We start from the raw sequence: 144,179 nt of genomic DNA, 5'->3' as shown, positions 1-144,179 counted from the left end.
ATCCATATAAACTGTGAGTATAGGGCTGAACACCACTAATTCACAGTAGATATTGCTTCTAGCGTAGCAGCAAAAGCCTTGGACCATGAACTGGGAGAGCACAGTCCTAGCAGCTCTGGCAGGAAGGAGAGGAATGTGGTGCAGAGCAATGAGAGGCAAAGGAAAGGTTCTGTGTCTTACTTAGTCACAAATCACTCCCATGGGCAGCCATCAGGTCTACCCCAGCCTAGGCTCACTCACCAGGTTCATGCGTGTGTTGCCCTGAGCAGAGATCAGAATGCAGACTGAATTAAAATTTTGGAAATTCGATTAGAAACAGATGATGAGTGGCAATTTCTGAAAAGATGTGATTACTTTTTCTCATCTCAAAGAGTGTAATGATTAAATTTCCCCCATGGTAATCCCAAGGCAATGTGCTCCAGTGGGGAAAGCTGTGTATTGGCAATCAGAGGACCCTGGTTTGGGACCTGGTCTTCAGTAAATCGAGTAAATCCTCTGAGCTTCCTCCCTCCCTTCCTTCCTTTTAAATCAACTTTATTGAAGTATAATTTACATACAATAAGTGTACCCATTTTAAGTGTACAGTTGATAAAGTTTGATAAATGGATATGTTCACCATAATCGAGATATATGATTTTCCATCAGCCCCAACTTCTTTATTAGATATAAAGCTATAATGATTATTTAATTCTTCTTGAGTGAGTCTTGAAAATTTATGTTTTTCAAGAAATTTGTCTATGTCACCTCTGCTATTAAATTTATTGGCATAAAATCATTCATAATGTTTTCCTTTTATGCTATCAATGTCCATAGATCTTTAGTGATGTCTGCTTTTGCATTCTTTATATTGGTAATTTGTATCTTCTCTCTTTAGGTAGAGGTTATCAATTTTATTTTGAAATAGTTCTTTTGAAAGAACTAGCTCTTGGTTTTTATTGATTTTTTTCTATTGCTTATCCATTTTTTGTTATTTCTGCTTTTATCTTTACTATTCCTTCCTTTTACTTACTTTGAGTTTAATTTGCTCTTCTTTTTCTAAGTTATTAATGTTGAAGTAGAGATCATCAATTTCAGATCTTTTTCTACTCTAAGCATTCAAACCTATACACTTCCCTTTAAGTACTGCTTTAGCTTCATCCTACAAGTTTTGATATTTGTGTTTTCATTATAATTCAGCTAAAATATTTTCGAACTTCCCTTTTCAGTTCTTGGAAATTTTGTGATTTGTTGTTTGATGACAAATATGTGGATATTTTCCAGATATCTTTTGTTACTAATACCTAATTTAATCAAACATTATTAGTGTGGTTTCTACCCTTTCAAATTCATTGAGATATGCATTATGGTCCAGTATATTGTGTGGCGTGGTGGATGTTCAACACGCACTAGAAAGGAATGTGCATTCTGTAGTTGTTAGGTCTAATGCTCTATAACTGTTAATTAAGTCAGAAGGGTTGATTATGGTTTCCAATACTGATTTTTATGTGTATGTGTTTTCATAGTACATATTTTTCTCTTCCTACTTTTACCTTATCTGTATCTTTATAGTAAAGTGATTTTCTGTAAATTGTTGGATCTTGCTTTGTTACCCACTGTGACAATCCCTGTCTTCCAGTTGGAGTGCTTAGACTTATACACATTTAATGTAATTAACAATAGAGTTAGGTTTAAGTCTATCATCTTGGTATTTGTTTTCTGTATGTCCCATGTGTTCTTTGCTCCTTTTCCTCTTTTTCTGACTTCTTCTCCATCAATTACGTTTTAGTTTTCCGTTTCATTTCCTCTATTGGCTTATTAGCTGTATCTCTTTGCTTCCCTTTTTCAGTGATTTCTCTAAGAGTCACAAAAAGAATCTTAAAATCATCACAGAATATATTCAAATAATATTGTCATTTCACTTATAATACACAAGTTTTACCCACATTTACTTACATATTTACCATCTGTGACATTTTTCATATCCTTGGACAGGGATGAGTTTCCATTTGTTAGTATTTTGCTTCTGCCTGAAGAACTTCCTTTAACATTTCTTATTGTACAGATTTGCTGGTGAGAAATTCTCTCAGCTTTCGTTTTACTAAAAAAAAATTTACCTTCATATTTGAAGGATATTTCTTCTGGACATAAAATTCTATGTTGACAGTTTTTTCTTTATTTCAATACTTCAAATATTTTCTTCCAATATCTTCTAGCTCACATTGTTTCAGATAAGAAGTCTTTGGAAATACTTATTTTTGTTCTCTGTGTATGAGTCATATTTTTCCCTCTGGCTGCTTTTAAGGTTTTCTTTTTCTCATTCTCACTGGCTTTTGAGCAATTCAATTATGATGTACCTTGGTATGGTTGTCTTTGTGTTCATCCTGCTTAGGGTTTACTGAACTTCCTGTACCTGTGAGTTTATGGTTTCCATCAAGTTTAGAAATGTTTTATCCATTATGACTTTATTATTTCCATTTCCCCTTTTTATTTTCTGGGACTCCATTTATACTATGTTAGATTTCTTAATATTATCCCACATGCCACTAAGGCTCTATTCATTTTTTTTTCAATCTTTTTCTCAGTGCTTTAGTTTGGATAATTTCTGCACCTCTGTCTTCAAGGGCACTGACCTTTTCTTCTGTGCTGTTTAATTTGTTGATATTCCCATCAAGTGGATTTAACATTTTTTTAGACATAAGAATAGAACTTTTTGAGACCAGCTGGAAGTACTCTATCCTACACAAATGCCAATATGACTTCCTCTACCCTAGGGCTTCTCCGCAGAACCACTTTAACAAGTGCTAGCTGAATTACAAGCTAGTGTTAAGCCAGTCTTGATCTTGATAGTTCTAGACCTGGCCCAAGTCTTATATTAGAGATAATAGCTGACCCCAGGAATGTGAATTCTCTAGATGCTTATCCTATTTTAGCTTTTCATCAGTTTTGGTTCCTGCTCTATACACACACACCTTTTATTTTATTTTTTTTGAATAAAATGTCACTTTAATTGAAATAGGCTATTGTCTAAAATCTTACATTTTATCAGTTCGCTTAAAATCTTAATGAAATAATAAATAAAAATAGTATTTTCAATCATATAGTTTTAGTATTTAAAAGCCCAAGAGGCAATTACAACAGAAATTTACATATAACACCAATGCTTGCTTGCTTTACTTATTTTAAAATTTTTATTGGAGTATAGCTGCTTTACAATGTTGTATCAGTTTCTACTACAGCATAGTGAATCAGCTGTACATATACATATATTCACTCTTTTTTGGATTTCCTTCCCATTTAGGTCACGACACAGCACTGAGTAGAGTTTCCTGTGCTATACAGTAGGTTCTCACTAGTTATCTTTTGGGATTGACATATATACACTATTGATACTATGTACTGAAGAATTCAGAACTTGAAAAATTGCATTAAGTTTAGTCATTTGCATTACATTTAGACAATGTTGAACGTTCAGTGGTCTGACTTATTTAAATAGTATCTCACCCTTTCATAGTTTTCTAGATTTGGTTGTTGGAGGACTTCAGTGAAAGACGTATTATCTTGTTAAATAAAACTATGCATATAATTTTTTTTTTTTTTTTTTGCGGTACGCGGGCCTCTCACTGTTGTGGCCTCTCCTGTTGAGGAGCACACGCTCCGGACATGCAGGCTCAGTGGCCATGGCTCACGGGCCCAGCTGCTCCACGGCATGTGGGATCTTCCCGGACCGGGGCACGAACCCGTGTCCCCTGCATCAGCAGGCGGACTCTCAACCACTGCGCCACCAGGGAAGCCCTAATCTTGTTAAATAAAATAAAAATGTATAAAATCATCCTATTTCCTTAATTAAATTAATGATACTTGAAAGTTGTTTTAGTGATAAACATATATTAAGCCATCACTTGCTTTAGAGAAGGTGTTTTTTAACTTCTCTACACACTACTTCTTAACATAGAAAAAATTTATAATTTATCATGATAGATATTAATATTTATACAGGTATCTCACACTTTTCAAAAGTTTGCTTTATGCCACTTTGCTATTATTAAAGACTTACATGAGTACCTGTTTACACTAAGTGAACGAAATCCAAGAGGATTTTCAGTTTTATGAAAAAAAGACAAAAAGTGAAAATAGCGTTTGGCATTTGTTTTGCAGCAAGCCATTATAGGGGCAGCACACATCCCAAGCAGGGAGAGTGGATCATCAAGCTCCTTCTCTGGGAACTACATTCGGCATCTCATCATCAAGCCACCACAGCTTTGAACTGTGTCTGTGAGCATCTGTATTTTATCTTGACTTACTCTGGGTATGCATTAGCAAGATCTGTTCTGAGGTAACTGCTTCTTGCTTTATACCATTTTGGCTTATGAAAGGTTTCTTAGGAATGCTCTACTTTTGGATAGGAGGGGAAACCTGTATTTATACATATATACATATCTTATCTAAGAATAGCTTTTTATATTTTATTTTTATGTTTTTTAAGATTTATCTATTATTTATTTATTTAATTTATTTTTGGCTGTGTCGGGTCTCAGTTGCGGCAGGCGGGATCTTTGTTGACGCATGAGGGCTCTTCGTTGTGGCATGCAGGCTTCTCTCTAGTTGTGGTGTGCAGGCTCCTGGGCACGTGGCATGTAGTTGTGGCGCACGAGCTTAGTTGCCCTGCCGCCTGTGGGATCTTAGTTCCCTGACCAGGGACCGAACCTACATCTCCTGCGTTGGAAGGCGGATTCTTTACCACCGGACCACCAGGGAAGCCCCAAATAGCTTTTTAAATTGTGACCAAAAATCTTGTTTGTGTGCATAAGGGTTTTATTATGCCCAGAAATTGATGAAATCTGACACCTAAAATAACACTGAAGACAAAACTACAGAACTCCTAAGATGTGGAGTTTTTAACTTTATAAACCATCAAACATGCAAATTCTTCTCAACTTTGTATAGAAGAGCTCTAAAAACAACTGTCTTTATAATAAAGCCAAAAGTCCTCCTCTCTATGACCAGGATAAAACACTGAATTAAGACAGGATTAATGCATTACAATTTGATCAATACCATCCAAATCTAATGTCACTCAATTTTGAGGCAGGTCTGTATGAGATGACAGGCAAGAGGCATGAAGAGGCGGGCAAGAAGGGCATGAAGCCTGGAAATGTGTTGCCATTTAAGTGAGTGTTGCTAAAAGGTGGAGAGTGATACATGTGGAACCTAGAAAAATGGTACAGATGAACCGGTCTGCAGGGCAGAAACTGAGACACAGATGTAGAGAACAAACATATGGACACCAAGGGGAGAAAGTGATGGGGGTGGTGGTGGTGGTGGTGGGATGAATTGGGAGATTGGGAGTGACATGTATACACTAATATGTATAAAATGGATGACTAATAAGAACCTGCTGTATAAAAAAATAAATAAAAGAAAAGAAAAAAAAAAGTGTTGCCCAGACACTTAAGCTTCTCCTTGTTCCTCTGAGTCCTGGGTCCAGCTAATATGGGACTTGATAAATGATAAAAAAGTTGTCATAATTTCCTTTTCAGAATCCACATGCTCCTTCTCACCAACATTTAAAATACTTAAGACTTTCCTGTACTTTAGCGGGGGAAGCCCTTGACTACAAAATTCCCTTGAACTCTTTCCTGGCAGGCAAACTTTTTGAAAAAGTTTTCTGTATTTCCTATTCTCATTTTCCATTTTTCAGTATATGCTTCCAACACTGCTTCCACCACTCCAATGAAATTGCTCTTCACAAGTCAACAATGACCTTTTTACCAAATATAATACATGGTCTCATTCCTTATCTTTTAATCACATTTGATCCTGTTGACCACACTGTACCGAATTCTTGAATTCCACGAGACCACTCTCTCCTGTTTTTTTTCTCACTAGCTTCTCCATAAGTTCTTCTCCCTTTGATAATTTCCTCAATATTGGTGATCTTTAACTTGCTTGGGCCTCATCTTTTCTCATTTTTTGAACTCTACTAGGGAAGTTCATAAAAAAAAAAAAAAAAAAAGGTGGAAAGAGTGGAGAGGAGAAAGCCCAGGAGAAGGTGACAGAGAGCCAATATGGAGGAGGAGGTGAAGTACTCACGTGGGTTAACGTCCAGCCAGGATGCCTGGGTGTCTCCAGAAGGAAGGAGGTCCCGCATTTGATAGTCCAAACAGAGGCCTCTGGCTCCGGCCACTTGTCCGGGATCACGATGCTGTGACCAGCCTGTCTGCCTCCAATGTCGGGCCGGCCTGGAGGGCTGGGGGCGACCCCATCCAGGGTCCGCATCCATGACACTGCCGCCACCTCCTACTTCTGGGATGATGCCTAGCACCTGGTGGTCCTGAAGACAGCGCAGGACCGGGGCATTTCCCCCAGACAGAGTCTGCAGGCGCAAAGTTCCAGAGGCTCCACCACGGGCGCCCCCCCCCCCACCACCACCGCCAAGCCGAGGGGGGGGGGGGGCCTGGGCACACAGGCTGCCTGGTGACGCCCGCACAGAGAAGTGGGTCTTCCTGCTTGTGGACGCGCAGGCCCCGTCCGACGTGCTGAACAGATACATACTCGACGAGGCCTCCACACCCGCCCTCCACTGGGCCTTCATAAAGTTACCGTGTCTCCACAGAAGCGGACACAGGCACCGCACGAGCCGAGGCGGGCGGGGCCTCTGCCGGGTGTGCGCGCGCAGCCACGTCTCGCCCAGGCCCCGCGCGCCCCGCACCACAAGTCGGCGCCGCCACCCGCGCGCCTACAACTGAGCTGGGGCCTAAACGCAAGCGGTCGCCGCGCCCAAGCTGGGGCCGCTGCTCCAGACGTTCGCGCGCTGCGCCCCGAGGACCATGTGCCTGCCTCTGACTACAAGTTTATTAAGTTCTTTGTCCACCGGCGGCGGCGGCTCTGTGGGCACAGCCGCGAGTTCCCGTCACTGGGCCTGGGGCCCCTCATCCTGAGGAGATTAGCCGGCGCGTTGAGACTTTCCCGGAGTGAAGGACGGCGCGGCCTTCTCACGGTAAGGACAGGCCTGGGTGCCTCGCGGGTGTCACCGCCTGCGCTGTCCTGCTCTCTTGGGAAGAGATTCCTAGGGCCCCTCGCTTCCGCTTCCGGCTACCCATCCCGTCAGTGCGCTGGGTGCTGGGCTAGGGGCTCAGGGCGCCGGTGGCCCAGGTGGCCCTCTGCTGCCCAGGCGTGCCCGTATATCAGCAATTTATAAAGCAACGTAACATGCTAACTTGTTTTATCAGCCAAAAAAAAAAAATTTTAGACATTAAATTTTGCATCTCTAGAAGGCCCACTTGGTTCTTCTTAATATTTTCTGTCTCTCCCCAAGACATTCGTGTTCCTCTTTACACACTTGAACATATTTATAATAGCTGTATCAACAATATTTTCTGATCATTTCATCATCTTTGTCATTTCTGTGTCTGTCTTGATTTACTGATTTTCCCCTTGTTTGTTTGTCCCATTTCCCTGCTTCTTTGTCCAGGGATTATTGGTGGGATGATGGAGGGTGTGAATTGATTGGGAGCTGGATTTTTCATTTTTCATCTTTTAATGAGTTTGAATTTTGTTTTGCCAGGTAGTTAAGTTATTTGTGGATCAGTTTGGTTCTTTTTAGGCTGTTTTAAAGTTTTATTAAGGCAGCCCGAGGGTAGCCATTATTTTAGGGTTAATTTAGCTCCACTTCTAAAGTATGGCTCTTTTGGGGCCCATACTAATGTCCTGGTGTTCAGTGTGTTCTCTTCGGTGTAGCTGGTTGGAATGCAAATGCTCCTACCGCTACGATGAACTCTAGAAATTGTTCAGCTTTATAATCTATGATAGTTGTTCTAGGCCTGACTTTGTGGAAATTCACCCTATATATATATATATATATATATATATATATATATATACATATATATATATATATGTATATATATACCACTTAATATTCAGCAAAAATTCAAGGGTAGCCCTATTCAGATCTCTGAAACATTTTCTCTATGTAGCTCTGATTTCTCCAGTACTTTGTCCCATATGTTCTAACCACTTTAGCCTCCCTGGATTCAGATGTCTGTATTCACAATTCATTGAGACTGACACGCTCTGCTTGGGTTCCCTTGTCCTGTGTCAAGGTCCAGAAACCGCCTGCAGGAAGAAAGATGGCCAAATTGTCGTGCTCACCTTACTTGCTTTTGTTCTTTCAGTGATAACAGTTTTGCACTGCCTACTTTTCAGTAACTAAAAACACTTGTTTCATACATTTTTGTCTAGGTTTATATTTGTTTACCGTGCAAGAAAAAGTGTAGTACTAGATAATTAAATTTGGATGGAAGTGAAAGTCCTCTGAGTCTATTTCTTATTCAGTAAATTATAGGTTCTAACAATATTTGCCTGGCCTATTTCACTAGATGGTTATGAAGATAAACTGAGATAATGTACATGAAATTGCTTTGTACACTGTAAAGTATTATACAAGCCGGAGGTACAATTAACAATAACAACAACAATAGCAATCATGATTAAATAAATCAGGAAGCACTTCAGTAAGACACAGCTCCTGGTGATTAAAGAATTACAAATACCTCCAATCTAGGGAGTTACGATATATACATTGAAAGTCCACAACAAAACAAGATGGCAAATAGTATGTGCCATATAATAACATTATAGCTACTCTTCATTGAATACTTAAGACGTGCTAGCTAAGTTCTTTAGAAACATTACTTCATGTAACCCTTGAGAATCTTGAGAGGTAGATATTAGTATCTCTTCTCCACAGATCAGGGATCAAGGTTCAGGAAGGTTAAGTAACTGAGAAAGTTTACATAGAATGTGCTAGAGCTGGAATTTAGACATATAGTCGTATCTTGACTCTCCATTAGGAGGTTAGACCATGAGTTTTATGAATTCGGAAGATAAAAAGAGATGTGTTGGCTTGAAGGCTGCGTGAATGCTTTATACAGGAAGTGAGAGTTTAGATGGATCATCGAAGAAAACTTAAATAAGAGTAAATAGGAATCCAATTTTAGAAGAAAGGGATTATAGAAGCAAAGAAATAAAGATAATGTGTTCCAGAGACAGTAACTAGAGTAATTTTACTAGTTCGTAGGAGTAGGAGCTAAGGTTGCAGCCACACTGAGTAAGATGGTGATAAATTAAGTTTAAGATATTAATCCATTACTTCAATCTTAACATATCTTCAAATGTAATGCAAGTGTTGGTTGTTATTCTTGTTACTTAAAAAAATAGTAACCAGTGGCAACATATTTGACTATTAAGTGCTTTCCACAGACATTATTCCATAATCTCATAGCCTTACATAATATCCGTTCGTTTTTTTAATATCTGTGAGTGTCTAATCTGTAGTACGTGTCGTACTAGGCATGGAGGATATAAAATTAAATCTGATATTGCTCCTGCTTTCAAGGAATTCACAGTTAATTTTCCAGTGGGAACGTCTGTCAAGCAGATGGACATTTAGGGGTAGAATTCCGGAGAGAAGTCAAGGCTAAAAATGTAAATTCTGGAGTTGCTGACATGTGCATAGGGAACCTGTGCATCTAGAAAGAAAAACAGTGGTGAGATTTAAGAGAGCAAACAGAGCAACTGGAAACTTTAAAAAAGTTTCTGAGTCATACACATACACACACACACACACACACACGCACACGCACCCCTATTTTAGCTAATCTTGCACTAAGGAGGTAATGAGAAATGTTACTTTGCAGTCACAGAGTAATTATTACAATATGCACATTCCCTTGAGTCAGTGGAGTAGGGAAATACTCAGTGTATCTGGGACTCGTCTCCATTTCTTCAGGAAAAGATTTTATGGGGAATTAATAGCAATAAAATCTTACCATCCACATATGACATAGCCAGGGATTTCTTTATCCAGCCCTATATTATGATGGAGCAGACTGTGGGAGGGTTCTGAATAAAAGAACTTGGGAGATCCAGGGGCCCTGAAACCCGCTGCAGAACTTGGCCCCTAGCCCGGTATCCTGGAGGTCATAATCATTAAGAGTAGCCAGTGAGGGAGTTATCCCCACAGGGGTGCTGGGTGAAGAGATGTTCAGTCTGGGACAGAAAAAGTGAGGAGAGGCAAAGGTGAGGGCCAGAACACTGCGGAAGGCCTGTGATTAGGATGTGTGAAAGACAAAGGGATGGAGTGAAACAGAAGATGAGAGCAGTTTCAGGAAAGTGTTGAATCAGAAGATGAGGAAAAGAGATTTCATCAGAATCAAATATGGCTAAGTGAAAGAACACAACAGGTTTATAAAGATCTTAGATCCGGCTTTTCAAAGTCATTGGCAAAATTTTGGAATATCGTTTCTGATCTTAACTTTCTGAGATCACCAAGGTGTTTTGTTAGCTGCCTTTTTGTTTCAGAAAGCTGATCCTGCAGATCAAATCAATTTTTATATATATATATATACATATAAGTTAGTAATGAGCATATTTGCTACTTAAAGATCATCTTACAGAGATCAATATGGGAGAAAAGAGGTTAAATATTAATGCATATGTAAGTTTATAACAATTGATAAAAGCAAGTTCAGGTGGCTTCTCTGTCCAGAAGCTAGTGGCTCCCCTTTGTCTATAAGCCAGAGAGCTCCTTCCATCTTAAAATCAAAACCCTGCCATTTGAGCTTTGTCTCCCAGGACAATGACCCTGAACCCACTTATTCTTCCCACATGTGTACCTTTGCTTACCCCTCTGCTTAGACTTTCTTTGACACATTCATTCAACAAGTATTTAGATGCCTTCAGTTTACCAGGTAAGGGGATTACTCTGGAAACTTAAGATGGCAATGGTCCCTGTCCATGTGAAGCTTGACATCTTGTGGGAGAGGAAGACATTAAATAACACATATAAGCGGTGTACAGAGGAAATTGATATAAAACTATGAAGGTTAAATAAAAAGAGCTGGACTCAATTTGGGGCAGCGGGGGAACCCTAAGCTGAGATCTGAAGGGTATATAGTAGTTAATTTGGTAAAAGGTGGGGGAGGTGTTGGAGGTAGAACAGTGTGAAGGGGCACAGAAGAAAACAGCACAAGATGAGATAGTGAGGAAGGCAGGGGCCAGGTTGAGGCTTTGATCTTTTTCCAGCTGGAAATTGGAAGTAGCTCAAGGATATAAGCAGAGTGATTGCACAGTCATATTTATGCTTTAAAAGATCATTCTAGGGCAGTATGCATGAATAAAACTATTTTTGTATAACAGCAACAGTAAATGAAATTTAAAAGAATTATATACCATGACCAACAGGGGTTTGTTCTGTGAGGAAAGCCTGGTTCAATATGAAAACTAGTCAGTGTAATCCACCATGTTAACAGCTTAAAGGAGAAAAGTCACATGATCATATCAATCAATGGAGGATAAGTACTTGACAAAATCCAATACCCATTCATGACAAAAACTATCAGCAACATAGGGACAGAGGGGAACTTCCTCAATCTAGTAAAGAATGTTCATAAAAAAGCCTATAGCTAACATCAGCCTATAGCTGAGAAGCTGGATATTTTCCTTTTAGGATGGGGAACAAGCAAGGATATCCACTCTGACAACTGCTGTTCAACATAGAACTGGAAGCTCTAGCCAGTGCAGTAAGGAAGAAAAGGAACTAAAAGGCGTATGGATTGGAAGGGAAGAAATAAAACTGTCCCTATTTTCAGATTACATGTTGTTCCACATAGAAATCCCAAGGAACGTACAAAATAACTCCTGCAACTATTTAGTGAGTTCAGTATAGATACAAGGTCAACATAAGAAACCTATTGTATTTCTATATACTAGCAATTAACACGTGGAACCTGAAATTAAAAATACTATTTACAATTCCTAAAAAAAATAAATAAATTACTTTGATGTAAATCTAACAAGACATGTACAAGATTCGTATGCTCAAAACTACCAGACAGTGATGAAAGAAATCAAAGGAAATCTAGATAAATGGCGAGATATTCCATGTTAATGAATTGAAAGACTCAACACAGTAAAGATGTGAATTCTCTCCAAATTGATATACAGATTAAATACAGTTCCTATCAAAATTACTGCAAGAATTTTTGTAGATAGAGACAATATTTTTCTAAAATGTTCATGGAAAGGCAAAGGAACTAGAACGTGTAAGGCAACTCTAAAGAGAAAAAATAGGCCTATACCCAACAGGCCCCATAAGAATTAGGGCTTCCAGGCCCCCATCTGCAGGGCAGCCCAAGGCAACAGGTCAGGTGTCTGTTCTGTGCCACTGTTAGGGCATCTAGTGAGACCAGTGGTGGTGGCTCTAAAGAAGAACTGAGTTTTCTTGAGGAGCTGTAAGCTCAAGAGAATCAGTTCTGTTTTTCCCTTCATCTTGGTTTTGTGCTTTGAAATCTGCCTGAAATTTTAAATATTTATAACATTCTCTGCATAGAAATTGTGTCTCTCTCTTTGGATGTAGTAATCTGTTTCTGTTTATTAATTCATTTTGGGTATGTTTTAAACACTTTACCATGAAATAATTTTAGTCTTATAACCAAATTGTAAAAATAGTCCCAAAAGTTTTCACATGCTCTTCTTCTAGCTTCCGCAAATGTAACCATAGTACAGTGACTAAAACCAAAACTGTAAAACAGTACACACAGTATCTTTGATTAGTTGACAGACCTTATTCAAACTTTACGAGTTGTCACACTAATGTTTTTTCTAAGATCTAGGATCCAAGACAGCATCGACAATTGCGTTTAGTCGTCATGGCTCCAGTCTGGGACAGTTCATCAGTGTCTTTTTGTCTTTCTGACCTTGATACTTTTGAGATCTGTCTCTCAATTTGAGTTTTATCTGAGTTTTACTCATGGCTAAATTCAGTGTTGCATGCTTCTCCCTTTTAGGCACTGGGTCTTAGAAGCTTGGGAACAGAAGTATGTATGCTATTCAGTCATTATGAGCCTGTGTTCTTAGTGAAGGGTACATTCATTTAGAGGAAAAAGAACCTGCTTCTGGCTCCACCTCTGGAGCTATGAAATTACTTCTCAGTGCAACTAATACAACACTTATAGTTCATCTCTTGGGTTTTCATAAAATATTTTTTAAGGCACATGAACTTTAAGTGTTACATTGTTTAATGTGCTATTTAAAACAGCTCAATACCTGGGGTGTCAGTTCTAAATCCCTATCATTAGTCATCATTAATTCACAAAGAACACAGCTAAATCATCAAAAACTAATGCTTAGACCAATTATTGGATCCACTGAAATTCCTAAAGACTAGAGTCACCCATAAATAACCTCAGAGCATAACAGTTCTTTAGGCCAAATGCACCAGCAACTAATCATGGGACATGGAGGGACTGACTCTTTAAGAGATTTACAGGCTGGGTATCATTATTAACATCTCCAAAACAGATATGAGAGGGTGACGGCAGTTAAGTTCTTTCAAGCTTTTAATTCAAATGCCACATGAAACCTATAACTGGGCCAGGAATCAGAAGCCCAGTTCCAGTTTCCCAACTTATTGCCGTGTCACCGTAGTCAAGGAACTTAACCTAACTCATTCATTTATTCATTTTTGGAAAATATGGAGTGTCTTCTGTGTGCTTAACTCTATGCCAGATGCTGGGTATCTTATGTTGAGTCAAAATAGACAAAGAATCGCCCCAAAGGGGTCAGGAATTGTGCTAGGTGGGGGGAACAGCGTGAATAAGAGCCTTTGGCAGAAGAGAGCAAGAGTTGTGAAAAAAGTCTACTGTAGCTGGATGGCAGAGAAAGAGGCAAGCAGGGTTGAAGCTGGGTGGGGAAGGGCAAGGCCTTGGGGAGCACTGCAGGCATTTTAAGGAGTTTGGTCTCACCTATCTACCTGTCTGTCTGTCTATCTATCTATCTAAACTTACACTATTACTATTAAAAAGATGTTTAAGTGATAAAACTGACAGGACCAGGAAATAAATTGAGTATATGAGATAAGCAAGAGGTACATGTGTATGTGTTTGAATTCTTATTTGTGAACAATAGATAGTGCCTCTGTCATATTTAAGTTGAAAGGAATTGATAAGAAGGGTATTGGCAGAATGAAGTTCTCCTTGGAGCCAAAATGGAATAATAGGGACAAGATTTCCCCTCCTGCCTGAAACAACTAAGAAATTAGAAAAAATATATGAAGCGGTGGATTTCAAGATGTTGGACATTTAAGCAATGAAGGACAGTTATCCCTGAGAGATGATAAAAAGAAAATAGGAGATAAGCTTTACAAATGCCCCACCTTGCTGCCTTGAGAGTTTCTAGGCTACAGTGCAGGGAAGAGGAGCCAGCTGGACACCTGAGTTGAGGAGGTGGAGCTTCTAGGGAGTCCAAGGTAGCTAGAGCTCTCAGGTTGCAGTATGAGAACGGAGAGGCCTGTACAGAAAGATAACTCTGGAGATATGCATAAGGGCCCCTTGAGTATTCAGATGAGTGCTGAGGAGCACTCATGGTTACAAACCTTACCTGAGGCCAGAGAATGAACTCCTAAAAGGTGAAAGGGTGGTTAGAGGAAACAGTATCTAGAGCTCATACAATGCTACAAATAGTTCCTGTGTTCAGCCTGACTGGAAAATGGGTCATTCAATAGATTGCTTAGAAGAGTCTTACCTCAGTAGGAGGGAAAATAATTAGCCCTAGACTAAATTACTAAAAAGTAGACTGTGTTAAGTTTAAGATGTGTACTATATACTATAAATGCTAAAGTACTGCTAAAATAACAAAACAAAGAGATCTAGCTAAGATGCCAACACAGGAGATAATGTGGAATTATAAAAATGTTCAATTAATTCAAAAGGACACAGAAAAATAGGAGCTATGTAACAAAGAATAGGTAGAAAACAAATAGCAAGATGATGGCTTTCAACCTAATCATATCAGTCATCACATTAACTGTCTGAATACCTCAATTTAAAAACAGAAATTGTCCAATTGTCTGCTGCCTACAAGAAACCCACATTAAATATAATGATACAAATAGATTAAAAATAAAATCATGGAAAAAGATACACCATACTAACATTAATTAAAAGAAAGCTAGAGTGACAATGTTAATGTCAGAGAAAGTAGATTTCAAAGCGAAGAATAATCAAGAAATAAAAAGTCATTTTCTAATGAAAAAATGTCAATTTATGAAGAGAACATAATAATCCTAAACTTTTATGCCAATAGTAACGCCTTTTCAAAATGCAAAAGCAAGGAGAAATAGACAAATCCACATTTTTAGTTGGAGATTTCAATACCCAACTCTCAATATTTGACAGAACAAGAAGAGAGATAATAAGTAAAGATATAGAAAGTGAGAAAGCCACTATCAACCCATTTGACATATTTAACGTTGATAGAAGACCCACTATACAACAGTAGAATAGGCATTCTTTTCAAATGCATGTGGAATTTACCAAGATAGGCAGTATTCTGGGCAATAAAACAAGTGTCAATTTTCAAAGGATTCAGGTAATGCAGAGTATGTTATTTTGCTCAAAAGAGTTAAATTAGAAATCAATAAGGGAAAGAAATCTGAAAACTGTGCAAATATTTGGAAATAAAATAGTACTTCTAAGTAAACCATGAGTCAAAGAAAAATTAGAAAATGTGTTAAACTAAATGAAAATGAAAACACAATATATCAAAATTAGTAGGATGCCACTGTAGTAGTACTTGAAGGGAAATTTATGGTACTAAATGCCTTTATAAGTAAAGAGAAAGGTCTTTACTTACTTTAAAGCTAGAGTGATAAAAATTGTCATGAAGATAGATAAAAGTGTCAGTGAAGCAGAATAGAGTCCAGAAATGGACGTACACATATTTAGACACCTGATTTTTTATCAAGGTACAAAGGAGAAAGAATAGTATTTTCAGCAAATGCTGCTAGAACAGTCAAATACCTGTGTGCACACACACCCTCACAAGAACTTCATATCTCACACCATATACAAAAATTTACTCCAAAAGGATCATAGAGCTAAATGTAACACCTTAGATTATAAAACTTTTAGAAGTTAATATAGGAGAAAATCTTTGAGACCTTGAGTTAGGCAAAGATTTCTTGGATGTGATACTAAAAGCAATTTATAATGGAAAAAAATTATAAAGTAAATTTGATCAGAATTAAAAACTTCTGTTTTTATTTATTTATTTATGGCTGTGTTGGGTGTTCGTTTCTGTGCGAGGGCTTTCTCTAGTTGCGGCAAGTGGGGGCCACTCTTCATTGCGGTGCGTGGGCCTCTCACTATCACGGCCTCTCTTGTTGCGGAGCACAGGCTCCAGACGCGCAGGCTCAGTAGTTGTGGCTCACGGGCTTAGTTGCTCCGCGGCATGTGGGATCTTTCCAGACCAGGGCTCGAACCCGTGTCCCCTGCATTGGCAGGCAGATTCTCAACCACTGCGCCACCAGGGAAGCCCAAACTTCTGATTTTTAAAAGAAATTCTTAAGATAATAAAATGGCAAGTCACAGGCTGGAGAAAATGTGAAAATATTTGTATCCTGCATATGTAAAGAGCTCTCAAAGCTCAGTCATAAGGAAGCAGACAACTCAATTAAAAATGGGCAAATATTGGAACAGATACTTCAGCAAAGAATATATATGGATAGTAAATAAGCACATGAAAAGATACTCAACATCATTAGTCATTAGGGAAATACAAATTAAACCACAGTGAGATATCATTTAATACCTATTAGAAAGGCTAAAATTTAGGAAGACTTACCATACCAAATGTTGCAGAGAATATGAAGAAACTGAAACTCTCTTATTGCTGGCGGGAATGTAAAATGGTACAATCACTTTGGAAAGTTCTTTGCAGTTTCTTAAGGTAAACATTACTTACCATATTATCCAGCCGTTCCACCCTAGGTATGTACTCAGAGGAAACGAAAGCATATGCTCATATAAAGACTTATATGTGAGTCTTAATAGCAGCTTTATTTATAATAGCTGAAACCTAGAAACAACCCAAATGCCCATCAGCAGATGAATAGATGAATTGTGGTCTCCCTATACAATGGAATACTACTCGGCAATGAGAAGGAATTAATTATTGATACTTGCAACAAGCTGAATCTCAAAATAATTATGCTGGGTGAAAAAAGCCAGACAAAAAGTGTGTACTTTGAAACAGAGGCTGGGAACAGAGGCATGCTTACCTTATAAGATGGAGGATTCTCCACATGCTACAAGGGTAATCAGATGCTGCGTAGACAAGAGGAAGAATGGCCAACATCAAGAGTCAGGGATGTCCTTCAGCTTACCCTCAATGTGCTAGTTTCCTTAGCCAATAAAGGAGTATTTAAGATTTCTGTAACAATCAAACGAGGTCATATATATGGAAAGACTTGGCAATTTTCAGTATAATGTCATTTTTTAAAAAACCCAAAACTTTGGAACTAAACCTTTTTGGGGGCCAACTAAAGCCTTTTTTTAAAAGGAATAAGCGAGAGTTAAATGGCTGAGGGAGACGGCTCAGTGAACAAATAGCAGGAGACTCCAGGAGACAGAGGAAGGCCTAGATAACAGGGTGTGGTAAGAAAATCACAGAGGTGAAGTGACATTTTCATCACATCATATCAAGCACACATGTTATCAACATGAGTTACCACAGTTGATATCAACCTTGGTCACCCAAGTTAGATATATTCTGTAATTTGTGTTGTTTACTCTGTGCTATAGCCATTCTGTCTGCCATTTATTTTTTCATTGTTTTCCAGTATTTTGAGAATTTGAAAACATACAGAAAAGTTGAAGTTTTAAGTTTTTATAATAGTTTTTTACATACATCCCCAACCTAGATTCTACTGTTGGTCTTTTACCACACTTACTTTATCACATACTTGTCTGTCTGTTCATTCTGCCATCTATCACATCAATCCACCTTGTTTTTCTGATGTTGTCATTTATTTTAGATTCTGCCAGTTTTGCCCTTTAACATAATAGGGAATAGAATCAGCCTTGTTGCAAAGAAACAAAGGAAGAGAATCATGCTGGATTTTAAAATCCAAGTTTTATAGATGAGGGGGAAGGGGCACATTTAAAAGAATGTGAAGGATAAAAATTAGCCTGCAATTTAAGAACTGGTAGAAGTCCTTTGACATTGTCAAGGGTGTCAGAAATATCACTGCAACTGCAAAGATTGCCAAACATTTGCATGGAAAGAAGCTAAAGGAAACTGTGGTCCAAAGCATGCATGCCCTTAGGACATTTGAAAAGAATGGAAGAGCAGTTGCCAGTTTTAGATACCCAGGAGCATGTCTCCAAAGGGATAATGCCAGAGAGACCTGGATTTGCATTCCCATTTCCAGGAACCCATTCCCGGCACTAAACAGGGAATGCTGGGATACTGCATTTTAATTATCCATTCCCCTAATGGAAAGAATGAAGCAGTAATGTCCCTTTATATTTCTCCTTGTCTACAAGTGAGAGAGTTTATCCAGGAGAGTGGTCTTTGTATATGGTTTGCTGGGGCTGCTATAAGAAAGTATCACAGACTGGAAGGCTTATACAACAGAAATTTATTTCTCACAGTTTTGGAGGGTAGAAGCCAAAATCAAGGTGTTAGCAAGGATGGTTCCTTCTGAGGGTTCTTAGGGAAAATCTGTTCTAGGCCTTTCTCCTTGGCTTGTTGATGGCTGTTTTATCCCTGTGTCTCTTCATATTGTCATTCCTGTCTATCTCTGTGTCCAAATTTTCCTTTTTATAAGGACACCAGTCATACTGGATTTGGGCCCACCCTAATGACCTCATTTGAACGTGATTGCCTCTATAAAGGCCTTATCTTCAAATAAGGTCACATTCTGAAGTACTGGGGTTAGGATTTAAATGCATGAATTTGGTGGGGAGACACAATTCAACCTAAAAGTCTGCAAATTTGTTTTCTGTATAACCCTTAAAAGAATTTAGAAAAACTATGTGCCCCTCACACAGTTTAACATTGACATTTAAGGATTTAAATCATAGGGTTAAAAAGTTCCAAAGAATAAAATTTCTGGCATTTTGTAAATATTAACACTTTAAAATAAAATGGTTACCTGTTTAAGTGTATCTAAAGGAATCTGAATACCATAACAATTTGACTCAGTAACCATAATTCATTATGAAAAATGCATGCGTAATTTCCTGTGGAAAGTTTCTTTCTTTCCATTTTCTCCTTTCTATTCCAATTCTCCCACAGAGCTTTATCTTCATGTAATGTATTTTCATGCCAGAAAGTCTCTTTTTGAACCACCCTATCATACTTCTCCTTGACAAAATTGTAGATAGAAACTGAAATTTTAAAATATGTTTCGTTTCCTGGATCATAAGGCTGTGTTTAAACTTTCTTGTAGATTGAGTTGTTGCAATTGTTATTGTTACACAATTGATCAAGATAAAATTCTTTTACAATATTGTAATTCGTTAAACAGAAAAAATAAAATATCATTGAAAATGCTTCTCTTGAAATGGTGCTCCTCTCTCTAATTAGTTCGTGAATCCATTGTTGAGTGGCATATGCTAGAACAATACAGATTTCTGTACTGATTTTATTTCTGCCCCAACCCCATTTTTATAGCTGAGAATCAGAAAGACTTGGGCCCTTTGCACTAGGTGAAGTGAACTCAACAGGTGGGCCATTAGGATACACAGCGGGATATCAATAATTCCTGAACTAGCTGAAAAATAAAAAAAAAAATTGTTAACTTTATTACTGATAAAAATATTTCTCTTACCATGTTTTAAAATATATTTTCATCAAACCTGAAGCTGCAGATTTATCTAATTTAATTTATAAAACAATATCCTCCCCATGTAAACAAAACCAATACCCTTTTTAAACCTATCATCAAAATAAGACTTATTTTCTGACGGAAATAGTTTAACTTCTTTTTTTTTTTTTTTTTTTTTTTTGCGGTACGCGGGCCTCTCACTGTTGTGGCCTCTCCCGTTGCGGAGCACAGGCTCCGGACCTGCAGGCTCAGCGGCCATGGCTCATGGGCCTAGCCACTCCGCGGTATGTGGGATCTTCCCGGACTGGGGCACGAACCCGTGTCCCCTGCATCTGCAGGCGGACTCTCAACCACTGCGCCACCAGGGAAGCCCCTAGCTTCATTTTTAATTCAAATGTTAATACTGGATTAAAAAATCTCATTAAGTATTCCTTGAATTTAATTTGCATCTAATATTGAATAAATATTAAATACTACTAAAACTACTAAGAAATAAATTTCAAAATGCATATTGTAAAGAGATTTAAGTGATGCAGATGTAATATAATTAATTTATTTACCTTATAGTAAGTTATACAAACAAGAAAATGTATTGAGATATTATTTCTCATTATTTAATTTATAATAATGTAACGTACTATTTAGCAAAAATCATAAGTTATTTTTGAAGTGAGGTATATGATAAAAAGCATGGTGTTTCTTTAGCAGACGTGTTCGTGTGTGTATATTGATTGTTGGTATTCTGCTATGAGGAATAATTAAATTAGAACCAACTATATCATAAATAATGCTATTAATTTCTAGACCTCAGGATAAAACTTTTCCTAGTATTTAAAGGAAGAGAAAGCTACCTACTGCTAAAACTCATTGGTCTAGAAGCAAACATATAATTTTATTATTTTTTTGTTACAGGAGTAGAAAGCATTAAGTGTTTTATAAGTAAAATTAGATGAGAAATAACTTCAACTGGAATACATGTTTAATGATACGCTTTTATCATGTGAATTTTAACTGCTTTATTGAAGCGCACGCAGCAGATCAGAAAGAAATTATGAACATGTTTCATATGTGAATTTTATTCCGTTTACTTTGGGCAGTTTGGTAGTTCCAGGAAAACATTTCAAGTACACTTAAAAAAAATCAGTCACTAACATATATACTCCTTTGGCTAGTCAATGCTGCTTTTCTTTCCAGCTGATGATACATTTTAGACATAAATTTTGAGGATAACCTAAAGGAATTGCCTACACATGAAATTGCCTATACCTGAAAAAGTTAGAGTATTAAAAATATCTTACCCATTATTTGTTCTCATGAACTGCCCCTACCCCACCACTGCCAATAGTGTTGCAATTTTTGACATTAGTCTAGGAATAATAGAGGCAAAATAATAGAGGTAAAAAAAATAGAAGTTATCACTTTCATGCCTCTCTACCACGTAACAGAGTATCCCATTTTAATTCCAAACTTCACTCTTAACAGAAATGTGTGTTACCTAGGAAAGACTGGAAGACAGAAGGCTTTGTGGTGCTCTAAGTAATCATTAAAAGAGGCTTCTCTTTTGTTTAGTTAACAAAAGGTTTTGGAACTCAGGAGCAATACACTGAAGATTTGGGATGGATGTGGAAAGGGCTTTTGCAAACATTTGCAGGCTCTTAGGCCAGTTCAGTAAAACTCTCTATATTTGTGAACTCTTTGAATAGCTCTGGTGTGAAGACCACCAAATTCTTGGATATGCACATGCTTAATTTTAATAAATATTGCCAAATTGCCCTGCAAGGTGTTTGGCCAATTTACACTTCCACCACCTGTGTATGGGCATTCCCATCACCCTAGATGCTTGCCAACATTTGATATCATCAGACTGAAATTTTTGCCACCTTTATAGGTGAGAAATGTTATTTCATGGATTTTGCTTTACATTTTCCAAATTATTAATAAGCTTGGGTTTAAATATTTGTTGGCTATTTGAGTTTCTACTGCAGTGGATTGCCTTTTATTTCTTTTCCTCATTTTTTGATACTATTTTTTAAAATTGAAGTTTGAAGTTCTTTATGTATATATATTTTATATGCTATTCCTTTGTTTCATACGTTGCAAATATTGTATCCCAGTATGTCACTGTCTTATAACTTCAGTTACAGACTCATTGTTATCATCATCATTATCACATCATCATCATTTTAATGCTATTAATAATACCCATATAGTTAAAATATATTGAGTGTTTACCTTGTGCCGGGCCCGCTTAAGTACTCTATGTGTATTACCTCATTTAATTTTCACAGTAGCCCTATGAAATTGGTGCTTATTATATATCACCATCTTAATAGATACAAAAACCGAGGTATGAAAAGGCCTAAGGAAATTGATCAAGGTTGTTCAGCCAGTAAGTGGCAGAGGCAGGATTAGCACCGAGGCCGACTCATTGCAGAGCACTCATCCTTCACCACTGTACTGTCTCGTGTAACTTCACCTTAATACAATACAAATAGTATTGCAGTCTTCAAGTAACTTCATTTTGTTATAGTATAAATATAGTTAAAAGCTATTGTCCACTTCATTTTGAGAGTTGACATGAAGTTCCCACAATGGGTTATATATTATGCTAGACTTGTGGATTAAAAAGAAAAAGAAAAAAGACAGTCCCCACCCTCAGAGAACTTACAGTGTACATGGGAAGATAGACAATTGCAGTACTGTGTGATGAGCATTGTAATAGGGTTCAGCCCAGAGCACTGAGAGAACACATAGCAGGGGTCCCTAACATGCATTCATGTGTGATCATATAAATAACCATGTCATATGAATTATTCATATTGAATCTTCAGTCAATAAAACTGCCTCATCTGTATCACATGTGCCAGCCTTCCTTTATTTTACACATTAGTTTGGACCTGAATGTCCTAATTAATCTTGTCGATCTGCTCGTTGAGATCTTTTTGGACTCTCCTTTGCCCGTGGAAAGTTTTAGCTAGCATTTCTACCAACTGCCATTTACAGTTGCTTGGAACATTATTGACATCCTTATTCAAGTCGCTTAACCCTGAACAATTGATAAGAGCCCTAGGGTAGATTTATTCTCAGACGACTCTGGGGGCAACAACCAGGCTGCTGATCAGCATTCCGCAGGTTGTTCATCAGTTTCCCATCTATTTGTAGAGCGCAGAAAGGTGGGGAGGGGGAGGGGAGCACAGCGCAAGGTGGTGCTCACCTGGTGAGCAGCTCAGGCAGCAGTGTCAGTCGCTGCTGCTGCCTTTCTTTTTCCTTTTTCTTCACACCCCCCCCAACAAAGCTGCATAATCTCTTCAAGAAATTAATGAAGCTTTAAGTTCTTATTTGAGCTGAAATTTATGAGATTTACACTAAAACTGCTGGCACCTCAGTGTACTCCTCTTTCAAATGGAATAAGTAATGCTGGATACTAAGTGAAAATTTTAATTGCTTAGTGTGTTTTGGAGAGAAGGAAGATGAAGGAATGCAGGAGATTACTTTTGCTTTTAAATGTTTGTGGTGCCATCAGGAAAAAGTGCATCCAGCAGTAAAGCTACTTGTGACTTCACGGCAGGGCAAATGTTGTTTTATCTGGAGTTTTCCAATTATGTCATTCCAGATCGGTTATTTTTAAGCACACAGCCACAAATATTTATTTCTTGGCTGCTGGTTTTTGGTATCACCTCAGTTGCTATTTTAGCGATTGTTCTATAAATGGACAGTGCTGTGATCTCACAGAGTGCTGAAAAAGGGAGAGAAGAAAGGGAAGAGACAAGCACGATGACATGACTGGAAGGAGAGCAGAGTGTTTGCCGTGAGTGCTGTTAGCGAGCAAAAGTGAACAGGAAAGCAAGCGATGAAGATGCTGCCCCACGGGGATGGGCTCTTTGCCATTTATGGGAGAGTTAGGTTCTTTAGAATTATGAAGAAGTGAGGCTGGGTGACACTGACACCAATGGTAAACAAGCAAGGAGCAAGTCCCTTGTTATTCTGTTATGCCCTAATGGAAGAGGCAGACTTGAAGGGAATGGCAAAGCAGAAATGGAGTTTGCAGAGTCAGTGCCAGAATCACAAAGCCAAGTATGGAAGGATGGGTTTGACGTAGAGAGAGAGTAGCTTAGTAACTGGCTCACTAGCAAAGTGCACTAGGATGAAATCCTAGCCGTTTATAATTAGTACACTTATAGACATGGTGAGAGTCAGGACAGTAATTAGGCAAGTAGGAGAGGACACATACCTTCCCTAGGAAGGAAAATATTATTAGTTTCCCTGTGAAAATGTTTATTTCTGAAATAGCCTCCATGGGATTACTCACTTATACTATGAACATTATTTATTAGCTCATACATTTATTTAACACATGTCAAGATGTACCTTCTAGGTTTACGGTGTTGCTTCCTGGGGATTGTCTCCTGAAAAGAGGGCTCATTTTTGTTTGTTTGTTTTTGTTTTTATTTATTTATTTTTGGCTGCGTTGGGTCTTTGTTGCTACACGCAGGCCTTCTCTAGCTGCGGTGAGAGGAGGCTACTCTTCGTTGTGGTGCGTGGGCTTCTCACTGTGGTGGCCTCTCTCAATTTGGAGGATGGACTCTAGGTGCACAGGCTTCAGTAGTTGGGGTGCACGAGCCCAGTTGCCCCATGGCATGTGGGATCTTCCTGGACCAGGGCTCGAACCTGTGTCCCCTGCATCAGCAGGCAGATTCCCAGCCACTGCACCACCAGGGAAGCCCAGAGGGCTCATTTAAAGTTGAGATTTCCACTGTGGCAGTAGCAAATTTGTCTGAAGCCAAGCAGTTTGTTTTGTTTTGTTTTTTTACCATGGCCCATTCTTTATCATCAGAAGGGGGGTGTGTGTTTGTGTGTGTGTGTGTGTGTGTGTGTGTGTATGAGAGAGCGAGAGAGAGAGAGAGAGAGAGAGAGAGAGAGAGATTGATTTTAAAATATTAAAAAATAGAAACATTACCTAATCCCTGCTACTTAATCCATTTTTGCAATCTCTCAGGAAATTTGAGAGAGGGAAGGAAGTTTGAGTCTCTCTCTTTAGGCACTGATTATATAGGGTGAGATTAATTCTCCCATATGGCGCGTGGAATCCACCTCATTGCTTTGCAGTCATACTTCTGCCTCACTTAAGTCTGTTTGCATCTAGCTAAGCACACAGAATAGGGTGTAGCTTAGAATAGAAAAAAAGGTGGTGGGAAGGTAAAAAGAGAAAGAAATGTGTGGAGGGCAAAGAGGGAGATAGTGGGTAATTTATTTCTAAGCTCATCTTTCAGAATGAGTTCAACCTATTAGGGTCCAGTCATTCATTCAGGCACGTACCGTTTATTAAACATTTACATGCCAAGTGTTGCAGGATACAAAGTCTCTAGACACCAGGCATACAAAGACAAATAAAACATGACCCTTATCCTCAAAAAGCTTTCTGTCCAGTGGAAAAGTGCATGAGTCAAATAAGCCACAGTACAGTGTGTCAAGAGCTCTGTAGAGGCTTGCACAGGGCACTGAGAAGAAGAGAGAAAGGGTTCAAAATCACGCTGAAAGTCTGGAAGGCTTCCTGGAGGAAATAGTGCTTTTAGCTGGTTGAAAACAAAGGAAATAAGATTTGGGGTAGAGAGACTAGCATCTTTCAAGGCACAGGGGCAGGAAATAGTTCAGTACAACTGGAGCATAGGACAAGAGATAGAACAAGAGACCGGAGGAGGTAAGGATATCAAAAAGTGAAGGATATGGAATTTCCCCCTATTTGCAAGCTAATAAGTTAGCTTGGTACAGTCTTGTGGATGCTGGCAGATGACGCAAGGCTACTGGGTCAGAGACAAAGGACTTCATTATTAATGGTATAGCAAGCATATCATGAGCATCAGCATATTTGCATTGGTTTCCCTTCCCTCAATGCCCCACACAGGTGATGTGATGGACCTAGGTGGTTGCTACATATTCAGTGGGTTTGCATAGCAGCCGAGAAACCCAGAGCCAGGGGCACAGCACGTTTTATGCAGGCAGCCAGCTGTCCAGTCCCCCTCTCCAAGGGACTCACTAGTCACGCTGTGGTTGCCTTATGCGACGACTAGCTACAGGAGCTGCTCAGGACCAGGAGATGGGTGAGTCTTGCAGTTTGGCACCCTCAGCAGAGGGCAGAGACACTTAGCACCCATGGTAGACTGTCTCTTCGAACAGGGGCTAGGGAGTTAAGCAGGGGCTACACCATGAAGGGAATTTTAGGCGGTGCTAAGGAATTTGAGCTATGTTCGAAAGCATGAGGTGCCACTGAAGACTTCTGACCAGAGAACTGTGATGATGATAACCAAAATTTGAAAAGATTACTCACATAGCTATGTGTGGAAAGGATTAGATAGATAGCTGAGAGAATGCAGAAAAACTAGTTAGGAGGCAATTCCAGTATACCATGTGTGCAGTGAACTGCCCCAAACCAAGGTAGTAGAGATAGACCAGGGCTGGGGAAGGTTTGCAAGTCAAAGAATATTATGTAAGGTAAGATCTCAAACATTTTTGTGGGGTTAGTAAAAAGAAGAGATTTAAGAAAAAGTGTGATAGGCAACATTACTGTTAACTTACTTTGTGTCCTGTATTTTATTAGCATTTTACATGTATTGACTTATTTAGTCTCATTCTCTGTGAAGTCGATACTGTTAGTATCCTTATTTTACAGGTGAGAAAACAGGCTTGGAGAACCTAGAAGGTGGCCCCCGGTTACCAGTTAGGCTACTGGCTGGGTGATGCTGTCCTGCACTGAGCTAAGGCACAGCAGAGGTGGAGCATATGTAAGAGGGAAGGGGAAGGCTTCCCTTACCCTTTTGCTTTTGGCCCATGTTATGGACTGAATATTTGCGTCCCCTCCAAATTCATATGTTGAAGCCATCATCCCCAAAGTGATGGTGTTTAGAGATGGGGCCTCTGGGATGTGATTAGGGTTACATGAGGTCATGAGGGTGTGATGAGATCAGCGCTCTTGAAAGAAGAGGAAGACAAAAAAATCTCTCTCTCTTTCTCCACACACACACACACACCAAGTAAAAGCCATGTGAGCTCACAGCAAGAGGTGCCATCTACCAGCCAGGAAGAGGGGCCTCACTAGGAACTGAATCAGGTGGCAGTTGGATCTTAGACTTTCCAGCCTCCAGAACTGTGAGAAATAAATTTCTGTTGTTGAAGCCACCCATTCTGTGGTATTTTGTTATGGCAGCCTGAGCACACTAAAACAGCCCAGCTGAGTGTGAGGTATCTGGGGAACATCTTAATGGTGATTTCTAGTAGGTATTTCAGTACATAATTGTGGACTCCAGAAGGGAGGTCTTTGTTGGAGAAATACATTTAGAAGCAGTCATTGAGTGGGTGGTAAGTGAAACCATGAGTTTGGATGTAATCCTGAAGAGTGTGAAGAATGAGAGGAGCAGAGGGCCATGGGATGGAGCTCTGAAGAATGCCTACATTTTCAGGGCAGGCGGAGGAAGAACCCCCCCGCCCCCAAAAGACAGAAAAGGAGTGGTCAGAGTGGTCGAAGGGAAAAGGAGGAGAAGGCACCGAATCCAAAGGAGGAGAGAATTTCACAAAGGAGGCAGTGCTTAACAGTGACTTGACCTCAGGCTGGGCAGTGAAAGCACATGCCCACTGAGTAAGGCAATTTGTAGGTAATTTCTGGCTGTGAAGAGAATAGTGTAAGATAGTACACAGGTAGGGCATCATTGAAATTTGAATTATAGATCAAGTTGAAATACCATTTGTTAAGTGAGGAAGTTACCTCAATGAAAAAGACTTTACAGGATGTTCAGTCTGTGTTGGTTGGAGGAATATGTGAAGCAGAAATGACAACAAAATGGAAAGTCTTTTTTCCTTCTCCTAAAAAATGTGTTTCCATATCTCTTTGGGAAAGAATACAGTTGGCTTTTAAGAAGATCTTAAGAATATGCATTCCTCTTGCATAGTTTGGAAAAACAAAATGGGCACATATCCCAGATACTCCACTTATGTTTCAGACAGAGTTTGGACGCTGGTCTAGCATTCCTGTGCCTTGTTCTTCTGCAAAAACTTGAACACGAGGGGTTAAGAGGAGAGAAGAGAGCTGGCTATCTTGTTGGTTATGCTAAAATGTACCGCTGTTCATAAAAGTGTTGGGAGTCTTTTAAGATAGTAGAGAGCAGAGACAGGCCAAAAAGACCATGTGATGGAGATCTTTAATCTTTCACTGCAGTTAATTAACAGCCTAAAGGAGAAAGGAAATGCTAAAAAAAAAAGTAAGTAAAACATAGGCATAGGGTCAAACAGTACACTTGTTGTAGAAGGAGATGATTATTATAATTAATGGTGATGCATGTGGATTATGTCAATTTGGGAAAGCTGTGTACTATTTCTTCTATTTTTCTCTCCTTCTGCAGATCTCTGCTAACTCAGCTACTCCTCTCTTCCACTCTGTTAACCTGGTCACTAACTGTCTTTATATTTCTGGTGTGTGTTGGCATGGGGGGAATCTAGATAGCTAGATATATGGCTATGGTAAGTATTTCTACAGTAGACAAATATCCCAAAATGATGAAAGGGGCTGGAAGATGTTAGCTGAATGTAATTCAAAATGTAACCAAGTTCATGGTCACCTGTGATTAAAGTGAACTAACATCCTTCCATCTAAAGATGGTCTTCCCCAAATATTGACTATTGTGCATTATCTAGCCAATTGAAGAATTACCAAATTTTAAAGGTGGAAGGGCTTTTAGGAATCAAATTTTCTAACTTCTTATTTTTACAGTAGAAAATTGAGGCCTAGATAGGTGAAATTATATCTCCAAGATCACGCAGCTGGATGGTGGCAGGGTCCAAATTAGCACAGAGGTTTTCCAGTAACTTACTGTTACTCATTGCATGTGGTATACATGTAACTAGAAGAGGTTAAATGTGCTATTATGTGTTCAGACACATTTAAATATTTTTTTAAAACTGCTCTCTCTACACTTAGGTTTTTATACAGAGACATGGGTTCAAAGACCTATTAAACTTTTACTTACATATCCTTAGACAACAAAATGTTGTTATTTGTAGAATATCAAACTAAATCATTGAGAACCTTACCCCTTTTATCCTTCTAAATCCTGCCTTTCAAAAGCTTCTTTGGTAACCTTTCACTATGATGATAAAGGAAATAACATCGTTAGCTTGACATAAACTCAAGTTCTCTTTGATAATCCTACCCAAGGAGGGTTCCTTGGAACACAGGGTGGTCTCTGAACTGTAACGGGGAGAACAGGAAGCAAAGAACACACAGAGGGGTAGAGCTGGTGAAAACTACAGGGCCTTGGCAGTGATCTCTCTAGCTCCTGCTTGGGCTTTTCTGGAGACTTTTGTCACCTTGAATATTCACTTTTGAAACTTGCTCTCAATTGCTGCTTATATGAGCCATGGCTGCTGAGCCTGTGCGTCCGGAGCCTGCGCTCCGCAACGGGAGAGGCCCCAACAGTGAGGGGCCCGCGTACCGCAAAAAAAAAAAAAAAAAAAAAAAAAAAATAGCAGTCATGTCACAGGTGCATGTCATTCTCTCTAACATCAAACAGACAGCTCATGTTCTTAGTTGGCATTGTTTCCCGTAGCTGAAGAATGGCCTCCCCTAGCAGGCCATAAGCCTCGTTAGTCATAATTCTCCATTTTTATTCTTCCTTTCTTATTTCCATCAGAACTTGTAGCATCAGTTGTCAAATCATTTATTTTCGTGAATGTTTATATTTACTGCTATTGTTTCCATTTGTCTTTGAAAAAAGCACTGTCAAAAGTTTGGATGTCATGCTCCAGTTTAGCTACTTCTTAACTCTGTGGCTACAACCAAATCACCTGACTTCTCAGAGTCTTGTTTTTTTCTCTATAAAATTAAAAAATTTATGCCTGACTTGCTGCTCCAATGAGATGAAATGAGATAGTTCTTGTCATTTTCTGGTAAGTATGATAAAAAATGCAAAATGGACCCCGAGATTCCAACCCCTGGTATACATACCCTGTGTAACCCCCTCTTCTTGAGTGTGGGTGACCACCTGTGAATATGATGGGATTTTACTCCTATGAATGGGTTAATAATCAGCTGACTCTGAGTTAATCGAAAGGGAGATTATCCTGGGTGGACTTGGCCTAATCAAGTGAACTCTTAAAAGAGGAACTGGGGCCTTCCTGAAGGGAGATATGAAGCCTGAGATACCCTGATGGCCCTGAAGAAGCAAGCAGCCTTGCTGTGAACTGCCCATGAGGGATGGACCTGTGGATATGGCAAGAACTTGAGTGTGGCATCTAGGAGCTGAGAATGGTCCCCAGCTGACAGTTGGCAAGAAATCAGGGACCTCAGACACACAGCTGCAAATGAATGAATTGTGTCTCCACCTGAGGGAGCTAGGAGACAGATTCTTCTCCAGTTGACCCTCCAGATAAGAATGCAGCCTAGCTTACACCTTGATTACAGCCTTATGAGACCCTGAATGGAAAGCCCAGCTGAGGCTATGCCAGAATTCCTGGCCCACAGAAACTGTGAGATAATCAATTTGTGTCATTTTACACTGCTAAGTCTGTGGTAATTTACTATGCAGCAGTAAAAACTAACACACTCAGTACCGAACACCAAGAGGTGAGGGGTGAAGGAAGTGGGTATTGTCTTTTCTTACCGGCCCCAACAGCTAGGGCACAGGCTTGGCCAATCAGACGTGCCCACCTAGAACTTTGAATCTGGAGGGAAGGATACAAAGACTCAGGTGCTGTAAGAGGTCAGCCCCAGAGAATGGCAGCAGTGGTGGCAGATTCCCAGTGGTGGCAGAGTCTGGGGCAGCTTTCAGACCACAAGTGACTGTGGCATGACTTCGGTTGTGCCACAAAGTCCCTTAAGTTCCTGACTGTTCTCCATGCTTTGGTGTTTATGTAAATTCTGTGAACTACTCTTTATCCTTCTAATACATTTATTTCCACTGCAATAGCCAGAAATAGCTTCTGTTACTTGCCACCAAGTATGTGGATTATTATATATCATATATGTAAAAGTGCTTTGTAAACTTTGACAAATAATATAAGCATAACTACCATTTTAATTATTTCTCTGCTTTCACTTTCCTTCAGGCTCATATGTCTGACTTCTGGCTCTCTTTGAGTTATTATAATTCTTGGTGTCAATCTGCATGCTGATATTCCAATAAATAAATGTGCCTTTACTCCAAAAAAAAAAATGGAAGTAATATGTAAGTCTGTGTGAAAATGAGACTATTAGCAAAAAAAAAAAAAAAAAAAAAGAACATTTAGGAACTCATAAGAGGGACTGTTTTCTGGGAATTTGTAGGGCTTATTTCGGCTTAAGGACATGCCTTCAGTAACACTCAAGGGTCAGACGGAGCAACCTCTGCCTGCCTTAAACCATTTAGAAAACATGTGTCTGCTACTGTGAGGATCTCCCGGCAAGATGCTTCCTTGACCGTTCTTCTGAATGGATTTGAGGCTTGGAAGCATATGTTGCAGTTGATTCAGATTCACATCTTCACTTGCAGTGAACCACAGATCTGTACACATCTTCACAGACTTCCTATATCCCTGCCACTGAAAGGTGCAGATTGGGGAATAAATGCAATGGAAAAAAATCATCTGTGAAAATAAATGATTGTAAAGCACCTCAGGGGATAGGAGTTTGGGCAGCTAATTACACGCAGTCCTTGCAGCCATGCTCTTAGTTTACACGTTAGGGTGTTGAGGCTATGAAAGTTTGATGATGGCTGATCTGATGGCTGATCTATTTGTTCTGACTGTCTAAACCCAGGACCATTGGGTTAGTTCACTTATGGCCACTGGGGCTCCAGGAATCCTTTATGCAAAAAGGCAGCCCTGTATTTTAAGGGAAAAGACTATAACCCTAACTTTCTCCACTTAAGACATTTGCATTTAGTCTCCAGCGAGGGGAAATGAGGTTTTTGCCTCTGAGCCGTGGTTGGAGAGCTCAAGGCCAACTTGGGGCTGGAGGCAGTCAGAGAACAAGAGTTCTCTTTAGAGCACAGAGAACGTGGTAGGAGGAAGAGGAGTTGGGCTGTCGCATGGAGCTTTGCTAAATAGCTTCCCCTGTAAAACAAGCAGAGGACTTCACTGAAGTTCCTGAATAGAGAAAAAGCTACCAACATGGCCTCAATAGAGAAAGCTGGAAAAATGAATAAACATAGCAACCTCGGGTAGCAGTTTACCTGTAGCGCTTGGAACAGAAATGATGATTGTATCAGAAAGCCAGGAACCAAGTGATAATCAGTGGGGAGACCGAGTGCATTGGTGGTAAAAGCAGCAGCTGCAGGAAAAGCAGAGCAAGGGCAGGAGGCCTGCCCTCTGACGTCACTGGCATCAGACCCAAACTGAGGTGGGTGACAGGTTTAGAGGAGCAGTCTAGAGGCGGTCCCAGGCCTGGCTGTATCTGTCCTGGAGGAACCTGTTACCCTGAGGTGCCTTATGTTGACTCGACATTAATGGTACATCCCCCAGCATGGGAGAAGACAGGGGGTGGCCGGGGACTTGGCAGTGTTTAGAGTCCCAATGGCATCTGTGTGGTCGCTTTATTTTGCAGGCATAGGCTTGGCTGCGAATAATGGTTGTGTGCCAGTTGATGCAGCAGAATCAACCTGGCAGTCAACCCCTCTGTATGAGGTCAGAGGAGCTCTGCATCTGTCCCTTCGGTTTGCGTTTATGAACATGGCCTGTGCTTTAGTCAGACCTCGTAGCTTTTAAATTTCCTATGAAAATGACGCTTCCAGTTAAGGATAATATAATTGCAGTATTTCAAGGCTCAAAAGTTAACAAACAGCTAAACAAAGTTTAAATTATATTCCTTGGTTTATATAAAAATGAATGTGTCTATATGTGAGGGACTTTATGTTTAGAAAAATTGATCACTGATTTATACACGCAGTTCACTTTATTCACATTAGTGACAAATCAGAACTGCAGTCTTTAAAGGTCATGAGAGAACAAAGGACACGGATGTTTGCAAATACTTTGATTATTGCTGGAACCTGATGTGACTGAAAACAGGCACTGTTCTAACGGGTATTCTGATTGGTTGTTTTGGTCAAAGCTTTAGTATGGCTGAGAGAGGGAGAATCATGGAGCCTGATTAGAAGCCCTCCTACCTACCAGGGAGTGACGAGTTGGCCAGGAATGAAAATATGAACAAGAACCATGGTGTGAACAAGCCAAGGGGGGCAGCAGCAACAGTTCTGTATTGAGCAGTTATTCAGTGCCAGCTACTGCACCGTGCTTCATGTATGTTACATCTTCTAATCGTCATGATACAATGTAGGTATTATTATCCCCTTTTTGTAAGTTAACAGTAACATACCTAAGGACACGCAGTTGGTAAGTGGTCAAAAGATGATGACAATGATGATGATGACAACGACAATGAAGATGAGAATTTATCTGTTTATCATGCCTTTCTGTTTAGAGAATGAATTACTACTAAATAAATAACCTCATTGGATCCCTGTAGTACATAGGTGATGCAGTTTTATTATTATCATTTCAATTTTTGTGTAGAAAAACTTGGACTGAAACTGTTTTCAAAAGTAATACTTACTAACATAATAAGACAAAGCTTCTTCATATTCATTGCAGATCCACCAATTTTTAGCTGTGTGACCTTAAGCAAGTTACTTAATTTCTGTAAGCCTCGGTTCCTTGTACCTACTTTTTGGAGCACAAGGAATGATTGTGATGATTATTGTAAGTTGTTTAGTATTGTTAGGGGTCGGTAAATATTAGTCTTTTAAAAATAGTTATCACTACAAGTTCAAAATTCCTTGGGCCTTTTTCATGGGATTTATTTTACAAACTTGTGAAGAGGACTTCTGTTTCTGTTTCTTGAGTTTATTTTATCGCAGTGTAGTTGATTTACAATGTTGTGTTAATTCCCACCATGCAGCAAAGTGATCCAGTTACGACAAGGTGCTCGTACCCTTGAGACAGTACCGTGGTGTAACCACGACAAGCTGGATTGGAGGAATATCGTCTGCTTATACTTTTTGTGTTTTTAAATACGTTTTCCTCAATATGTTGACTCAAGAACTACATGGTTAATGCCTCTTGTGTGCCCTTTGCCATGCAAGACATTGGCGATAAGCCAATGCACCAAATCTGGTCCTGCTTTCAAAGAACTTACAGTTCAGTGGGGCAGCCATTTATGTGGAGAATTACAATATGGTGTGGTGAGTGCATTTTGACCCAGAAGTTGCACTTCTAAGTATTTCCCTAAGAGAAAAGAGAACATATGTCCATAAGAGTCCTCGTACGGGGCTGTTCACAGCAAATTTATAATGGCTCAAACTGAAGTTCATCCAAATGTCTGCAGTAGGAAAATGGATAAACAGATTATGATATATGCATATATACTAAAGGCAATAAAAAGAATGAAACACAGATGCAAAGACATGGATAACCTCAAAAACATCATGCCCATGCTGAGGGAAAGAAGCCAGACACAAAAGAATACATACTATCTGATATGATTTCTATGACATTTCTGTAGTAGACAACACTATGGTGAAAGGGGTCAGAAACGTGGTGGCCTGGAGTTGGAGGTGGAGCACAGGTTGACTGGGAGGGGCACGAGGGAACTTTCTGCAGTGAGGAAGATGTTTTGTATCTTAATAGGGGACAGGAGTTGTGGGATAACATATGCAGGTGTATGCATTTATCAGAACTCATCAAACTGAACACTTAAATGCATTTCACTGTATATAAATCCTACCTTAATTTTTAAAAATTCTAAATACTTTGTTTTTTTACTACTGTAAATAATATTTTTGAACATTTTATTTTCTGAATTTTACTATTATTAAATAGCAAGATAATTTATCAATATTTCTAATATTGATAAATTCATTAATTAGTTCTGGTAGTGGGTTTTTTATAAAATTTTCTCTGGGTTCTACATATGGTAGATCTCCTTTAATCTTCCATTTCCTTTAACTGCTGCCTTGTGTTTTCCAATTTTGTCTCTCCATGCTACAGCTGGGATAATTTCTTTTGATCTGTAGTCTATTTCTCTCTAGTTTTGTCGATTCTGCTCTCAAACCCATCAATTGAGTTTTTAATTTATGTTTTTGTATTTTTCATTTCTAGATGTTCTACTTGTTTCTTTTTCAAATCTGCTAGGTCATTTTTTCAAGTTCCTATTTACTGCAGATTTTATGTTTTTATTTTTTTAAACATAGATATTTTATAACTTGCCTCTGATTATTCCAGGATCTGAAGTCTTTCAGGGTCTGTTTGTATAGTTTTGTATTTTTCTTTTGCTGCTGCTGCTTTCTCATCTGCTCTGTATTGAGCAGTTATTCAGTGCCAGCTATTGCACTGTGCTTCATGTATGTTACATCTTTTGCTGCTGCTTCTTGCTCACTGCCCATGAGACATCGTTTTGGGTGATTCCCGTGACTTGGGTGAGGAGCCCTTCTCCAGGCAGTCTTGCATTTGCCTCTCCAGACATTTAGGGGCACTGCCTCTCTGTAACCAATTCAAGCTAAAGTAATGGCTTGAAGTTTTCTGAACCACTCCTGGGTTTTGAATTTATGCTATAAATTCTCAGAGGGCTCGTCACTGGGTAGAACTACGCGAGGACAGATTTTGTGTGTGTGTGTGTGTGTGTCCCTTCTTTGCTCTATTAAGACATCTCTGTCTTTGGACTGTTGGTTTTTTTTGGGAAATGGGGAGTGAGGGGTAGGTAGTTTTACTTCTTTACCTTTCTCCTGTAGGTTCTCCCTTTGGGATTCTAGGTTAACATAAGAGGTGGTATCTAATATTAACTTTTCACCCTGGGTGGACCCTGAGCTTTGACTTGTCTCTCTTACTCTGTGAGATCTTCAAAACAGTAACACAAGTCCCCCAGCATATGTCCTCAGGGCAAAAGGTTTTGGTTGTTTTTCTTGCCTTTCTGGGTTCTTGGAGTCTCTTAGAACTTGGTCTGGTAATTCCTCATTATCTTGTCCTTCCTTTGATGCTTTTAAGGAGATTGGAAAATTATTTTATAAATTTTTAGGAAAATTATCTGACACATTCTTAGCAGGAGGGTTGGTGCAAATGGCCCAGCTCTTTATTATTGGAAAAGGGGGAAAATGAAATTTGGAACATTTTTTAATGGTCTCTTTTTCACCATTTCTGAGTGTAAAAGTATTCCCCTAAATTGGTAAATTTAATTATGTTTACATATGTCTACATAGTGAATTTTTAAAATTCTGCATGGCAAGAAAGAAAAGAAATAAAAAAGAAATCACAAAGGAGACCAGTAATAAACATTCAACAAATGGAGAGACGCATTTGAAACTCATATAAATAAGCTCATACTCAAAGGAAAGAAAGGACTGGTTTTTAAAAATATATTTAGAGCTATACATTATTATTGATTAAAGTATAATAAATTACTTCAAAACTTAACAGCTTAGAACAACAAACATTTATTATCTCTCAGTTCCTGAGGATCGGGAATCTGGGAGCAGCTAGCTTAGCTGGGAGGCTCAGGCTCAGTGTTTCTCATGATGGGATTGCAGTCAAGCTGTTGGCTGGGGCTACAGTCTCATCTAAAAGCTCAGCTGGGGCTAGAGGACCCACTTCTAAGGTCATTCATGTGACTCTTGGCAGGAAACCTCACTTCCTTGCTGGCCACTTGCTGGAGGCGTAGGTTCCTCAGCACTGGCCTTCTCCATCAGCAGCTGGCTGAGATTGCAGCTTATTTCCTTCAGAGTGAGGAACTCAAAAGAGGCGCACCTGGGCTTCCCTGGTGGCACAGTGGTTGAGAGTCCGCCTGCCGGTGCAGGGGACACGGGTTCGTGGAAGATCCCACATGCCGCGGAGCGGCTGGGCCTGTGAGCCATGGCCGCTGAGCCTGCGCGTCCGGAGCCTGTGCTCCGCAACAGGGGAGGCCACAACAGTGAGAGGCCCGCGTACCGCAAAAAGAAAAAAAGAAAAGCGCACCTCCAAGAGAGAAGTACAACATCTTTTACAAGCTAATCTTGAAAATGACATACCATCACTTCTGCCATATTGGTATTGGTTCACTCAGACCAACCCTGGTACAGCCTGAGCGGGGCTGCACAAGGATGTGAATATCAGGACGTGGGGGTCATCTGGGGCTATCTTGGGGGCTGCCTGCTACAAGTGCCTACAGTTCAATAAGGAAAAAAAAACCCTCAAAACAGAAAAATGGAAAAGAGATATAAAAGTCTGTTCATAGAAATATATATAAATTATACATACTAAAATATCTTAAACATAAAAAGATGCTCATCCTCACTCAAAATAAGAATAATGTAAATTAAAACTATATTGAGATACTGTTTCTACCCATGGGATTGTATAACCCACTGTATTGTTGAGGATTTGGGGTAACAGGGTCTCATATCTTGTCAGTGAATGTAGATATTGGTAAAACTTCTATGAGGAGTGATTTGGCAGTAACTATCAATAGTAAAAAAAAACACACATTTCCTTTGATCCAACAATTCCACTTACAGGAATTTATCCTAAATATATGCTGGCACATATGCAAAATGGTATCTGTATGAAGATCTTTACTGCAGCATCCACTTATAATAGCAAAAGATTGGAAACCATCTGAATTTCCATCAATAGGGAACTGATTACATAAATTATGGTAGTATACATATAATAGAATTCTTTTAATCTCTTAAAAACGAATGAGGCAGCCCTCTTTACACACAGTTATGATTTTCTCCAACATGAACTGAAAGATGTGAAAACAAGGTGCAGAACAGCATGTCACTACTGTGAAATATATATATATATATGCTTGTACATGAATATAGTATCTCTAGAAGCATACGCAAGAGATTGGAATTGTCGTTTGCTTTTGTAGAGGGGACCTGGGTGGCTAGGGAATTAAGGGTATGAGAGAGACTTCCTTTCTATGCATTCCTGTTGTACTTTTTGAATTTTATAATATGTGCATGCATTAACCACTCAAAAATAATTAAAATATTTTAAAAAGTAATAACCTGAAATGATGGTGCCCTAAGCTAAACTGGTGTCAGTAGAAACAAAGAGAAGTAGAATTGGCAGGACATGGTGAGTAATTGGAGTGGTGAGTAGGAGAAGGAAGTGTCCAGAAAGGTGCTCAGATTCCTGCTACAGGCACCCAAGAGGATAGAAAGGTAGAGAACCTAAGGGTATAGCTCTTAGAAGAAAATATATATATTTTATAAGACAATTAAGTTTTATAGAAAAGCCGCATTTTAAAAAACTAAAGCCTCTTGCTTTCTGTACTGTTCAATAAGCTTCTTGTAATTAGAGATTATATTTTAAATTTCCTTGTATCTCTTACAGTACATAGTATGGTCTCTGACTTGTTATAGATGCCCAATAGATATTTGTTAGATAAATGTCTGAAAATTAATTTTTAAAAGTGTGTTTTATCTTTTCAGAAGGATTTATCTGCCCAGATATTTGCAGAGTGTGAGCCTCAAATAAATTGAAAATAAAATATCTCATCATCTCTTTATCCGAGGGCGAGGGATCACAGGTGGAGAAAAGGTGAAGTTCATGCAGCAAGTTGCTCATGAGAACAATGCATAGGGCTTTCAAAACATAAGATAATTTGTTTTAACATCTCTAAGAAAAGGGAAGCGTAAATTTAGCCAGCAGAGGGCTCTCATCATTCCATTTAATTGTAGGCCTAGAACTATTCATGAGATAGAGAAAAGTGCAGTTGAAGACCAGAAGAGGGTATATATCCTTTCCCACTCCATTGACTTTATACTACCATTGTAAGGACATCCTGCCAAGTCATCTTATTACAAGATGAGAGAATTGAAACTAGCAAACTTGCTTTAAATACTCTGTCTCCAAATGGCAAGGAGGGGCTCCTTGTCTTTTGTTAATTGAAAAATGAATTTCTCTCTGATGCCCTATAATAAGGCAAGGACCGCGTGGGAGGTATTCCCATATGCCTGGTGGAAAGAAGTGGGGAGTTACAGTGAGGCCTAATGTAAGCTACCTGAAGTGGTGATGTTTGCTGAAATTTTAGTGCTTTATGAAGACTTAGAGGGTTCTAAAACCTAGGATTGCTGGAGTCTATGGCATTTACAGTTTTTCATTGCCTTCTCCCATTTTTATATTGTTGGGTCACTCGTAATGGTCTCCTGTTTGTATTTTAAGTTAGGGAATGATTGGGACCCTTTTGTGGATTTTGTGAAGTCATGCAGACAATAAGTTAGATTTCCCATTAAAATCTTCTGACTCCTGGTGCCCCCACTGGCTGCTTTGTGCTCTGTGATTTCACACTGAATCCACCAAGGTCACAAGTGACAACCTATAAATACATCCCTCCTTGGATTAATAGAGCCTTTGAGTTAAGAGAGCAGAGAAGGAAATGGATGTTTATTGAGTGCCACACACTGGGCTGTGTTCTAGGTTCATTATTATAGTCCATCCCTAAAGTAACTCTAACACAAGGTAAGTATTGCTCCCCCAATTTATATAGGAGGAAACCCAGACCTGAAAGGTGGAATGAGTCACCCGAGATGGTAAATGTTGTGGGCGAACTGAGTTTTGCCTACCCGTGAAGCTCATCTTCTTTCTGACATTGCAGTAGCCCTCATAATGTGAGCGTATACCTTGGGTTTTCTTTATCCTCTGGCTACCCAGGGATTCCTCTCCCCAGGCCATTCAGGGGTCTTTGGAAGCGTAGCTCATTGGTTGAGCAGTGTGTTCCGTGGCCTCTGCAGTGTATGCTGAGAGTGCGGTTTAATGGTGATTGCAGCAACATCACAAGGCCCCTCCACCCAGGTGATAGGAAAGGGAGGGGTAGTGTCCCCCAGCCCTCCGTCATCCGGAGTGCAGGGGGCAGTGACAAGACCCTTGCAGGTCTCTTGCAGTAACCGCCATGGTTTGGCCATGGCTGTTCTCATCCCAGACACTAACGTTCTCTGACCGTGGGATAGTCAGCAGGTAAACACAGGCAGGGTGCATGAGCCACCAGAATGATTGTGCATATTGGTCATTTGTGTTGAGCTTGTGTAAGAATGGGCTTTGCCCCCAGGAGGAAGACGAGAGGACATATGCTTATGGATTTGTCCTGACCCCTTTACACCTTCTCACCCAGTTCACCTGATAAATAGTGTCACATGAGCAGGATGGTAGTGTGAGGCTGGTTATAAAATCTGTAGCCATGGAGGGCAGTGGCCTTTAGCACCTCAGTCCGGAAGCCACACCCAAGACCATGGCCTCGTGAGCATCATTAGAACGTGTGAACATGTGCCAAAGACAAACCTCTGCAGTGCAGACCCAGCCTCTTGCAGCCTGGCCCCTAAAGCAGAGAGTTTTGAAACACCAAGTCCCCTTATGGTCATGTGTGGAACAGTCTCAGAGTTTAATTTTCATAGCAAAACTCATACTATTAGATATTTTCAGAAATCTGTTCCACTGAATGGACTCATCTGAGGGAGGACAGACTGTTGTTTCCTTGATTGGATGATGTGGGATTCGGGGAGACTCTTGAATGAAGAAAGGGGAGAGAGAGTTTGTCACACGGAAGCTGAGGGCTTATTACAGGCCTGTGAGTCACAGGGGCTGCAGGCAGGTGATGGGGAGAGGGGTGAGTGAGTGCGGGGCCGACGTGGAGCGGAGCCTGGGAAGGGTGGGGTGCAGACAGGGAGGGAGGAAGTGAAGCCTGGGAAGAGGAAAGGCAGAGGAGTGAATGAGGCTAACCAGGATTCTCCAGAGAAGCAGAACCAAGAGGGCTGTGCGTGTGTGGAGAGAAGGAGGGATGGAGAGCGAGAGGGAGAGGTTTCAGGGAGGTTGGTTCATGCTGTTGCGGAGGTTGGCAAGACCTAAATCTGCAGGGAGGGCCGGTGGGCTGGAGACCCAGGAGAGCCCAGGCGGCAGTCAAGCCCAAAGGCCAACTGCTGGCAGACTTCCCCACGGCTGCGGCTGCGTTCTGCCAGTCTGGAATTTGTCACCCCTAGGGAGCTGTGCTGAGATCGGCGGATAGACGTGAGAAAGCCCAACCGGGACGGTCCGGAGAGGACTGCAGCATCCTCAGAGCCTGGCCCCTCACTCTGCCTCAGGGTCACCTCTGACACTGCGTGCGAAGCAAGCAGTCGATTATGCCACAGGTCTGCCAAGCACTAGGATGGCGGGGTTTCAGAAGGCAGCTAGGGTAGAAGACGGTGGCTCTCCCAGGAGACGTTTAAAGCAACTGCAACTTCTTGTATTCAATCAGACCTCAGCTGCTGCCATTTCCAAATAATATTCGATGAGAATTCCCGTTTATCAGTGCTTCCAACTTTGGCTGCACGTTGGAATGACGTAGAGGTGTTTGTAAAACTCCCAATGCCTAATCCATAGCCGAGAACAATTCAGAATTTCTCGAGGAGGGATCTGGGCATGAGCACTTTTATAAGCTCCCCGGGTGACTCCAGGTACACAGGTGAGGCTGAATAGCTCTGCCATATGCAGCTCCAGCAGCTTTGTTCTATGGTTGACCCTGAGTAGCACAGATTTGAGCGGCACGGGTCCGCGTTTATACGGATGCTTTTCTGTAGTAAATACGACAGTACTACATGATCTGCTGTTGGTTGAATCTGTGGATGTGCAATAGTGAACACAGAGGAACCTCGGATACAGAGTGCTGACTATAAGTGATATACAGATTTTCCACTGTGTGGAGTCGGCGCCCCTAATCCCTGCATTGTTCAAGGGTCAGCTGCATTTCCTTCCCCACCTCCCCTATGTGAGGCTCCCCCAATGTCCATTTAACCCGTTTCCATGGCCATTCGAGCTGCTAGGGCTCTGGAAAGGGAGTTTTCCACAATAATGTGATTTTCCTGGGGCCTGCACTTTCTCACATTGTATCAGAGGGTTTAAAATGAAAATGTTTAACGTTTTGACCTTGAGGAGCCAGCAGGAAGGGTTGATCTTCTAGACATCATGAAGGAAGCAGAAGCAAGATTTGGTAGAAGTTACATGGTATAAAGAAAAGGGGGCATCTGAACTGACCAGACTGGGCTTGGGCTCCATTTCTCTGGGGTAATTCTTCCTTGGGCAAATTCATCAGCGTCACTGAGCCTGTTTCTTTATCCTTAACATTGGGATAATAATGTCTGCTTTTCAGATAGGGAGGGACTAGAGATAATGAATAAGTAAATGGCTATCCTGCAGTGGGCGTTCAATAGATGGTATAAACTGCTGGTGACTGCTTGACTTAAGACAGACAAGACAGAGGAATTAAAAGCCAAAATTTGATGTCCCGTGACCTCTGACCCTCAGTTCTCTCATTTGTAAAACAGGGATAATGTGTTGGGTTGGCTAGCATCCCCCCAGTATTAATGTCCACTTGGAACCTCAGAATGTGACCTTATTAGGAAACGGGGTCTTTGCAGGTGTGATCAGTGAAGGATCTCGAAATGGAATCATCCTAGATTTAGGGTGGGCCCTAAAACCAATAACTCATGTCTTTATACAAGAAAGGAGAGGGGAATTTGGACACGGATTCCAGATTTCCTCTAAGGTAAGAGACACAAAGACATACCAAGTAGCATGCCATATGAAGATGGAAGCAGAGGAGTGATGTGGTCACAGGTGAAGGATTATCAGAAGCCACTAGAAGGAAGGATTCTTCCCTGGAGCTTTCAGAGGGCACATGGTGCCGCGGACACCTTAATTTCAGGCTGTTAGCCTCTGGGACTGTGAGAGGATAAGCTTCTGGGGTTTTTAATCCACCTGGTTTGTGGTCCTTTGTTATGGTAGCTCTAGGAAACCAATTTAGGTAGTAATATAGTACTTCTGGGTTATTGCAACTATAAATGAATTTATATTGTAAATATAATTAAATTTAGAAATGGTAAAATTTTAGCTAACTGTTAATTAGGATTATTTAGATATTGGATAAACAGCCTAGTCTGATGATATTCTGTGCTAGGAGCCAAGGCCGCTGGCACCTGGAGGGTCTTTCAAGGGTGACCGTTTGAGAGAGGGAGTGAAATAACGAGTGTTGCATGTAGCAGGGGGCCACGTGAGAGGCGGTAAGGCAGTAAGTAAAAATCAAATTGTCCCCTGCCCTGGGCTCGTCCGCCCACCAGTCAGGGGAAAAGGGCTCCCTGCCCTTTGATCTCAGGTGCACTAGCACAACCCCTTGTGACGCACGCTCAGCTCGTTTAGATTTCGCTGGCTCTCATCCTTGGACACCCGCTCCTGGAGTTGTGATTTCAATCTCTGTCCCAATAAGCAGCCACAGACCAGAGATTCACGTGCACATGACATTTTCGTTGAACCCACTGGAATGTATGGCAAAGTCTCCCTTTATCATTGTTGATACAGTCACACAAGTAACCCCTGCAAATACTCCATACCTAGGGTCTAATGTGGCTCCCAGGTGGGCCCGGGAGAGGTTCATCTGTACGTTGGAAGAATATTTTGCAACAGGTCTTTTCTTTCTCTTGACGTGAAGCTTACCCAGAAATCCACTTCGCTGGGCGGGAAGACTGACTGAATTGGCTGCAGATCTCTTGGCCTCTTCCTCTGACTTGGGTGATATAAGGGCACTAAAAGGTCATGATGGCAGGAAGTCTGGCAGAGGAAAATATAGGCAGTGCCAATGCAATTTATTTTACAGTAAAAAGAATTTTAGTTAACCCCGTGACTTTAAAAATTGGCAAAGTTGAGTCAATGCATGTACATAAAATGTCGACACGAGTGCATTTTAGAATTTAGTTAGAAAATTTTTCAAATGGAGTAAAACGTGCCTAGATTGAGAGTTTTCAGAACCCTGTACCAGATTCCTGGCAAAGTAGAAGTCGTATAGCATTTGTTTTCCTAACTCTACGTCATCTAACTTCATAATTTGAATCTTAATAAAATTAAGTGTTGAGTGAAAACAAATCCCAAAAGTATAACCAAATATATTGGCTCAGGCCAGACTTGAGCCTCAGCGGAAGGTTTTGTAAGCTCTTGTAGTGGAAGTGTTTTTTCTCTTCTTCCTGTCAGCATCTCAGAGGAGCTGAGTCTGGCAGAGCAGCTGCTAACAGAATGAGCTGGAAAAACAAGGCTTGGTTCTGCATTCCCAAAGGTGCTGCAGGATGAAAGGATACAAATCCCAAACCCTAATGCAAAGGCCTGGGTGATGGCCACCATGTTCCTGCCCTCAGGCCATGACATGCATATGGCCAGGGCCATACACGGTAGTAGGCACTTTACCATTACTTGTTCAGTGAGTGAATTAATCCTACAGTACAGTGGAGTGCAGTGTTGATCAACTTATTGGTTGCAACCCTATTGTTGTATTAAGAAATCAGTTTAAAGGACTTCCCTGGTGGCGCAGCGGTTAAGAATCCGCCTGCCAACGCAGGGGACACGGGTTCGAGCCCTGGTCCCGGAAGATCCCACATGCCGTGGAGCAACTAAGCCCGTGCACCACAACTACTGAGCCTGCGCTCTAGAGCCCGCGAGCCACACCTACTGAGCCCGTGTGCCACAACTACTGAAGCCCGTGCGCCTAGAGCCCATGTTCCGCAACAGAGAAGCCACCGCAATGGGAAGCCTGCGCACCGCAAGAGCAGCCCCCGCTCGCTGCAACTAGAGAAAGCCCGCGTGCAGCAAGGAAGACCCAACACAGCCAAAAATAAATAGATAAATAAAATTTAAAAAAAGAAAGATATTGTGACCATTAAATTGATTTTCTTTTTTTGGCTGCAGTGGGTCTTCCTTTCTGCACGTGGGCTTTCTCTAGTTGCAGCGAGCGGGGGCTACTCTTCGTTGCGGTGCGCAGGCTTCCCATTGCGGTGGCTTCTCTGTTGCGGAGCATGGGCTCTAGGCTCACGGGCTTCAGTAGTTGTGGCACACGGGCTCAGTAGGTGTGGCTCGCGGGCTCTAGAGCGCAGGCTCAGTAGTTGTGGTGCATGGGCTTAGTTGCTCCACGGCATGTGGGATCTTCCCGGACCAGGGCTCGAACCCGTGTCCCCTGTGTTGGCAGGCGGATCCTTAACCACTGCGCCACCAGGGAAGTCCCACAATATCTTTCAAACAATAGGATAGAAAATAATAGGATAGAAACTAAAGTGGTCTGTCACACATGTTAAAAGTGTGTGTGTGTGTGTTTTGTGTGTGTGTGTGTGTGTGTGTGTGTTTCTGCTGAGCCATGATGTAAAATGTATTTCTGAAGGCATCAGAAGCTCTTCAGGAGCCAGTGGAATCTATTTTTCTCTTTGCTGTCTCCTCTCTTCTTAGGTATGGTGACAACCCAACAGTAACTTCTCTCCCCAGCCATAAAGCAGGTTTAAATTCTTGTAGTGCCAGCTAGTTAGTCAAGACTGGAATCATAAAGTGTGGCATGTCACAGCTGTGCCTCCTCTTTCCACTCCTTCAAAGGGATGTAGAATTTTGCTGACCCATCAGTGGCTAAGATCACTGTCTATTCTATATTGCGGTACTCTAACCATAGATTAGCTCTCTTAGGGAGGGGTGAGAGTCAAGACACACATACCTAACCATTTCTTGGCAGCCACGTGGTAAAGCACTGTGAACTCGGTAAGGTTTGTCCTCCAAGTCTGCAGCTGACCCTTTCTATACCGTTCCTTTTCTCACAATATCCCCATTTTTATTCTTCCAAGCATGCTTCCTCCCATATTAAAACTTGCTTTTAAATAATCAAATAACAGGTATCATCTGTGAGGAAGGGGTTAACGGGCACCTAAAGGAAAATAAATTCAGATCTAAATGAGATTTTAAAGATCAGTCTCCCTGATTTGGACCCTAGTGGCCTATAGGCTCTCCTTGGGGTAATCAGGGTCATTCTAATAGTCCGATCTGGAGTGTCACCTGCATGCAATCTTTATTCTGCAGGCCTTCCCTCATCTTTTTTTTTAATCAAAATTTATTTTTCCTGGGCTTCCCTGGTGGTGCACTGGTTGAGAGTCCGTCCGCCGATGCAGGGGACGCGGATTCGTGCCCCGGTCCGGGAAGATCCCACATGCCGTGGAGTGGCTGGGCCCGTGAGCCATGGCCGCTGAGCCTGCACGTCCGGAGTCTGTGCTCCGCAGCGGGAGAGGCCACAACAGTGAGAGGCCCGCGTACCGCAAAAAAAAAAAAAAAAAAAAATTATTTTTCCTGTGTCCCATTCTATCAGTATGCTTTCCACTGCTGGATCACATGAAATTATAATATGATCATCATTGTCAATAGGATCCTGGGATTTAAGATGGAGAGAGTATCTTAAATGAAACAGTGAGTCTCATGTTGGGAATCTCAGCTTCTGGGAAAGGAGGAAGCTATTTGGTGATTACGCCTGTAAAATTAATAAGTTGTTAGTAATTCTCAAGTCAGCCTGTATGTATTTTCATTGCTTCCTAATGGTATGGAATTAGGCCTTATTGGGGATACAGACAACAGCCTGGCCTCAAGGAGTTTGCAGTTAAGCGAGTGGAATGGGGAATCTTGGATGCCAAGCACTTGCATCCATCACTTTAAATAATATTATTTAATCGCAGTAGGGATTATCTTATGACTTTAAGGAACCAAGGCTAAGAAACGTAAACTGTTTTCCCCGGGGTTCTATATAAATAGTGAGTGGTGGAGTCAGGATTTAAATTCAGATCTGGTCTGGTTCTGATGCCTGTGTTCTTTTCAGCATTCCACATTGTTATGGACACAGAAGCCAAGAGAGAGAGGTGAAGAGAGCAATAGAAGTCTGTGTGGGGCGGATGTGGCCTCCTATGGGAGTTTAGAGGAGGAAGAGCCCAATGCCCTGGACCAGTAAGAGAAAACTTTTTAGGAGAACTGGGAAGTAGCACTCAGATAGGGCCAGAAGCCAGGAAGGACAGCTTATCTGATAGTAGCTGGAAGAAGAGAGGTCTTTCCAGGTAGGATGACCAATAAAGGAAAGGCTTGGGAGTAGGAATAAGAATGTGCTGAAGAACAGAAGGGGGGGAGATCTGATTAAGGGAATGAAAATTATTCATGTGGGCTGCCTTCTCTTTTACTGTATCTTAATTCAGTTGAGCGAGGGGGAGTCATCGCAGGAGATGGTTTCCCTCTAAGGGACAGGAGCTCAGGATGCTCAGCCTTCCACACAGTCTTACCTGGAACCACTGCCTCTGAGAAGGATGTTCCGGGTCCCCAAGGAGAGGGGCCTTTCTCTAAAGTCCTTGATGATGCAAGTGGTGAGCTTCCAGGGAGCCAGGTGTTTCTTTCTTCCCTTTTTGGAATCCAGGCCAGTTTCAATTTACATTACACAGCTTAATCCACAGAAACAGGAGCCAGAGGCTGGTTCTTTCTCTCTCTCTCTCTCTTTTTTTTTTCTTCTCTCCAAGACACAGAAACCTTTATTTTCTCCCTACACCACAAACCAGTGCTGTTAAATAATATTGGATAATTGCACCTGTCGTACTCCCCATATTGTGCTGAAGAAAAATAATTGCTGGTTTTCTGCTTTGCAGTTTAGCTGTGACTCCATCATTTGACTTGGAGCATGTCATTTTCTCCCATTTTAGACTGTGTACAGTCAAACTGTGTGAAAGGACTCATAGATAGCGGCCCTGGGTGTGTGAGTGGGCGCGGGCCTCATTCAGCAATGATTTCTAATTTATACAGCATTGAAAATCCACAGCTATAAATAAACAGTTCTGACTGGCTTTGCTGCCTACTCAAATGCTTTATTAAAAAAAAAAAAAAGGAACCACCAACTGCATGAGAATGGGAAATAATATCTGGATATGGATTCTGGTTGCTGACACTTGTGCCCTCGCAGGGGGGATACCCAGACTTGGGATGGGTTCAGTGCTCATCCAGGCAGCCTTCTGGGAGGCCCAGCCTCCCCACTCTTTCCTTGCCCCGCCTCACACTCCCCATGTGCAGGCGCAGCGTGTTTGGGGATTACAGTATATGAAACTGACTTCCTGTTATGACAAGTATTGCAAGCGAGTAGGTGCAGAGGACCCAAAAATAGCTTGAGAAATGTATGACCCATTTGCAGGGAACATGGGGCTAATATATTGTTTAGGCAAACAAGGTAAGTCTTCTCCCCAAACTCAAAATTGGTGTCACATGTGAGATAGCAACTCCAGAATATAAGCACAGGTATGGACCAGTCCATGAAGCAGTAGTGTAGCTCCTCACCCTGCCTGTATGGGTGAGAGTTTCCACCAAGTTGGGGTCCCTAACCCCTTCTTTTGTGTAACCTTGCAGATGTACATACATTTTTGCTTTTGAAAATAAAGGCTTCCAGATGCTCAGTTCCTGCTTTGTTCTGTAATAAAGAGGAAGGAAGGTGGGCTTGGGAATCAACCATCTGTGTGACCTTGGATCGGTTTTTTTCCCTTTCTCTGAACCCAGTAGTGTGCTGGAGAGAGTTTGTACAGGCTCACAAGGATTCAGTGGTTCTGTGTCTCTCTTCCCAACTCTGCGTTCACTGACATGTTGGTAGCTTGAAAAAGGTCATGTTGGAGTGTTTACACCACGGCAATGGGCAAACTATAAATCAGGGCCTTAAAGTTTTCTTTTTTCCAGAGAGTTGGATTTTAAACATTTACAGCACACCATCATCAGAAACTCAGTTTGCTCATTTGTAAAATGAGGACACAATATATTTTCTACTTTTAAGACTTTTGTGAAGATGAAACGAGGTCATGGAGGTGAGAGTGGCTCTAAATTACATGACACTGTACAAGTATTATTGCTGGTTTTCTCATCATTTGGTTTGTATTGTTGTTTTCTAACCACTAAGGGCCAAACACAGCCTTATGTAGGCAGGTAATACTGTCTCCCTTTTAATGAATGTTTAGTCAGTGTTCGTTACAGGTGTTTTGTTGCTTCTCCTTTCTTAAGCTACACCAGCACCAAGGAAGCACTGTGTGCTTACGTATACACTCAATGGGGAATGGTTCTGAGGTGTTTCTGGTATTGGAATAGATACTGCACAGTGGCCAGTCATGCAGCAACCACAGTTTAATTTGGTCCTGGGGACAGTGAAACCACAGATAGAAATCTGCAGGCTCATCACAGCCAAGAGCTTATTATGACTCCGAGAAGTATGCAGCCCGAGTCATCTTTGGGGTGTGGAAAATTTGGGTGATCCCCTGCGGGCTTCACATTTGGAGAATTTCCACTGTGACAACTGCTTCTGGGCTCTTGCTGAGACAGGTGCTAGGAGCAGTCAAGAAGCAGCGGGTGTGGGAAAAGAGGTGGTGTTCCCAGCTCAATCCAAAGACTTGAGGCTCATATTTGTGTAACTGTAGAGGAGTAGGTTTCAAGCAGTTTGCTTGGTGCCTGTCCTAGTCTTGCCTTGGACTCCCTGCCCTGTTGGGATAGTCTGCTCTCTTCTCTAAGCCTATCGGACTGCCCTTGGTGTCCATTTCAACCAGATTTCTCCTCTATAATGTTAGGTTGGGAAGCCCAAGTACAATTTACTCTGGTGCCCACACCCAGCCCACATGGGCCTGTTGACCCATCGATGGACTTGAACATGTTTACCTACCACCAGTCATTTGTGTTCTTTACAGAATGTGTCTGTAAATAAAGACCGAGAAAAATCCTCTAGGAAAATTAAAGCAGGGTTCATGAATGTGCTTGTTAATCATCTGACGGTCAGCTTTGTTAAACCGTAAACTATCACAGCAAAGTGCTTTGTACTTACAGCAGTCATCATAATCATATCACCTCCCATCCAGATTATTCCCCAAGTAAAATGTACATTTATTTGACAAATTAATCAATATACCAATGGAAGAGATTTTGACAATATCACTGTGTTCAATGTTTACCTGCCCCAAATGCTTGCTCACAAGAGGGACAGATTTACCAATATTTTTTATAACTTATTTTCTCATTGCCCCAGTTAATTTGCTATCATACTAGGTAGACAGACAACTTCAGAAGCAGCCATCTCCCTACATTTCCATTTAGACTGAGAAAAAAATAGATGAGAAATCCATGAAAGTAACTAGCTTATGAAAGTGCCTCTTTTTAGGAAAATTGGGATTTTTCAAAAATGGCCCAGGACTGGGAGTCAGAAGATATGGGAGACAAAAGCTTTTATTTTGGTTCTGACGCTAATTCTTTGGCCTCATGCAGGTAACTTCTCATCTAGGTCCTTAGCATCCTCCTCTGTAAAGTGAATAGTTTGAGTGATCCTAAGTTTCTTTCTCTCTCTAAACATTCTCTAACACCACATTTACGTGAGTTTTTTTTGCTTTTGGCCAGATGTTGACCACAGACCATCCTCCACAGAGGTCAGATGGATGTAACAAATTCTGTGACAGCAGGAATTGTTTTGGGTGTGTCCAGTAAAAGTTTTAAAAAGACAAGAGTCCTCAAATTCAGCTACCTTCATAACTCTCTTATGAAATTTAAATATCATTCCCTGTCCTTTTTACCTTCCTATGTTGCTCCACCACCTCCCTGCACCAGGAAGAAAAAAAAGATGAAAAAGACTCTCCTGTTTTCTTCTTCCTTAGTTCTTGGAAAATGGTGTCTAATCACTTCCTCTTCTTCCTTGGCTGCATCGTGTCACCTGCACAAATAAGAACAGAAAGAGACCTTAGCCTTTAGCATTTCCCTAATAGGTATTCTTCTGTGGGTGGACATTCACCCTGACTTGGGACAGTGGAAAGTTGAGGAAGCTTTTCCGAAGGCAAGATGATGTATTTTAAAGAGTTCTGGAAAACCACCAGCACCGCTGCAAGGGCAAGAAGGGACATCTTGCTGTCCTACTTGGTGCCTGGCTCACAGCCACCCAGCTGACCAGCGATGCAGTTCGTATCGCGTGGCTCTGAATATGTCCTGTGAACCACTGATGGCTGTTGCTTTTGGCCATGTGTTTGTAGGCTGCACACCGTTCATCAACAAACTTTGAGACTTTGCAGATGGAGATGAACAAACCGCATCAAATGAGAGAGGAAAGAGAAGAATGCATATTCACCTAACTAGGGGCCATTCTGTGACCTCTCACCAAATCAGTTTATTGGGCTGGGTACTGGCCCAATAAAGAAAAGTACTGGCATATTGATTTAGTTTTTAGTAAGTTTATTACTAATTGTCATAAGTAATAAGCTTATTACTAATTAGGAATTACTAATTACCAATCTAATTGTAGCATTAGATTGACTAGAATGACTTCCATTTAGCCAACCATGGGTACCTCCATATTTAATGATCACAAATCTTTACATAAACTTTGAAACTTTGAAAACTTCATTAACTCATTGTCCTTCCTGTCTGTTGCCAAATGCAGTCTTTTTTCAGCTCAGCCTCTTCTCATCCATTCTGGCAGTTACAGCCCTATTACTTCTGGCTCGGTATTACCATAGCAATCTCAGCTCCCAAGGCCATGCTTTATGCTTCAGACCCTGCCCCCTCCATCAGTTATATCTTTAATAGTAAATTTTAAATATCTTATAATTTTATTTGCTGGAACTCCCCTTCTCAGAGGCTTTAGTGACTGATGACTTGAAGTCCTCCTATGGCCCCCTCATCACACTGATTTTCCAGGGCAGACAGCTCCTAATCACACAGCCCCCGTGGCCACACTTGAATTCATGTCTCTCAACATTTTTAGGCACAATCCTCTCCTTCCTTCTACTCCTCATCAATCCATACTATATCCAGTCACTCCAGTGAAGCCTAGCTGATTTATCCAGCTCTACGTGCTTCGTGTTCTTTTCATTTATGCTTCCACTTGTTTTCCATCTTTCCCCAGTTAGGTCTTCTCTACATTGGGTCTATAAGGACAAACACAGTATCTTCTCTTTTCTGAAGTATACACTTAGGGCTTTTAATGAATCACTTTTCAGATAAATAACACATTAATTCTGCTGTGTTCAAGAGCTTGGTCAGTATAAACTTCTCAAAGTTGTTCCCTCTGTGGTCACTCTGAGGGCACCTAAAACTTTGTTTATCCATGTTGCTACCAACCCTCAACACTTCGAATCTAACTGTAATCAAAACCTCACTTCTTCAACCCAGGGTTCCAAGGATTGGAGATTCCTTCTCCAGTTAGGAAACACAACAGAACATGATGGCTTAGAGAGAAACGGCAGAAGCAGGAGCAGAAGTGGTGGTGGGAAGTTCCCCTGGGGGAGGAGAGCAGATGGCTCCTTCCAGTGGATCCAGGTCTCCCCTGTCCAACACCATGAAGCTAGATAGAGCACCAAGAAATTCCCACATGCCCACCCGTGTGCTAGAGAAGGCACCATCCCCAGATGTGTCTCTGTGTGGAGCTCTAACAGTCATTTCATTCTGTAGAGACTTACACAGTGTGACTATCACAGAAATCACGTTTTTCTTTTTGTTTCTAGCAGGTGGGGATGGTTCCTTAGTACTAAATTCTTATGAGGCTGCGCAGTCTCTAGACTTCTTCGAGTCTTCAGAATTTATCTCTGACCGTGTTTCCACAGTGCATGGCTGGAGATGAGGGAATTGTTGACTTCGTAATAGAGCATATTATCTTACCCAGAGTTCACAAAATGCATTTCAAACTGGTTGAGAAATAATGTTCCTTGTTATCACTGTTTTCCTCATTGAAGGGAGTCTTTCCCAGTGGAATACCTCCTAGTTGGTGGTTAGGGGGTTAGGTCCACCCTGATTTCGTTTGTTTTAGTTTTACTGAAGTATATTTGATTTACAATGTTATATTAGTTTTAGGTATATAACATAGTGATTCAATATTTTTATAGGTTATACTTCATTCAAAATTATTATGAAATATTGGTTATATTTCCTGTGCTGTACACTGCATCCTTGTATCTTATTTATTTTATACATAGTAGTTTGTACCTCTTAATCTCCTTCCCCTTTCTCCTCCCCCACCCCTTTCCCCACTGGTAACCACTAGTTTGTTTTGTGTATCTGTGAGTCTTTTTCTGTTTTATTATATTCATTCGTTTTATTTTTCAGATTCCACATATAAGTAAAAATATACAATATCTGTCTTTCTTTGTCTGACTTACTTCACTAATTGTAATACCCTCCAGGTCCATCCATGTTGCTGTAAATGGCAAAATTTCATTCTTTTCTCTGGCTGAGTAATAGTCATATGTTGTCTTCTTTACCCATTCGTCTGATGATGGACACTTAGGTTGCTTCCATATCTTGGCTATTGTAAATAGTGCTTCTATAAATTTTGGGGTGCATATATCTTTTGAAATTAGTGTTTTCCTTTTCTTTGGATGTATACCTAGGAGTGGAATTGCTGGATCATACGGTAGTTCTATTTTTAATTTTTTGAGGAACCAATTTACATTCCCACCAGTGTGTACTAGGGTTGCCTTTTCTCTCTATCCTTGCCAGCATTTATTATTATTTGTCTTTTTGACAATAATAGCTGTTCTAACAGGCGTGAGGTGATATCTCACTATGGTTTTGATTAGCATTTCCCTGATGATTAGTGATGCTGAGCATCTTTTCATGTGCTGGTTGGCCATCTGTATAACTTCTTTGGGAAAAAGTCTATTCAGGTCGTCTGCCCATTTTTTAATTGGATTGTTTGTTTTCTTGATATTGAGTCGTATGAGCTCTTTAATATTTTGGATATTAACCTGTTATCAGACATATCATTTGCAATTATCTTCTCTCATTCAGTAGGTTGTCTTTTCATGTTGTTGTTGGTTCCCTTCACTGTGCAAAAGCTTTCAAGTTTAATTTGATGTAGTCTTATTTATTTATTTTTGCTTTTGTTTCTTTTGCCTGCGGAGACAGATCCAAAAAACATATTGCTAAGATTTATGTCAAGGAATGTACTGCCTGTGTTTTCTTCTAGGAATTTTATGGTTTCCGGTCTTACATTTAGGTCTTTAATCCATTTTGAGTTTATTTTTCTGTATGGTGTGAGAAAATGTTCTAATTTCATTCTTTCACATATACCTGTCTGGTTTTCCCAACACCACTTACTGAAGAGACTGTCTTTTTCCTGCTTTATATTTTTGCCTCCTTTGTTGTAGATTAATTGGCCATATGTGCATGGGCTTATTTCTGGGCTCTTTATTCTGTTCCATTGATCTGTGTGTCTGTTTCTGTGCCAGTATCATACTGTTTTGATGACTGTAGCTTTGTAGTATAGTCTGAAGTCTGGGAGCATTATGCTTCCAGATTTGTTCTTTTTTCTCAACGATTACTTTGGCTTTTCAGGGACTTTTGTTCTTCCATACAAATTTTGGGAATTTTTGTTCTAGTTCTGTGAAAATGTCATGTGAGTGTTTCGATAGGGATTGTGTTGAATCTGTAGATTGCTTTGGGCAGTATGGACATTTTAACAATATTAATCCATGAACACAGAATCTTTCCATTTAATAGTATCATCTTCAGATTCTTTTATCAGTGCCTTATGTTTTTAGGGTATAGGTCTTTCACTTCACTGGGTGAGTTTATTCCTAGACATTTTATTGTTTTTGATGTGATTGTAAATGGGATGATTTCTTACTTTCTCTGTCTGATAGTTCATTATTTGTGTATAGAAAAGCAACAGATTTCTGTATTAATCTTGTATCCTGAAACTTTAGTGAATTCATTTATTTGTTCTAATAGGTTTTTTTTGGTGGAGACTGTAGTGTTTTCTATATATAGTATCATGTCATCTGCAGATAGTAACAGTTTGACTTCTTCCATTCCAATCTGAATGCCTTTTAATTCTTTTTCTTGTCTGAGTGCTGTGGCTAGGACTTCCAATACTATGTTAAATAGAAATGGTGGGAGTGGGCATCCTTGTCTTGATCCTAATTGTAGAGGAAAAACTTTGCTTTCCACTGTTGTGTATGATGTTAGCTGTGGGCCTTTATTATGTTGAGATATGTTCCCTCTGTACCAACTTTGTTGAGAGTTTTTATTGTGAATGAGTGTTGAATTTTGTCAGATGCTTTTTTTTGCGTCTATTGAGGTTATCATGTGATTTTTATCCTTCATTTTGTTAATGTGGTATATCACATTGATTGATTTGCAGATACTGAATCATTCTTGCATCCCTGGAATAAATCCCACTTGATTATGGTGTATGATCCTTTGTATATGTTATTGAATTCAGTTTGCTAATATTTTGTTGAGAGTTTTTGTGTCTATATTTATCAGGAGTATTGGCCTGTAATTTTCTTTTTGTGTAGTGTCTTTGTCTAGTTTTGGTATCAGAGTAATGGTGGCCTCATAGAATGAATTTGGGAGTGTTCCCTCCTCTTCAATTTTCTGGAATAGTTTGAGAAGGATAGGTATTAACTCTTGTTTATATGTTTGGTAGAATTCCACTGTGAAGTTGTCCAGTCCTGGACTTTTGTTTGTTTTGGGAGTATCTTGATTCCTGATTCAATTACAATACTAGTAATCGGTCTGTTCAGATGATCTGTTTCTTCCTGATTTTGTCTTAGAAGATTGTATGTTTCTAGGAATTTATCCATTTCTTCTACATTGTCCAGTTTGTTGGCATACAACTGTTTGTAGTGATTTCTTCTGGTTTTTTGTATCTCTGTGATATAGTTTGTTATTTCTCCTCTTTCGTTTCTTATTTTATTTGGATCCTTTCTTTTTTTTTTTGATGAGCCTAGCTAAAAGCTTATAAATTTTGTTTATCTTTTCAAAAAACCATCTTTTGCTTTTATCGATCTTTTCTATTTTTTAATCTCTATTTTATTTTCTCTCTGATCTTTATTATTTCTTTCCTTCTGCTGATTTTGGGCTTTTTGTTCTTTGTTTGATCCCTTCAGATGGTAGATTAGGTTGTTTGAGATTTTTTGTTTGTTTCTTTCTTGAGGTATGCCTGTATCACTGTTAACTTTCCTCTTAGGACTGCTTTTGCTGTGTCCCATAGATTTTGGAAAGTTGTGTTTTTATTTTCATCTGTCTCCAGGCATTTTCTGATTTCCTCTTCAATTTTTTTGTTGACCCCTTGGGTTTTCAGCAGCATGTTGTTTAGCCTCCATGTGTTTGTGTTTTTCTAAGTTTTCTTCCTGTAATTGGTGTCTAGTTTCATACTGCTGTGGTCAGAAAGGATGCTTGATACAATTTCTATCCTCTTAAATTTTTTTGAGACTCGTTTTGTGACCTGGAATGTGATCTGTCCTGGAGTATACTCTATGTGCACTTAAAAGGAATGTGTATTCTGCTTTTTTGGATGGAATGTCCTGTAGTTATAAGTCCAACTACTCTAATGTGTCACTTAAGTCTACTGTTTCTTCATTGATTTTCTTTCTGGATGATCTGTCCATTGATGTACGTGGGGTGTTGAAGTCCCCTATTATTGTAGTCTCGTCAATTTCTCTTTTTATGTCTATTAATATTTGCTTTATAAATTTAGGTGCTCCTATACTAGATGGATATATGGTTATGAACATTATAGCTTCTTCTTGTATTGATCCCTTTATCATTATGTAATGCTCTTCTTTGTCTTTTATTACAGACTTTGTTTTAAAGTCTACTTTGTCTGATATGAGCATTGCTACCCCACCTTTCTATTCATTACCATTTGCATGCAATATCTTTTTCCATCCCCTAATTTGCAGTCTGTGTGTCCTTAGCTCTGAAGTGAGTCTCCTGTAGGCAGCATGTTTTTTTATTCAGTCGGCCACCCTATGTCTTGATTGGAGCATTTAGTGCATTTTTATTTAAAGTGATTGTTAATAGGTATGTACTTAATGCCATTTTGTTATTTGTTTTCTGATTGTTTTTTTAGTTCTTCTCTATTCTTTTCTTCTTCTTATGGTCTCTTCCCTTGTGATTTGATGATTTTCTTTAATGTTATATTTATGTTCCTTTCTAGTTTTTGTATATATATTATAGTTTTTTGACTTGTGGTTATCATGCAGTTCATATATATTGATCTATAACTATATCTATTTATTTTTAACTGGTAGTCCTTTAAGTTCAAACACATTCTAAAAGGTCTACATTTTTCTCCGCCCCCCCACCCCCATGTTTTGTATTTTTGATGTAATATTTTACGTCTTCCTGTCTGTCCCTTACCTGTTTATTGTAGTTACAGTTGATTTTACATTTTTGTCTTTTAACCTTCATATGAACTTATTTCAGTGGTTGATCCACAGTCTTTACTAGTAGGATTTTTGTTTAGTCTTTACTAGTAGGATATTTGTCTTTACTAGTAGGATTTTCCCCTTACTATAATTTATCTCTTGGTATAGCCTTTTCATTTTCATTTAAAGACTCTTTAACACTTCTTGTAAGATTGGTTTAGTATTGATGAATGTTAGTTTTTGCTTGTCTGAGAAACTCTTTATCTCTCCTTCAGTTCTGAATGATAACCTTGCCGGGAGGAGTATCCCAGGTTGTAAATTTTTTCCTTTCAGCACTTTATCTATATCATGCCACTCCCTTCTAGCCTGCAAAGTTTCTGCTGCAAAATCAGTTGATAGCCTTATGGGGGTTCCCTTGTATGTGACTCTTTCTTTTTCTCTTGCCGCCTTTAGAATTCTCTTTTTATCTTTAACTTTTGCCATTTTAATTATGATTATGTCTTGGTGTGGGTCTCTTTGAGTTCATCTTGTTTGGAACTCTCTGTGCTTCTTGTACCTGGATATCTGTTTCCTTCTTCAGGTTGGGAAGTTTTGAGTCACAGTTTTATCAAATACATTTTCTACCCTTTTTTCTCTCTCTTCTCCTTTTGGGAACACTATAAGTCAAATGTTAGTACGATTGATGTTGTCCCAGAGGTCCCTTAGACCATTCTCATTTTTTAAAATTTGTTTTCCTTTTTGCTGTTCTGATTGGGTGACTTCCATTATTCTGTCTTTCAGATTGCTTATGCATTGTTCTATATCACCTAATCTCCTGTTCATGACATCTAGTGTATTTTTCATTTCAGTTATTGTATTCTTCAACTCTGACTGGTTCTTTCCTGTATTTTCTAGTTCTCTGTTGAATTCTCATCGTGTTCATCTATTCTTTTCCCCAGTTCAGTTAATATTTTCATTACTATTTCTTTGCACTCTTTTTTTTTTTAAGATGTTGGGGGTAGGAGTTTATTAATTAATTTATTTATTTTTGCTATGTTGGGTCTTCGTTTCTGTGCGAGGTCTTTCTCTAGTTGTGGCAAGCGGGGGCCACTCTTATTCGCGGTGTGCGGGCCTCTCACTATCGTGGCCTCTCTTGTTGTGGAGCACGGGCTCCAGACGCGCAGACTCAGTAGTTGTGGCTCATGGGCCCAGTTGCTCCATGGCATGTGGGATCTTCCCAGACCAGGGCTCGAACCCGTGTCCCCTGCATTGGCAGGTGGATTCTCAACCACTGTGCCACCGGGAAAGCCCCCAGCTTTTCTTTTTTAAACACCTTTTTTTAAGTTATTATTTTTGGCTGCGTTGGGTCTTTGTTGCTGCACATGGGCTTTCTCTAGTTGTGGCGAATGGGGGCTTCTCTTGTTGCAGAGCACGGGCTCTAGGCATGCGGGCTCAGTAGTTGTGGCTCATGGGCTCTAGAGCACAGGCTCAGTAGTTGTGGCTCACAGGCCTAGTTGCTCCGCGACATGTAGGATCCTCCCAGACCAGGGCTCGAACCCATGTCCCCTGCATTGGCAGGCAGATTCTCAACCACTGCGCCACCAGGGAAGCCCTCTTCGTACTCTTTGTCAGATAAATTATTTATCTCTGTTTCATTAGCATTTCTTCAGGTATTTTTTCTTGTTTCATTTTGTCTTCCCATTTTGTTTCACTTTCTTCACCTGTGTGAAATCAGGTGAAACAGTTGCCTGTCCTAGTCTTGGTGTCACGTCCTCGTGTGGGACCATTCCTGTGCAGTCTGCGTGAGCCCAGTGGCTTTGGTGGGAGAGCTGGATTTGGGGTGAGCGTGATCGGCATCTTCCCCCAGGGTGTGCTGGTAGCCACTGCCTTGGTGGGAGGTAGGCCTGGAGTTGGAGGGGCTAGAGCCAGAGCCGGAGGCAGGCCAGGGTTGCTGCTGTGCTCGATGGCTGTCACTGCTCTGTTGGGGGTGGGAGTGAGGGCAGAGGGGCTGGAGCCGGAGCCTGGGGAGCTGGGTTGCTCTTGGGTATGATGGCAGGCTCCATCTTGGTTTGGGACAAGGTCAGGGCCTAAGGTCTTGGGGCTGCACTCCTGTGCTGGTTTCACTTTTTCCCCAGTGTGTGCCCTCAGTTAGAGGCTGGGTCAGGGCTGGAGGGGTTAGTGCCATGCCACTGAGCTGCCCCCACCCCTCCTCCCCCAAGTGTGTACAGAGATCTGTGCTCCAGCGATGGCACTCTCCATCCGAGTGTGAGCAGGGATTCGTGAGCTGGTAATGGTTGCCTCTACCCTGGTCAGAGGCAGGGCCAGGGTTCAAGCCAGCTCCGTTCCCTCCAAGTGTGCACATTCTCGTGGGCAGTGGCAGCCTCTGCCTTAGTGGAGAGCAGTGCTGGAGCAAGGGGGGCTGCAGCAGGAGCCTGGGGAAGGCTGGGGTCACACTGGGACGGTCCCTAGGCATTTTTCAGTCAGCTGCCTCTTTGCTGTCATCGGGAGTAAGCAGATCTGTGCGTGTGCTCTTCAAGAGTGGAGTCTCAGTTTCTTACCGCCCTTATTAGTAAATCCCACTGGTTTTCAAGCCAGCCAAGGGGGCTCGTCTTCTCCATGTCAGACCCGAGGGCTGAGGTGCCTAATACATGGCTCGCACCCCTTGTTCCCCAGGGAGGATCCCTTAGCTTGTGATAGCCCCCTCCTCCTCTGTGTCCCCCACCAGCGGTGCGGCTGCTGACCAGATCGCTTCTTCTCCCTTCCTACTCAGCTCCGTGTGGATCTTTCTTCACAGCCTTGGCTGTAGAATACTATTCTGCTAGTCCCCAGGTCAGCTTCAGTGAGAGAAGCTCTATATGCAGTTGTAGTTTTGATGTGTTCATGAGGGAAGGTGAGCCCAGTGTCGTCCTACTACACCATTTTGATCTCCTCCCACCCTGGATTATTTTAGTCCTTTCTTTATCCTATGTTAGTACCAAGGAGTAGAGGTATTTTAGGCCAAACACTTAATGTTCGTCTCGGACAAGATTCAAACATTTTCTGCTGGCATGGTAAGGGAAACCATTCCTTTAGTCAACATTACTATGGATACATATGTAATTATATACCTTATTATTCCAATAGTTGGGACACAGGATAAGTAAAAGCATATTATTAAAAAAAAAAGATTTACACCTATGTATCTACCATCACAAAAGCTACTGCTAGACTTTGAACTGAAAATTTGAAGAACATTTGCCTGGTTTTAGAGGCTTGGCTTGGAAAAGGGTGAGAAGGCAGATTGTGGGGGGGGACATGAGGTGTTAGAAGAATGAGATTTGAACAAAGTGAGTACAAGATTTGAATGTAGTTGAGTACAAGAACATGAGTACAAGTCACAGTGCAGAAGTAGTAGAAGGAGATGGAGTTGAGAGCTGGCCAGAGAAACCCTAGTGGGAAAAGAGGCTGAGGAAGAGGGAGAAGTGATAATCCCTCGTGGACTCTCTTGGAGCTTAGGGAGATGAAGTTAGGACAAGAAATGCAAAGAGGAGATGTATTTTTCTAATGGACTAAATGGTGCCCAGTGAGGCCATGCTTTATAAATACACGTGGAGTCAACTCATGATAAGATTTTTTTTTATGAAATGATTAGGGACAACATGGAAGATAGACAGACCTTATAATAAATTTCTTCATGGGTAAAACTAAGGAGGTAAACTAGATGGCCTCTAAGCAGCTTTCAACAATAAAATCTCCTTTAAATAAATCTGATCTGTAGGAAATAGTATTAAAGGAAGGTTTTAATATCATTCTGTCTAAGGCACTGTCACAAGGTCACTTGGCCAGATTGGAATTTTCAGCTTATAAACTATCCTGGGTGAAAAGGATCTGTGGTCTTGGGCCCTGACAAAGGATACCCCTGGCATATATCCCTCAGTGAATGTAAGGAGAGGGGCCATGGGCCACAGGTAAGATGACTGCCTCTCCAGCTACACCTACATATAAGAGGCCCTCCATTTTGTCCTGGAGGCACTTAGCCCCTTTCAGTGCCTGGTAGATCTTGTAGATTGGGTTTCTCTTCCTGATGGACTTGTGTCCTGGTGTCGGCATCCTTATGTCTTATCAAGAAGGAAAAAAAAAAAAAGAGAAAATTAAGTAGTTAAGTGGCAGAGAAGGAGGCCTATACTGGGACCCCCTGACAGCCCCTTTCTCCCATTCAGAATGGAAATAATCTGTCTGGAGTATCCCTAGATGCTCAGACATGGTGAGCCAAGTTTTCAGTGATCTACCAAAGACTGCTTCCCCCTGCCGGCTTCCATCATTGTTCGAAATCAGTGTTTCACCTATAGCTCTGCCTGAAAAGTAGAAATGGGCTCTTTCCTGGTGGGTATCTGGTCCCAGTAACTGACTCAGTGCTCGCCCACCCTTCTGTTCCGTGACACCGAAAAGCTAGCACAGGTCAGGAAATGAGATGCCGTCAGGTCAAGCAGGGTGGCCCTCTGGAACCTCTTGAGAGCTTTTTGACGGCCAGAAGGACCTTCCTGAGGGCTTGACCACAGTTGTCTCCCTGGCGCACAGGGTCAGCTCTCTGCATCTGTATACCCCTGGAGAATGTCACACACTTTCCAAGTTTACATCTGATTCCTGGTATCACTCCTTATTATTGCCCTTCTCAATCTCTTCTTCACCTTCACCCACTGACATGACACACGAGGAGGTAGAAAGTGGGTAAATGTGACCATCATTTCCAACACCCTTCTCAGCCAAGCAGCTGACTTGGGAGAACACCACATCGGACAAGGATGCTTGTAGGCATAACTATTTAAACTGAAAGGCGTCCAGGGTCCTGTGGCACATAGGGCCTTGCTCTCAGACTAGCAGTGTCAGTCTCTCTGGGGCACATATTGGAAGGGCAGAATCCCAAGCTGTCCTCCAGATCTACTGAATGAGAATCTACATTTTAACAAGATCCTGATTTTAACAAGATTTGCAGGCACATACAAGTTTGAGAAGTGCTGTTCTGTGACAGTGGTTCTTGACCCTGACTGCAAATTCAAATAACTGGGAAGCTTTTAAACATACCAGTGCTGAGTCCCCATCTCCATAGATAGATTTAATTGGTCTGGGGTGGACCTGGGAGTTAGTATTCTTAGAGTTCCCCTAGTGATTTTGTAATGTGCCGTCAAGATCGAGCATTACTGCTAGAGAGATACTTGCATATTACCTGGGTCTTGACTGACACTTCTTGATCACTTGGTTAGTTGGCTGGTGACTCCCAACCGGGCCACAGTGTGGCTCAGAAATTTCAGAAGCAGAGATTCTAATCAGTTCTAATCTCAATTAGCCTAACCTATTTCACTCTGTAAGTCCTTCAGGAACTACACCACCTCTGTCAGTTTGCACTCAGTTAGGTGGTTGTTACTTTTAATCACCTTCGGCTGGGGAAACTGGTAATTTATGCGTGAAGTTGAAGGGGATGATTGGAATATCCACATAGAAAAGAAGGTTAGTGATTTTTCCTTGGAAAGAATGAAATTAACAGCAGTAGTGACTAACTCTGTGTGCCAGACTCTATACTTGGCAGTTGACACTTCCCAAGTCATTTATGATCCTCCAGAATCCCAGGAGGAGGGTACTAATATTGTCTCCACGATGTGTAAGAGAAAACTGGAACACGAAGACATTGAGTATGCCTCGCCCAGTGAAACAGGTCTATAAGTGGTAAGGCCAAGGTAGGAACCCAGGCGATCAGGCACAGAACTTATCTCCCAACCGTGGCCGCCCACTGCATCACTAAAGCACTCCTTTGAATTTCTGCTCTCATCCAAGGAAGCTCAGGCTGTGGGAAAAGGTGAGAAAGTAGAATTAGCCCCGAATCTGGACAGAGTAGGTGGCCACTTACGTGTTTCCATAGATCCAGAACAGAGGGTTTAGAGAGGGACTCAGAGATAGAGGGACCGCACAATGTGTTGTCCAAGCCTAGACAATGTAAAATTCTGTTCACACTGGCACAGCAGGCATTAACCAGGACTGTCCTAGGCAAACTGAGCTGTGCAATTGCCTTTCTTATAGGTCGTCTCATCAGCGAGGAGTTGAAGTCCATTAGTACAGGATACATGGTTGGTTTGTGGCCGGGTGAAGGACACACCCTAGTTTTCTTGATTCCTGTTCCGATGCCCTTCTCCTGTTTTGTATTGCCTGCCCTAATTTTCATCTCTTTTTCGACAACTCTCTCACCAGTGTACCATATCATACCCTCCTATGCTCCTAAACTCCCTGTCCACCACTTTAAAACCAACCAGTAGAGTCACTCCTTGACCACTGTCTCCAGAACAACTTTGCCCAAAGTCCCATTTAATGCCTAGAGAGAAGAGGCCTTGAATATTCTCTATTTGTGTTGATTGATCCATTTAATATTGGGGAAGCTAATGGAAATGGGGGATTCAAAGATGGATAAGACATACTTCTACCCCTTAAGAAACTCAGGGTCTAGTGTAAAAACAAATCTCGGGGCAGACCAGGGGAGGCTTCCTAGAAGAGGTGAGTTGAAATGAATGAGTGGGTGTGAGACAGGCAAAGACTGGGGGAAGTGAGAGAGCCCATGGAGGTGAGAAACATCAATGTGTAGGGAAAACAAGCGGTTCTGTGCTGCTGGGGCACAAGTTTAGAAGAAGGAGAGTAAGAGTCAAGGCAGGGACTGGGTCACAGTGTGCCATTCCAAGGGCTTGGATTTTCATCTGATGAGGGAAGCCTTACAGTGCTTTCAGCGGAATAGGACACGGGATAATGTGTTCACGTATATAGCTCTGTTTGGTTTTAGGTGATTTAAGTGTTCACTGCCACTGGAATTTTAAATGATCTAATTTCTCTTTTTAATTTCTTAGTTAACCATCTATAATTACGATCAGTTCAGAATTTAACACATTTATGATCCTATTCTGATGCTATATAGAACTTTTTACCCATTCTATTCTTAAGGTGTTAAAAATCTAGAGAGAAGAGAGAGACGCATAGCCACTGGCGGTAGTGTCCATCGTTCACATGAACATTCACATATGCATGATGCAAATGAGGGTCCACATGCTGATGCCAGCCTGTTTGCTCATTGGGATCCAACTGTAGTGGAAAATTGGATATAGCACTTAAACAATGAAGCTTATTAAAAAGAGCTTTGTGTTGAAAATAGTATTGATTTAAAAAGTTATTGTTCTCTAAGCACTGAGTAATCACTTTTTTTCTCTGCACACTTTCTGCCAAGTTTTAAATGGATTAGTGTCTTTCTTTCTTTCTTTTTTTTTTTTTTAATATAGACTTGGGGACGGCATCAACAATCTACCCAGAACTTCAAGGAGCCAAAACTAGTTAGAATTAGATGTCAGCACATCTGAAATGTCAACACATTTTTTTCTGGATAATTTCCTGTGATTTGAAATCCTGATTTTTTGAGTCATTTTTAGTATTCCATTTTTTAAGTGTTTGCTTTCAAGGAGGATATTGCCTCTGAGGCTTTCTCAACCAGTTAAATTCTCCAAGAGCAGAAAATATGTGAGAAAGCCAAGTTGCATGCTTATTTCTCCAGGGTCTCAGTCTCCTCTCAGAAATACAGACTCTTTTACTGAACCTTCTGAAACTGTCGTTTTTTTTGCATACACAGGCTTATGTTTTCACACCAGTTCATAGATTGGGCGGAAGATGCCACTTCTATTTTAATAGAACAGAATGGCATGTGGGTGTGTGATGTGGGGGACTGTGTGTGACTCTTGCCTTCCTTATATACAAAATCAGAGTGGAGTTCCTGCACTTCTCCTTGGATAGGTAAAAAAAAAATCCTGGATATTTTGCAACCTGACTTTTTTGTGGTTACTTTTCTGACAGAAAATATTCTGGGGGTGAGGGCAGTAGGAGAAGCAGGGAGAGAATAAAATCTTCCACTTTGAAATCAACTAAGTTAAGATTGCTTTTTTTCTATGAAGAAGAGACGTGGTTCTGCCTACCTATAATTAGAAAGCTTAGCTTACTGGCATATTCACATTGCCTAAAACCCCAAGTGAGAATTTCAGTCTCAAGTACAGGGTGTGATTCCACCTGGTGAACACTTTACTAAAGGTTGAGAAGCAACCTCATGAGAGACGGATGGGAACACATCAGGGAAGGCACTGCTGGGGGTGGAAGAGCTGAGAGGGTCATCTGGACCCATTTCTTTCAAAGAAGAATTCTTGGCATTTAATAACTTGTGAGAGGTCCTCACTTAAGGGAGGGAGAGACCTTGAGTCTGCTTTTTCATGCAGGCGTTGGTGATACCCGTGCTCTCTGGGTCCTAAGCTCTCTAAACAAGATGATTTTTAGCCTTAAAGCTAAATGAGGTGTTGTTTGGAGGAGGAGGGGAGATAATTTGATGGGGTCCTTTGAGAAAGTATGAACTTCCCCCAGGCTTTTCCTTTGCCTGCTTTGGACAAAAGCATCAAACATTACTGCCTTCTGCTTTCCTGGTTTCTCCTTCTGTTTCCAGGAGGAGTCAAGAGAGCATAACGAAGAAGTGTTTCTGTAGGTAAGAGAGAAATGAACTGACCCCATTTCCAGTGGTTGAGCTTCTCTCCAAATAGGTAGATGCCGACGCTAAAGATGTAGCTGAGAGAGAAGAAGGCTGCTAGACCCACTGGGCTGAGTTTGGCAAACACGGGATACACCCATGTACCCGTCTCAGAGTAGATCCATAGAACCCTGCAGAAAATGACAAATCACAATGATTAGGACAGCAGGGGGAAAAAGCCATAGTCTCTTCAAGATCACTGGGGTTCTGGAGTCCAGGCAGAGGAAAAGAAGCCACAGGGGACACTTAACAGCCGAGGTGTTTCCCGAACCTACAGAAGTGAGTATTTTCTGGATAAATACACTGACTCATTGAGACATTCTGTTTCCGGTGCTGGGCTTGGCTATTTTACCTAATCCATTAAAACTCAGTGATGGTAAAAGAATATGGGAGAACACTGAACACATCATTAACCAAACAAAATGTATAAGAACATGAATTATTTCTTTCCCTGAAAGATATGACCTGCTGCTGAGACATTGAACTTGCTAAGATGGTGCCCATTTGCTCACTCTCAGCCAGACAAGTGGGGTTTGCTTTTCTGTGCCTAAGAGTTAAGTATAGCTTTCCATTAGCTCTCCAAGCCTGTTGGGGTAGGAGAGGCAGAGATTGAGCATTATTACTATAATACAGTAGACCTGGGGTTTAATTGTGGGCCTAGATTTCAGCTCGTGGAAATAGCCACGGATAGAGTATTAAGTAGGAATAGATGGATCTACAGGAGGCTCAGATCTTTCTCATGTGAGGATAGAATATAAATCATTTCTGTCAGCCAAGAGAAGGAAAAGAAATGCTAGGAGAGGAGCCACAATGTCTAAGTGAAGCCTAAAAATGCAGTTTGCTGGAAACAAACTGCACCGGAAGGTGCCAAAGTCTGAAATAACTTTTAAAATTAAATACGGGGAAGATGATGTATCAGCTACAGTTTATAATCGGTTAAGAGTATGGAATATGGAACCAGGCTTCTGTGATTCGAATCCTAGTTGTGCTACCTACTAGCTGTGTTACCCTTCACTAATTTATTCAACTTTTCCCTCCCCCTACCCTCATGTAGGGTTGCAAACAGCATACAGCTTATAAGGCTATTGTAAAGATTAAGGGAGTTAATTTAGCACATGTAAATTACATAGAACAGTGCCTGGCAGATTGTAATCATTTTATAAGAGTTTAAAAGCTTCTCTCCTCTGAGGGAATACACAGTGGGTGTCGCCTCAGCAGTCTTTCTCTGAGCTATTCATCTCTTGTAAAAATTAGGATAGCCTAGGTTATGCTTCAGAAACGACGTTCATATTTGGATATCCCAGGTTGTCAGAGGAGTTCAGATGGAAGAATGAAATTCTGTGCTTAATGAAACTTTCAGAACCCAAGTGCAATCTTGGTTGTTTCAGATACTTTAAGTTTGTCAAATGCTTTGTTGGAAGAGAGGGGCTAACATCAGGGCCAGGACTAGGGTGAGGCAAGGGAGGCACCTATGGCATAAAATTTAAGAAGTCATCTCTGTGCATCAAAGGACATCATCAACAGAATAAAAAGGCAACTTACAGAATGAGGAAAATATTTGCAAATCATGCATCTGATATGGGATTATTATCCAGAATATATAAAGAACTCCTAGAGCTCAATAACAAAAATAAACAATCCAATTAAAAATGGACACAAGACTTGAAGAGACATTTCTGTGAAGAAGATATATAAGTGACCAACGAACACATGAAGAGATACTTAGTGTCACTAATCGTTAGGGAAATGTGAATCAAAACTATAATGAGATACCACTTCACACCTATTAGGGTATCTTCTATCAAAAAACCCCCAGAGAATATCAAGTGTTGAAGAGGGTGTGGAGAAATTGGAACCCCTGTGCACTGTTGGTAGGAATGTAAGATGGTGTAACTGCTGTGGGAAACAGTGTAGCAGTTCCTCAAAAAATTAAACCTAGAATTACCATATGGTCCAGCAATTCCATTTCTGGGTACATACTCCAAAGAATTAAAAGCAAAGACTCAAAGAGATATTTGTACTCTCATGTTCATGGCAGCATTATTCACAGTAGTTAAAATATGAGAGCAACTCAAGTGTCCATTTAAGGACGAACAGATAAATAAAATGTGGTACAGTTATATACACACAATGGAATATTATGCAACCTTTAAAAGGAAGGAAATCCTGGGACTTCCCTGGTGGTGCAGTGGTTAAGAATCGCCTGCCAATGCTGGGGACATGGGTTTGAGCCCTGGTCCGGGAAGATCCCACATGCCACGGAGCAACTAAGCCCGTGCGCCACAACTACTGAGCCTGTGCGCCACAACTACTGAGCCTGTGCTCTAGGACCTGCATGCCACAACTCCTGAGCCCACATGCTGCAACTACTGAAGCCTGCACGCCTAGAGCCCGTGCTCAGCAGCAAGAGAAGCCAGCACACCTCAACAAAGAGTAGCCCCCGCTCGCCGCAACTAGAGAAAGCCCATGCACGGCAACAAAGACCCAACGCAGCCAAAAATAAATTTAAAAAAAAAAAGGAAGGAAATCCTGACATATGCTATAACTTGAATGAAACTTGAGGATATTATATTAGGTAAAATAAGCCAGTCACAAAAGGACAAATACTGTATGATTTCACGTATATGAAGTACTTAGACTCATCAGATTCATAGAGACAAAGTAGAATGGAGCTGGGGGGAAGGGGCAAATGGGGAGTTTGGGAAGAAAAACATTCTGGAGAAGGATAGTGGTGATGGCTACACAACAGTATTAATGTCCTTAATGCCACTAAACTGTATACTTAAAAATTGTAAATTTTATGTTACGTGTATTTTACCACAATAAAAAAGAAAATTTAAGGAGGCATCAGTCTCAGGGTTCTGCATGTGTAGTATTCATTGTCCCTTGGGCCCTAGTCCTGGCCCTGCTGGTATCACTCTGCTGCCCCAGACTTGTCTAGATGCTACTCTTCATGTACTCAAAACTGCACTAGACTGAAAACAAGTAATAATTGTTATCATGGTTACTAATATTAGAATTCTGTGAGATGTGCATCCATGGATGCATTTTAGAAGGATATCCACAGCACTTCTTTCCTGCATGGCTGTCTCTCATGACAGGCCGGAGGAAGTATAAGGGACAGAAAGTAAATATCCTCAAGTAGCTAAGGCCAGGAGTTTGGGGTCAGCGAGGAGATCTAAATACGCTCCAAACGGGTTGCATTAATTCGTTCACTTTGTTTTCTTTATATACTTGAAATTAGGGCTTCCTAGTTTCCATGCACATTTATGTAAGATAGTCTACAAATAAGGACATTTCTCTGGAAGCCTGGAAAGTTTCTGTTTATTTACTTCATTTTTGTTTCCTCCAGCGTAAGGTTTGTAAAGGAAAGTTCCTGAAGTAAGCTAATGAAGTCTGCACTTTCACAGAGAAGGTGCAAAGAAAGTTATAGGTGTGTTAACTGACAGTGGGAAACTTACTGCAAATACAATTAGAGCGTGAGGCATGACTGCAGTCATTTAATGAAGGGCAGTCAGCAGAGAGGCCTGAGTGCAGAGATAGTCATGGTCAGGTGCTATCATCTCTTTACGGCTTCTGGAATATATGTTAAAAGGGGAGAGAGAGAGAGAGGGAAGGGGAGAAGGAAGGGGGGGGGAAAGAAGGAAGGGAGTGGGGGAGGGAGAGAGGGAAAGGCACTCAGCACGTATGCAGCTGAACTGTCCTTGTCCTCCATCTCAGTCAATGTCAGCTCTTCCCTAGCTGCCATATATGATCCCATGGAATCATATTTAAATATTTCTGCAGTGGGGGCTTCCCTGGTGGCGCAGTGGTTGAGAGTCCACCTGCGGACGCAGGGGACACGGGTTCGTGCCCCGGTCCGGGAAGATCCCACGTGCCGCGGAGCGGCTGGGCCCGTGAGCCATGGCCGCTGAGCCTCCGCGTCCGGAGCCTGCGCTCCGCAGCGGGAGAGGCCACAACAGTGAGAGGCCTGCGTACAGAAAAAAAAAAAAAAAAAAAATTTCTGCAGTGCACTCATTTCATGATCTCAATCCAGGCTCCTTTATCTCCTATAGGTTTCTATAATTGTCTGCTCACTGGGCTTTCTTGCTCACATCAATCTGCTTTCCACAATGCAGTAACCCAATAATCTCTCTAAAAGAAAAAAATCGTTCATGGTGCTCCCCTGCTTCCAGTGGATCCACGTTGCTTTAGGAAAATACCCCAGCTCCTTCCCCTGGCCTACCTGGCCCTGCCCTGCCCACGCATCCACCCTTCCAGTCTCAGATCTGCAGTCTAACCCTTTCTGTTTCTTGAATGAACCCAGCTCTGCAGCTTCTGGTCTTCACCCATGCTGTTGTCTCTGCTTGGAACACCTCTGCCTTTACCCTTCCTAGGACATACTTCCTGCTCTGTCCCTGGCTGAATCTTACTCATGCTTTGAGTTTCAGCTTAAAAGTAAATTTCTCCAGAAAAAATTTCCTGACCATTCTTCCCACAACCCACATTTGGTTAGGTTGTTATGTGCTTCCCCTACCATGAGTTTACCCTTGTTGCATATTTGACTATCTTTCTCCAGAGCTTCTGGAAGCTCTGTAAGGACTGGGATTTTATCTATTATGTGCATCTGTTTCCCAAATGCTAGGAACATGGCAGTTTCTTTAGTTTTAAATAAATGGCTGTTTGGGTGGCACTACCAGCACCTATGGTTCCTTTTAACTGCTGTTAGCTGTGGCTTCTATAGACAGGTCTCAGCTGCCTGACCCGCCAAGAACACTGCAGCCTCTGAAAACTGGAACGTGTAACCAGTAGCCTTCCAAACTGTAGTTAATTGGATGCTCACATTAATGGAATCACCATCTTCCCAATCCACCAGCTGAAAATTCTGAGAATAATCCTTGATGCTCCCTTTTCATTTGCCCACTACACACCAATTAATCCATAAAACCTATTCTGTTACACCAACAATGTGTCTCAGGTATGTCCCTCATTCCTAATTGTACAGCTGTATCCCTCTTCAGGCTCTTCTTACTTCGAACTTGTGTAACAGGCATTTTGGGTAGCTGAGATTTGGGCAGGAAGGATGAAAAGTGTAGACAAGCATTTCCATTCTTAGCCCTCCACCTCCACCCCTCTTCAGTTTGCATGCTGGCTGGCCTGGACCCCAGATGCTGATAATAGGGGAAGTTGTGTGGCATCTTCATGTTTATTTTCATATATTAATTTACATGAGGGCTGGGGAGTCCTTCTGTGGAAAATGAGGCTGGGATTCCGATCCCCACTAAGATTTTAGGTTGTAAAACAATGGTGCCGTCTAGATGGTCCCAGACGAAGGTCATATTTCAGGAAAGGGTAACAGTGGCTCTGGGGGTGAATTCACATAGTGCGCTAGCAGTAGTAGGAGAGGATTGTTGGTACCGCGTGTAACAAGGTGGCTGGCTGGTCCTGGAACTCAGCTTCATCTGCCCCTCTGGCAGTTTCTAATGGCTTCTGGGCGTAAGATGTCTGTATGTGTAAGTGTGCATGTGTAAATGGGTACACGAATTTAGAGGGTTATTACACTTGGGGTGTCCAGGCAGCTTTGCTCTGGGGCCTCACCTGAGTGAGCATAGGAAGAAGAAAGAAATCATCTCTCTTGCCCCATAGGAACTGGTATTGAGAGGTGACTTTAAAAATATCTTTCCCCAGGCTGGGTTACAGCTGTATATCTGTATGATACTTGCACTTGGCATGCAATACTTTACACACTAGCAGAGACAAATATAGCATCAGCTGATTTCTGGTCTACCAAGAGCAAGGCAGTGGTGCACTGCAGGCCAACTGGGGCTATTGCAATAGCCAGTAGCATTGTTCTACTTGCACCAACATAGGAGACTAATGGGCAGTGGCATTGCTGGCAGTGACAGCAGCGGGGGAGGCGTGCTAACCTTAAAGCAAGCCCCGTGGAGGTGCTGGATCCAGGAGGCTGGGTGTTGTGGCTTTACAGTCTGTGTGGGAGAGGGATTCTCAGGACTGTGTACTACATGGGCATGTGTGAGCACTCACTGGGTTATTAGAATATTTTAGAGATGGAGGTCCTGGAGGACTGGACCACCTGCAGAAGGGTGCTCCAAGCATCCAGATATGGGATGACACTGGAACTGTGAAATATCCGTGGATGAAGAATAAACCATTGTGACTGAACTAGATGACTTAAGAGTATTCCGGCTAACCTTTATTCGTATGTTGCTTTATTCTGTTGTGCTTCCCATGTCTTGCCACTTCAATCCATTTTAAGCTCTATTGTCACGATAGTCATTTTAAAGCATAATTCTCTGGCCATGTTACTAAGAATTCTCACTCCTACCTCCATGGCAGACAAACAACAGCAGCAAACACATCTCACATTGTCTGTACCATGCCCAGCCTCCTCTAGCCTGCTGCCTGCAGGACTCTGTGAGTGGGCAGTTTCAGGGTGATTTCCTGTTCGTCTCTTTCACCAGTAGGTCCAGCTAAAGTGAATTGCTAGCCATTGCTTCAACGTGATGTGTGCTCCCTTGGCTTTGCGATTGTGTAGTGTTCGCTTTCTCCCAGTTTTTGCTGCTCCAATCCAGCCAGTCCTTCGGGGCCCAGATCCAGTGACACCTTTCATGAAGTCCTTCCCACGCTGCCCAGTCAGATGTAACTGCTTCCTCCTTGTGTTCCCTTTGGCACCTCGTATTTGTTATGACATTTTATCCCTTCCCATCTCGTGTTCTTATAATCTGTATGCATGGCTCATCTCCACTTACGAGGTACAAACCCCCTACGGGCTGGGGCTTGGCCTTATATAACTTTGCTTTTCCCAGCAGGACCAGCCCTGTGTTAGGGAAAATATTTGTTCAATAAAAGAATGAGTAAGAGGCAGCAGTAGGAACGTTTCTATTTTCCTGCTCCTTAGGAAGAGCTAGGCGATGTGTTTTGGGGTGAGAGAGAAGTGGGGAGTAAGTGAGCTACCATATATATAGATGACTAATGCTTTCCAAAGGAAACGAAAGATTTACAGTTATTACTACTTTGCAAAGCTTTATTTTCCCGCTTAGGGGCCAGCCCTCCAATTTTGCAATCTGAAAAATAATAAAAAGCAAGTGCCACATATGAGGCAGTCCCCATGGTCTTGGTGGATATTTTTAGGTCACTGTAACATGGTTCCAGCAGTGAAGTACTTCTCCAGCTCAGGGTTATTGCCGGTTTTTTGACTCATGTTTGTTTCTCACGCTCTCTGTGGCCCGGGACTGTATTCTTTACCTCATTCCTGCTATGCTGTTTCCCCATTTGAGCATCCAAACTGGCACACCTAACAGCTGACCTATAGCTGCTTCCCTAAAATATCTCCATGGACATCCACAGCTTGTGGAACTTGTTGCTGACCATCCGTGGCCATGAAGGTGCATGTGCCCCCAGAGTATTGTGTAAGGGTGGAGGTAGCTGGCAGCAAGGAGTCTGAGCTCCCCTAATTAGGCAATGGACAGGGAGGGAAGCTTCAATCAATAGGGCCCCATAAAACGCCTGCCTACAGGTGTATTTGCTTCACTCCAGCAAACATGAGGCCCTACTGGACAGAACGCTGACTCTGTACTTCATTAGTGATAAGAAAGTCCAAATCCCAAACCACTTCAGCTCCCTGCCAGGGTCTACCCAGTCACATTCCTGCTAGTGGTAGGTCTCCATCCCTTCCCTTCATTTGCCCCATTACATCACTGTAACATACAATCAGAGCACAGCACTGGAAGGAGCAACATCGTGAAAGCATTTAGACTGCAGAGATCATGGTAAAGCTTTTTTGCGTTCTCACCCCTTCAGCATTTAGCAGAGTGTGTTTTACACAAACAGGGAGCTGAACAAATACCTGACCATCTGAATACACGGAAAAGAGAACTGGATTTGGAAATAGAGGTCCTTGAGTTAAGTCTCAGCTTTCATTTTCCCCAGCCACGCGACCTTGGACACGTCATTTAGCCCAGTGGGGCTTCAGGTCTCCGAAGCTGGATGATCTCTGAGTCACCTTCCACCACCCACCCTCTCTGACTCTATTTGCAGATTGATTGATATTGTCATCTGTGGGCCAACATCAACTCTCTTGAGTTACCACAAATGCCACCAACTGATCTCCCTGTCTGATTCCCCTTTAATTTCCGTACTTCAGCCAGCATCATCTTTCTAATCATCTTTCTTACATAAGCCATGTTATTTCACTTCTCTGCTTATAACTTTTGCGTAGATAAGCCCTCATTTTCAAAGTCCAAATTCACTAACTTCTCCCCGTCCTACAGTTCAGCCACGCCCTCAGCTCCTCCAGCCTTTCACAGATGCTATTCCCTCTGCCTGAAGGTCTTTTCCATATCTCTTTTGACTTATTCTTTGCATCTCAGATTAGACACCACTTCCTTTAAGAAGCCAGTCCTCCACATCGCCCAGCACCCTGCGCTTATCCCCGTTAGAGTCTCACCACCCTGTCTTCCCATTGTTTCTGTACTTTCCTCTCTCCCAGGCAGTCCCTAAAGGCAGCATGGTGTCTTGTACATCTCTATATCCTCATACCTTAGCACAGTGCCTGGCACTGAGGAATAATCGACTGGACGTGTGATGTGTTCACTCCTGACCATCTTGCTGCACCTCCTTTCTCCAGCACCCCAGTCCCCTGCATGGTCAGAGCTCACGCCCAGGCACCAATGAGCCAGACCCTCTCGACCACTACTTTTCATCCTTATGGGTGCCACGATTTTCCCCCAATACCAGTCACCTTAGGTGCTCTGTTACCTTCTTGGTTTCTGAGGAGGAAAAGAGCAAGGGTAGATATGAAGATTGATGATCAACTTCCAAGTCCTTAGGTAGAAGAAAATTAATAGACCAAAAGTGCTATCTCATATATGAACTCTAAAAGTTATATTTGGCAAGAAAGAATAAATCAGATTAAAGTCCACCAAAAAAACAGAGTATGGAAATTCATGTGCATAATCAACCAGCTACCACCCTGCTTCTCCTCAACACATACAAGAGAAAAAAATATATCTTTTGTGTATATCTTACCCGACCCCAGGTCCTAGATATTCTGTCTTTAGGGATTTATTCCTTTGGGTTAAGCCAGACTTGGAATATACATGGCGCATGTCCCACCACTCTCCATTCACATGCTATAGGCAGATATTGCTAAATGATAGCACAGCTCTTTTGGTAGGGTCTCAGAATCCTTCTCAACACAGTGCTCCAGACCTCAACTACCAGTAGGTCCCCAATTTATGCCTTATTCTCTAAAAGTGTCCTTTGTTAAAATGCAAAGGCCCCAGGCTAGTGAACAGTGTAAATCAATTGAGTCTTGGGGTGGATTTACTGAACAAGTGCTTTCTTTTAAGACAGGTGAAACACGAACGACTTTAGGCACTCGGGGAAAGAAGGGTGCAGAAGGGTGGGAGGAACATACATTGCAAAAGGGAAGGAAAGGCTAGGGAGGAACCATCACCTGAGTTCTGGGCACAAAGGTTACTGGCTCTAAGACAAAGGCTGCTGAAGCTCATGAAGCAGGCACTGCTGGAGACCAGTCCTTTGGAGTGCGTTCTTTTCCTGGCTTCTGTCTCCTACAGAGCCCTGCCCTGAGTGAAACTACCCCTCACATAGGGCGTGGGGGATTATCCGGATTGGCAGATGTGAAAAGCTTATGTGAGGCTAGGCTAGAGTAGGAACATCATGGTTCGCTTCCAACTGCAGGTATTATGCTTGGCATGCCCCTCCCAGTAGAGCAAGAGCACGGCTGTGGGGGAGAAGGCTGCAGAGTAGAAAGGGGGGTTCTCCAGTTGCTAGGTGGAAGGCCAAGCACTTTCCCTTGATTACAGACATTGGGCAGAATTCCTGAGAATTGGTGTCACCGGGTGGTTGAATGATGAAATCTAGGCCAGCTACTTAAACTCGCTCTCATGCCCCCAGTTAGGCTGTTCTACAGGCCCCTGGGCAATTGCCCAAATGCCCTTTCAGGGCTCCAGTGCCAGATGTTGATGCAACTAAGCCCATAATAATACAGGCAACAGGAATGGACCAAACCTTGCCTGATCAACCTGTCAAGTGCCCTTTTAGATGGAATATATTTAGATGCCTTAGATCATTGAGCCATTCAAACATGTTAATTACAAATGAAACCAAAGATTAATGTTTTCCTAGGGAAAGTAACGTGTAGCTTTACAACGATTAATTCTTCATGAGAGGGAGGGGGAACTCATGACTTGCTGTGTGTGTGCACGCATACCTGTGTATTCTTGGGCATTTGGTGTTTCCATGAGTATCAAAAGGAAACACTAAGATTCCTTTTTTCCTGAAATTTAAAGATGGCAAAATCCCTGTTAACCCAAGATAAAGGCACTCTTATAGAACAGTGCGCTGCTTCTGGAATATTCCTCAGAGTCTGGAATGACAAGTCTAAGTTGATTTTCTCTCTGCAACTCTTACCTGCTGACATAAGCAAGGCTAGCAACAGCCAACAAGGCGAGTCCTTTCTTCTTCAGTGGATAGCAGTGTGGCCTGAGGATGACTTCAGCCAGAGAGAAGGGCAATATAGATGTGTGCTGCAGGAGAAAAGACGACAAATCATCAATCCAAGGTGCCCTGGCTGCCTCCAGCACCCCTAATTCTCTCTTCCCCTCCAGTCTACCTTCTTACACGAATACCAGATGAAATTTTCCAAAACTTGGCTTGGATCGTACTCCTTGGATGCCAAGGACCTACAGCAGGTCCTTACTGCCTACCATATTGATCCAGACTCCTTTGTCTGGCTACCAAGGCTCTTTATAATATGCTATCACCCCCTTCCTAACAAACACACACTCACACACACACACTCCTTCATAGAACAAGGCTGTCTCCTTCATTCTTTGCATTTGGCATGTTTGCTCCCCCTTCACACTTCTGTTCATGCTTCGACTGTATGGAGTGTGTCTTTTCTCCCTGTACTCATATGGTCCATGGTGTTCACAGCCAGTACAATCTTCCATGATGCTGTCTCTGTATTTTCCTCTTGCTAATTTCTCTCAGTCAGTTCTGCTGCATTTATATGCTGTGCCATGTAGTCTAACACTTACGGTGCGTATTGATAAGCTCGGTGCAGGGAGAGGCCGAGAACACATTTAGCAGCGCACTTGGCACCGTGGAACTGTCCTGTCGACAGGTGATGGGTGCTGTAGGGGGTGTGAGAGTCTCCCTCTGAAACCTCTGTGTTCTCCCCCACTTCCTTCCCTGCTTCACCTCCTTCTTTATAACCATCTGTTTTCTCACATCTTTCAGACTCTTAACACTAGATTTTTTCAAATGACATAATCAAGGAATAGTGGTGTTTTGGGGTGTGAAGACTTCTGAGTCCCACTCCTCTCTTGGTTATGGGAACTGATCTGGGAAAGGTGACTTGAGTCTCTTTGCAATGTCCTTTCATTCCTTAAACACATTTATTAAGTTCCTCTGCCACACTCTGTGCTTATTGGTAACATCTCATAGTGTTAGTATTTTATACTTTTTACGTTTACATCATTCCTCTTTCATCCCTGCTCCCCAGTTTCCTTAGCTCTTGGAAGCCTCTTGCATCTGTAGCTTCCACTTGCAAGCTCCCTCCCAGTCCCATTCTTGAGCCCCGAGACAGCTGTGTCAGCACCTCAATTACAATAGGGGCTGGGGCTTAGGAATGTCACAGTGCCCTTGTCACCATGCTCCCATGCCCAGCTGTGCTGCTGGAACCCTGGGTACTGACTCTGGCTGGCCTTTGCTGTCAGTCATACCAGTCTGGTGCTCAGAGGCATCCACAGGAGGTGGTAGCTTCTTCTTGCTCTACCTGTGCTAGCTTGGGTCCAGTCAGGAGATCAGAACCCTCTGATGACAAGAAATGCGACAAGTTTTAATGGAGCAGGGGTGGGATGAGGAAGCACAGGTCTTAAATATAGGGCAGTACTGGGCAGAGGGAGCCTGCAGTTCAGTGGCACAGAGCAGTCAGGCTTCTTGAAGGCCCTGGGTACCCACATTTTAGAAGCAAAGCTTGGAGGAAGAGCATTGTGGACAAACCACAGCTTTTACAGACTTTCTGCAAGGTTGGTCCTGAATATACTGACTGGTTGACCACACAATGGAAAGACATCCAGGCCCACTGTCATATCCTGCATCTTTCTTTGGCCTAATCTTAGGGACCAAAATCTCCAGTTTCTCTGTCTCTCCCTCCAGTAAAGGAGCGTGGTGTTTAAGGGCACGTATTTTTGACTCTGACCCTGGACTAGTTACTCAATCTGTCTGAACTTCAGCCTCCTCGGTTGTAAACCGTGACGGTAAATAGTACACATGTCACAGAGGTACTGCCCTGAGGATTGGGATTAGTGCATGTAAAGGGCTTAGTGCTCAGCCCAGGAGAGTCCAGTGAGCATTAGCTGTGATGATCACTGTTGTTCTTGATTCTCATCCTTCCTCTCATGGGTGGCCCAGTGTGGAGTGGGGTGAGGCAAGCGGCTGGGGTGTCCACAGCAGCAGGTGTCTGTTTGCACCCTTGCCTGTGGCCTGCAGGCGGCTGGAGTGTGGGAGCAGGGCCATCCCCGTGGCCGTCCCATGGGTCCCTCTCCCGCGAACAGCTCGTGCCTATGCTCCCAGTGGTGGCCACCTCAGAGCCCTAGCAATACCCTGTGATAGACATTGATGCTCCTTTAATCCAGAGGCCACTTCAGGAGGCCAGGGATGGGGCTGTCTACCCAGTACAGTTGCCTGCCTTTCTGCCCACCGTCGCTCTATCAGGAAGGTCCGACTTCTGTCAGGAACCACTAACAGCCCCATTATACCGGCCATTGACCCGACAGACTCTATTATCCCTGCTCACAGCAGCTTCCGTTCTCTACATTAATGATCATTTGGAACAGAATTCCTGTGGAACAGTGTAGCGCGTTTGCATTAGGAGCAAATGAGTTCGCAGTGATTAATGCTTTTATAACAAATAACTCAGGAATGCATGACTGGTCGCCTCTTCTAGGAGCCTGCCCTTTGCAAGTGACATTCAGTTGCGTTTCCAAATGAATTCTCCCTGATGGCTTCTGGGAAGTTTACTTCAGTGATGTCATTAGCGATGGGCCATATACTATGGCTTAATACCAGCTAAAAGGTCTCTAAAAGAATCATATTGTTTTGGCCAGGGCTGGGGGTATGAATGAGGAAAGGAGGAAGATTGTATTCTGTGAGCTTTCTAATGTTGAGCTACTGTGAAGAGCCAAGCATGACACAGTAACCCCCTGGTATTTCAAACCTACTGGTATTTCACCTCACGTTGGTATAAATTATATAACCTTTGTCAGGCAGCACATACTTTTCAAAAGAGGAGGAAAAATCTAGTAAGAGAAAAATCAAATATGCTTTCTGCTTCCAAAAATTCTAATAATTAGGCTGGGATTGACACAAATTAGAATGCTGCCAAAAATTACTGAAAACAGTGACTCATTCTGTATTTCAGTTAACAGTTTTTCAGTTCCCCTTATAAACAGTGAAGCTGACAAAAATTAATTATCTCAGAGGGGGTAAACTATTTCCTTCCAAAGTAAACAAAACATCATGGGCTGAAACAATAGTATGTGTAAACAGAGGGGATGGAAGGAAGCTATCTTTCCTTGTTAACTGAGCCATCATTTTGGTAGATTTTTCTTTAAATACCTCATTCCAAAAGCATTGGTTAAAAGGAAAAGTGTTCTTTTTTCATCCTTTTCTACTAAGTTACACCTTTCCTCCTGTCCTTTGTGTGATGCCTACTTCCATCGGAATATCTTGGAGACAGAACTATAAGCATGAAAGATTGATTTAAGTGTTAGTATAATAGTTGCCCTGTAGATTCCTTGGTTGCAAAACAGCCTTGTAGATAAGTACTACAATTTACCAGCCCATAGAGAATTCCTATAAGGTTATATGAGTGGCAACATAGAAAGTAATGAGCACTTATTTTTACTAGCCTCATGCCAGTAGGTAAGCAGCTGCTCTAACAGCTTCCCTGTGTCTGAGGCTCAAATTAAAATGAGATGCATTTGCCTGACTCTTGAGAAAGAGGCAAGCCTCCATCACTCAGGCAACCCACGGAGCCGACAGTCTTCCATCCTTGCTGTGCAGCCTCCAGAGACTGACTCCAGAAGGCGAGGATGGTCACACTCTTATCTCTAAGATCCTTGGAGGTGCAAGAGCACTTAATTGTCTTCAGTGAAAGAAATTCAGAGAGCCTCCACATTGTAAAAATCAGACGATAAAACTTTAAAATACGTTCTCTGCCTCTCTCCTCTGATTCATTTCCTTATTGCACCAGCTCTTATGTTGAGTGGAGCGATATAAATAGGTCAGCTTTTGCCTTCTCGGGCTGGTCATTGCAAGGCTTTCTCCTTCACGTGCTGTTCCTAATCGTGAGCTTATGTAGTATTGCCCACTTCACGGCTGCTTCAGTCTTCTCCCTTCCTCCGTTCAGGCAACACCTGGATCTGAGAATTCATTCCTTACACTGGCTCTTCCCAAGCTGAGTTTCCTTCGCTCAAGTCTCTAAGATAACGTCTTTGGTTCGTTTATGGTGCTACTGGGTAGATATTTTAACATGAAGTTTTAGTGCACGGACAAGAGTTTACTTCTGGGTACATTAAGGAGGATATTTTTGCTTACTGTACATTAAATATATCATTTTAAAAATTTATTTAAAAATGAAGGCCTTCACAAAACCTCCTCGGGGCAAACACATGGTCAAAACATCAATTAAAACTTAAACATAAATACAACAACAGACATGAAAATGGAGGCAAAACAACCCCACTGTACCCAGGCTTGTTATTACAATGGCGGATCACGTTCCTTAAGCTTGAAAACTACACACAGTAAAAAGATGCAGTAATAGTTGTTTTGTAAATCCTAGTAAGGCAATCTCTGGTTTTGATAATATCCATTGACCAGCTAAAAAACTTTACCTCACTCCTCACCAACTTCCCCCACTGCAGTTTCTGCCACTGACTCTTACAGTTTGGGACAGTGGTGATGGTCTTTCTGGGAATATTTTGTATCCAAAAGCAGAGACCATCTGTATTCTCTATGCCCCCTGCTATGTTACTAAAGGTGCAGTTTTGCTTTAAGTCAATCCAATATATGGTAATCTGGATATGTAGACACGGGTTATATTGCTTACATGTCTAGGGGACTTTTTTTTTCACTCTTCCACCTGCGCTACCCGCAGGAGTCTTTTCCATCTCAAATACTAGAGTTTAGAAGATAACTGGATTTGCAAAAACCTCCTTTTCTACTTTCTAGGAACTTAAGTGCACAGACTTATCATCACTGTAATTAAAGAGTCAGTGCCTGGGGATGAGGGATTGGGAGGATAAAGCACGCATAGAAAGAGCCAAAGGCTTCTCTTTGATCTCCCGTCTACCTAGGTGGGCTGACACAGCCCAGTCAGGTAAAAATTCAGAGGACAGAAGTCAAAACCCAATAGTTTTATTTATTGCAGAAGAGTAGTAATGTTTGCAACTTACTCTGATACGCACCACAAATAAGATGAGTTGTCGGATGGGTAGATGCATAGATTTGTGATAAAGCAAATACAGTAAACTATTAATAGCAGAACCTAAGTGGCAGGCAATACAGGTGTTCACTGTAAAATTCTTCCAACTGTGCTTTATGTTTGAAAATGTTCATAATAAAATGTTGGGAGAAATAGGAATAGTCTTACTGACCTGGAAAGAGGAGCGAATGCTCCATTGGGCTGAGGAAGAAAAGCATGCCATTATTTATGAACTTGTATGTGAAACGAACGGGTGGTTAAATGATAACTTTCTGAATCTTTTATGGTTAAATGATAACTTTCTGAATCTCTGAACTTTCTGTGTGATTTTTTACTTGCTACACTATTGTCCTTTGGGTTAATATGTAGTTTAGCCAACATTTCAAAGCACTATTCTTCTAGGAAGCTAGTCGGCTTTGACGGTGTCCAGCCTGGTGAAGAAGTGATTTAGATTCTATTCAGTTAAGGGTAAGACAAAAGAAAGATCTGGGCTCTTGAGAGCCTGCAGTCAGGAATATATCTGCCTCTTCCCATTCTTCTCCTCTCTGTCCCTGCCTCTCCAAAGCACCAAACCCCTTCCTCTAATTTAACTCTCTCCAGCAATAACAACACCCTAGACACCAGCTGTAATCAGTGACTCATTTCTTTCCTTCTCAGTCCAAACTTGATTCACTTTCCTCCTCAGATGCTTCCCATAGCTGTCTATTCTTTTATCTTCCCCAGCATCACCTCCCTAGCTTTCTTCTATTTTGGTCCATACTCAACATTGCAATTAGACCAACCTTCTTCAAACAAGTTTCATGTTACTACTCCCCCCAAAACCTTCTGTGGCTCCCTGTTGCTTCAGTCCACTGTCTACTCCTCTAATCTTATCTCTCTCCCATTTTCCACAATATCTCCACAGGCTCCACCCCTTCCACTCAATCCAGTCTCCTCATTATTCCTGTGTTTCATTCTGTTTCCTTCCCTAGAACTCCTCCCTCTTTTCATACACCTAACTCTCTTCTTTAATTCTTCTCTCCCAGTCAGACCCACGCACTTTTGAGATGCCTTCCAACCAAAAGCGCACACATTAACATGAGGAGACGTAAAAGAACATCAGGACCCAGGAGAACACTGAAACAGAAACACGCCAACCAGAGGCTTGCTGGGTTGCTGCTGTCGAGATTTAATTTTAGCAATTTCTTTCCAGACAGCCAAAGTGAAAAGAGAGAGATGGAATGTATACAGTTCCTGTTTTTTTTTTGTTTTCTTTTAAGGGGAAATTAAGTTTTTCCCCTAGTAAGTAGGCCTCAAAGAAATTTTCACTGTTGCATCTCATTTAGGGAACACTCAGTAATAGTAGGCAGTGCTCTCACCAGTGTCCCCATAGCAAAACATTTCAGAGATCTAAGTTCCATAAAATGATAATATCTGATAAAATTTGAAGGCAAAATAATAAAACATATTTTGAAGGGGATTCTGCCAGTAAGGAGATAACACTGTATGATTATGTAGGCTTCTGCTGATCAGAGCAGTAGAGGGACTCCAGAAATAACATTTCCCCCCATGAGAGTTTTTGTTTGTTTTTACTCTAATTGTGTGTCATAAAACAGCTAGTATTTTATTCTGTGTTTAGAGCCTAGAGTGTAGGTATTATACACTGTTGATGACACGGAGATATAAAAGCTTGCAGGAATTCAGAGAGTCAGTGGTAGTGTTGACACCCTTTCACTGCAGATCAGAATCCTCACCAAGAAAACCATCCTGCCTCTAGGAGCTGAGCACCCAGCGCTTTCTGCAACCTCTGGGGCCCGTGTCACATGCATGGCACACCTGTGTCACATCCTGCCTTTGCATTAGATGCTGACTCTCCCCTGTCCTTCCTGCAGCTCTTTTGGTTTGCATTAGACTCTTCTGTGCTTAATTACGTTCAGTTTTCACGTTTACACTGTCAATTTCATGTACTTTTTCTTCTGTTCTCAGTTAGATTATAAACAATTTGGGGTCAAAGCTTTCACCTCCTATTTTTTTCAGGACTCCCCTCCACTCTCTGATTAATAACTACTTTTCGACCCATCGTCTTCATTCAAACCTACGTGTTACAAAGTATTATAGAATTAAGCCCTTAGTATGGCCTGCAAAGCCCCTGGTGATCTGGTTACCTGTCCCATCTTCATTTCCATGCCCTGCTCCGCATCCTGTGGCCTTCACCCAGCCCTCAGCCCCTGATTACGCTGTCCTCCACCCACAGTTCCCTTTCCCACCACTGGTACATTACACACACTTATGTCTCCCCTTCCTCAGCCCCCTCCACCTTCTTCTCACCTTACAGGGCTCAAGGTAGCTATCCCTGCCTCTAGGGCAGAATCTGGACCTCCGGCAGGTGCCCTTCCTTGGCACGGCGGGATCTCCCTTTGCTTGTCCCCATCCCAGCGCCACATTATTGTGTTCACCCAGCACCGGCCAAACCTTCCACAGACGGAAGCAACTCGAGGCTAGGGCTGTCACCATTTCATCTCCAGCGCCTTGAACGGTGCTTAACCTCTCTGGCCACTTACTGTCTGTGGCGTTAATGAATGAATCAGTGAAACAGTGGAGTGGGGCAGAAGAGGAAAAGAGTTCCTCTGCATAGCCTGGGAAGATAATCAGTGTCCCAGAGTGAGAAGACAACAGCTGCAAGCCAGACTCACCTGGCTTGGCAGCCACATGTCGGGCTGTGCCCGTGGTTAGCAGGGCCACAGAGTCAATCCCACTTCAGGCTAGTCACCTATACCCTTTGTCATGGCTATAGATGGCGCCCCAAATCCTGAAAATGGGTGTTGTGGGTCACGGGGAAACCTGTGAGAAAATGTGACTCCTGGGAACAATCTCTGGGTGCCAACATTACAGCAACTAAACTATAGACTCAATAAAGGGGTGTCACCATCCCTGCAGCCCTGCAGGAGCTGGCAGCCCTGGAAGAAGTCAGGAAATTTTTATCCAGCAAAGGCTGTTCTTTGGGACGCACTGGCCTGTGGCCCTCCATCTGGCCCTCCCAGATTGGGCCAGGTGTAAACAAACTCCCCAGGTTTTGTTCGGTATCTTCTTTGTACCCCCTCCTCTATATCAATCTGTAATCCACGCTTCCTCCGTGCTTCTGTGCCTGGCTCCACAGAGCACACATGGAGACTTGTTTTTAAGACATAGACAGATGGGCAGCTCTCTAGAAAGCTGCTCTGAGTTGGAGAAAGGAGACTGTTCTTTTCAAGAAAGAGAAAGTTTCAGAAGCATAGGAATCTGCTCTTGCTTCAGAGCCACCACCTCTCAGGGTACCTTCCGCTCCTCTCAGCTATCTTGTCTCCATGTCAGTAAAGGACTCAATATGTAGGCAGCTGGTTTCCCTGGGAGATAAAGCAGTGAATCAGGAAAGTACCCTGTAAGCACAAGCACCAGGGCAGATTTCCAGATTCTCCATGTGACGGACCCCATGATGGACCAGTTTCCACACTTTCTCCTTCCTGCCTCTGGCTTTCCCTTGCTGACCCATCAGGGTATTCCTAGAAGGACTCACCAGCTGTTCTGCAAGAATGGCAGTTGCCCACTGGTGATCTTCTCAGATGTGTGTACTTGGTTGATTTAGGGTTTGTCTGCATGAGGGGCACATGAGCTCACTGTGGGGTTTTGGTGGTGGTGGTGGGGGTCTTCCCAGTAGAGGGAGGAGATGGATGGGAGTGGCGCCTAGAGGTAAAAGAAAAGTTTGCTTGGGAAATGCCCTCATTTGCTATCCATCAAATATCTTATGAAAAGCAGTTATGTTTCAGCACTCCAGGCAATTAAAAGGTCCATAAGATATGGTCTTGGAACTCAAAAAATTATTAATGAATTTCAACTTACATTTACTGTAACCCTACAGGTTTCACACTGCACCTGGGCTAGTTCTAAAGCATTATGTAGTGGAGGCTCTGAAAGTGTTAGACAGCAGTAGGCAGCACTGGGTTGAGCCCTTGAAGTCCACAACCAAAGAGAACAAGTTCTCATTTACTGCAAAGACCTGCTTCTCCTTCACGCACTTCATAAAAATCCTTCACACCTAAGAGACTCAAGGGTTTCTCCTCATCACCTTTTGTGGCATCCCAAACTGTCTTAATATCTCATAGGCAGTCACTAAGCTGTGTTTTGTTCTTTCAAAATAAAAGTCAATTTTAATTCCCTTTTTTTAAAAGCAGGTAGCTATAATCACAGACTACTTTTTCAATTATGAACAATTATTTTTCTCGCTGAGAATCAAAAAGCAAAACAAAATGAAAACAAAAGGGCATCTGTAGGATATCAAAGAAGAAGTTCTGTAAGATAGTAGATACACAAGTTTGGTGCTCAGAAGAGAAATCTAGCTGGAGAGGGAGATACAGGAGCAGAGTGCAGAACTTTTTTTAGTGGTAGTAGATGAGATGACCCAAAGGGAGTGTGTGAGTGAGAAGAAGAATAAAGAATCTAGAAGTAAACACTGTGAAAGGCAGCGTTTCTCAGTCTCTGAACGACTGATGTTGAAGAATAGATAATTCTTTGTTGTGGAGGGCTGCCTCTGCCTTGTAGGATGTGTGGCATCATCCTTGGCTTCTGCTCACTAAAAGCCAGGAGCACCTACCCACCCACAGTTGTGACAATCAAAACTGTCTCCAGGTATTGCCATGCATTCCCTGGAGAGCAAAAGCGATCCCAGTTGAAAATCCCTGATTTAAGTGATGGACAAAAAAAGAACATCTTGCAAAGGTAGTTGACAAGGAGTGTCAGAGAGTCTGGAGGTAAAGGAAGAGAATATTTTGAGAAAAAGATGTGGTAAATTTGTGTCAAAGATCAAGGAAAGGTATTAAGACGTGAGCACCAGCCTCCCTGGTTTTAGGGACGAGAATGTGTGGTGAGCAGAGAGGAGCTTGCTCCTTGTGTCCCCGATTGCTCCTTCTTCCTTCTAGGCTGACTCCCGTGTTCCTTGTCCAGTCTCCTGCACCTTTGGGTTTCAACCTCCTGTTCATAGTACTTTTAGACCTGGACCTTGGAGCCCCTGGGCTCTGGGAGGAGGTTAATACAGAGATGTCTCCAGGGCTGCCATTGCCTTCTGTTCTACAAACCCCAAGAGTGGGTGGACATCTAGACAAGTTTTTAAGTGTAAAATTTGGGAACCTACATGTGGCACAAGTTGATTACAAGTCCACTTGCTCAGAGCCCTCTACACTCCTGGGAACGCAAGCCTGTGGCATTGAAATTCTCCCATTGCCAAGAAATTTGGCTTACTTCCTTATCGTGGTCCTCTTAGGAAAAGTAAAACAGAATTTCTCAAAAGGTCACAAAATTCCATCTCACCAGAGAATAGTAAAAACGTGGCTTTTATGAGTTCCTAGATGTGTTTGGAGAGAGATGTCAAAAACACACAAGCTTTTACTCCCAAGCAGTTTGTACTAGGAGAGCGCTCCAGAATACCCCTCTGAAATGATTGTGCATTTTTTGGTCTCCAAACTCAGGGGGGGAAAGCACAAAGGTTTTTGTTTTGTTTTAGTTTGGTTTTTATAGCTTTCAGATCTGAATTTTCACTGGTAAAATCTCTTCTGATTAAGGGAAGTGAAATGCTGAAATCTCCCCTGGCTTTATGAGGGGTTTTTTTGGTTTTTTGTTTGTTTGTTTTCCAATTCTGCCCTCAACATAAGACTCCTGATTACTACTGAACTCTTAAAACATTAGGTTCTGGCTTTATGGAAGCGGGGCTACAAGAAGTTGCTTCTGCAGGTGGCCCGGCTTTAGGAAGACCAGTATAAATGCCATGAAGCCACATATTCTTAACTGCTTTTTACTACTGAAATCCACGGATCTACATTAGTTCCTGGTTCATAATTTTCAGAAGGACTGGAGAAGAGCAGAGATTAGAATGACTCTCAGAATTATAGCAGCCTGGAAATCCTGAACAGAAGCCAGTCTAACAAGGTAGAAAGGTTTGCTTTTACCATTTGTCCTAGGGTTCTGACTGGGGGTTTTTTGTTGTCATTTGTTTTCTTTTTATGAGTGTGTGTATGTATGTTTCTTTGTGTGATTATTTTTCTGTTTGGTTTTGCTTTTACCATTTGGCTTGGGGTTCTATCTTTTTGTTTTCTTTTTTTTTTTCCTTTTTTTCCTTCCTTTTCTTCCAAGCCTTGTGACTGGCAGGGTCTTGGTGCTCTGGCCAGCTGTCAGGCCTGAGACTCCGAGGTGGGAGAGCTGAGTCCAGGACATTGGACCACCAGAGACCTTCTGGCCCCATGTAATATCAATCAGTGAGAGCTCGCCCAAGAGATCTCTGTCTCAGTGCTAAGACTCAGCTCCACCCAATGGCCAGCAAGCTCCAGCACTGGACATCCTATGCCAAACAACTAGCAAGACAGGAACCCAGCCCCACCTATTAGCAGAGAGGCTGCCTAAAGTCATACTAAGATCACAGACACCCCAAAACACACCACTGGACGTGGTCCAGGCCCACCAGAAGGACAAGATCCAGCCCCACCCACCAGAACACAAACACAAGTTCACTCCACCAGGAAGACTACACAAGCCACTGAACCAACCTAACCCACTGGAGGCAAACACCAAAAACAGCAGGAACTACAACCTGCAGCCTGCAAAAAGGAAACCCCAAACACAGTAAGTTAAACAAAATGAGAAGACAGAGAAATATGCAGCAGATGAAGGAGTAAGGTAAAAACCCACCAGGCCAAACAAATGAAGAGGAAATAGGCAGTCTACCTGAAAAAGAATTCAGAGTAACGATAGTAAAGATGATCCAAAATCTTGGAAATAGAATGGAGAAAATGCAAGAAATGTTTAACAAGGACCTAGAAGAACTAAAGAGCAAACTAACAGTGACGAACAACACAGTAAATGAAATTAAAAATTCTCTAGAAGGAATCAGTAGCAGAATAACTGAGGCAGAAGAACGGATAAGTGACCTGGAAGATAAAATAGTGGAAATAACTGCCGCAGAGCAGAATAAAGAAAAAAGAATGAAAAGAATTGAAGACAGTCTCAGAGACCTCTGGGACAACATTAAATGCACCAACATTCAAATAATAGGGGTCCCAGAAGAAGAAGAGAAAAAGAAAGGATCTGAGAAAATATTTGAAGAGATAATAGTTGAAAACTTCCATAACACGGGAAAGGAAAGAGTCAAGTCCAGAAAGCACAGAGAATCCCATACAGGATAAATCCAAGGAGAAACACATGAAGACACATATTAATCAAACTATCAAAAATTAAATACAAAGAAAAAATATTAAGAGCAGTAAGGGAAAAGCAACAAATAACATGCAAGGGAATGCCCATAAGGTTAACAGCTGATCTTTCAGCAAAAACTCTGCAAGCCAGAAGGGAGTGGCAGGACATATTTAAAGTGATGAAAGGGAAAAACCTACAACCAAGATTACTCTGCCCAGCAAGGATCTCATTCAGGTTCCACGGAGAAATTAAAACCTTTACAGACAAGCAAAAGTTAAGAGAATTCAGCACCACCAAACCAGCGTTACAACAAATACTAAAGGAACTTCTCTAAGCAGGAGACACAGAGAGGTAAAAGACCTACAAAAACAAACCCAGAACAATTAAGAAAATAGTAATAGGAACATACGTATTGATAATTACCTTAAATGTCAATGGATTAAATGCTCCAACCAAAAGACACAGACTGGCTGAGTGGATACAAAAACAGGACCCATATATGTGCTGTCTACAAGAGACTCACTTCAGACCTAGGGACATGCACAGACTGAAAGTGAGGGGATGGAAAAAGATATTCCATGCAAATGGACATCAAAAGAAAGCTGGAATAGCAATACTCATATCAGACAAAACAGACTTTAAAATAAAGACTATTACAAGAGACAAAGAAGGACACTACCTAATGAACAAGGGATCAGTCCAAGAAGAAGATATAACAATTGAAAATATTTATGCACTCAACATAGGAGCACCTCAATACATAAGACAAATGCTAACAGCCATAAAAGGGGAAATCGACAGTAACACAATAATAGTAGGGGACTTTTAACACCCCACTTTCACCAATGGACAGATCATCCAAAATGAAAATAAATAAGGAAACACAAGCTTTAAATGACACATTAGACCGGATGGACTTAATTGATATTTATAGGACATTCCATCCAAAAACAACAGAATACACTTTCTTCTCAAGTGCTCATGGAACATTCTCCAGGATAGATAATATCTTGGGTCACAAATCAAGCCTCGGTAAATTTAAGAAAATAGAAATCGTATCAAGTATCTTTTACAACCACAGCACTATGATACTAGGTATCAGTTACAGGAAAAAAACTGTAAAAATTACAAACACATGGAGGCTAAATAATACGATACTAAATAACCAAGAGATCACTGAAGAAATCAAAGAGGAAATCAAAAAATACCTAGGAATAAATGACAATGCAGACATGATGACCCCAAATCTGTGGGATGCAGCAAAAGCAGTTGTAAGAGGGAAGTTTATAGTAATACAATCCTACCTCAAGAAACAAGAAAAATCTCAAATAAATGACCTAACCTTACACCTAAAACAATTAGAGAAAGAAGAACAAAAAATCCCCCAAAGTTAACAGAAGGAAAGAAATCATAAAGATCAGATCAGAAATAAATGAAAAAGAAATGAAGGAAATAATAGCAAAGATCAATAAAACTAAAAGCTGGTTCTTTGAGAAGATAAAGAAAATTCATAAGCCATTAGCCAGACTCATCAAAAAAAAAGGGAGAAGACTCAAATGAAAAGAATTAGAAATGAAAAAGGAGAAGTAACAACTGATACTGCAGAAATACAAAGGATCATGAGAGATTACTATAAGCAACTATATGCCAATAAAATGGACCACCTGGAAGAAATGGACAAATTCTTAGAAAAGTACAACCTTCCAAGACTGAACCAAGAAGAAAGAGTAAATATGAACAGACCAATCACAAGCACTGAAATTGAAACTGTGATTAAAAATCTTCCAACAAAGAAAAGCCCAGGACCAGATGGCTTCACAGGTGAATTCTATCAAACCTTTAGAGAAGCGCTAACACCTACCTTTCTCAAACTCTGCCAAAATATAGCAGAGGGAGAAACAGTCCCAAAGTCATTCTACAAGGCCACCATCACCCTGATACCAAAACCAGACAAAGATGTCACAAAGAAAGAAAACTACAGGCCAATATCACTGATGAACATTGATGCAAAAATCCTCAACAAAATACTAGGAAACAGAACCCAACAGCACATTAAAAAGATCATACACCAGGATCAAGTGGGGTTTATCCCAGGAATGCAAGGATTCTTCAGTATACACAAATCAGTCAATGTGATACACCATATTAACAAATTGAAGGATAAAAACCACATGGTAATCTCAGTAGATGCCGGAAAGCTTTCGACAAAATTCAACACCCATGGGGCTTCCCTGGTGGCGCAGTGGTTGAGAGTCCGCCTGCCAATGCAGGGGACACGGGTTCGTGCCCCGGTCCGGGAAGATCCCACATGCCGCGGAGTGGCTAGGCCCGTGAGCCATGGCCGCTGAGCCTGCGCGTCCAGAGCCTGTGCTCCGCAACAGGAGAGGCCACAACAGTGAGAAGCCCATGTACCGCAAAAAAAAAAAAAAAAGAAAAAAAAAATTCAACACCCATTTATGATAAAAACTCTCCAGAAGGTAGGCATAGATGGAACCTACCTCAACATAATAAAGGCCATATACAACAAACCCACCGCCAACATCGTGCTCAATGGTGAAAAACTGAAACCATTTCCTCTAAGATCAGGAAGAAGGCAAGGTTGCCCATTCTCACCACAATTATACAATACTTTTTTGGCTGTTTTAGCCACAGCAATCAGAGAAGAAAAAGAAATAAAAGGAATGCAAATTGTAAAAGAAGAAGTAAAACTGTCACTGTTTGCAGATGACATGATGCTATACATAGAGAATCCTAAAGATGCTACCAGAAAACTAGTAGAGCTAATCAATGAATTTGGTAGAGTAGCAGGGTACAAAATTAATGCACAGAAATCTCTTGCATTCCTATACACTAATGGCAAAAATTCTGAAAGAGAAATTAAGGAAACACTTCCTTTTACCATTGCAACAAAAAGCATAAAATACCTAGGAGAAAATACCTACCTAAGGAGACAAAAGACATGTATGCAGAAAATTATAAGACACTGATGAAAAAAATTAAAGATGATACAAACAGATGGAGAGATATACCATGTTCTTGGATTGGAAGACTCAACATTGTGAAAATGACTGTACTACCCAAGGCAATCTACAGATTTGGTGCAATCCCTATCAAGCTACCAGTGGCATTTTTCACAGAACTAGAACAAAAATTTCACAATTTGTATGGAAACACAAAAGACCCCAAATAGCCAAAGCAATCTTGAGAAAGAAAAATGGAGCTAGAGGAATCAGGCTCCAGGACTTCAGACTCTACTACAAAGCTATGGTAATCAAGACAGTATGGTACTGGCACAAAAACCAAAATACAGATCAGTGGAACAGGGTTGAAAGCCCAGAGGTAAACCCACACACATATGGTCACCTTATCTTTGATAAAGGAGACAAGAATATACAATGGAGAAAAGACAGCCTCTTCAATAAGTGATGCTGGGAAAACTGGACAGCTACCTGTAAAAGAATGAAATTAGAACACTTCCTAACACCATACACAAAAATAAACTCAAAGCGGATTAAAGACCTAAATTTAAGGCCAGACACTATAAAACTCTTAGAGGAAAACATCGGCAGAACACTGTATGACATAAATCACAGCAAGATCCTTTTTGACTTACCTATTAGAGAAATGGAAATAAAAACAAAAATTAACAAATGGGACCTAATTAAACTTAAAAGCTTTTGCATAGCAAAGGAAACCATACACAAGACGAAAAGACAACCCACAAAATGGGAGAAAATATTTGCAAATGAAGCAACTGACAAAGCATTAATCTCCAAAATATACAAGCAGCTCATACAGCTCAACATCAAAAAAACAAACAACCCAATCCAAAAATGGGCAGAAGACCTAAATAGGCATTTCTCCGAAGAAGACGTACAGATTGCCAACAAACACATGAAAGGATGCTCAACGTCACTAATCATTAGAGAAATGCAAATCAAAACCACAATGAGGTATCACCTCAAACCAGTCAGAATGGCCATCATCACAAAATCTACAAACAAATGCTGGAGTGGGTGTGGAGAAAAGGGAACTCTGTTTTGAGAGTTCCCACTGTTGGTGGGAATGTAAATTGATACAGTCACTGTGGAGAACAGTATGGAGGTTCCTTAAAAAACTAAAAATTGAACTACCATATGATCCAGCAATCCCACTACTGCACATATACCCTGAGAAAACCATAATTCAAAAAGACACATGCACCCCAATGTTCATTGCAGCTCTATTTACAATAGCCAGAACATGGAAGCAACCTAAGTGTCCATTGACAGATGAATGGATAAAGAAGATGCAGCACATATATACAATGGAATATTGCTGAGCCATAAAAAGAAACAAAATTGAGTTATTTGTAGTGAGGTGGATGGACCTAGAGTCTGTCATACAGAGTGAAGTAAGTGAGAAAGAGGAAAACAAATACCGTATGCTAACACATATACATGGAATCTAAAAAAAAGAAAAAAAATGGTCATGAAGAACCTAGGGGCAGGACAGGAATAAAGACAGAGACAGAGAGAATGGTCTTGATGACACAGGGAGAGGGAAGGGTAAGCTGGGACAAAGTGAGAGAGTAGCATTGATATATATACAGTACCAAATGTAAAATAGCTAGCTAGTGGGAAGCAGCTGCATAGCACAGGGAGATCAGCTCAGTGCTTTGTGACCACCTAGAGGGGTGGGATAGGGAAGGTGGGAGGGAGACGCAAGAGGGAGGAGATATGGGAATGGATATATATATACATACAGCTGATTCACTTTGTTATACAGCAGGAACTAACACAACATTGTAAAGCAGTTATACTCGAATAAAGATGTTAAAGGAAAGAAAAAACATTAGGTTTAGTGGCAGCCACCGAAGTAGTTATTCTCTTTCTATTGGTGGAATTCCACATTCGTGGGTTCACTTTTCACAAATACTAATGCACCCCATTACTAGCTTCTGCTTATCAGTAGGAATCCTTGGTTGTGTGTTATCAAGAATCTCTCTCAGAGGGATTTCCCTGGTGGTCCAGTGGTTAAGACTTCACCTTCCAATGCAGGGGGTGTGGGTTCGATCCCTGGTCAGGGAGCTAAGATTCCACATGCCTTGGGGCCAAAAAACTAAAACATAAAACAGAAGCAATTTTGTAACAAATTCAATAAAGACTTTTTAAAAAATGGTCTTAAAAAAGGGCTGCCAAAAAAAAAAAAAAAAAGGGCTGCCGAGGGCCACCAGGTCGCAGTCGGGCCTCCTTTTGCAACTCAGTTCGGTCATTAAAAAAAAGAGAGAGAGAGAATCTCTTTCAGAGCCACTGCTAGCCCACCAACAAAAATGGGGGAAATTGGCCTTCCACACACTTTCACAGAGATAAAAGGAGGCTGGTTTTCCAACCAATTCTTCTCCTCTTTCTTTTGACCACTTTTCTTTCATCTGGTTTTTTCTGTGGTCATGGCTTCATTCCTTTTCTTAAATTCAGCCTCTGCCACCCTTCTTCCTTGATTTGATGGTTGTTTGAACTCTCTTTGGCTACATGAATACTCAGTTCCCTAATTAACATCTGAGAATGGTGATAACAGAGGAAAGTGTAAGCCTGGAAATGGTTTTTCCAGAACCGCTTTTGAGCCACAGTCCAGTCCAAATCAGAATAAACATCATCTCTCCTTTAACAAAATATATGTAATTACTATGACTCTGTGCTTCTCTTTGAACATAAGTCAGTCACTAATATAGCATATGTCTCAGATACAACAATGAAAAGCCCCATAGATATTTCAAGGTACCAATAATCTCTCTAGAATTTTCCTCACTTGTAACTTTCTGTACAAAAGAACACCTCAAAGTTTCAAACGTATCATGTCATCCACAGATTGTAAAGGCAGGGCTGCTAAAGGCTTTCTCTCTGCCTCCAATGCCCTTTGGTCCCAGCACACCTCACTCTACCCCTGAGGAGGAACTCTGGGGTCAGTCTAGGGCACAGAGAAGCTACCAGAGCAAGAGGAAAAGACTTCATTCTTCCGTGCAGCCATCTTCATTAGGTGCCTACCCCATGCCAAGTGCTGTGTGAAGTGCTGGGGATTAAACAGTAAACAGATATGGGCCCTGCCCTTGCAGACCTTACAGTCTAATCAGCAAGATTTTCTATAAACAAGTAAACAGCCACATAGATACCAGTCACGATATGGGCTATAAAGGAAACAAACAGGAATCTACTCATTGGAAGGAAAGTGGAGGCACATGCTTTACATAAGGCAGTCAGGGAAGGTCATTCTGAGGTCATTTTTAAGCTGGGACCTAAGTGTAAGAGCAAAGCCAGGGAAGAGCAAAAGGAGAACATTCCAGGCAAAGGGGACACCATATGCAGAGGTCCTGGTGTGGGAAGGAGCTCTCATAGTTGCAGAAACAAAGCAGAGGCTGGAAGAGCTGTAACATAGTGTAATGGGGAGACAGGCTCCACTGGAGTCTGGAGCATTAAGCAGGGGCCAGGTTCATCAGGCCTGTAGGCCATGGGAAGGAGTTCCCATAAATGTAGTTTCCACTACACTTATTCCAAGTGTAGTGGAAAGCCACTGCAGAGCACTGGGAAGGGGGACACTATTTCCTGTGTATCGTGCTGCTGTATGGAAAAGGTTGAGAATGGAAGCAGGAAGACCAGTTTGGAGGTATTGTGTGGTTTAGATGAGAAGTGAAGGTGGACACCAGGGTGTTGGCAGTGAACAGAAAGCAAACTAGAAAGCAAACAGATTTGCTACATATTTTGGAGGTAGCATCGACGACATTAGTTCATAGATGGGATATGAGGGTGGTGGGATGGAGGGAGGTGGGAAGGTCAATGCTGGTTTCTGTCTTGAGCAGTTGGGAGGATGGTGGCTCCATTTTCTGAGATGGAGGTGCCCAGGACAGGTTTGGCAGTGAGTATAACAGGTCCACTTCTGGACACGTTGATTCAGAGATGTCTGTGGCACGCCTATAGGTGTCAGGTAGGCAGTTGAGAAACAAGTCTGGAACTCAAAGGCTATCTGAGCTATAGACTCAGCACATGGATAGAATTAAACCCATGGGGATGGATGTGAGTAGTTACTGGGAAAAGAGTACTGGCAAAGAGGGTCCAGGAGAAGCCTTAAAGAGGGCATCACTTAGAGGGCAGGTAGAGGACACAGCCAGAGACTGAGGTAGGAGGAAAACTAGTCAGTCTGCTATCAATAGAACCCAAAAAAGCACAGTTTCAGGGAGCGAGAAGTGTAGTGTGCTGAATGCTACTGAGAGTAAGATGGGGGTGGAGACAGGAGCCCTGGGTTTGGCAGTTTGGGGATAGTTGGTGGCTAGAATAAGAGGAATGAGCAGAATGTATAGATAATTCCGTATGGGTCTGGGGCAATGCTCTTGGACTTTGTTCCGTTCGGAAAGGCATACCTGCTTGTTTTGCGTGTGGCGCAAATAGCACTACCTGCCCTGAAGGAAACTCCTAATCAGCCAACCCCACAAACACCAGAATAGAATAGAATAGAAGAACGGAAGGGATTGGGAAATTGGGGGAAAGAAAAGCAGTGCCTGTGTTGGCAAAGTCTCCATTTGGGGGCATTGCTGAGCTGGGGAGAGCTGAGAACTTGGTTTCCAGTTGGATCTCTCAGTGGGGGAAATCCCGGGTAACAAATAGAACTTGCATTTCACCCCTCCCCTCACTAGTAGGTCCAGTTGTTCTGTAGATCTGTGTGCAGAACTCCCATGTTGACATTAACAGGAAAGTAAATCAGACAATCCTGAGACCTTAAAACCCAACCCTGAAACTTTAATTATATACAAACGAATTCACAGCATGCACCACAATATAAAAAAGATACAAACCTTGTGCTTAATTGTTACATTGCCTAGCATGGAAGGCAGGCACTTTATGATCAAGAGCCTTTTCTTTTCTTTTGTTTTTGCGGTACACGGGCCTCTCACTGTTGTGGCCTCTCCCGTTGCGGAGCACAGGCTCCGGACGCGCAGGCCGAGCGGCCATGGCTCACGGGCCCAGCTGCTCCGCGGCGTGTGGGATCTTCCCGGACCGGGGCACGAACCCACATCCCCTGCATCGGCAGGCAGACTCTCAACCACTGCGCCACCAGGGAAGCCCAAGAGCCTCTTCTTAATTGCCAGAGAACTCTATGGGCTTCCTCTCCAGGGACAGCTGCCGGGATTAGAAAGGAGAACACTGCACCAAATTCATCTATCATCACAATTTAGTATTTTTAAATAGTGGCCTGTGGAATAAGCCTTCGGGAGCAGGGCTCTTGTCCCTACTAAAGGGATGAACAAAAAGGATGATTTAATCATTAATTCCCTTTTCTTTTGCCTACCCCTTTAAAATGAGTACTTCAGAAGCTTAGCATTTTACTCTCAAATATGTTCTGACCTTCCCATCCTGCACCCCAACCCCCATCATATCACCTACTTTATTAACTGGAACAGCTCAATTAGGGGTTGGTTGCATAATTTAGAGATCTGTGCCTGCAGGAACAGTAGAAATGATTCTCGGGGGATGGTAACTTAATCCTGCAGGAAAGGCCTTTCCACCATAAGCCACTTCCCATATTCATGGGTTTGAATCTACCTCATACCAGGTCCTGTTCACATGCTTTTCTCCACACCTTAGAACAGTCTCTGACCATGGATTCGAACTCTCATCAGTTTTTTTTTTTTCTGTTTATTTTTTCCTTTGCTACTGATGCATAAGTCATACACTCCATTTGTATGTGGCTATTCTAGACATTAAAACACGCATATTTAATGTGGTAACGGCTAATATAAGTCATTATTTCTAGCCCCTCCCCACCAGCAATCCAGGGGGGCTTAGCATGCCTTAATTCTAATCAGCCCTCTCTCAACTTACATTCTGTTTGCATCCAGGATTTTAATTCATTCTTTTTTAAAGTCACCATAAACTGAACACACTGCTTGCCATTGTTTTTGGTATCTCATACCTCCCTTCTGAGATCATTTTCCTTCTTCCTGAAGTACGACCTTTAGCATTTTCCATTACTGAGGGTCTGTGGGTGATAACGTCTGTTTTCATGTGTCTGAAAATGTCTTTACTTTGTCCCTGTTTCACAAGATACTTTCGGAGAGTAAATAGGTTGGCTCTTTTTTTCTTCAATACTTTGAAGCTGTTATTCCACTTCTTTTGGCTTCTTTGTTGGTATTGAGAAATCAGCTATCAGTGTAACAGTGGTTACTTTTGGGGAAATCCATTTTATTAATCTGGCTGGTTCTAGGATCTTTTTGTCTAAGGTGTCTGTGATGTCATACAAGTGACTAGATGTCTGCCCTGTGTCCTGTGTGTCTTTTTTTTTTTTTTTTTTTGGCACTTCTTGACTCTGAGGATTAAATTTTCATAAATTCCAAGAAATAATCAGTGATGCTTTCTTCAGATACTGCCTGCATCTCAGTCTCTTTCTTAGCTCCTCTTCTGTTTTATTTTAACTTTGGGGAATTTCCATTATTTTCTTGTCCGTAAGTCAAATGTTTACAAATATTTTTAAAATCTTTTTTTCAGTGTTTGAGGTGTCTTGTGATGTTTGTATGTTTGTTTGTTTCAGGCTACTGTTGCTCTCTATGGCCAGAAATGGACGGCACTTGGGACCTTGTTTCCTTTGGGTGGATAACTTTCTCCTCCTGCTAAGGGTTGTGGGCATGATTTGGAAGGATGCAGGAATTTATGGTCATTATCAGTCGGGATCCCATCAGGAACAGGGAAGCCCATTGAGGGATTCCAAGGATGAAGGTTTTAGAGGCTTTGGCAGTTATTGGAAAGGTCAAAGCAGTAAAAGTGAGGGAAACTTCTACTACAAGGGGATGGTTTGAGGGAGCTGGCTCAGAAGTGGTAAATCTCAGAAGTCTCTGCCCCCTCGCTGCCTGTAGTATAAAGCCTGTGATTCCTGGGTGCTTGTCCAGAAGTTGATGCTAACCTCGTGTCTGCACATCTGCTCTCAACTGCTGCTGGAGAAAAAGGCGTCCTCACTTTCACGTCTCATGAGAGTGCCTGTCATTGGCTGACTCTCACCTGGAACCATATGGAGAAAGGGATTCTAGGACCTTGTGTGTGATTCCAGGCTTATCCCTTGCTATGCAGAGGAGAATGGAGAAGGGGTGACGGTGATTCCAAGTTGACAACAATTTGGCATAGGTTGTTACGGATCACGGATAGCACTTTATGTTGCACACATATTATTTTAGGTGCTCCTAATAGCATCACTGAGAATTAAGAACAGTAAACACACCTATTTCAAGCAACCAATACCCAGTGTAGGTCTGTTAGCTTTTCCAAAAATCACACAGCAAGACAATGGCAGAAGTGGGACCAGAATTGAGGTTTTCTGGCACTTGTCAATTATTTTCATGAAATCAAAAATTAACTTGTAGAAAACATCTGAGATCAATTATTTTTGCAACTGAGACACAGGGCTAAGACATTTTGCTTCCACTCGTCCCAAACCAACTCTCAGGCATCAAGCTGCAGCACTTTTCTTCCTAATAATTTATCCCGTCCAACTTTTTAGCCCAAGAAGAACCTTAACAGATGTGAAAGGACTTTTGTGAAGATAGACTATGATTCACCAGATGGTCCATTTCCTGATGACCTGTACCTGGAGATGTCTTGGACTGTCTGCACCATGCTCTAAAAGTCACCACCTCAAAAGATACCACTAAGATTGTGTCATTCCCTGTGGATATGCAGCTTAATATTCCAGTTGTCAAATATTCAACAAATATTTCTTAAGCACCTTTTTTTTCTAGGCTTACAATTTCTGTGATCATCATGATATTTTAATGCCACTAACTCTGACATTATTAGGTTAGCAAAGTATTTTAAAATATGTCAGAAAAAATATGCATATTAATTAAAATGTTCCCACATATAAGGCTTAAACTGAAGTCCCTGGGTTGATCGGAGACAAAAGACTTTTATTAAATACTATTTGATAGGTAAGTATTTTAGTGTCTCTGCCAGTCATTGCTACAAAAGAATATTTATCGTCAAGCATGAATTGGGTAAAAAGGGAAATATCACTATATTATTGTCTGTTAGTCATATGTACTAAGACAATAGCAAGAACAGCATTTTCAAGCAATGGCCATGCCCTCTTGCGCCCTGATCAGCAAGCTTGTTTCTAACATCAGGTTTTTATTGTTTCTCAGCATTCAAAATTAGATAGCTGATTCTTTGAGTGAACACATGGAGTGTGCACCAACATGCCTGTAGATTTTTGTATTAATGGAGATGCTCTTTAAATGGCATCTGGGCCCTTTTATCAGACCACTGTTAAAAGACTGCAAGTATACACTCACTGTAGAATCACTGAGCATAAACGCAGGATCTCCACTTTGAGCAAACCTTTTGCTCACACTCTCACAGACTCTGGCAGTTGCCCCGTCTCACGTGGCTCAACATGCGTGAAGTCCCTAGAGAAAGAGCTCATTCTTGTTCCCATGTTCTCACTCTTCTTTAGCTTTGCTCTAATTATAAACTTTCAGAGAAAATAAATGAGTCTAGTGAATACATGAAGGTGATAGAAAAAGGATGAAGCTGATAAGTAAGTAAGGCTGGTGGTAGGTTGGAAGAGTTGTTGAGACTGAGGAAGCAGTTGGGAACGCAGGTACCTGTATATTAATGACTGTGCCCATCGGATTGAGAGGAATGAAGGGCAGGGCTGAGAATTCAAAACTTAGGACATAAGCATGTGAGAGCTAGGAATCCATGTGATGGGTGGATAATATGTGGGCAAGTGGAATAAAGCAGACTAGAAATCATCTACTGGCTGATAATCCAAGGACCTGGAGGTGAGAGTAAGATTAGAGGACTTGGAAAAGCTCAATTCCCAATTAGGCACAAGTGGTTGATCTGTAGGCAGAGAAGATAAAGAGACCAGGGAAAAAGATGTAGAGGCTGGTTGAGAGCCTGTCAGCAGCTCCCTGTTCAAGGACGGGACTCTGCAGCTGTCAGAGTGTCTGCCTGTGGGGTTATGAAGTAACTAGAAGCATGAAGGGGGCTTTTCTGTGCTGGCTCCCAAATCAGGAAGGGGATGTCCATTCAAATCTGTGGAGAAGGCTCTCACACACTCCACCAGGCTGCTCGTGGGCATTTTCACTTCTGCTCTGAGATCATGGGACTTTTGCCCTCTCCTACCCACTTAGATTTTATTTCTTTTGGTATTTCAGAGAGGTTTAGGATCTTCTGTTGTGAGTTTCTCCACCTTGGTTATTCTCCAGCATAAAGTCATTCTTCCTGTTGGTAGTATTACCCGTGGTTGCCATGGAAGTGGGGACTAATTACATCACACAGGAGGGGAGACCAGTTAGCGAACGCTCAAGGACACCGAATGATTTCAATTATTCAAATTCCCAGTAACTTCTTAGAAGACATGTATAGGTTTTGATCATTAAAAACCTTTGACTTTGATTTTGAAATTGGGATGTATTTACCGGATAATGGAATTGTAAAAGCAAGCTGCTCTTCAGCACACACTGGAAATTCTCAGAACTGGGATTTTTTTTTTTAAAGATGTATTTCCACCATTCTGGTTTCTGCTCTCAAGAGATGAAGAAAGCGGGCACTGTGATTGCTTGGTTCTAGTTATATAAAACCTTAAGTGGACTGGTAATCCTTTGGCAGTTCATTATCAGAATCTCCTGTGTTTACCTTAAGACTTCCTGAGGGGCAAGATGGCTTTATTGTCCTTACCCAGCTAGCTCTGCTTCCTAATCCCAGCTTAGCTTCTGACTTCACTGCTGAGCTTTAAGCATTCATTTAACCCAGTGTTTCTCCAGTGCCACTGGAGAGTCTAACCTACCTTAGATTAGGAAGTGAATGGAATGAATAGTGTTTTAAAACAAGAGGGCAACTTTTTATAACACTGTAGTGATTAAACCTGAAAAAAAAATCCAAGTAAATATCAGGGTCCGATAAATGATTCTATCTTCATTCTTGCTCAGAGATTTAGAGCAATGCTCTGAGAAAAGATCTTTCCTGTGGTACGCCGTTGGCTTAACTAGGGCAGCTCTTCCCTCTCTAGAGTCGCATGACAAGTTATTTCCCAGCACCATTTTCTGGTCATTGTTGGCAGTCATCGTTTCTCTTTCTAATGTGGGCTTGGTCTAGAGTAGAAAATGGCCAGAGAAGATTTTAGAATTTAATGGTACAACAGATTTGAAGGAGGAAGAGACCGCGAATCAAAGAAGGCAGGCAGACTGTAGATGGAAGAGGGAAGGAAACAGATTCTCCTCTAGAGCTTCCAGAAGGAATGCTGCTCTGCTGACACCTTGCTTTTACCCCATAAGACCCATTTTGAACTTCTGACGTCTACAACTGTAAGATAATTTGTATTGCTTTAAGCCATTTAAGTTTGCATTAATTTGTTACAGTAGCAGCAGGAAACTAATACATACAGCACTACCAAGGCTCTCCCTTCCCCCCAGTCAGACTGCTCTTGTTGGGCTTCCCTGGTGGCGCAGTGGTTGAGAGTCCGCCTGCCGATGCAGGGGACACGGGTTCATGCCCCGGTCCGGGAAGATCCCACGTGCCGCCGAGCGGCTGGGCCCGTGAGCCATGGCCGCTGGGCCTGCGCGTCCGTCCGGAGCCTGTGCTCCGCCCGCAGGAGAGGCCACAACAGTGAGAAGTCCGCATACAGCAAAACAAACAAACAAACAAACTGCTCTTGCACAAGTCACCAGAGAGTTCATTACTGCAAATCCAATGATCATCTTACAGTGTCGTTCCTACTTGACCTCTCAGCAGCTTTTGACGTAGAAGACTTCCTCCTGAAACATTGATATACTTGACTTCCAGGAGACTACACTGCACTGGATTCCCTCCTAAGTCACTGGCATCTGCTTTTCAACCTCCTCTGTTGAATTCTCCTGTTTTTCCTCCCAAGTACTGAAAGTTGGAATGTTCTAAGGCTTAGCTCTGGGATATCTTCTCTAATCATACTTACTCCCTAGGTAATCTTATTTAACTTTAAAAACAATCTTTATAATGAAGACAGCCAAATTTATGTCACCAGTCCAGAAACCTCCCCTAGGCTTATATGTCTAGCTGCCTGTTCTGCATCTAAAGTTTGTTGTCTAATTGGCATCTCAAACATGTCCAGACAAAACAATTTCCTTCTCCACAATCCTTGCACCTCCCCTACCATCTCTATCCATACCTCCCCTGTGTCTTAAGCTAATAATCTTATCTCCCTTTTTTTTCTTGCCAGATATTCAGTAAATCCTGATGGCTCTACATTCCAGATCTATACTGAGCACAAGCACAGCATGTCTGCAGACTTAGACCAAGCCTCCAAAGGATCTCACTTACCACCCTGTGAGTGACATGGGCCGGGACACTGCTGTATCAGCAGAACATACTCTGGCTGTTGTCTTATATCATGTGGAAACAGAAGTAGACGGGAGGTGGAGTTCCCCATAGGAACCCTGACCAGGACCCTCTTCCTTTTCAGACATGGACTTTCTGGGGAATAATACTGGAGGGGCGGGGGGCTGTTTTTAACTGTGGCAAATGTTCTGCCAGAGTTCCTTCAGAACACAGCCTCTACTTACAGCAAGTTAAAAGACTGGGTGGGAGTATGTATATAGATGAAACTATAATTTAAGCTTCTTGAGGTTAGGAATCATATCTCAAATTTCTCTTGTCACCCCATGAATAATTCTTGATTTTGTATTTTTTATTTGAACTCAGCGTTAGAGCTCATCCGGGGGCCCAGTTTTCAAGTATATGTTCAGTTATGTCAGGAGATTTTAGCCTGCAGTCCATAAATGGAATTTTGAGGGTCTATGAACCTTCTAAGATTGTACACAAAATTTTATGGTTATTTGTGCTTTCCTTGGGAAAGTGTTCATAGATTTCCTCAGATTCACAAAGTGTTCTGTTTCCTAAAGGCTGAAAACCACTGAGCTATCCAGAGATATCTAGACTGTGGGTCCTCTCTGCCCAGAAGCGTTGGGGTAAAGAACCAAGGAGGCATGGGCGAGGGGTTTGTAACGTTGAGGACAAAGGGGGGCCTTTTGATGCTGATGTCCCCACAGGTGACCTTCTTTACTCATCAGGACTCACCTACCTCTACCTAGCCGCCCGACAGTTTCACACCAAGCTACGGGTGGGAGAGAAAAATCTGAGACTGGGGCCTGAATTTAGTGATGGACAACATGTGGCATACTGTGAGTGAGGAAGAAACTGGAAGGTTTAGAGCTTCCCTTGACATTTTGACTCCCCAGCAAGCCCCCAGAGAGGGCTAAAAGGCCTTCCAGGTTGTCCAATCATGACCCACATGCCTGTCACAGCCAGGCTGGGACACAAGGGGCATAGCAGCCCTCCTGTCTATGTCATTCACTTGGCAATAATAACATACCGCTGCATGACACCATCTATGTCAATGTCTTGTATTAGCATTAACTGTTATTTGTATTATTTCAACGTTGTGTGTGTAAACTAGGCTCTACCAGATTTAAGGTTGCCAGAAGTCAAAACCCTTGTCAAATGTCCATCTTGGTGTTAACCCTTATAGCTGGTACTTAATCATTATTTTATTTCAAGTGAATAAATGACAACACATTCAATAACTAGGTGGCTGGATTTGGTATTTGCTCCGATGTAAAGAGCCAAGGCCTGTCTCTTAAGAGCAGATTGTTTTGAAATCTCCATTAATATAAATGAAGCCTTTCCAGTTCTAAAGCTCTGTGATCATGGATTGAGAGTCTTACATGATCATAACTATTTATGCAGTCCTCGGTAGTTTATAAGGTACTTGTATGCACTTGCTCAATAATCGTGTACTGATCTCAAATGTAGAGGGCCTCTGGGGGGGTTCTCTGATCTCTTCGCTCTCCTTTAGGGAAACCTGAATGGTTTAGGTTGACTTCTGGAGAAATAAGTTCCCCCAGCTCCCTTCAGGTTAGGATCTGAGTGTTTCCTCAGTTACTGAGTCCTCTTCCTGCTGTTTGAATCTGTCTGTTCTGGTTCTATCTTGAGTAGTCATTTAGATAATGCCTGAGGAGTTAATGTTTTCCTGGCAAAACCTGGAGGAGTACTTTGCTATTCTTTCCCTTCTTTCTTGAAGACTGGAGAACAGCTTAGCAATAAAACAGTCCGGTTGATCTACTTTAAATAAGGCAGCCTGCCCACGGTTGATGCAAATATTACACTGATGTTACTGTTTGGTTTGAATATATAACAAGGATAGAAGAATGTCCATTAGAGATGATAGTCAGCTTTGAACGATCTACTGCAATGGCAAGTCTAGAATGAGCTAGAAGGGTTGGGTTGGGAGGAGCCCAAAGACTTGATGAATCATGAAGGTTTTAGAACTACACTGTGTCAAAGGGGAGAGTGGTATTTCTTAATCTGACAAATCCTACTCATAAAACCCAGGGCAGCAACGCAAATGGCAACAGGAAGAATATTCCAGAGCTAAGGCTAGAATAGTAAACATAAAGACTGTTGTGAAATGAAAGAACCTTCAGGAAAGTATGACTCTGGCTGTGTACAGCAATAATTCTTATATTGTGGAAGAAAAAAAGGAGCAATACAGTAAGTGATTCATTTTAAGATCAGGCCCAGCCCTACATGGAAGCAACTAGTACCAGTGACCTCCCATCCTCACTTTGGCTGCCACAGTGGTGGTTTCTGGGTATTTACTCATTTGAGTTGTCATGGAAGGACACTGTTAAAATGCAGAAAGTGTCAACAAATTAACCCAGTAACAGCCATTTCCATATTCTTTTATACTAGTATTTAAAAAGTCAACAGAGAGCATTCCTTGAGGTAATAGACCAGGAGTATTTGATCGTGAGGACAGAAAATGTCCAGAGTAAGGGACACAGTTTGGGGAAGAGGGATGAGATGCAGTCACGAGCACACTGGATTTGGAGCACACACCATAAGGAAGCATGGACGTTTGGGGATGACCCCGTTAGGAGCACCCAATGCTGGTTTTGCTGATGCCAACATTTTCACTAGAAATGGCTCTGTTGGCAGTTTCTCCAATTAAATTAACAGAATCACAGAAGAGTCTGTGTCTGACCCAAGGCAGGTTGCCTCTTCTTTTCTCTTTTTCACTGTCATTCCACATTTTTGGACCCTAGCCCCTTCTCTCTAAGGGATTCAGGTTACTTGATTGACCAAAAGGCAGAGAGCAGGGTCAAAAGAAACCCCCAGGTTGTGAAGGCACACGAATATTTTATGTTCTCTGTTGTATATTATCTGCCTTGCTAATTAACTGATAGATATGACATACATTATCAAGCTATCTGCTTCCAAAATTACCAAAAATCCATATGACTGTTTAGCAAGGTCACAAATGCTGGGCATCACCATCACAACTATTTGGAAGAAATCTAATCTTACTTCCATGTGGAAAATGGTACCCCAAAGAGGTAGGAAGCTTGTAATAGTTGTAGGAAAACTACTAGCTGAGCTAACAAAACCTTGAAAAGGTATTTGATATATGTGTTTGGCTCCAAATAAAAGACACTTTCAATACTCTGCCTTTTTATTTTAGTAACATCCAGCTCAGTCAGTTGTCCCAAATCGCTTCATTTTCTTAAGTAGAGTTTTGGCTTATTAGCATACAGATGGGGATTTTGGAATTTTTTAAGTGAGAATTCTCACTTTGCTTTGTTAATCAAGCAAAGTGACATCCTTTTTGATTGCCTGGTGAATTATGAAACTAGGCTGAACCACAAGTTCTGCACTTACTATAGTACAAGGCAGGGAAGAGTGAATTATGAGCTCAGTGGCCCCAGGCAAATCACTTAACCTTTTTGAGTTTTTATTTTTTTAATTTGGAAAAATTCAGGATTGTAATTGTTATCTAAAGACGCGCAGGCTCAGTGGCCATGGCTCACGGGCCCAGCCGCTCCGCGGCATGTGGGATCTTCCCAGACTGGGGCACGAACCTGCGTCCCCTGCATCGGCAGGCGGATCCTCAACCATTGCGCCACCAGGGAAGCCCCCCTGCCCCCCGGTTTTTAAATGTCATTGGCTTCACAGACTCTCAGACCTCCTTCTGAATTCCTGACTAATGTGGAAATACATTTGTAAATATTGAGAAGCGGAGCAAGTACTTTGATTACTCTGTGCGTGTGGTGCTGATGACTCAGACCTCCTTCATCCAAGGCCTGGACAGTCCTGCTCCAGCTCTGCTTGTCCAGGCCACTGTTACTGGTATTCAGATACAGTGCCCTGAATAACTCAGAACAGGTTCTGGTTACTCTTCAGCCCCTCAAAAATAAATACATGAATAAAAACCCAAATGGGAAACAGAAATGTGTAAATCATCTGTGATAAATAGTTGTGATCAAGTGTTAGCTAAGAAGCTGCTTCTGAGCCATGAGTTATTCTTTGGACATTTGGGTGGATTTTTTTGAGGTATAATTGACACGTATAGCATATTAGTTTCAGGTGTACAACATAATGATTTGATATTTGTATGTATTGCAAAATGTTCACCACCACAAGTCTAGTTAACATCCAGGGTGGATTATTTTTAAAGCTTGCTTGATTCCATTCCTAGATAGGAATTCATTACATGTTATTTGCTGAAGTTACTTCTCTTTCAGGACTGCAGGCTCCAAGAGTTTGCTTGCCCTTATGGTTTCATGTCTTTTCAATAACTTCATAAGCAACTTGGCGAAGAGTCTTGCCTGGACATCCCATCTGCTCTCTGTATCTCCAGTTACAGCACCGCTTTTTGTTCATTTCGTATTCTCAAAGTGTTCTTTAAATAAATAGCGACGGGATGAAGAGGGAGGAGTGAATGGGATTTTGGGGGTTGAGGAGCAGTTTGGAAACATAAATAAGGCACTTGGAGTTCTCAGAACAGAGGCTATTGCCGTTCTGTATTCACTAAATTTTCCTTTCACTCACCATTGCATGATTCAACCACACTGGAAAGATACCATCTAGGGCCTTAGGGTAAACGAGTTCTCGATCATAGAGGAAGAGGATCCAGAATGACAAAAATACAAACTGGAAAATAGAACACAAAAATAGTATCATTAGATTTATTTTCAATGAGTGCTTCCTAAGATAATCAAGGAAACGTAGCAAAATAAAAACAGATACCAGTTTTAAAGATACATTCCTATATATACATAATGAAATACTAAATGAAAGAAAAAATTATTTATTGTAGAATTACAATACCCAGTCTCTGGGGATTTCAGAGAGTTAGGGATCAATTATTTGTCATTGTGGCAGGCAGAGAGGATGTAGATAAATAGGATTCGCAGACCATTTCATTTTAACCAATGACTTCTCTCTTCTCTGAGCTCTACCAGGAGTGCTGAGAGCAGCCACATGGAATGGCTTGAGTCTTCCACTTGCGTTGCCCACTCTCTAAATAGGCATGGCAAGGGGAAGCAGGAAGGCTGGGGCGAGGATAGGTGACAAGCTCCCAGGGTAGTTCACAAGCTAGTTAACGGAGAGTTGGATCTCCTTATTGCTCAGAACTTTGGATTGATCCCCATCCTCTTGTACCCCTTGGCTATCTTTTCAAAGTGTCTGTCTTCCATGCTACAAAATCAATGGAGAGATGGGAAAAAATAACTATTAATCTTCTAGTGATCTTCTTAAATTCCAAAGGCTCAATTTCTAAGTCTTAAAAAATGAATAAACTCCATTGATACAAAAAAAACTTAGCCTCTTTAGAAGATTTTTGGGGGTGGAGGAGGAGGTGTCCTACAAAGTAAAACTGGAATGCCAGTACTCACTCTGTTATCTGAGAGCTCATTATTAGTGTTTGGAGAGTTTCATTTTGGATTTAAGTTTGAGGTCTCAATACTATAGGAAGTGGAATGATGACGGGTAGAAAGAGGTAATCATTTCTAATTATAGGCCCTGCTGGGCAGCCTGTGTGCCTGGTCTCAGTTTGTTTCCATTCTAACTAATGAATGAAAACATGCGCAGTGTTGTAGAAATGTGGACAGTATCAGCAACAAGCCGACTGTCCCTTGCATGTATATGTCTTGCTTCTTCCCAATGTCCATTCATTCAACAAAATGCGTGAGTCACCCACCATGTGTCCCACACCAGGTATTTCAAACAGCCTCTCTCTCCTCCATTTCAAAGTGTCAACTTTGAAAGTTTTCATACCTTTTTTTTTTAATGGTTTCCACTTGCAGAAGTAACAAATGCTGATTGCAGCAAGTGAAACAAGATGTATGAAAGGGAAATTAGTCATCTGCCTCCTCAGCAGCCTCCATTCCCATCACCCTGATGGAACCAAGGTTATCGCAGTTGTATTTTGGTTAAGAAAGTCCTTCAGACTTCCCTGTTAGACAGTAATAAGGATCTTGTAGCAAACGTTCACAAAGGTACAAAAGCTAATGATAAATCTTGTCAGTTAATGTGCCTTATTTCCCGAAGACACTGGGCGGTGCTATGCAGTCCTCAGACCATTTATGCAAATGCAGTTGCCCTGGATTATAATAATGGGCTCCTTGCTGCCCAGGAGAAGTGTCAGTCCATATGACATGTGTAGTATATTACCTGCACATCTTTGTAAACTTACTGCAGATATCGGAAAAGCCAGTGTGGTGAAAAGCAGGTCTCTGAAGGCTGTTATGAACTTAATGTCTTTTTTCCCTTTCGCTCTTTTCAGCACATCTTCCAGACAGGCCACCCCGTAGAAAAGGGCCTGCAAGAACTAAATTCATCACAACAAATGAGGACCTTTTCATTTCCTTTAATTAATACATTCTTCACTGACATGAAGCACCATCCCTCTGGGAGCAGTGTTGATTTGAGAAGGAGGGGCTGCTGGCTGTTGGGAGCCAATTCGAAGGTTGGTCTTGCAACTTGCTGGGCCCTGACCTTGATCACTAAAACCGATTGTGTAAAGTTGTTTAGGGGATAATAATGTGTACAGTATTTAGCATAATGGACTTGAGCTAAAATGGAAACAGAATAGAGTCAGCTTAAAAGGAGAATGTAATGAGATAGATACCTAAGTTGTTTAGGGGATAATAATGTGTACAGTATTTAGCATAATGGACTTGAGCTAAAATGGAAACAGAATAGAGTCAGCTTAAAAGGAGAATGTAATGAGATAGATACCTTGACTGCACAGAGGTGGGAAAAACCAGATAAACAGCGCAAGGGCAGAGCACCAGACACAATGGTAGATATATTCTGGCCTCTTCCTAGGAAGAAAAAATATTTTAAATGCCTAGTGTTGCAATCTCATTAGAGAAGCCAGAATCAGCGTCAAGAGCCCCATGAAGGAGCTCTGTGCTCTCCTGAGGGAAACCCACAACATGGCACCTTGCCTTTCTGAGGGAGAAGCCAGAGGAGAAGGCCTCTGAAGACCTCACAGAGACAGTCTGTGTGAGGGAGTGATTTAAATCCACAGGGCTATACAGCAAACCGTGGCTTCGGGTGCATCTCTAGGTGCCTGAGGGCCTTGAAGGTGAAAAAGAAGCAGGGCCTTTTTCAAGGACACAAGATCACAATCAGAACAGACTTTGTCCATTCTTAACAGTGTTCCACAAACCCACGGCTTCTAATTTAAGGGTCACGATAGTACAGAGTTGGAGTTGGTTTTGAGTTACTGCTTCAGAATCAATCCTGTTCCTTGAAAGCTCTGACTGGTATAAAAGGAACAGCCTGGACTCTGCTGTGAGTCTGAGTCAGACAAGTTCTGGAACCTGGGCCTCTGGACTAATGATCAACCAAGTCGGCTCTTGGGGAACAAGCTCTGAGCTCTGAACCCTAGGAAACCTCTCGCAGAGTTGGCCTCTTGCCACTCCTCAGGCTGAAGGGTGGGCAGGAGAGGACACAGAGGTGGATTAGGCCAGCGATGTCCCCACGGGGGTCCTCAGACCAGCAGTACCAGCATCACCCCAAAGCTTGTTAGAAATGCAGGACCTCAGCCCCACCCCAGACTATGGAATCAGAATCTCTGGGAATGGGACCCAGGAATTTGTCTTTCAGTAAACTCCCAGGTGCTCTGTGTATATGCTAAAGTTCTAGAACCACTGGATTAGACATAAATTTATCACTTAAAAATCTTACTGACTACTCAAAACTATAATAGCTGACTTTTTTTTTCGTAATAGCTGGATTTTATTGATTTCTTGTTATGTGCTGGCCACTGATCTAAGCTTTTAATTTCTTATAACAACCTTATGAGGTAAGTCCTGTTATTCCTTCCCCATTTCCCATTTTACAGATGAGGAAACTGAGGCACAGAGAGATAAATAAACTTGTCTAAAGTCTAATGGTTGATAAATATCAAGGCCAGGATTTGAAACCCAAAGTCTGCTTCTTGAGCCAGACTTTAAAAAAACCACACACACCATGTGATGCGTCAGGTTTCTAAGAATAAGGATAAAGCACTGTGGGAGTTCAGAAAAAGAGACCATTATCTCCAGGTGGGAGAATTAAAAATGACTTCAGAAAATACTGATGCCTGATTCTCACTCCCCAAGATTCTAATTTAATGAGTCTGGGGGTGCAACCTAGGCTTCAGGATCTTAAAACATTCTCCCAGGTGGTTGTAACCAGGGCAGCCAAGGTTGAGAACCACCTGCCTACAGGAACCTCCATTTGGAAATGCAGACCTGGTAGCCTCCAGGGAGGCGGGGCTGCGGAGATGAGCCCACATGGTGGGATGAGGTTTCTGAAGCGAGGACAAAGGGACGAGGAGAGAAGTGGGAAGCAAATGCTGAGGAAATGCCCTCCTCTAAGGGACAGAAGGGCTAAGGGGGAAGCAAAGTAGCAAAGAATGATCAGATGGTAGAAAATGAGGAATGTGCAAGAACCCCATGGCCCTGAGGGAGGAGGAAGCTTCAAACCAGAAGGGGCCGTTCCAGGGAGGGTGGGCTACGGTTTTAAATGCCGTGAAGAGGCTGCCACCCCAATACTCGTCATTTACTTTTGCCGTTGAGCCCTGAGCGCTGCAGAATTGGAGTGCAGTCTTTGCACTGAATGCTAGGAGAAGTCTCCTTCTCTCGCCTTCTTCCCCAGCAGCTCTCAGCTCACCCCTGAGGCCATAGCAGGCAGCTGCTGGAGTTAGGAAGGGCAGACGAGGGGCCTGGGCCCCGGTGAGGAGGCCTGCACCGTTCTATCAACACAGCAATTAATCCACACAGCAATTAATCTCCCACTGAGCGCTGAGTGCCTGCCAGGTTTTCCCTCCTTGGGGAGAGGCCGCCTCCACCCAGCATGTGAAGTCCATGTGACCACTTTCCTTAGCGAGAACTTCCTAGCGTCAGCGTGAGTCAAGCTCGTCCTGACTTTCTCTTGCCTTTCCCAGTCGCAGAATGTGGAAATTGGACTGGGGAAAGAACACATTACTCAGAGCCTCCGTGGCTTCTCCTTCACCGATAAAAATTTGCTCCACACCACAAACTTGCCAATCACTTCTCCCCCTCTGCCCTCAGCTCACACGTTATTTCACAGGCATATGTCACTTTGGAGAGATGCCAGCTGTGTGCGTGAGGCAGCCTTGTCTCCATTGATCTTAATCCACGTTGATGTGCCATCATCTGTATCAACAAGGAATATTTATGAGCCCCTACATAGGAGCCCAGGGGGGAGGCGCTAGGGTGTTGCCAAAAGAAATAAATAGGCAAGAACTAGGGCATAGAGGATCCACACAGCAGAGCTGGAGAGCAAGGAGAGGGAGGTGGCATCGGCTTACTCAATGGGGAGGCCTCCTGCAGGGCCTCAAGGGCAGGTTTGCATCGGCTCACAAAACCAGACACTGGTCTGCTCATTCCCTAAGGACAGTACACTGGGATGTTTATAAGACACTCACAGAAGGAATAGTCAAGGGGGAAAAAGGCAGCTGTTAGGGACTGAATTGTATGCCCCCCAAATTCATATTTGAAGTTATAACCCTCAGCACCTCAGGAAGTGGCTGTATTTGGAGACAGGATCTTTAAAGAGGTGATTAAGTTAAAATGAGGACAGGAGGGTAGGCCCTAATCCAGTAGGACTGGTGTCCTTAGAAGAGGAGGAGATTAGGACCCAGACCCACACAGAGGGTAGACCACGTGAAGACACAGGGAGAAGGCAGCCATGCACAAGCCAAGGAGAGAGGCTTGTAGAAACCAACCCTGCTAACACCACCTTGATCTTGGACTGCTGGCCTCTAGAACTCTGAGGAAGTTTCTGTCGTGTAAGCTCCCCAGTCTGTGGTACGTTTTTATGGCAGCCCCAGCAAACTAATAGAGTAGCATTGAAAGAAGATAGCAACAACTGGCCTTCTTTTATGACTCTTACAGCAAAATTACTGTTGTTTACATTTCTCAACTATTTGGGCTGCTCAGAAAAGCAGAGTTAACGGTATCTTCTTGGTCAGGGTTTACTTCAGAGTGGCTGCTGTCTGATTTAATTTTTTTCTACCAGTTCTTCCCTAATTCCGTCTGTCCTTTCTTCTGAAATACTGCTGATCTAAGATTGTTAGCTGTCTTCCATTTTTGTTGCTAGCTGACAAACTTACCACCTGGGAGAGCTTAATTTACATTTTTTTAATAACTAGTGCAACTTGAGAAACCATAGCTAAAGGATGTTTCGTTTTTACGTTCATATGTCTTCACAAAATTCACAACAATCTTGAAAACAGAAGCTTAACCTTTCTAAGTCGTCAAGTTTATTTTCCTTGCTCTAAGCCAGAATCCTCTTAAACTATCCCAGGAAATGAGAATTTCTTCATTTAAAAATAATTCCAGAGAGGGAGATTCCACAAGTTTCCTGAGCAAGACATTACAACTCTGATTGAATGAGTCAAGTAATCCGACGCCCAGCTCAGCCCTCTGTGCCTGACTCAGACAGGCCGGGACTTTCTCAGGTCTCGCCTTCAGAGTGATGCAACACTTGCAGTGGAGATTAATTCAGAATAAAACAGCAAATGGGGACTCATTGTGATGTGCATTTTGTATAACTGTGGTGGTAAGGGTGGTGGCATCTGGGACAGGTAGAGGAAGTCTTTGTCAAATATATCTGTATTATATGTAATATTATATTTCAGACATTATTCATGTGCATTGAGCTTATGAAACAGATGAAGGAATGAGATCAAGAAAATGGGAGAAGAACTGATACGAAGAACACAAGAAAATAAAGAGAAGGAACTAAGAACATTGAGGGACAGGTTGGAAGGAAGATTTGTAAGAATGCTTAGCCAGTGTTGTATAGCTGATAACAGCTGGCTTCAGTGTAGCAGTAGGATGGCCGTGGGGTAGGCTGTCTTACAGGTGCGATGGGGTTCTCTAGAAAGTGGCTCTTACCAGTTAAGAGTTATGTTCTGATCATTTATTCATGCAGCCAACATTCACAGAACGTCTCTTAGGTGCCAGAAGTTAGGCATAATACAGACCAGGGCAGGTTCTACGTTAGTATGTCTTTATTAGGAAGAAGAAGAGGCGGCAGAAGAGGAGGAACCTTTTCAGTACATTTACCATTTTACGTTTTGTAGGCCAGGTTCCTTGGGAAACAGAATCTGAGATGCTGAGATCTGCCTGAAGGGTGTTCATGGAGGAGTGCTCTCAGAACATCCATGAGAAGAGGGAGGGAGAAGGACTGAGCACCAGGAAAACCAGAAGGGCAGTACAGTTGCATGGAATCAGCTAATCCCCGAAGGAGCCCTGGAGTTGAGCTGTCCCTTCAGAGTTGTCCTGGAGCCCAGCCTTTGTAGCCCAGGTCAACCAGTCTTTGCACGCAGCAACCTCAGGGAGGTCTTAAGCCTTGGTCCAGGTAGCTCCCTTCTGCTGAGGACAGTTGTGGGATGAGAGCTCAGCTATGAGTCATCAGCAGCCAGCACCCCTTCTCCCAGGAGCTGGGGAATGAGTACCTTGATGCTGGGGAGGTAGGGGAATCTGTGTGCCACACCACAGATCCACTACGTATGAGGCACAGAGAAGTTAGGTAACTCACTCGAGAGCACACGGCAAGTGAGTGGCCCCCAGGCAGTCTGGCTCCAGAAGCTAGGCCTTCAATCACTAATCTTTATACTGTGCACAAAGAACCTACCAAAATGCTGTCATGGTTACTCAGTAAACCACAGCTGTTTTATTTTGGGTGCTGGTGGTGACTCCTCCCTTCTCTCAGCCCTCATTCTTTCAACTATCTGAGAGGTAAGAACAGTGATCTTAAGCATTTTTGTGGAATAGACAGTTAAGTGTATTTCTGAGTCTGCTGAGTTTAGGAGTTCCACAGATGAATATATTAACCCAATGATGGAAATTAAAGGTTGGCCCCAAGTATCGCAGTGGGTTCTATATACTATAAATGGATCCCTGTCTTCTCACTGTTCATGGGCTACCTTGGAGTTTGAACGATGGAACGTCCCCAGGGATCTCTCAAGGATCTCTCTTCCCCTGGCCCTGCTTTGCCATCCCTGAGGACCTATGTAATGAAGTGGCTGTTGTCATCTTGAGAGCTTGACGATAATGAGGTCAGAGCTGCCTGCGGCTTGGGCAACTTTATATGAAGAGGGGAGGGAAACGTCATGCCTCTGTTGGTGAAGTGGGGGGAGGGAAACGGGGAGGGGCCCGCCCAGAATCTCCCCTGGAGATCCCAGTTATGAGGCACCACCTCTAACCATGTTTCAGAAGGAAGTTTATTTTTAAAAAGAGAAAAACCCAGCAAACTCTTACGAATTCTGCAAGCCGATTTCAATTGTAGCTGAAAAATCCCTCTATCCCCTCTCCCAGCTTGCATTCCCTGGGGTCAGGGACAGTCCCTGGGTGGAAGTGGAGTGGATGGAGAGGAGGGAACACAACACTGTGGAAGACCCAGGCACTGGAAGCCTGAGCCAACGTGAGCGCCCGAGGATGTCCACAGCACTGCCTTGTCCCCATGCCCAGCTCCTGGGGGCTACCGCATTCAGCAGGATTCATTGCCCTCTGCCTGAGCTTGCAGACTCTAGCTCTAGGGCTTCCCCAGTGCCTGAGGGCATCCACCTAGGCAACTATTATATAGGGAAAGCGTTGACTCCACGGTGGTCCTCCTCTAGCTGGGAAGCTGAAGTGTGAGGCCTGTGGAGGGAAGTACTTGAGCAGTGAGGCAGTTGGGTGACCCTTGCCTGAATCCATGACCCACTACCCATGGTGCTCAGTGAGGGGACTGATGTTACCCCAAAATTACCCTCCCCTCTGCACCATCCCTTCTGTACTCAAAGATGAGATGGCTAGAAGCTCACCAGCACTCTCCTATCTCCTCATTCCGTTTTCCACTTCTTACACCATTCTGAGTGCTTCCCTCATGTCCTTTGTCCCTTACGGTCACTCTGTGGTTATGCACTATTTGACAGATTTGGAAATAGAAGACAAAGAAATACCCAGACCAGGGTCAGTAGGAGGTGGAACTGAGGAACCATCCCAGATAGCTCATGATCCTAGAGCTCCTGCTTATACCCACTAAGCTATACTGCCTTCCCTCCCAACAGGGAATTGGCTGCCTCTTCCCTGGGGTCAGTTTACTCCCTCATTAGACAGACATCACATCTCTCCTCTTCTTCCTTTACTCTCCTTAGGCACTAGGCAGGAATTGGTCACCATTCCTCAGTGGCACCCCCACTAACTCACCTCATGCCCCAGGCATCAATCCTTTGAAGCCCCTGGGGTAGCTTCAGGAGGAAATGGGGCCCACTTAGAATGCTGACTTGCATTAAGTTGGACTTTGTTCTTAGGGGCCATGACGGATATTCAGCCAACTAGAAATGAAAGCTGTTTAAAGGGGTGGGATGTAAATTTCCTGGAAAGCAGGATGGGGTACTGACTTCAATATGTTTACATAAAATAAATTTAAGAGTGTTATAGCAAGTTATGAGACCTCTGTGACTTTATAAACGCAACCATTAACTAATTATTCGTTAGCTAACACTAATTAATCATTAGGAAACACAACCATTAATCAGCCCACAAGACCTCAAGAGCTAGAAATTTTAAGGCACAGTATTTCACGTGATGTCACATATTTGAAGTCTGACCTTAAACCGATCCTCTAAAACACATTCAACCCATCTTCACCAGTTGGAAAACGGTGCATTAAGTCACAATTTCAGGATGACACCTAACAGCAGAAAGGAAACAGCCATAGGGAAGCCCCTCTCTGCCCATTTCAAGGGCCAGAAGATGTCAGAAGAGACCGTACTGCTCAGGAATACGGAAGAGTGAGGTCAAGTCCAGTCAACATACCAAGGCTCCCAGCTCTTATTATGGGGTAATCTGCGCCAGCCACTGTGGCAAGTACAACGTAGAATCGTAGAACGTCCGGGCTGGCAAAGACTTAGGAGACAAAACTCCTGTTTGGGAGCCACTGACAATTTGATTGAAATGTTGAGAACCACATGTGGGTGAAAATGAGAAAACAATACTATACATAAATAAGCGGAGACTGAGAGAAGCCGTAAAAATTCAGGGAAAGGAGAAAACGAATTTGGGCTAGAGTTGCTCAGCAGAGATTTTCAGGAGAATGTGGGATTTCAGGTGGTCTGTGAAAGCAGCAAGGTGGTGTAGAAGCAGGTAGGCCTTTCATTCAAGGATAGTGTGAATATGGGTCGAACAGTGACAGCAAAAGCCTAGGGACCAACACTGGAGAAGACACAGGCCTTCCTGGAGAATAGACCAACCTTCCTAGGGAGGCGAGCGCCCGACGGCCAAGTAGGCAGGTGAGCTCTTAAATCAGGAGTTTAGATTGGTCCTGTAAGGTAAGAGGGAGCCCCTGTGGTTTCTTGAGTAGCTGACCACACTTCTCAAGCAGGCTTATGATGTTTGAAGCAAAACAAAACCCCAAACAGTTCTTTGGGAAGATTAATCTGAAATCTGAGTGATGGATGGACTGATAATGGGAGGACAGTGAAGAGGTGATCTGGTTATCTAGGTACCAACTAATAAACACCTACAATGAGAGGGGCAGTACGATTGGGGAAGAAGGGATGAACCTAGCAAGAGGGAAGACATAGGATTTGGTGGCTGATTAGTCAGGGAATTAACACTAGGAAATAAGTGTCCTGGACAGATGAGTGTCTTTTTCCATTCTTGGAAATATGGTGCCTCTGGGACATGTAACCGAGCTATAATTAAGAAGCCAGGGAGATGGGTTTTGGGAGTCAGTGATGAATCTGCTCTTAGCCATGCTAAGAATACTAGAATTTGGATTTGATTAGATCATCCATACTAGATGATCTAATACTAGAATTTGGATTTGATTAGATCATCCATACTAGAACCATACTAGAATTTGGATTTGATTAGATCATCAATCCTGGCTGACGCTGCTCTCTTTACCTTGACTGTTCTTAATGTGAAGCTAATAGATACATAAAGCTGAGACTTTTACTGTATGATTCTAATTCCACAAAATCATTTTTTGTTATTTTCTATTTACTTGTTTTCTCATAAAACTCTATGATTGAAACAAGCCATCACCTTGGTATTCTTCAGGCACCGTAGAACTGTATTCAGGGCTCAAATCTCAAAATCAGAAGCCAGCAAGTTACCAGAGAGGAGGAAGCTGAACTTCCAGGCTTCTTTGATTTGAACCGTCTGAATTTCCTCTCCTTAGCATTACAGAGAGTCATCTTCTTTTTTTTTTTTTTTTTTTACCATGCATTACCTCTGCCTAGGATTATAATGCCAAAGAATTGGAATATTTTGTCTAGTTTCTGAAATCAGATGTTTATATGGTACCCTACATTTAGGTTAAAAATCTCAAAGCTTTAATTAGCATCCCCAAAGGCTGCAGCATGTTTAGCTTTTAACTCTAAAAATAATTTTACATATTTCCAAAACATTTTTTAAAAACCTATTTTTCTCCCATTCATTCACACTTCACTTCATTCATCAGATTGTGGTCAGCTGGGCTAGGGAGACAAGAAAGGATCAAGTGATGTGATTGGTTTGTAAATAGTTGAAAATGTGTATTGGCCATTTGGTTGGGTGATTTGTCCTTTAAGATGGAGCCTGAGCCTATAAAAAATTGAAGTGGGATCCGAACATGGCAAGATGTATTTGCTTTTCTTAGATAAATCTGTTAGTCTGTGTGTGCTGTAAAAGGGCATTATTCCTCCACTGGAAATTGCACTTCCCACGCAACATGCACCACTCTGCCTTCCCTCACAGACTTCCCCAAGCAAAGTTCAAAATTCCTCCTGCATATGTAGTCAGTCCCATGGTGAAACCATTAGTTTAGTTCCCCATTTGGGCTCATCTGAGAAGAACTTCAAGACAAGATTCTTTTCAAAAGAGCATTTAACAATTAGCACAAAAGGTAGCTATGGATAACTCCCAAATGGGGTTTCTCAGAGCAAATTGTCAAGTAAAAGAGAATGCCAAAACTCACAAACAAACAGTGAAGAAGAAAGACAAATATTGGAATTTTGTACTTGATAAAATCCAAAGGTGTTATGTGTAGAGGCACTGATATTACAGACAAATAGCTTGCTTCCTGATACAGCCGAATGGACTTACCAGGTTAAGGAATGTTAAGTACTTCCATTGTCCACCATTTAGAAAGACTTTGGATTTCCGCCGATCCTCTCCTTGTTGTGAGATATAACAATTGAGGAAAATATACCAGCTCAAAACAAAAAAGTGGTATACGCACGTAGAAGTCCTCGTCATGGCTAGCTCTGACCAGGGAACTGTAACGGTCTCAAAGTAGCTTCCCTCTGGCGTACTTCCGCAGGTCACAGCGGAAGTCCTGTGGCAGGCCAGGCCGGAGAAGGAGAACTGTGTAACACGCCCCTCTGAGATTGAGAGTTCCAACATGGCTGAATTTTGCTTCTCTCATAGGCTCCTTTCCTGATAAACGTGGGAGACAGGATTATTGCTGATTTTCAGATGCCTTCATTTAGATAATAGCAGGTAATCCGCAAATTTGCATATGTTTCAGTATTTAGGCTTCGAAGAGGGCAGGGAGCAATGTAAGAAGTGCACTTTGCACTGTTTGACTGGGTCGGGGCATGATTAAATGACCTTATCGTTAAGTACCAGAGAACTCTAATGAAAACACCTACCGTCATGGTCGTATTTTCTTTTCTTGAGGGCAGAATAAGGAAGTTGCCATAATATATCTTGAGAGACTGAGAAGCAGGTTGACAGACCAGGAGGGAGAGATTGTGGGCGTGTTTATCGCATGGAGGGAAGTAAATATTTAGCAAGGGGAAGGGTGTTATAATCTTGCTCCTAAGGTCTCTGAGGCCCTATAAAATCTGAAACAACCTTTGATCCTCTAGGGAGCAGCCCCAGCGTTTTAGTTAGTTGTTTCCCCCCCCCCACCCCCACCCCCCGCAGTTTTTTATCTATACTCTAGAGAACCAAGAGTTACTGAGAGCTGTCCCAGACGCTCCATTTAAACAGGCATTTCTGTTCCCTTGGAGGGAAGAAGCATAGCAAGTGGTCTGTGGCCAAAGAATCAGGAAGAGGTGTGTGGTCACTACCCCAATATACCTGAGTTCAGACATTGCTGAGAGAGAATGAGGGTCTCTGCATTGCCTTGGAGAGGACAAGAGTATGCTTAGGCTGGGCAAAGTTTTCAGAACCGGGCCCTGCCTCAGGCTCGACAGAAGGGACCTTGTGACATCACCAGCTTGTTTCCCTGGGCAACTGACTCAGAGGGTTTTGAGCAGATCCCCAAGGGAAATGCTCCTGATGCAGTTATGTAAGTCTGTAGGTGGTGCTGTTCAGTGATTTAATCAGGGTTTACAAGTACTGGGAGAAAGAACTGCAGGCTACACATGGAGTACAAAACAAAAACAAACCTACCTCCTAAGTCACTGGATCCCAAACATCAGGAACTGTAAACGGGGGTAGAGCAAGCCTGAGCCAACAATATAGGGTCTGCATTGTAACCATTCCCAAAGGATGGTCTGGGAAATGAGAGACGGAAAATGCTGTACACAACTCCAGGGCCTAAGTTAAAATGGTAAATAACAATAGCGGCTAATACTTTTACAGTACTTACTATGAGGCAGGCATTGTTCCAGATGCTTTGCGCATATGAACTCAGTTAACACTCTAAACACTACTAGAAGTAAGTACTATTGTAATCCTCATTTTCAGATGAGGAAATTGAAGCCCAAGCTGGATGCATTCAAAAGCTGGTAAGAGGCAGGCAGAGCTGCAGGCTGCACTCATAACCAGTGTGCCTGGCCACAAAGAAACACACCCTCAGACTCCCTTTGCAATGTTTCTCCACTCCCTGCTGAGCCCCTTTTATTCCTCTACCTCTCCCATCAGAAAATTCTCTCCGGAAAGGATCAGATATGTTTTAAAACTTGGTGCACATATGAGGTACTGTGCTATATGTCTCCCAGGGTGTTTTCATGGTAAGCATCATTATAGATTTAGGGATTTTTATCCCTTTATACAGAATCCCAAGCATAGGTCTGCAGATGCGTAAAGAATTGAGGAAATATTGGGAAAGGAGAGGAGACAAAGACCTAAATCTCCCTGGTGTTTCCCAGGGACCTGGCCCAGCTGTTTGTCCATCGCATACTACATACTCACCATAGCGATTTTGCTGACTCTCATGATTTCTACCACTGCTTTCTAGTTTAGGACCCCAAATTTTATACCTCTAATCCCAGCCCTCTCCCCATCTCCATCGAGCTTCAAACATATCTTTGACTGCTTGTTAGACATTTCCTCAATTAGTTAGATGCACCTCAAACTCAAGATGTTTAAAATGAATTCAGCACCTTGCCCCAAACCTGACTATTTACCTCTATTCTCCGTCTGTGAGTATGGCCCTGTCTTCTAACTGGGAGTCTTCCTTGTTTCCTCTCTCTCCCTTACTCCTCAAATCCAACTAACCACCAGATCCTGCTAAGTTCATCTCCCAAGTCAAGCTCAAGTCAGTCCTCTTCTTTCCATTCCTTCTACAACTGACCTAGTTCAGGTCTTCTTCATCTCTTTCCAGTACTTTAGTAACTGTCTTCTAACTGGTTTTCCTAATTCTAGTCTTATCCCCCAACTCTGTTCTTCACAAGGTCAGGGAGTGATTCTACCTAAAATGCCAGTCTGACCACATCTCTCCCCTGCTTAAGTCCCTTTACTGCATCAGTATCATTAACAGAATAACATCCAAGTTCCATAACTTGGTGAACTGGCCACTCTCAGCTAGCTTTGATAGTCTTTCCTGCCTTACTCTTGTCTCATAGCTGATGTTGGTCCTACAGCACCAAATTGGCAGAGTTTTCCAGTCACAACTGGCTATGTCATGTCCTAGTGCCTTTACTCTTATTATTTCCTCTCCCTGATAGCCTCCTCGCAGCATGTCTTTGACTGGTTATTTCATAACCATGTTCAAAAATGCAGCTCAGCAGTTTCCTTCTCTAGAAACCCTTACCTGAACCTCTCCTCAACCAGGCCCTATTAATTAGCCACTTCTAGTCTCCCTTAATACCCTGTGTGTGTCTGCAAATTGCATGATGATTAGTGTCTTAGTCCATTCAGGGTGCTATAACAAAAACGCCATAGATTGAGTAGCTTGTAAACAACAGAAACTTATTTGTCCCGGTTTTGGAGGCTGGGAAGTCCAGGATCAAGTTGCTGGTAGATTCTGTCTGGTGAGAGCCTGCTTCCTAGACAGTCATCTTCTTGCTATGTCCTCACATGTGGGAAGGGGCCAGAGATCTCCCTGGGACCTTTTTTGTAATGACACTAATCCCATCATGAATGCTCCAGCCTCATGACCTAATCACCTTCCCTCCTCCTAATATCAATACTTTGGGGATTAAGGTTTCAATTCATGAATCTTGGAGAAACACAGTCTGTAGCAATTAGGATTTTATCTTTTTTTATGTGCCATTATCTCCCATTATATCCCAAACACACAGAGGTGGTATGTTTGGATTCCTAGAGCTTGGCATATTGCTAGGCACACAGTCAGAACTTAATAAATATCTGTTGAATAAGTGAATGTGTGCAAACCAGGTGTGGTTGTCTATTGAGCCTTACTCGAAATAGCTGCCTCATTCATTAAAAACCTACGAGGTTCAGACTGTTCAGCTGCTGGGTTCTGGGGAGGAGGTGGAATACTAACGTGAGTAAGACATAGGCTAATCCCCGTAGGAACGCACAGTCAAGTGGCAGAGACAGATATGTAAACAAAAAATTACAGCACGATGTGACAAGTACTGTAATAGAGGCGTGTATGACATACTAATGGAGCCTAAATTATCCTGCAAATTATTCTGTCATTCTAAATATGCAGGAGATGGAGTTAAAGATGAATGCATTGAGTAAATCATAGGAGACTCTCGATGTCATGTAGGAGAAGGTAAGAATTCATGTAACCTCACTGAGTAAAGTTGTGGTAACCACCAGCACAGGTAACAGTTTTGTCTGATGGAGATTGTAACCCATTCCTTCTTCGGCCAGTCACAGAATGATGAGGTACAAAGAGCAGGGGCTCAAACCTGGGCTTGAGTCTGCGCATGACCTTGAGCTGGGCAGACATCAGCCTCATTGGGATGTTAGTTAGTTCCCTCAGGTGTGAAATGGGGCTCAGGGAATCTGGAATGGTGATTGTCTCACTTCCTAAAGCCAGGACATCTACTGGGCTAAAGGAGTAATGGATGTGGGCTAGCCTCTGAAGAGATTGGCGGGGAGTCCCAAGCCCACACCGATACACACCCCACTCCAGCACATACCGTAGAGCCAACCATAGTGGAAGGTGTTGGAAGACCCTTCACAGTGATGACGGCAGGTAGCACAGTGGAGAGAAGGAATTAAGGATGATGGAGCCCAGAATTCTTGAGGTTATGGTGAAAAGGTTGAGGGAGTGTGGTTTCATTCTGGCACAAGGGAGAGACCCCTCCCGCTCATGGTGCTGAACAAACTAACTGGTAAATCCCAATCATTTTAAGCTTCAAGACAAGACGTGTTGGTGGGACTTAACCTGTATTCCACTTACCTTCTTAACCTACAGAGAACCATGTTGAGACGGCTCCTTCCCTTTAAAGTTGATATATACCTCCCCAGCCCTCATAGGCTCCCTTAGCTTCACCCACCCTTTGGTAAATAGTCCCATTATTAAATTCCCAGCTGGGTGGGGCTACCTTTTTCTGCTGGAACTCTAACTGATGGAGCCAGTCAGACTGTGTGCCCCTCCAGGAGTATCTGATGCAGTTCTGGGCCCTCAGCACTGTTTAGGGTAGCAGGTAAATTCTAGATGCTAATGAAGAGTTGTTTGCATGGATCAATTCTGGTATCGTGGTCTTCTTAATATCTACCTGGGGCGGGGGTAGGTTCTCTAACCGTTGGGTTTCCAGATTATTACCACTCTCATAACCCAGTGCTGTTTGTATTTCCCTGGAAGCACTGCTGCCTCTGAACCAATATCACCCCCACTGTCTTCTAAAGGCCCTCTCCCCAGTAAAAGGTACCTACCTTTTATTCTGGAAATAATTAAATGTGTGAGATGCCCAGTTGAAGTCAAGGTTCAGGGAGACTAGGATCTTCCTCCCAGTGGACTTTGCATCCCTAGGATCCTTTGTCCATTTGCTGTACATGTGGCTGAAAACTGAGTTAGAATGAAGCGTTTCACCCATTGGGTTATTTATACCACATCTAACAGCACTTGATTTTCTCAGAGGTCACTGTGACTGCCCTGCTTTTCAAAAACTAGAACATTTATTAAAGGCTGCCATCTGAAGTCTGTTTGGTGAGACCATGTGTGGGTTTCCAGCCACCAAACCAAGCCAGCTCAGAAAGGCATTGGAACCTGTTTTTTTCAATCTATGAAAACTTTCCTGGCCCATCACTTTGCCTGTTGCATTGGGAAACCTGATTCAGATCTGCCTTACTATTTGATCTCCAGTTCTGCTTTTGCAGTGGAATGCAGTGTCTGTGTTAATCTTCTCAGACTCACTTAGAGCAGCAGAGTTCTCTGTTGGTAGTTTTGATGGTGCATTTTCAATTGGGAGGCCAAAGAACTCTTCCTGTTTACAAGCATGAAATTGACTCACATTGTCTTAAAGTTTAGAGCAGGAAAGAACAGTTTGAGGTCAGTTAATTCAACCTCTTCATCTTTCAGATGAGAAAATTAAAGCTCAGAGAGGTTAAAGGACTTGCCCCAAATCACACAGCTGTTAATGGGGGAGCAATGACCAGAACACAAGTGTCTTAACAATCAGGCCAGTGAGCTTTCACTGTTTCTTGAATTGCTTTGTTTTGTACCCAAGCTCTGAAATTTTCAGGTGAATTTCTCTTGCTTTAATTGGGTTGTGTGTCACTTGATTACGTGAGGTCTGATGAAGTTATTAAAGAGAAGCTGTCTACCTAGAAATGACTTTTTTAGATGCCATGTCAGATTTCATGTTTTGCAAAATTGTGTTAATGAGAAATACATGAGTTTTCTCATGAAAGAACTCAGATATTTCAGATAGAATTTTATATGCTGAACTAATCAGCAAAGTTAAAAAACATAGTCAGTGCTGACCAATCAGCAATTCCAGTTTCAGTCTTTGAAACTCTCATGTAAATGCCTGTTTTCTTGGGAAATTCAGCACAAGGAGATCAGCAGGTAAGCTCTGGTTGTCTAGTTTTAGTCGTCTATGTAGTACCGTGTGTGAATCACGTAGATTCAATACCTAAACTGCACTTGGCTGATTTTCCATCTAATAATTATGTCGTTTGCTGAAAGAGCAGCATTGAAGTCCCTAACAATAATTAGGGATTAGTCTGTTTCTCCTTTCAGCTCTATCAGTGTTTGCTTTATGTGTTTGAGACTCTGTTATTTGGTACATGTATCTTTAGGATCGCTATGTCTTCCTGGTGATTAATCCTTTTCACATTATGTAATGTCTCTCATTGTCTCTAGTAAGTTTCTTTGCTCAGATAAAGTCTACCTTATCTGATAGTAATATTATTATTTCTTCTTTTTTAAATTAATGCTTACATGGTACCTATTTTTAATCTTTTTACGGTCAATCTACCTATTTTGTTGAAATTAAAGCAAGTTTCTTGTAAACAGCATAGATGAGTTGTGAGGTTTTTCTTAACCCACTGTGCCAATCTCTGCCTTTTAATAGTTGTGTTTATTTATTTATTTATTTTGCGGTACACGGGCCTCTTACTGTTGTGGCCACTCCCGTTGCGGAGCACAGGCTCCGGACGCGCAGGCTCAGCGGCCAGACGCTCCGCGGCATGTGGGATCTTCCCGGACTGGGGCACGAACCTGTGTCCCCTGCATCGGCAGGCGGACTCTCAACCACTGCGCCACCGGGGAAGCCCAATAGTTGTGTTTAGACACTTACATTTAAGGTAGTTGTTGGTATGTTAGGACTTACGTCTTCCATTTAGTTGTTTGCTTTCTCCTTGTTTCCTCTGGTTTGTTTTTTTTTTATACCTCTGTTCCTCCTTTCTTGCCTCCCATGTATTAATTAAACACTTAGGATTCCGTCTTGATTTAATTATAGTATTTTTGAGTGTATCTCTTTGTGTAGTTTTCTTTACAGTTGCTCTGGGTATGACAATATACATATGTGACTTATTACAGCCTACTGGCATTACAGTTTACCACTTGGACTCCTTACTTCCATTTTAGTCCCTTTACTTTTCCCATTTTTAAATATCATAGTCTTGGAAATCAGTTAGTGTTGCAATTTTTGCTCTACTTATTAAATGATTTATAAAACTCATGAGAAGAGTTAGTGTATTGTATATACCATATTTCTGCTCTTTACATTTGTTCTTTCATCCTTTCTGATGCTACAAGTTTCATCCTTTTGTCATTGTCTTCCAGTTTGAATTAAGTCATCCTTCAGGATCCTTGGGGGATTGGTTCCGAGACCTCTTGCAGATACCAAAATCCAAAGATGCTCAAGTCCCTTATATAAAATGGTGTAGTATTTGCCTATAACCTAGGTACATCCTGCTGTATATTTTAAATCTCTAGATTACTTACAATACCTAAAACAATGTAAATGCTATGTACAGGCAGACCTCGGAGATATTGCAGGTTCAGTTTCAGGCCACCACAATAAAGCAAATATCATAATAAAGTGAGTCACTTGCGATCTTTTGGTTTTCCAGTGCATATAAAAGTTATATTTAGGCCTTCCCTGGTGGCGCAGGGGTTGAGAGTCCGCCTGCCGATGCAGGGGACGCGGGTTCATGCCCCGGTCCGGGGGGATCCCACATGCCGCGGAGCAACTGGGCCCGTGAGCCATGGCCACTGAGCCTGCGCATCCGGGACCTGTGTGCTCCGCAACGGGAGAGGCCACAGCAGTGAGAGGCCCGCGTACCACAAAAAAAAAAAAGTTATATTTACAGTATTCTATAGTTTATTTAGTGTGCAATAGCGTTATTTCTAAAGAATGTACATAACTTAATTAAAAAATACGTTATTGCTAAAAAATGCTAACCATCGTCTGAACCTTCAGTGAGTTGTAGAAACATCAAAGATAACTGATCACAGGACACCAAACAAATAAAATAATGAAAAAGTTTGAAATATTGTGAGAATTATCAAAATGTAATGCAGAGACACACAGTGAGCAAGTGCTGTTGGAAAAATGGCACTGATAGACTTGCTGATGCAGGGTTGCCACAAACCTTCAATTTGTAAAAAAGTGCAATATCTGTGAAGTGCAATGAAGCAAAGTGCAATAAAATGAGGTATGCCTGTGAATAGTTGTAAATACAGTATAAATGTTATGTAAATAGTTGCTGTGTGGCAAATTCAAGTTTTGCTTTTTGGAACTTTCTGGAAGGTTTTCTTGGAATATCTTTGATCTGCAGTTGGTTGAATCTGTGGATGTGGAGATATGGAGGGCTGAATGTATTTCCTTTAGCCATTTTTTAAGGGTGATTCTGCTAGTAACAAAATTCTTTAAGTTTTCCTTCATCTGAGAATGTCTTTATTTCCCTTTCATTCCTGAAGAATAGCTTTGTAAGATACAGAATTCATTGACAGTTCTTTTCTTTCAGCACTTGAAAAATACTATGCAACTTCCTTCTGGCCTCCATGGTTTCAGATAAGAAATATGCTTTTATTTGAATTTGTGCTCCTTTACGGTTAATGTGTCATTTCTCTCTGGTTGCTTTGAAGACTATCTTTAGTTTTCAGAAGTTTATTTATGATGTGTTGTGGCTTGAATTTCTTTGGGCTTATCATATTTGGAGATTGTGCAATTTCTTAAATCTGTAGATTTACACCTTTCACCAAATTTGAGGAATTTTCAGCCATTTTAAAAGAATATTCTTTCAATCTAACTCTCTTTCTACTCTCCTTCTGGAACTCCAGTGGTATGAATTTTGGATCCTTAGTTGTTGTCTCACAGTTCCCGGAGGCTCTTCTAACTCAGTTTGCTTTTTTTCAGTCTATTTTCTCTCTGATTTTCAACGTGAGTAAATTGCTCCAGAAGTTCATTGATTCTATCCTCTGTTATCTCCACTCCGCTACTGAGCCCATTCAGTGAGGTCTTTCGTTTTTGTTTTTGTCTGTTTTTCTGTTACTGTTATCTTTCAGTTCTATAATTCCAGTTGAGTTTTTTTACAGCTTCTATTTCTTTGTGGATATTTTCTGTTTTTCATGTGTTTCAAGAGAATTTTTAATTGTTCATTAAAGCATTTTTGTAATAAGTGCTTTGCAGTCTTTGTCAGATAATTCCAGTATATGATTCATCTTTGTGCTGGTGGCTGTTGATTGTCCTTTCTTATTCAAGCTGTGCTTTTTCTGGTTCCTGGTATGGCTGGGATTTTCAGTTGTATCCTAGAGATTTCGATTATTATCTTAAGAGTCTCTGAGTCTTATTTAAATCTTTTAGCAATCAGTCACCCTGTTCAGGGTTAGCACACGAGTCCTGGCCTGACTTTTGTAGGCTGTGGTTCCAATGGCAATTTAATTTCCTGAGCCTTTGTGATGCTACTTTGATTTGCTTTGTTTATTTGGTATCACTGGGGGTCCCAGTATTCCAACCAGAAATATCTATGGACATTACCAAAAGTCCCTGGGGAGAAGAGAACATCACCCCCAAGTGAGGACCATTACTCTATAGAAACCAGAAGAGTTCAATGCGCTCCATATAGAACAGGCCATGATCCTGTAGGGAGATGGGAATATGTTCTCCCCTAAAGCTTTGTGGAAGTACTTTAGGATCCCAATCTGTGTTTACGTGCGCTGACTCCTTCAGCCTGGGATGAGGGAAGACTTTATTTGCCTCTTACTACCTCCCAAATTTGTACTCAGGGAGGCTATTGATAATGGCTCCTATAATGGAACAGAATTTGATTTCCTATATAACCCAGCTCAGAAGTTAATCTAGCCCTTGACAAACAAGTGGTCTTTATTAAGGAATTACAGCTATCAAGTGTCAAGGTGAAATCCTCTTAGCCTTACATATATAACATGCATGTTTATATATTCTGTTTTAAGACATCTGCCAAAGATCGTTATCAAATACATCCTTTTCTTCACATTAGTTGGTTTTCTTGTTATTTCTGCATTGCTGAAGTGACATCACATGACCTTTTGAAAGTTTTTGCTTTTCTGCCTGGAAACATAGGGCAGTGTTTCATAAAAGCAAGGAAAAGGTTGCTGTGCTTTAAAAAAAAAAAAAAAATCCCCTTAACACAAAAAGTAAACCCCAAAATCCAAAAAACACACAGACTGCCAGATTGTTTATTGCAGAGTTGACTCATTTGGTCAAAAGGAGTTGTTTTGGCTAATCCTTTACTTGACTGCCCTCTGAATAGAAATGCCATCCTCAACGTGTATGAAAATGAAATGAAACCTCACAGAACACTTGTTTACAAAATGGCTGAAGTTTAAGGTCAAATCTGTTAGCCTCCTTGGCATTTTCTTCCTGCCAAGCACGTCTGAATCATCTAGAATTGCTTCACCTTATCCGGTTGGTTGAGGTGCAGTTTCCACCGTTCTCCTCCAGAAGGTTCATAGCCTTTGGAGCTACTCAAAGTGATTCTAGTTTTTGTTGGTGCCTAAATTAAATCACATGCCAATACAGAATAAACTCAGCATCTCTCTCTTACCTTCAACAACAATAGATCTCTTTGAAACCTGGCCTCTCGGGATAAGAATGTTTTATAGATTGTAAGCTCCTGGGGACAGAAGTACAGCCGCTGCTCAGCTGCTTAGAGGGAATGTCTCCTCCTGAGCCTCTGCTCAAGTACCAGCCCTTTGCGTTCTTGTCTTCAAAGATGTCAGAACTTTTTCCATGATATCCTGCCTTTTCCCCTTCTCTGTCCCCCTTCCAAAATTCAGAGGGAGTAATGTTGAAATGATTCGGAAAAGGCCTACATAGGGAGTAGGTGAAGCATAGTCGGTTGTCTTCAAGATTGTCCTCAAACCATGAGGCCTCTTTGCCAGTGAACTTACTTGAAGTGCTGAGGTGCTGACTTTTTTGTGTTCTTGGAAACAGTGATTGTCTCACTGCAGGCCTAATGACACCCTCCCCTACCGCTGTAATACGACAGAACGGTTTTTACGAAGTTATTGGCTCTTTAGTGGTGTTAGTGTGAGCATCCCTGGTTCCATAAATCTGGCTGTAGCTTTCAAAGTGAGCACCGGTTCAGGAGCTGAGAGAGAAGCCACTGGGCCGAGAAGCCACTGGGCCAAGTGCCACCTAGGAAAATGCAGTGCTCAGTCCTGGCACTGCCATTTTTCTACCATCAGTGACATCATTATGGGGATACTAAGAGGGGATGACCAAGGAAATGTTTGCAAGATGCTGGATGATTTGAGTGGTCCTCAGGTTGCTTTCTGTTTGGTGAGGCTGCTGGTCTGCAGCTAAATGTTGGCTTCCAAAGAAGCATGGACTCCAAAGTAAAGTGAGGCAAAGCCTGGTCACTTAGTGGCCAAGGCTGTGGGCTCCAAAGTCAGCACGCCCTGCTTCAAATCCTAGTTTCACTTCTTTCTACCTGCGTGACAGTGAGCAAGTTAATGAAACTCTGAGTCTCAGCTTCTTCAACTGTAAAATGGGGATAATGATAGTGCCCAACTCATAGTATGGCCATGCAAGTTGAATGAGACAGTACATGTGAAGTGTTAAGGATAGAACTTGTAGTAAGTACTCAATAAGTGTTAGGTTTTATGATAGGAATTACTCACAGCCTGTCTGTCCTCACAGACCTGATCAGAATGCCCATCTGGCCGACAACAAGTACCCCAGCACTAGAAAGAATGGTCACAGGAACAACTTTTGCAGTGTGTCTTTGGTGAATGGCATGTTGATGTGCTAAATCTATCAATAGGTTCTTCATTGCAAAAAGCCTGAATTCTTTCCAGAAAACATTTGACGGGAACAATTTTCACGCATATTTTAGAGTTCTCTTAAGGTCAACATTAGCTTTTAAACTGAAGAAAAGCTGTGACTCTTGACCTGGGGCTTTCCATTAAGACTGCAACTCAGAATTTCCCAATGCCTCCTGCTTAGTTTCTTAGAAATTGAAAAGACCAACTGAAATAGACCTAAATTCCAAGGTTTGTGGATTATCATCACCTCTTTCTTTGTGTGTGAGTGTGTGTGTGTGTGTGTGTGTGTGTGTGTGTACATAATGGGGGCAGGTTCATGTGGGCAAGGGTGGGTAAGAAGAAAAGTAAACACTCACTGTTGAGTTGGTGTCTTTGTTTTAATCAAGGGGGATGCTAAGCGATGATTAGAAGTGTCTTCTGGTAGCAGAGAGAAATATGGAAAAATTAGAGTGTGTTCAACTGTTTACCAAATTTTGAAGCCTCAGAAAACTGATTTTGAATTCATAACCCAAATATTGTCGAGTTAAAAGTATTTCCTTTTAAAGAAATCAGACAGCAGGAGTGACTGTTTCTCAGAGATGGAGATAAATGTGCATGGCTCTAATGGACCACACAGAGACCCAAGGATCCTGGGAGTTCTCTGTGTTCGAGAAGTAGAGACACAGCCTTCAGTACCTCAGATATCATAGAACGAGAAGAAAAGGGGGAAGAAGGTGCTTGGTCCACCAGTTTCTCTGCCCTTCCACTTCATCCCCAGCTCAGCAGGGAGACAACAGGACGCTGAGTTATGGCTCATTCACCAACCCCACAGAAGAAGGAGTCCCTGTACCCATGCCTAGAGCTCCTAAGAAGGTGCTCTGTGAGCCCCCTCAGTGAGCCCCGATTGAACAGACCAGAGCAGAATGTTTCAGCTTCCCATCCTGGATGGATGCTGTGGACTGTTGGTGTCCTCTCAAAATTCACATGTTGAAACCCTAATCCCCCATTTGATGGCATTTGGAGATGGAAGCCTTTGGAGGGTAGTTAGGTCATGAGGATGGAGCCCTCAAGATGGGATTACTGCTCTTATAAGATATACAGGAGAGTTTGCTTCCTCTGTCTGCTCTCTGCCTTGTGAAGATACAACGAGAAGACAGCCATCTACAAGCCAGAGATGGGCTCTCACCAGACACTGGATCTGCTGGCACCTTGATCGTGGACTTCCAGCCTCCAGACCATGAGGAATAAATATCTGTGTTTAAGCCACCCAGTCTATGGTATTTTTGTTATAGCAGCCTGAAATGTCTAAGACAGTGGGTATACCCACTCCATCTTCCCTCCATTTCTTTAGGTGGGGAGAGACACGTTTACGATGTGAGACCAAAATGGTGGTGCATCCATCTGGCCTGGTATAGACTGAGCCTGGGTGAAGGTTAGAACTGAGAGCCCCTTCAGCTGCCTGAGAAAAGGAACAAGATAAGGAAATGGAACTTGTCCTTTGAAGTACTAAAACTATAGTTATTAGATATTGGCCACTTAAAATTATTATAACATTTAAATTTAACAAATTTCATTAATTTGTTAAAGATGTCATCCACATAAATAATAACGTGCTAATGTTGATTAAGCACAACAGTGACCCAAGCATGTACAAACCACTTTACGCAAATTCTCTCATTTATTTTCTTTCCCACAACCCTCTAAAGCAAGTTCTGTTGTGCCATTTTACAATTGAGGAAGCCACATCTGAGGGTATGAGTGGTTAACTAACTTATCCAAGGACACAGCAATAAATAACAGAACTTGGGACTTGAAGCCATTTCTGTCTGACTCAGAAACCAGTCATCATATGGGGATTCTGCATACTTTCTTGGAAACTATTCCATGAATCTAAAGTCATTCCAAAATAAGAAAGGTTATTTAAAAAATAAAATCCATTATCTAAATTGCTTTACTAGGCTACTTTTTCAAGCAGCTTGTGAGAGGTTTGCTTTGTTTATCTGCTAAATTTCCTGGAGATTTTGAAAAATAGTGTGTTATATTTTCACCTGGGGATCCTTCCAGCACCTGTATTCCTAAAGTATTCTTCTTGTATTTCTTCATGCAAAAGCACTCAGAGTAGAGCTTGCTTGCTTACTGGAAAGCTCCCAGTAAATGTTAGTTGTCATCATCATCATCACTAGCTTCACAAGTAACCATTTGTTACATTATACTTTAAAAATCAGTGAACATTATTAATCTCCCCTACTAGACTGTGAATGGCTCACGAGTAGGGACCTATTGAGTAGGTGCTCAATAACTTCTATAAAACAAATAAATCCCTGTGCTCACAATTAGATCTTTCAGCAATGAATCTTCAAACCGACAGCATTTTGTTCCTGTTTCTGTTTCTAATTCTCCTTTGCCCTGGAGGAACAGGGGTGTTGCCAAAGTGCTGTCCTCTGCGTGACTCCTGGCCACTTTGTAAGAGGAGAAGCCCGGTTGCTCCATCCACCTGATGCTTGGGGTAGGGATGCGACCGACTTAAAGGCACCCATTCCTAAGGTGGTTTTCCTATGCATGTCCTCTTCAGTTCTAACTCAGCTAGGTCCGGCTATCCTCTCTGCTATGCTGCGTATCAAGGGAAACTCCACAAATGGGAACAAAATGAGTGTGACCCTCATGCCTCATGGACACAATTTAAAAGGAGTCCAATTGTCTTTTCTTGCTGTCATGTTAAATGTTTCTTAATGCCATATTCCCATTTCCACTAAATGCGAACAGCTGTTTATAAATCCCTGAGAGCTGGGAAGATTGAGGGCATGGTTCCAGAAGCCTGATGCATCAGGAAATGTGAACTCTGAAAAACAAAAGTTTTCACTGAGGCTTTGATGAGCCAGCATACTCTGTGTGTTCACTGAGATGGCAGGCCCCATCACATGAGTTTGCTCAACCAACTGGTGACACTTGACCAGGGTACTGTTTTAAAAGATGTTAGTTCTAGGTACTTGCTGGAAAAACCCTCTAGCTCAGCACTGTCCAACAGAACTTTCTGCAATGATGGAGATTTTTACATCTACGCTGGCCAGGAAGGTAGCCAGAAGCCACATGTAGTTATTAAGCCCTTGAAATACAGCTAGTGCAACTGAGGAACTGTTTTATCTATTTTAACTTATTGAGATTTAACTCACCCCATGTGGCTAGTGGCTACCATATTGGATAGAGCAGTTCTGGGGGAAGAGGACTGAGGGGCTTCCTGGGATGCAGGACATTCAGTGTTAAAACCAGACAATCCCAGGCAAACTAGAATAGTTGGTCACTCTAAAGCAGATTCCTTTGTAAAATATGTTTGGCATATTTGGAAGTGAGAATTAGACATGTGCTAGTTACATGTAGAGTGAAAGGGAGAGAAACGCAGAGGCAAGGTAAAGAACTGAGTTTTCCCTCCCAAGCAGAATACCTATAAAATATTCTTTCAAATGAATGAATTGATGTGATCACAGAGTTGGTTATTAAAACTGAGGTAGTCTATGTAAAGCTGCAATAAAAATATGAATATGGAAAACACCAACAAGACACTTATCCTCAGACTACCTGAAGAAACCACCAGTAACCTACTTGACCATATTTTGAATCCCACTCAGGTGGGAAAGTAGAAGGTAATTAGTGAGTTCACTGAAAAATCATAACTGCCTTGATTTCCTCATCCCAGACAAGGATGTGGTTAAGAACCCTTAGAAGTTTCTTCTTGGATATGCTTCTTCTGGGAAAGGCTTCTCTACCCCAACATCTCATCTACCTGCCAGCCAGGGAGCCAGAAGCTCTCCCTGAGTGGATTCCTCTGGAGTAAGCATTGTCCTCTATGAAAATACAGATATCTTCTAAGAGGGGGCACATGGGACCATATATTAGTATCCTGTTGTATTTTTAAAGTTTATCAGATTCATCTCAACTATCGCGATCCTGAAGGAATGAAATAAAGCAGTGGTTCCCAAACACTTTTGATTATGTCTCCTTATCAGCAAAAATTTTGAGCTCTGTCCCCAATATATGTATATTTATTGGTAACTACTGTCTATCCATACATTTTAATAAAGGATTTTTTTTTTATATTTTGAAGAAGAAGCCCACTTTTTATTTTGCTTTGCTTTACTGTTCTCATATCTCTAGTTCAATTGATCTAAATCAGCATCCATATTAAAATGTATACGTAATTTCAGTCATATTGGTTACCTGAATCCCGATGACTTTAGAAGTAGTGATGTCTTGGGTGTCTTTGTGTCATTAAAGAGAGTTAAAAATTACCTATTTCAGGGCTTCCCTGGTGGCACAGTGGTTGAGAGTCCGCCTGCCGATGCAGGGGACACGGGTTCGTGCCCCGGTCCGGGAGGATCCCATATGCCGCGGAGCGGCTGGGCCCGTGAGCCATGGCCGCTGAGCCTGTGCGTCCGGAGCCTGTGCTCCGCAACGGATTTCCTTGCCATCTTGCCATCAGTGGTTACTAAACTCTATTGTGCGTAAGCATTAGCTGGGGATCTTGTTTTTTTAGAAAATAAAACAGAATTCCTGATTCCAACCCAAGAGATTCTGTTTCAGTAGGTCTGGGGAAGAATCAATGTTTGGAATAGGGCCCCCTCCATGCAGGCAGCCCACAGCTGGACTGTACGCATATCTGTAGAAGTACTGGAGGAGACAGTGGGAATGGGCGATCACCAGGGCACCCTCAGGAGTGAGTAAAACAGTCTCGACTTTATTACTGGGTGGCAACTGCTCAGAAGCATGATCTTTTTCACAGAATTGCTAGGAACGGGGAAATGGGCGGGGGAGTGGATGTGGGCGTAGATGTGTGCAGATGTAACACCAGGTTCTGTCTATGAAGCTAAACACTTAGAATTGGTTTTCTTTCCCTCTCTCAAGAAGCAAGCTTGTTTTGAATGGATCCATTTTCAATACACTAAATCCTTCAGAAATCACTTAGTGTTACACCTCAGAATAATTATTTGTAAATTCATGTGTCATTAACAACTCTGCCATTCCCCACCCCCTCAGAAAACAATTGTTTAAATGGGTCATCTTGATTCATGGTTCACAATGAGACTTAGGTCAGGTGTGGATCTTGGTCCCAAAGTAAACTTATTACTGGGGCACCAAAAGAATACAAGCATCATATGACATCCAACTATACACTTTCTTGATTGCCACAGATAAGTTATGTAATCGGGAGGGCAGAGGCAGCTGAATAATTTACTTCTTAGAAACCTCTTAAGCCCCAGAAAGTAGACCCTAAATAGGTGAGCCTGCTCCCGGGATCCTAAGCGTATACAGACCTGTCTGTAGCCAGCATGAACACAGGGCGTGGTTCTGAAGATAGGATTCTAGATATGCTCCCTGATTAAGAGAATGGTAGTTATTGCTGAAATAGAAATAAAACATCATTTCAGATTCAGGCTCTTTGTAAAGCCTATTGCAATGTTCAGTATTCACCTTCACCTTCACCATTTTCTTTTCTTTGTTTTGAGGCATGCATGACCTTGAAAAATCATTGAGCATAATTAGTCAGAAAATTGAACTTTTTCTTTGCTTATAGGAATTAATTTGGCAAGCCATGGTTAATTTAGCAAGAATGTTTGCACTAACTATATTCTGTGTATCTAACCCTCTGTATACGATTGTGCCCTGTGATCACTTTGAAATGCTGCCTACAGTTTATGTTTTGAAGGTTGAGAGTTGCAGGAGGTCTTTAGGGAGACCCTTCTGGTGTGAGAAAGGAGGGTTTCTTGTTTCTTATTTCACATAAGGCATATCCTCAAGCATAATTCTGTTATTTGCTGCTCATTGAAATCATGTCAGTCCTGAGAGAAGAGTATTCTGGAAATCATTCTAAATCAAATTCATGGGATTTCTGATCCAGGATCCCTGAGATTTGCTAGTTTAGTTCAAAAGGAAGCTCTAACAGCAAAGGCACCCCTAGCCATCAAGGGTACACTGGGATATAGAGGGTTTACATGAATTTAGCGCCTCGTCTTACTGCCTTCCCTCCAGAGCCACCTTGCTACCCGATGAGATCCCATCCCTGCTCTCTTGTATACCTTCAGAACGTTTTTCAGTGTTTCCCAAGCACTTGTCAATTTCATCCCTTGTAAATGGAGGGGCTAAAGAACTGTGATGGGGTAGAGCAGACCACATCAGGCTTGACTGAATGACACAACTCAGTGGCCAGTAATGTGTGTGGGCATGGCCTTTTCTTCCCCTCTGCCACTCCCATCTGGAAACTTGGCCACCAAAAGGTCTCCCTCGCTGGTAGGTGGTAATTTATTTTGCTGATTGAAAAATAAAAGAACCACACCACAGCGCATATAAATATCTGAGGCGTTGGGAAATAACACCTGCTAGACAGTACTAAGCTCCTCTTAGTTTTATTCTTTCTCAGGGTATAGGGAAAACTTTTTCTGATTGTAAAGAAGAGAATAAATTACAGCTGGAACCCTAGGCTCTGAAAGAAAGAAGGATGAAGGAAAGGGGCATTTTCTCAACTTCCAGGCATCCAGTGTTCCAGAGATGATTCACTGAGTATTCAAATGGCTGGTGCCTGGGCCCCCGCCCCGCTGCTGCTTATCTGGGTAGGTGAGTTGGGTGTTGCCCAGCAAGGGTGTGCACACCAAAACAGCAAGTGGCAGGACAAACCTGGGCTTGCTCTTATCTGTGTCTCATTGGATTCATGTGGTCTAGATCTTCCAGAGACGGGCCACTGAGCAGCTGAGTCTGCAATGCCAGTTGTACTTTGCCAGGCGCCTTCCGGCAGCAAACGTGCCATATTGGTGGGCTAACCTACTAGTGACTTTAGTGGTTTAAAGTTTAGGAAAGTTTTGGCTAGATTTGAGGAGAGGGGGTAGTACTTGAGGAAGGCATTGGGAGGATGTGGGGGTGAGGGAGGCCTTTCAGTGTTTTGGAAAACACATCTTGCTGACATCCTGCTGACACCCTTTACCCTATCGGAGTACGATAATTAATACCCACTATCAGTTGGGTAACTTTTAAGAACAGAAGGAAACAAGATGCCCTGCATAGTGTTTAAGTGGAGAAAACTAAAAGTGGAGGATGAAAGGGCATTCTGCTCTTAGATCTCAATTCAACCCGTGGGCAGGAAGGTTCCTCATCACCCCTTCTCACCCCTCCATTATCTTTGACCAAAGCAGTAAATGGCATTAAACCTGTCTGTGTGATTTCACACTAGAACTGTAATTGAGCAGGCCTCCGGCAACACTTCATTGGCACGGAGAATAAATGGTCAGAAACACAAGCTGCAGTTCTGAGAAGCTGCCCAAACCCATGTCCCCTGTCCACCCACTGCAAGGCCCCTTATCCTCTCTGCAACGCTTCATCCTCACACAGTGGAGAAGCTCAAATGCCAGCTCTAAGTGCATGTAGCTCACCTCAGGCTGCCCGAGTTTCCTAAGAACGGAAGGCAGGGAGCTCGAGACCAAGCCCAGCTTCCTGCACACGGCATTTCCGGCCCAGAGCTCTGCCTGCTGCTGGCCGCCTCTTCCCCTAAGATCAGAAATGCTGTGTGGGAAGGGCAGTCCCCTCGCCTCCTTCCTTACCTGGCCACACAGCCACCAGTCCATCCAAGCCAGCTGTCAGCCTGGGAAGATAGGCACCTGCAAGCTGTTTTTCTTAAGATTTGGCCTCACCTTGTGTGGTTTCCACAGGATGGCTCTGTTCCTAAACACGGTCCTCATGCCAAGTTGCAAAATAAAAAACAAGAAAGGTGGCTCTGGTTTGGTTGCTTGGCTGTGAGAATGCCCTCAAAGGTAAGCAGGCGGCATACCTGGCTGATGAGTGGTGACAGTTGTGGCTGCCAGGCAGTGTGGGTGCACTCGCCAGCAAGAGCCACTTTTTTTTTTTTTTTTGGTGAGCGGGAGTTCAGAGGCAACTCCCTCCGGAGCTGGCATCACCCACCTGAAGTAGGAAAGTACAGGAATGGGGCGATGAGGGAGAGTGTGTGCATCTTTGGGGGTGGGTATGGGCAAGTGCAACACAAAAGGTTTCTATCAATGAAGCCAAGGAGTGGTTTTCCTTTTTTTGAAATTGCTTCATTATAAGCGATATACAGAGAACTGCACATATCTAATGTGTACAAATTGATGAGTTCAGACATATGCAAAGTCTTATGATACCATCACTGTAATCAAGGTAATAGACATTTCCAACACCTCCCAACTTTTCCTTGTATCCCGTAGGCTTTTTTTTTTTTTAATGGTTTTTGTTTTCTTTTTGTGGTAAGAACATTTAACACGAGATCTATACTCTTAACAAAATGTTAACTATTGTTAACTATAGGCAAGTACAGCAGATCTCTAGAGCTTATTAATTTAACATAACTGAAACTTTATACCTATTGAACAACAACTCCCCATTTAGAACTGATTTTCCTTTAACTAAACCTCTGTTTTACAAGAAGCTGCAAGAGCTTTGGGTTTTCTTCCCATGAAGCAACATGATTTAGCAGTGGTTTTCAAACATTTTTTTTAAAGCACCGGAAGCCTCTTTTTTTCCAAAGTTCTACCCCTGAGTCCCAAATTATAAAAGAGATCAAAGCAGAGCTGCTCTGGTTGGAGTGGGTGCTAGCCCCAGAGACCCAAACCCTCTACTGATCCTCCTCTCTATGTCCAGGAAGGCCCCAGAGGCACCCACATGGAGGCCCTAAAGCTCCCCAGAACAAAATTTAACAAACCTGTGGGTGAGCAGGAAGGGGTCTGGCAGACCTGGCTTTGGAGTCTGACTGTCGTTTGTGAGCATTGAGACCTTTGGTCATTCATTAATACCTCTGCACCTCAGTTTCCTCATCTGTAAAATGGGAGTAATAACACTTACGTTGCAGGGTAGCTACAAGGATGGGAGAAAGTGCAGTTAAGGCACTCGGCACCCTGTCTGGCACATGCAGTCTTTACACAACTTACTGTTGCTCTAGTTATTTCAGGGGGACGTCAGAGGCCTCCTACTGGAGGCCAGGAGAGTAAAAAAGTGACAGCATGGAGACTTGCCTTAGCTCAGAACTGTTGTGACCGTTACTGTCTTATTTGGTACTCCTTTCTTAAAAGCATCTGAGTGCTTTGTTTGGTATCTTCTCTTTAAAAACAGGACAGTGAAGAAGGTACATAAGCAACCCATTAAATGGGAGAAAATTACTTGTAAATCACATATCTGATGAGTCTAATACTTAGAATATATTTTTTAAAAACTCCTACAACTCAACAACAAAAAATGTTTTTTAAATAGGCAAAGGACTTGAACAGTTATTTGTGTATCTCCAAAGAAGATATACAAATGGCCATCAAGTGCTTGAAAACATGCTCAACATCCTTAGTCATTAGGGAAATGCAAATCAAAACCGTAATGAGATACCATTTCAAATTCACAAGGATGGCAATAATAAAACAGAAAATAACAAGTGTTGTGAGAATGTGGAGAAATTGGAAACTTCCTGTATTGCTGGTGGGAATGTAAAATGGTACAGTATCTATAGAAAATAGTTTAGTAGTCCCTTAAAAAGTTAAATATAGAATTGTCGTATGGACCTAGCAATTCCACTTGTAGGCATATACTCTAAGGAATTGAAAACAAACAAAAACCTGTACACAAATGTTCATAGCAGCATTATTCACAGTATGCAAAAGGTGGAAGCAACCCAAGTGTCCATGAACTGATGGGTGGATAAACCAAATAGGCTTTATCCACACAACGGAATATTAGTGATCCATAAAAGGAATAAAGTACATGCCAAAACGTGGATGAGCCTTGAAAACATTATGCATAGTGAAAGAAACCAGACACAAAAGGCCAGATATGTGTAATTCTATTTATATGAAACATAGGAAGAGGCAAACTATAGAAATAGAATTCAGATTAGTGAATGCCAGGGGTGGGGGAGGTAGGAATGAGGGAGTTATTGCCAGTGGGTACAAGTTTCCTTTCGTGGTGATGAAAAAGTTCTGAAACCAGATGGTGGTGATGGTTGAGCAGCATTATGAATGTACTTGATGCCATTGAATTGTACAGTTCAAAATGATTAAAATTTAAGTTTTCTGTTATGTGTATTTTACCACAATAAAAAAAAATAGGACAAGTGTTCAGCCAGCCAAAATGCAGCCTGTGCATTTTTAAAGTGATTTTGAAGGCTTGGTTTTCCTTTTTTCTTTGACCTAGCATAGACACAGCAAAACACAACCCTAAAATGCCAGGACATTTGTGCTAAAGGCTCATTCTTTTCAGGGGCTCATCTCCCTCCAGAGGGCCAAGGAGAACTGTACTGGAGAATATGAGTGCCCATTCCTCCCTCGAAAGACAACTTAAAAGGGAAACTTTCTAGGATCTCAGCCAAGAGCCTGATTGGGGCATGACCAAGCACCCCAGCTTGTTTGCTTGGACATAGCTAGCCTCGGCGTAGTGGGAGCTGCCACAGTTCAGGTCTTGCCTTGTCACGTTGCCCTATTAAACTCAGAATCCTTTCCCCGGGCTCCTTCCCTAGGAAGGGGACATATCAGGAACTGTAGTCTCAGGGACATTCTTTGGGATTTCCAATGAGATCCAGCCCTAGGGCAGGTTTTGGAATCCTGTGGGCTGTGTTTGACCCAGATACCTCCCCTTTGGCCACTTTTGCTGTTGCTATTTTTTTTTTTTTTTTTTTTTTTTTTTTTTTTTTTTTTGCGGTACGCAGGCCTCTCACTGCTGTGGCTTCTCCCATAGCGGAGCACAGGCTCCGGATGCACAGGCTCAGCGGCCATGGCTCACGGGCCCAGCCACTCTGTGGCATGTGGGATCCTCCCGGACCGGGGCATGAACCCGTGTCCCCTGCATCAGCAGTCGGACTCTCAACCAATGCACCACCAGAGAAGCCCTGTTGCTATTATTTTTAATTGGTGGGGCAATCACTGTACCCCTTTGCATGGCTTTCATCTGGAGAATATTAAAGCTCTTTACCTCCACTCCATTCTATCACAGCCCTTTTAGCAATGATCATTCTTTTGCATTCCAAACTATAAAAACAAAATTCTTGGTGAGGCAAACAAACTCCCTTCAGCCAAGTAAAGGACATTCTTTGGGGAGGGAAGCTCCTGCCCACTCACCTGGGATGACCTTAACTCACATCTGCCCATTACACACAAATGCTGGTCCTGTTCTGAGCCAATCTCTTGGGTCCCAAGCTCTTCTCTTTAAGAGAGAGTTGGATTTGATTTTGTTCTTTTGTCTTTTTTTTTTTTTTTGGAGTATAATTGCTTTACAATGTTGTGTTAGTTTCTGCTGTACAATGAAGCAAATCAGCTATATGTATACCTGTATCCCCTCTCTTGGACCTCCCTCCCACCCCACCCCCCATCCCACCCACCTAGGTCATCACAGAGCACTGAGCTGAGCTTCCTGTTCTTTATAGCATGTTCCCACTAGCTGTCTATTTTATACATGATAGTGTATATATGTCAATCCTAATCTCTCAATTCATCCCACCCTCTCCTTCCCGCCGTGTCCACATGTCTGTTCCCTATGTCTGCATCTTTATTGCTGCTCTGCAAATAGGTTCACCTGTACCATTTTTCTACATTCCACATATATGCGTTAATATATGATATATTTCTTTTCTCTTTCTGGCTTAACTTCGCTCTGTATGACAGACTCTAGGTCCATCCACATGTCTACAGATGACCCAATTTCATTCCTTTTTATGGCTGACTGATATTCCATTGTATATATGTACCACACATTCTTTATCCATTCATCTGTCATTGGACATTTAGGTTGTTTCCATGTCCTGGCTATTGTAAATAGTGCTGCAATGAACATTGGGGTACATGTGCCCTTTTGAATTATGGTTTTCTCAGGGTATATGCCCAGTAGTGGGATTGCTGAGTCATATGGTAGTTCTATTTTTAGTTTCTAAGGAACCTCCATACTGTTCTCCACAGAGGCTGTATCAATTTTCATTCCCACCAACAGTGCAGGAGGGTTCCATTTTCTCCACACCCTCTCCAGCATTTATTGTTTGTAGATTTTTTGATGATGGCCATTCTGACCGGGGTGAGGTGATACCTCACTGTAGTTTTGATTTGCATTTCTCTAATAATTAGTGATGCTGAGCATCCTTTCATGTGCCCCTTGGCCATCTGTATGTCCTCCTTGGAGAGATGTCTATTTAGGTCTTCTGCCCATTTTTTGGTTGGGTTGTTTGGTTTTTTTTGATATTGAGCTCCATGAGCTGTTTGTATATTTTAGAAATTAATCCTTTGTCTGTTGCTTTGTTTGCAAATATTTTCTCCCATTTTGTGGGTTGTCTTTTCGTCTTGTGTATGGTTTCCTTTGCTGTGCAAAAGCCTTTAAGTTTAATTAGGTCCCATTTGTTTATTTTTGTTTTTATTTTCATTTCTCTAGGAGGTGGGTTGAAAAAGATCTTGCTGTGGTTTATGTCAACAAGTGTTTTTCCTATGTTTTCCTCTAAGAGTTTTATATTGTCCAGTCTTACATTTAAGTCTTTAATCCATTTTGAGTTTATTTTTGTGTATGGTGTTATGGAGTGTTCTAATTTCATTCTTTTACATATAGCTGTCCAGTTCTTCCAGCACCACTTATTAAAGTGGCTGTCTTTTCTCTATTGTATGTTCTTGCCTCCTTTGTGATTAATTAGGTGGCCATATATGTTATGTGTGTGTAATCTCTGGGCTTTCTATCCTGTACCATTGATCTATATTTCTCTTTTTGTGCCAGTACCATACTGTCTTGATTACTGTAGCTTTGTAGTATAGTTTGAAGTTGGGGAGCCTGATTCCTCCAGGTCCGTTTTTCTTTCTCAGGATTGCTTTGGCTATTCAGAGTCTTTTGTGTTTCCATACAAATTGTAAAATTTTTTGTTCTAATTCTGTGAAGAATGCCATTGGTAGTTTGATAGGGATTGCATTGAATCTGTAGATTGCTTTGGGTAGTATAGTCATTTTCATAATATTGATTCTTCCAATCTAAGAACGTGGTATATTTCTCCATCTGTTTATGTCATCTTTGATTTCTTTCATCAGTGTATTATAGTTTTCTGAGTAGAGGTCTTTTGCCTCCTTAGGTAGGTTTATTCCTAGGCATTTTGTTCTTTTTGTTGCGATGGTAGCTGGGATTGTTTCCTTAATTTCTCTTTCTGATCTTGCCTTGTTAGTGTATAGGAATGCAAGAGATTTCTCTGCATTACTTTTGTATCCTGTAACTTTAACAAATTCATTGATTAGCTCTAGTAGTTTTCTGGTGCCATCTTTAGGATTTTCTATGTATAGTATCATGTCATCTGCAGACAGTGACAGTTTTACTTCTTCTTTTCCAATTTGTATTCCTTTTTCTTTTGTATTCCTTTTTCTTCTCTGATTGCCATGGCTAGGACTTCCAAAACTATGTTGAATACAAGTGGCGAGAGTGGACATCCTTGTCTTGTTCCTGATCTTAGTGGAAATGCTTTCAGTTTTTCACCATTAAGGATGATGTTTGGGGCTTCCCTGGTGGCGCAGTGGTTGAGAGTCTGCCTGCCGATGCAGGGGACATGGGTTCGTGCCCTGGTCCGGGAAGATCCCACATGCCGTGGAGTGTCTGGGCCTGTGAGCCATGGCTGCTGAGCCTGCGTGTCCAGAGCCTGTGCTCCGCAACGGGAGAGGCCACAACAATGAGAGGCCCGCGTACTGGAAAAAAAAATAAGAATGATGTTTGCTGTGGGTTTGTCGTATATGGCCTTTATTATGTTGAGGTAGGTTCCCTCTATGCTCACTTTCTGGAGAGTTTTGATCATAAATGGGTGTTGAATTTTGTCAAAAGCTTTTTCTGCATCTATTGAGATGATCATATGGTTTTTATTCTTCAATTTGTTAATATGGTGTATCACATTGATTGATTTGCATATATTGAAGAATCCTTGCATTCCTGGGACAAATCCCACTTGATTATGGTGTATGATCCTTTTAATGTGTTGTTGGATTCTGTTTGCTAGTATTTTGTTGAGGATTTTCAGATTATGTTCATCAGTGATATTGGTCTGTAATTTTATTTTTTTAGTGATATCTTTGTCTGGTTTTGGTATCAGGGTGTTGGCCTCGTAGAACGAATTTGGGAGTGTTCCTTCTCCTGCAATTTTTTGGAAGAGTTTGAGAAGGATAGATGTTAGCTCTTC

The 144,179-nt window shown here is 42.1% G+C and overlaps 1 protein-coding gene across 1 annotated transcript; it reads right to left on the bottom strand.

Annotated features, from left to right (window-relative positions):
- Positions 1 to 40,485: 40,485 nt before the first annotated feature.
- Positions 40,486 to 118,434, bottom strand: ADTRP (androgen dependent TFPI regulating protein). The gene is made up of 6 exons (XM_065886011.1): positions 118,282 to 118,434; positions 108,375 to 108,509; positions 106,730 to 106,831; positions 75,572 to 75,687; positions 65,117 to 65,268; positions 40,486 to 40,736 (listed from the first exon to the last, which is right to left on the bottom strand). The coding sequence occupies exons 1-6, from the start codon at positions 118,432 to 118,434 to the stop codon at positions 40,486 to 40,488; spliced, it is 909 nt and encodes a 302-aa protein (XP_065742083.1).
- Between the last annotated feature and the right edge of the window lie 25,745 nt (positions 118,435 to 144,179).

The sequence above is a fragment of the Phocoena phocoena genome, chromosome 10 (assembly GCF_963924675.1).
Source record: "Phocoena phocoena chromosome 10, mPhoPho1.1, whole genome shotgun sequence".
In the NCBI taxonomy this organism is placed as follows: Eukaryota; Metazoa; Chordata; class Mammalia; order Artiodactyla; family Phocoenidae; genus Phocoena; species Phocoena phocoena.
Note: the sequence above shows the minus strand (reverse complement) of the source record. Positions and strands in the feature narration are given on the sequence as shown.

Coding starts and splice junctions, on each gene's coding strand:
- ADTRP (XM_065886011.1), bottom strand. CDS start 118,434: ATGACGAGGACTTCTACGTGCGTATACCACTTTTTTGTTTTGAGCTGG. Junction 75,688..106,729: donor TGTGGTTGAATCATGCAATG/GTGAGTGAAAGG, acceptor TTTCTCCTGCAG/CACACATCTATATTGCCCTT. Junction 40,737..65,116: donor GCTCAACCACTGGAAATGGG/GTCAGTTCATTT, acceptor CTTCGCACGCAG/TGTCAGAGGTGACCCTGAGG.